The 132,215-nt window shown below is 37.6% G+C and overlaps 3 protein-coding genes across 8 annotated transcripts; 2 read left to right on the plus strand and 1 right to left on the minus strand.

The window, feature by feature from the left end:
* Nucleotides 1-7,474: 7,474 nt before the first annotated feature.
* Nucleotides 7,475-8,110, plus strand: LOC110459195 (uncharacterized protein in mobD 3'region-like). The gene has a single exon (XM_021511337.1). It carries the CDS (start codon nucleotides 7,475-7,477, stop codon nucleotides 8,108-8,110), a length of 636 nt encoding a protein of 211 aa, XP_021367012.1.
* Nucleotides 8,111-33,243: 25,133 nt separating this feature from the next.
* On the minus strand, nucleotides 33,244-100,135 carry LOC110459164. Of its 6 annotated transcripts, none has more exons than XM_021511283.1 (23): nucleotides 100,057-100,135; nucleotides 98,847-99,103; nucleotides 97,723-98,642; nucleotides 97,054-97,250; nucleotides 96,655-96,761; nucleotides 96,225-96,321; nucleotides 95,686-95,752; nucleotides 95,161-95,295; nucleotides 94,084-94,128; nucleotides 92,834-92,938; nucleotides 90,450-90,539; nucleotides 87,191-87,367; nucleotides 86,601-86,757; nucleotides 85,835-85,943; nucleotides 85,314-85,472; nucleotides 81,119-81,247; nucleotides 80,801-80,869; nucleotides 80,303-80,391; nucleotides 79,211-79,351; nucleotides 67,265-67,346; nucleotides 58,695-58,846; nucleotides 58,329-58,416; nucleotides 33,244-38,627 (listed from the first exon to the last, which is right to left on the minus strand). In XM_021511283.1, the coding sequence occupies exons 2-23, from the start codon at nucleotides 99,086-99,088 to the stop codon at nucleotides 38,520-38,522; spliced, it is 3,465 nt and encodes a 1,154-aa protein (XP_021366958.1). In that variant the 5' UTR covers nucleotides 99,089-99,103; nucleotides 100,057-100,135; the 3' UTR covers nucleotides 33,244-38,519. The 6 variants fall into 6 exon arrangements, with proteins under 6 accessions (XP_021366958.1, XP_021366956.1, XP_021366960.1 ...); XM_021511281.1 differs by having other exon boundaries at nucleotides 90,450-90,542; XM_021511285.1 differs by lacking the exon at nucleotides 92,834-92,938 and having other exon boundaries at nucleotides 90,450-90,542.
* A 90-nt stretch (nucleotides 100,136-100,225) lies between these two features.
* Nucleotides 100,226-108,311, plus strand: LOC110459165 (cyclin-dependent kinase inhibitor 3-like). Its single transcript, XM_021511288.1, has 7 exons — nucleotides 100,226-100,407; nucleotides 103,277-103,332; nucleotides 103,520-103,564; nucleotides 103,978-104,200; nucleotides 104,626-104,657; nucleotides 104,856-104,959; nucleotides 107,190-108,311. The coding sequence occupies exons 1-7, from the start codon at nucleotides 100,310-100,312 to the stop codon at nucleotides 107,274-107,276; spliced, it is 645 nt and encodes a 214-aa protein (XP_021366963.1). The 5' UTR covers nucleotides 100,226-100,309; the 3' UTR covers nucleotides 107,277-108,311.
* Nucleotides 108,312-132,215: the final 23,904 nt, after the last annotated feature.

Here is a 132,215-nt window from a genome sequence, read left to right on the forward strand (position 1 = left end):
GTCTGGAGATACGGCGCGTTATTGTCTGGAGATACGGCGGGATAATGCCGTTTACGTCATTGTACGGAGATACGGCGGGATAAGGCCGTTTTCGTCATTGTATGGAGATACGGCGGGATAAGGCTGAGCACGTCATTGTCTGGAGATACGGCGGGATAAAACCATTAACGTCATTGTCTGGAGATACGGCGGAATAATGTCGAGCACGTCATTGTCTGGAGATACGGCGGGGTAATGCCGTTTACGTCATTGTACGGAGATACGGCGGGACAAGGCCGTTTTCGTCATTGTATGGAGATACGGCGGGATAAGGCTGAGCACGTCATTGTCTGGAGATACGGCGAAATAATGCCGATCACGTCATATTTTGGAGATACGGCAGAATAAGGACGAGTACGTCGTTGGCTGTAGATACGGTGGGATAAGGCCGTTCACGTCATTGTCTGGAGATACGGAGGGATAAGGCAATTTACGTCATTGTATGGAGATACGGCAGTATAAGGCCGAACACGTCATTGTCTGGAGATACGATGCGTTATTGTCTGGAGATACGTCGGGATAATTCTGAGCACGTCGTTGTCTGGAGATATGGCGAGATAAGGCCTTTCACGTCATTGTTTTGAGATACGGCGAGATGATACGGCGAGATTAGGCCGTTCACGTCATTGTCTGGAGATACGGCGGGATAAGGCCGTTCACGTCATTGTCTGGAGATACGGCGTGATAAGGCCGTTCACGTCATTGTCTGGAGATACGTCGAGATGATACGGCGAGATAAGGCCGTTCACGTCATTGTATGGAGATACAGCAGTATAAGGCCGAACACGTCATTGTCTGGAGATACGGCGGGATAAGGCCATGTACGTCATTGTCTGGAGATACGGCGGGATAAGGCTATTTACGTCATTGTCTGGAGATACGGCGGAATAAGGCCGAGCACGTCATAGTTTCGAGATACGGCAGAATAAGGTCGAGTACGTCGTTGGCTAGAGATACGGCGGCATAGGGCCATTTACGTCATTGTTTGAAGATACAGCGGGATAAGGCCGTTCACGTCATTGTCTGGAGATATGGCGGGATAAGGCTTAACACATCATTGTCTGGAGATACGGCGGGATAAGGTTATTTACGTCATTGTCTGGAGATACGGCGAGATAAGGCCGAGCACGTCATCGTATGAAGATACTGCGGGATAAGGCCATTTATGTCATTGTCTATAGATACGGCGGAATAAGGCCGAGCACGTCATAGTTTTGCGATACGGCAGAATAAGGCCGAGCACGTCGTTGTCTGGAGATACGGCGGGATAAGGCCGTTTACGTCATTGTCTGGAGATACTGCGGGATAAGGCCGAGCACGTCATAGTTTTGAGATACGGCGGAATAATGCCGAGCACATCATTGTCTGGAGATATGGCGGAATAAGGCTTAACATTTGTTTTTACTTTATCCGCCATATTTATTTCAGCATTACTATGAAGACAGAAAAAACATGTAACGTGATTTATATCCCAGCCATAATTAGAGAAACATGGTAAATTGACATATTTTTATAAACCGAAATGTTGTTATAAACCAATAGAAGCCAAGACTATCACATGTGAATGGTTTCCGACATTGTTACTACAAAATCGTCGCTAGTTAAAAATCTGCACTGAGCGATAGCATCAAGTGCTCGAAAGGGGTCGATTTCGCTGATGTCGATGAAGATTTTCGGTTTATTGTTATCCGCTGTATAGACTTTCTCCAATTTCGACAAACATCATGATCAAATGATAACACACATGTGTTACACACACATGTGTTACACACATAAAATATCATGTATTATAAGGATAGCAAATTTATTGATATTTTGATTACCTTCCTTCCTGATTGTTCGTCCTATCACAGGGCCCGAGAGCAACCGGCTTAGAATCCTCAAGAAATTTTGATTAAATGCAATTATTTTTTCATTTGCGAAAAACACAATACAATATTTTACGGAAAAAAATAATGAATGTATTCATTCCGGGCCGCAATGTCCGGTCAATACAGTGGTTGCTGAGGATTCTCTAAACAACGGAAAGGAAAATTCCGGATATAAAGCGGCGTGATCTTTGCTTTTTAATGTTAATCGTCATCGCAACGACAACAGTGTAGAATATATTTCATTCTCAAATCTGATAAAAAAAAACAACAACATGTGGCGCAAGGCCGATTTCCTGAGTCGGTAAGTTACGGAATATTAAATCGTAAATGTTTAAGACGAAGTTTCAATAGATACTATATAAGATCAAACAATTATTAAACAATAACAACCAAGCAACCCGTTTACTTAAATTAGAAATTAAAAAAAGAACACAAAAAAACTGTCCCTTCAAAATATTTTTAACACTAAGGAATCTCCCCTTTCAGGTATAGACTGTGTGCTGTTATCAACACTTCAATCCTCCGGTGAGAATATTGTAAGAGGGATATGGTATATGAGAAGTCAGAGTTGATGCTGCGTGTACTCGTGGTATCTGCTATATGTCAAAGCCACTGTCCTCACGCGCGCTAGGTGAATTATGAGATTGACTACTAATTTGAATATCATCAAGTTAAGTATTTCAAACCCCGAAACAAAAGTAATCATGTTTATGTGTGGTCGACACGCCATACGTTCGTTAGGGGGACCCTGCCTCACGGGATCGCGTCATCAGTATGTTCAGCTGTAACATTTCCGTTCAGCCGTACTAGATCATATCAATCATTCCTATTGGTTTTTTTGCTAATAGACATTACACGGTGATTGAAGACAGGATCGGAATGACGACTTTTCACGATTTCTGTCAGGCCGCCTGCTTACTTTAATACCTGGAACTCGTCGTGTACAATGTAAGACAATTTATCATCTTTTTTCTCTCTCAATACTTCTAAATAAACAATAAAAAAAACTTTTTACAAAACTTATTCATATTATTCATTGTCCCTTTCAGAGAAGACATCATAAATACATCTTTTAGTAATAGCGTGCTAACATTCACACATTTGCACTCATTAGATCCGTACAGGACAGGATAACGTTCAGGAAGCTAATCAACAGAAATTGACAAGGGACAATATGACGTTAACAAAATACAACGTGATGTATGCATCCTCGACATCTGCTGTTATACAGTCTCCTGTAATACAGCATCCTTGACGTTTTGACTGTGAAGCGTGATGAATGAATTGCTGATGTCTCTCATCAATGAGAAGAATTAATGAAGAGGGTCACAGAATAAGTAACTAGTACATTTGTTACACCTGGTACGTTTGATTAAGTAGAAAATAACGTTGTGAAAATACAGGTGTACTTGTGAAGATTTGAGAAAATCCTTGTGTATATTTTTATGTTGACAAATAACAAATGTGCATTTGAGTTGGTGATTTTTAAAAAACTGATATCGGATAAAAGAAAAAAAGGAAAGTAAACTTATAGTATTATACATTGAACCCACGTCACATAATACTTACTGACAGGGAAGTGTACCGCATGTTACATGTGTGATGATACTATTACCAAATACTGTAAGTCTTAAACTCTATCTGTAGCTTGAATATGTTTGTCTACGTTTGTACCAAACACGTTTATCTCTCTGTTGACGATTGCTCCGAGCTATTGGTCTATGATGCACCTAAGTACACGGAGTCTGCTTCTCGTCAACGCACCGCACGTGTACTGAGGTTTTAATGCGCGTGTTCTATGATAGGTTATTTAAAATCTTTGCGCCGTAATAATTTATATTCACTCTCCAGCAAATTCAAAATGCCAATGACACAAACACGGGTGAAGGTATCGGCGTAATAATAACATCCCCTAAAATAGTCCATCAACCGGATGTTCCTCCTCTGAGTGAACAGGCCAACCCTGGCATCGCACCCATTGATGTCTTCTGGAGTGGTGTTTGCTTGGTAACTGTTCTAGCTATAAAAATTCCATCAAACAATATCGCATATTACTTGTGTTCTTTAATGTGTTCACCTGGCACTGTTTGAAATAGCATTTGAGCAGAAGGCCATGTGCAAAGTGCGGAGAACCACCTGCGGGTCGCTATTCTAAAGTCCGTCTGCAGCAGTATTTTGACATCCTCTGGCCGACAGGATAAAATCACAGACGAAACGCCAAAAACAAGGAGAAAAGATTGCTCTTTAAAGTAAACAATTTCGTTTGTAAGATTGGTTGCAGGTGTTTTAACACAAGTTAAAAGTCGTTTTGGAACATACGGTAAACACTCCTCCCCATCCTCGTGCGTGCTCCCTTGTTGCGGTAGTTTCTGGCTGCAACATCTGATTCCGGAATTCCGTCCAAGTCAGAAACATCAGACTGTCATCGAATCACCATTTATTTAGACACATGTTTCTGGAGACCAGGTGAGAACAATAACCGTCTCGATAAAGGTTACCTATCAGTCTTTTGGGTCGAGATGCAGGTGACAGAACTCACCGTTAAAAAACGAAAAAAACCTAAAAGTTATCAACTCGTTAACAAAAAGTATTTAAGACTAAAAGATGTAGTATTCCATTTTCATTTCTTTAAATAAAACATGTAAAGTAGATAGCAAAAATAAAGAAATTATTTTTTGCAAAATAAACCGTTGAGTTTTGTTCAAATTACTCTAAAACTACTCCTTTTACAAAATTCAAACACTAAAACTTAAAAACATAATGCCATAATGTCTTTGAAAATGTTCCTCAAAACTATCTTCCATATTTAAAGATAAAATCAGTAATAAAAATAATGCATCCGAGCGGATTCTAACCAACATTTTGCTTAGTGATATCACAAACCCTTCAAGTTGACAACTAGACAAAAAGTTACAAGGCATGATGGAAACGGTATTATTAAATCTTTTTGTTGGACTTCCAAATCCCTAAATTAGATTAAGATTTCCTTTCCCACTGCAGGCCAAACAGTAAAACATTACGTGTTAATTCTCGTTCGTACAGTAACCCAACCCCCAAACCCTCTTAATTAACGTTAGCCGTAACACAGACAGCGACATGTATAGTCTACTTAAGGTTTCACGTAAAACTGCCAACAACTGTAACTATGTATTTGGAACTTGTTTTTGCTGGCACGATTATAGCTTTATTAGATCATTTCTGATACGGAAACCATACTTATGGAATGGAATTTTTATGAAAAATTGATTGAGTAATTAACAAAAAATAATCAACAGCAATGTTTTAAGTGTAAAAATGTGACGGGCCAGACCAGTATTCGAACCCTGACCGCCGGCCATTATACTGTCGTTCTAGCCAACTGATCATGAGGTACCTGGGCAGTAGGAGTGCCCTGGTAAAGTTTCTCTAGTTATATAATAATGAAATTAAGAGTACTGTATTATCTGTGCACCGGTAAGATCTGGGAGAAATTGAGAAAACGACAATATTTTTCACGGATCAGATCTATAATCAAATTACATCGAAATATATTTTATCCATTTCGACATTTCAATTGTTCTTTGTCCTGTTTTCCTTCTCTTGTACTGGTATTTGACTGTTCGTTATTCTACGATTTGTACATTTTTGATTTATGTACTATTAAGAGCAGGGCTGGTTAAGATTTAATATCGTCTGCCGTCCGACTCTGTCCGTTATGACTCCCTCGGTTGTTTATTGCATTATATAGTTTACATAGTGTGTGTCAATTATTTGGCTGACAAGCTGTTACAAAATAGTTTTCTCCTGACGAAGTCAAATAGACCAGATACTAGATGGTAAATAAACAGTTGGTTCTCTCACGATTTAGGCTTCAATGATAAAAACCTACCTTCCACAACTACGAGCTATGTAAAGCGGAAAACCGTTTAAGTGTGAGTGGGATGAAGCGAGTATTTTGTTAAATTAATCAACATATACGTATACTATACAGAAAGGTACAGCGGCTGGTTTCTGGACAAGCTGTACCCACTGACATCATGCCAGTGTCAGGGTGTAGAACGGTCCAACAGGTGGCGTGCAGGTCGAACTAAGCCCTGGTGCTACTACCCTTCACCAGGGGCAGATAATTGAAGAATAAATAATATCAAACAAGGGTTGCACTTAAAGTTACTTTTGTCTGAAACTAAATATACATGTATTTGTTTCTCCATCTTCAGGGACCAACGAAGTCGACAATCTCTCGTTGATAAATATTTAGCCTCGGGTTGTTTGAAAACCAAGTAAACATTTCAGGTTTTCCAGACTTTTGTTGAAAGCGCAGCAGTGAATAAAAATGGAGATGAAAATCTCGAGGTGCTATGTCAATTATTTAAAATTTACAAATTAACTCTTCAATGGCACAACACACATCGTAGATTTAACATATTATTGGTAAAACACTTCATTTAAAATCATTAAAACAACACACAAATGACATACACATCAGATGCTAAGTACTCGGCCTATAAGCGCTTAGTGGAAAAGAAATGTGCTCGTAGTTATAAAAAAGACCAGCACGTACAAAAGCCCAGTTTGATACTCGTCCAAAAGTTTGGCGTGTAACAAATTGATTGATTTCGATAAAAGGAAGATCAGGTTTACGGTTTTAAAATTGCCTAATTTAAGTATCTTTTGTAAAATGAATAAACAAAATGGTCTTAGCCTTGAGCGCAGCTTGACAATACGTTACATACTACTTAAAGCATTCTTGTTTTGGGTGGAGATCCCGATGACCCGAACACGCCCCATATCCCTTTTGTTACTAATTGATAAAAACTGCCTATTTTTATATGGAAGTGTTTGATACGTTAATTATTTAGCGAGTTTACCAACCAGTTACCGGGTGTTATCAGCGCTTAATTAAGTCACCTAGACCCATGAAGACGTTCCGTACAAAGGTGTCGGCACACACCATCCCTGCCCTTTTCAGGGAGTTCGCGGGGTCAGGCGGTATATAACTTACTATAATTAGACTATCAAACCGTCGACTAAAACTGTCAGATTTTGTCAAATTTGGAAGAATTTTAATCATGACAATTTGACAGCTGTGTAGTGTGTGACGTTGTTATTAAGGCCGGGCAAACATCTTGTCATTAAAATAAAAGTTAGTTTTGATAAAATCTCCAAACTTCCTGCGTCATTGTTTCCAATTATATATAGACACGATGAATACAACTTTACAGAAATAGGCCTTATACTCTGGGCGTGTATAAGTAATTTCCTCAATACAAGTTGTTTTGAAGTATTGATGTCCTTGGTAAGTATACATACATGTATATTGTATTTATGTCCCCGTATTACCGTCGACATCTGGCTAAACATCCGACAAAATTGTAACATCAACAGAGCAATCCCTGATGTCATCAATATCGAACATCAACATGCATGGCCGTCCATGATGTCAGTAACATCAACAGTGCCGTCACTGATGTCAGTAACATCAACATGGTCATCAGTGATGTCAGTAACATCAACATGGTCATCAGTGATGTCAGTTGATGTCACTGACATCATTGATGGCCCTGGTTATGTTACTGACACCAGTGATGGCCCTGGTGATATTACTGACATCAATGAGTGCCCTGGTGATCACTGACATCAGTGATGGCCATATTAATGTCACTGACATCAGTAATTATCATGTTGATGTAACTTTGCATGATGTCACTGATGTCAGTTACATCAACAGTGCCATCAGTGATGTCAGTAACATCAACAGTGCCATCACTGATGTCAGTAACGTCAACAGTGCCGTCAATGATGTCAGTAACATCAACAGTGCCATCAGTGATGTCAGTAACATCAACAGTGCCATCACTGATGTCAGTAACGTCAACAGTGCCGTCACTGATGTCAGTAACGTCAACAGAGTCATCAGTGATGTCAGTAACATCAACAGTGCCATCACTGATGTCATTAACATCAACAGGGTCATCAGTGATGTCATTAACATCAACAGGGTCATCAGTGATGTCAGTAACATCACCAGGGCCATCACTGGTGCCAGTGACATCAACAGGTTCATCACTGGTGCCAGTGACATCAACAGGGCCATCCATGATGTCAGTTACATCAATTGGGTCACAACTAATGTCAGTAACATCACCAGGGCCATCACTGATGTCAGTTACAACAAAAGGGCCATCACTGATATCAGCCACCTTAAAATGGGCCATCACTAATGTAAATTACATCAGTAGAGCCTTTCCTGATATCAGTGACATCAACAGGGCCATCACTGATGTCAGTTACATCAATTGGGTCACAACTAATGTCAGTATCATCACCGGGGCCATCACTGATGTCAGTTTCAACAAGAGGGCCATCACTCATGCCAGTAACATCAACAGGGCCATCACTGATATCAGCAACCTTAAAATGGGCCATCACTGATGTCAATTATATCAGTTGAGCCATTCCTGATATCAGTAACATCAACAGACCATCACTGATGTCATTAATTGCGAACATAAACAGGGCAATCACTAATGTTGGTAAAATCTTTAATCAATATAACTTTCGCTGACAAAGGCCAAATTTTAAAAGCAATGGAGCTAACAGGAGAAAGAGAATGTAACGGCCAGACCAGGGTTCGAACCCGAACCCTCGGAACTCTAGATTGACGCTCTACTAATCAAGCTACCTGGTCGCCGACGATCGACCCAGTCTAGTTCCGCTACACATGTTAGAGTAATATATAACACCATCAATTTACGGAGTTCTCTGTACTTCCGGTTTCCTTCCTCCTACCCTGGGCAGCCGTATTCTTGATTTTTCCGGTGTTACTACTTTGATTTCCTAAGTTTCTATCCCTTCACAAAGTGTCTCCTGCAAAGCGAAATGAATAACAGTATACCGTACCGTACTCATTAGCAAATGTAATACTGTAAAAACAGACCACAAAGTTGGTAAATACACCCTTAATCTTGTGTAAAATGGGCGGTACTGCGATCATATATCTGTCCATAGCTTAGCGCCTTATATTTAGTATTCTGTTTAAATCGGTACTTTGTTTAATCCTGATCCCTGTCTGTGTGAGAAGTTGTGTCTACTTTACCAACATTTTATTTGTCCAAATCTGAATATTGATCATTAAAACGAAGTAAAGATAGAATAAAGTTAAACAAATTATCAATAATAGCAAATCTGGAAGAAATGCGTCCTATTACTTTTCAGTTGATACAACTTCCGGTTAAACACCAGGGCGGAACAAGTGTCGATGACCAAAATTGGTGCTTGTCATTTAGCTACCTATGTAAAGTTTAAACCATCACAAATCGCTGAAGATTCCTGGTAAAGCCCTTGTCTTTTTCTATTGACGTCTGACTTCCACACTCCCCACGTACTGATAGCCCCGGACTAGACATTATTTCTTCGTCTTCCACACTCCCCACGTACTGATAGCCTCGGACTAGACATTATTTCTCCGTCTTCCACACTCCCCACGCACTGATAGCCCCGGACTAGACATTATTTCTCCGCCTTCCACACTCCCCACGTACTGATAGCCCCGGACTAGACATTATTCCTCCGTCTTCCACACTCCCCACGTACTGATAGCTCCGGACTAGACATTATTTCTCCGTCTTCCACACTTCCCACGTACTGATAGCACCGGACTAGACATTATTTCTCCGTCTTCCACCCTCCCCACGTACTGATAGCCCCGGACTAGACATTATTTCTTCGTCTTCCACACTCCCCACGTACTGATAGCCTCGGACTAGACATTATTTCTCCGTCTTCCACACTCCCCACGTACTGATAGCACCGGACTAGACATTATTTCTCCGTCTTCCACCCTCCCCACGTACATACTGATAGCTTCGGACTAGACATTATTTCTCCGTCTTCCACACTCCCCACGTACTGACAGCCCCGGACTAGACATTATTTCTCCGTTTTCCACACTCCCCACGTACTGATAGCCCCGGCCTAGACATTATTTCTCCGTCTTCCACACTCCCCCCGTACTGATAGCCCCGGACTAGACATTATTTCTCCGCCTTCCACACTCCCCACGTACTGATAGCCCCGGCCTAGACATTATTTCTCCGTTTTCCACACTCCCCACGTACTGATAGCCCCGGCCTAGACATTATTTCTCCGTTTTCCACACTCCCCACGTACTGATAGCCCCGGCCTAGACATTATTTCTCCGTCTTCCACACTCCCCACGCACTGATAGCCCCGGACTAGACATTATTTCTCCGTCTTCCACACTCCCAACGTACTGATTGATAGCCCCGGACTAGACATTATTTCGAGTGTTAATATAAAGATCTGTGGTCTGCCATTATCAATTAATCAGTATTATTACTGGTACATCAACACCTGTTACGGTATCGGTGGTCTGGCTCAATGATGTTTATATATAGTTATATGGTACTATTTCGATGTTCACTATAAATAACGTTGATGTCAAAGTCACTGATAAAGTGTGGCAAAACACTGTGCATGTAAGCCTGCTTCAGGATTGAAATACATATTCCTAACAATTATGATAGGATGAAACCAAATTGCGTAATTACAAGCACATTTCATGATGTACGCATCTTAGATAACGTCTTTGAACGGAACTTTGCAATTTACGTTAAAAACAACAAAGAAAAATTCTATTTTACCTTTCTGAGTGGTTGATTTTGTCCATGATAATGGCGGGACAGTCCATTTACGGAACAGGGGTGTAATTGCCATGTTCGGCTGCAAAACAGCAATCGGAAATCATTCGGTAATTTCCGTCAAAGTTTGGATATGACGTCACGACGGTATGACCGGAAAACACATGAAATAGTCCTTGGTACTATGCTTTGATAACAACACTGCAAATTGTATAAGTTTTATTTCGATGCTGTTCAAGTGAAATGTCAGTATACTTATAGTTACCAACAAAATATAATGTTGTATATGATACAATATCAAACTATGTAGCGCTACATCATTGATGTATCGCTACATAATGTAATAATCAACTTGAACTAATTCATTCAACTAATTCATTTAACTAATTCATTCAGCTAATTCGTTCAATTATTTAATGAAGAATGTCATCAAATTGTGATGTCGCAGCGCAATTAGAAAATATCAAACACTTTTTGCACGCTATTTAGAACAACACCCTGACGTGGTATGGCGTAATACGATATCTTTAGAATATCTTTAGCAACGTGTAGTGATCGTTACACCAAATTTTCAATTACGACATTTTTCAGAAAGAAGTCTTTACAATGAAGCTGAAATGTTGAACTAACACCAGTTTAGTACTTTGGGAACTTTTACATATACATCGTGTCTCGGTATTTCACGTGTATCTGATATGGACTGAGTCGATTACGATATTTATCAGACAACTAGGCATTTCCCGTCTAATAACATTAGCATTGTGACGTCATAATCGTGACGTTTGGTGTCCTCGACACCTAAACAGTTTGCTGGCATAACTAAATGACTGTTCTATGTAAAAGGACATTGAAGAAACTCATGTTGTTTGAACCTGATATTTTAATGCGTAATCGTTAAGATTGCTGTTTTTATTAAGTATTTGTGTTTACATGAAAAAGAGAACGTCACTCCTACACTTCACAGTTTTATTTGTTAACGTCGTTCATAATGGCATTTTTTTGTCATTCCTAATAAAAAAGAACGCATAATGAAAACTTACAAATTCAAGAAATTGCGTTCTGTGTGGAATTCATTTTAGATCCAACTGAGAATGCGGGTCTATAAAGCATTTGTCGTGTTTCCTATCATGCATTGTTGATGTCAAAACACGCACGTACACATGCCATAATTGTGACGCTGATGACGTCATAAATACCTACATACACGATGTGCACTGAAGCACGACCGCCAGACCTTCAGATTTAACAATGACCTTGATCAGTCTTGTCCAAGGTCATGAGGGCATTTACACCATACTGTAAGAAAACCAGGTGTATTTTATTTACGTACCAGCCAATTAAATCTACATTAACAGATATCGAATAGCCATGTTATGGTACGTACGTAAGATGCCTTGCCCCGACGAGTGTTTCTATAAACGGGGAAGGTGAGCTGCTCGCAATTTGACCTCATGGTAATTTTTTTCTTTGGCAAATTGCTATCTCTCTAATCCGAAATAAATGGATTATATATATGGACAAGTCAGTGTATATGATGATCTTTAGAACAAGGAATATATACACGATCGGACTATTTCGGCAATAACCTCATTTTAGAATAAAGGGTTTGCTGTAAAAGGCAAAAAGGGGGCAAAGTTTTCATTTTTGAATATTCAGCAAGTCTTTGATTACATAACGTAAACCAAATCTGTATAAAACGTTCATTATGGATTGAAGTAGCGGGAATACCGATACCAAGTCTTGCCAAAATGTCTTAATATCAGGGTTAAAATGTTTGACATTTTTGGGGTAGTGATTGAAAGAGATGATAGGGAAACTCTTCCGGTGTCTTGTTTCTTGACTTCTATTAACATGTGATATCCCAGGCTCTCCCTCGCAAAATTAGTAGAAAACATTATCGAAATTATCTGATGAATTCAAAGTGTTGGGACTTTGTAGTGAGAATAAATGGTATCGGTACCGCTGTTGTGTTGTTCTACAAAGGTACAGCTCTCTTTACACGTGACGGAAATAGCACATGCGTGGCTTAGTCGGCTTACCACCATCGCAAGGCAGGACTTACACTCTAATCCCCCGACAGGTCGGGCCTGCCTATAGGTGTCGCTACACCTGCCGCTATAGCACTACACGGATTACCCGGATGTATATTGGGGATTACCCGGATGACCGAACGGCCTGTCCTCTCCACTTAATAGCGGCGTATCGTTACATCTCACTGTTTTAAACATTGTTTTTGGCATCCGGGAACACTATAAGTTTTAGAATGTTATTTCTATTAAAGCTTAGGCTGCATTGTTGTGATAGTATGATAGTGTGTAGAACAGAGAAGTCTACCACGTGACCCGTACCTACCCCCATTGTTACGTTCGAGATAACACGAGATAACGCGAGATGCTTAGAACCATCACGCCAGGCTAGTGCACCAACGCCAATTTAATATAAACGTTATCTTTTCTTAGTGTAAAGTACAGCTGACAAAACGCGTCCAAATCTAGTCACCAATCCATCATCCAATCTAGATCGTCATTATGCTTTCAGAAGTGGACCGAAACGTTACTCCACCAGGCATGTTCTGGGCTTTGGAGGAGATCCATACTGACGAAATGGTTCAGTTTCGGGAATAGTAGGGTCGACCCATACTTACATTTAAGTTCCTTTCGGAGATCAAAGGGGATCCATACTGACTATCACACATTAAGCTTACAAACCACAACCCAAAGTTTATTTTTTCCTTCATTTGAAACTTTTCGGCAAGATGTCAGAACAGCGGTGCTCAGATTTCGGGTTTGTTCTATCACATTAATACCGGAAATGGAAATAATTTGCTCGATATATTAGTTCGTTCAGAAAAAATAGACTATATAAAACATAAATGTATGTGGCAGAGACGATATTTGTGATATCTGTTATATGTTTGTTTTATTATAATATTACGGTATATTCCTATGTTCTGATATAGTATTAGCGATCTTTATATTGTGGTATAGTTAATTCCTTATTTTGGCCTCTTGGATTGTTATGGTTGTATGCATTTTTATTGGTCAGTTTTGAAAGTTATCCCGTTGTCACCCTTGGGTTAGCCAATGGTCAAGGTTTTCTTCGTTTCCTTTGTGTGGCCGGTGGTTTTGGCGCGATATTTATCAGAGACTACATGACGTCTTGACGAAGCAGACAAGACAGGACACTGAAATTACGAGTACACTTAAAAACCTCGGATAAGTCCGTACGACTTCAAATGGCCCTGTTCCACAGATAGTTTCTATTTTAAACTTATAAGAATGTATTGATGATTTTTTTTTATTTACTCTTTGCTATTTATTAAGTAACCTCCGTATCCATAAATACTGAGTTAAGATAAGATAAGATTTACATCATATGTTCAATATTATATGTGTATAAATATCAGTAAATATTATGTAAATCGAGATATAATATAATTGATAGAACTGATAGAACTATAATCTTACATGTAACATCTTAAGATAACTTCTTGTTAATTCAAATTGTGCTACATGTATATGTGCGTTATGAATGAGTTGTAGATCCTATACATATCTGAAGTGTAATTGTTATACAATTGCAAGGTTAAATCATTTGTGTCAATGGAATCGGAACTACGCACAACAAATCGAGAAGAACTCTCTCAGTGTTTGTTGATCTTTTAATCTACAAATCCACCACTGCTACATGTAGACGGAAAATTTGTTAATTATTGCGAAATGAACCGACCAATGTGTGATAGTTGTTGTAATCTGTATATTGCTGCCATACCTGTGTGCGTTCTTTATAATAATTGTTGTAATTTGTACATGGCTGCCATACCTGTGTGTGTTCTATATAGCTGTTGTAATCAATATAAGGTGACCATATGTGTGTGTGTTCTATATAGTTGTTGTAATCAATATAAGGAGACCATATGTGTGTGTGTTCTATATAGTTGTTGTAATCAATATAAGGTGACCATATGTGTGTGTGTTCTATATAGTTGTTGTAATCAATATAAGGCGACCATATGTGTGTGTGTTCTATATAGTTGTTGTAATCAGTATATGGCGGCCATACCTGTGTGTGTTCTATATAGTTGTTGTAATCAATATAAGGTGACCATATGTGTGTGTGTTCTATATAGTTGTTGTAATCAGTATAGTGTGGTCATACCTGTGTATGTTCTTTACAATAATTGTTGTAATCTGTATATGGCTACCATACCTGTGTGTGTTCTATATAGCTGTTGTAATCAATATAAGGTGACCAAACCTGTGTATGTTCTTTATAGTTGTTGTAATCAGTATATGGCGGCCATACCTGTGTGTGTTCTATATAGCTGTTGTAATCAGTGTAAAGCGGTCATAACTGTGTGTTTCTATAAAGTTTTTGTAATTTGTGTAAGCTGGCCATACTTGTGTGTGTTCTATATAGCTGTTGTAATCAGTGTAAGGTGGCCATACCTGTGTGTGTTCTATATAGCTGTTGCCATAAATATATGGCGGCCATACCTGTATGTTTTCGATATAGCAGTTGTTATCAGTGTGAGGCGGTCGTACCTGTGTATGTTCTTTATAGTTAATGTAATCAGTGTAATGCGAATATGCCTGTGTGTGTTCTATATAGCTGTTGTAATCAGTGTAAGACAGCCAAACCTCTGTGTGTTCTATATAGCTGTTGAAATCAGTGTAAGACAGACATACATGTTTGTGTTCTATAGAGTTGTTGTAATCAGTGTAGGACAGCCATATCTGTGTGTGTTCTATAGAGTTATTGTAATCAGTGTAGGACAGCCATATCTGTGTGTGTTCTAAAAAGCTGTTGTAATCTGTGTAAGGTGGCCATATCTGTGTGTGTTCTTTATAGCTGTTGTAATCTGTGTAAGGTGGCCATATCTGTGTGTGTTCTATATAGTTGCTGTAATCAGTGTAAGGCGGACATGCATCTGTGTGTTCTATATAGCTGTTGTAATCAGTGTAAGGTGGCCATACCTGTGTGTGTTCTATATAGCTGTTGGAATCAGTGTAAGGCGGCCATACCTGTATGTGTTCTATATAGCTGTTGTAGTCAGTGTAAGGCGGCCATGCTGGTGTGTGTTGTATTTAGTTGTTGTAATCAGTATATGGCGGCCATACCTGTGTGTGTTCTATATAGTTGCTGTAGTCAGTGTAAGGCGGCCATATCTGTGTGTGTTCTATATAGTTGCTGTAATCAGTGTAAGGCGGCCATGCATCTGTGTGTTCTATATAGCAGTTGTAATATGTGTAAGGTGGCCATACCTGTGTGTTCTATATAGCTGCTGTAGTCAGTGTAAGGCGGCCATGCTGGTGTGTGTTGTATTTAGTTGTTGTAATCAGTATATGGCGGCCTTACCTGTGTGTGTTCTATATAGCTGGTGTAATCAGTGTGAGGCGGCTATGCCTGTGTGTGTTCTATATAATTGTTGAAATCAGTGTAAGACAGTCATATCTGTGTGTGTTCTATATAGCTGGTGTAATCAACGTAAGGTGGTCATACCTGTGTGTGGTCTATATAGCTGATGTCATCAGTATATGTCCGCCATACCTGTGTGTGTTGTAGCTATTGTAATCAGTGAAAGACGACCATACCTGTGTGTGTTCTTTATAGCTGTTGTAACATGTGTAAGGTGGCCATACTTGTGTGTGTTCTATATATCTGTTGTAATCTGTGTAAGGTGACCACATGTGTGTGTGTTCTATATAGTTGTTGTAATCAGTATATGGCGGTCATACCTGTGTGTGTTCTTTATAGTTGTTGTAATAAGTGTTAGGCGACCATACATGTGTGTGTTCTATATAGCTGTTGTAATCAGTATATGGCGGCCATACCTGTGTGTGTTCTTTATAGCTGGTGCAAACAGTATATGGCGGCAATACCTGTGTGTGTTCTATGTAGCTGGTGGCGGCCATACCTGTGTGTGTTCTATATAGCTGTCGTTACCATTATATGGCGGCCATACATGTTCCTGTGTATGTTCGCTTTAGCTGTTGTTATCTCTGTAAAGCGGCCATACCTGTGTGTGTTCTTTATAGCTGTTGTAATCAGTGTAAGGCTGCCATACCTGTGTGTGTTCTATATAGCTGTCGTTACCAGTATATGGCGGCCATACATGTTCCTGTGTATGTTCTATTTAGCTGTTGTTATCTCTGTAAGGCGGTCATATCTATGTGTGTTCTATATACCTGTTGTAAGGTGGTCATACCTGTTGCGTCTTTATGGTTCTTGTTATCTCTGTAAAGCGGCCATACCTGTGTGTGTTCTATATGCCTGTTGTAAGGTGGCCATACCTGTATTTAGTTTTTGTAGGCGGCCATACCTGTGTTTTATCTATATATCTTTAGTAATCAGAATTAGACGGCCATAGCCATGTGTGTTCCATATAGCTGTTGTTATCTGTGTTGGGCGGACAAAAAAACTACCTGTTTTATTCTCTTTTTTGTTTCAATGATAAATTTAAGCCTGCTACAAATATCTGACCAGGGCACCCAGGTGACCGTATCGGGCTGTATTGGAAACGATCAAGCAGATTGTGTATATTTTAAAGTAAGGTCAGAACACTAGCGAGGAGTTTTTAATGGCTCAGTTGGGCTAAATATACATGATGTTCAAAGCGTATACAGATTGGATACCCAGATCACCCGCGCTAGAACACGTGCTGGCACGGCCCGGCGGTGCGCGTGTGTGGTGCAGGGGTTGGCAGACCCGACTTGGCATGAATGCTAGTGTAGCACCTGTTGTGTAGCGCTAGGCGCGCGATCGATCACCGCCCGTGGGCTATGTGTGACATGCTCCTTTCCCTCCCCAGCCCCGAGGATGGGAGGGGAGGTGGGGGTTACCCCGTCGACAGGTGGTCGTGTCCTGTGTTAACACTTGTTTAGCAGCTCTGGACCCCACTGAAGTATTTTAAGACATGAAACATTCCATGAAACCTCCGTATTCATTTGTCTTGTACTTTGAATTGCTTCTACGACGAAATCCAGATTGCTTGAACAGAAGCCAAGACAAAAACGTTGGACGACTGTTTTCCTTGTACACAATGGGAACAGATGTACACTAAAGTGAACGTATAATTCTGTTTGACTGCTACCAGCAGCTGGGAGAATCGCTAGCGTTTCGGGTGCCAATTCTACTTGAGACACAATGATATTACCACGACTAATTTTACCCGTACTTGATGGGTTCTGCAGCCTTTACCATCCCATTCTTCACGTACTTTTTCTGCGATGCTGTCAAGCCGTGTGGAACTCTTGTAGGTGGTACGGTATACAAGAAACCTTCAAACGAGCTCTTGAACGTAAAACAAGAAGATGTTTATACTTTATATATTTAAGTAGCAGGGATTTGGCGTAAATCAAACAGATTTTAATCGTCTCCTTTCCGTTCTTGTAACAGATATACAATCGGCAGCAATAAGAAATCAGAAGTTCTGTTTAACACACAATTTGATTGCGTGTCAGAGAAACAATATTGATTACGTTTCACACACAGCCTGCTACGTTTATCACTGCTTATGTTTTTGATGGCGTTAGCGTGTATTGTTTTTTCCCACACCTACACGACTAATTACACTTCATTAGAGAAGTGGCAGTATCCCAATCTCTAATAAACTTACACCAAAAGCACTTGGCATGGCCCTCCTACGTCACACCACCTGTGCCAGGTATCATCCGGACACAATATCTAACGAGCATGTCGGAAACTTATTTAGAATGTCGGTGTACCTGTAACATATTGGTATTGTCAACAAAAACAAAAGCGACTAAACTACTATAGTAACCAGTGCGATACGCTTGTAAGTCAGACGGCGGAGACGATCTGGTCAGCGAAGGTGTGATTTGAACATTAACTTGTGAGCTGAATAATGATTGGCGATTCCTCTGATTGTCTGAGGGGTGATGGGAAATTCCACTGTTTGTCCGGGGTGTAATGGGAGATTTGATTGGTTGTCCGGGATGTACATGCAGTGGTTGCCTGCCTAAGGTGCGGTAGGAGGGTCCACTGTTTGCCCGGGATGAAACGGGAGATTCCGCTCTTGCCCAGGGTGTATTTGAAAGACCACTGGTTGATGAGGGGTGATGGAAGATTCCACTGATTGCCCGGGGTGTATTTGAGAGACCACTGGTTGATGAGGGGTGATGGGAGATTCCACTGATTGCCCGGGGTGTAATGGAAGATTTCACTTATGAACTTAGGTGTGAACGAATATTCCACTGGTTTACTGAGAGGTGATTGCGAGGGTTATACCACTAGTGGACCTAGGTATATGTGCCATTCCACTGGTGGACTCATGAAGGGATTTCTCACTGATGGACCGAAGAATGATAGAAGATTCCATTAACTGCCAATGTGTTATGGAAGGTCTAATGGAATATTCCACTCGTGATTTTGGGTGTTATATGAAGGTACAATGGCATATTCTACTGGCGGACTAAGGCGTGTGATAGAGCATATTTCACTGTGCGGCAGAAGTGAATGGTAGATTCCCCCGATATGACTGAGGCATGATGGGATATTCCATTACTTGGCGCATGAGCAGATTTTGAATATGTAATCCGAGTGAAAAGGAGTACTTGGAGGACTTTGCTGTATTTGCCTGTGATCTTTATCTAAGATTTTGTTAAATCTAAACAAAGAATTCGTAAAGGACCCCGTACATTTTTTCATTAGCATCAGGTCTGTAGGCGATAGATTATAAGTGCGTCCCTCATCGTGTCCGTTCCAACTTTAAGGGATACACTAAATATGCAATCGTCCGGGTAGTTGCAAACTGGAAAACCACATCCGGGCTCCAACAATGTCGGTAAACTTTCAATCGTGCATTAACATCATTGAAAAGTAAAGACAGCCCAAAGAAGTTTAATTAATTGAGAATCTGCAGAAATGTCTAGATCAACAAGAAATACGCGTCGACCCTGATGATGACACCCTTGGTTACAGCGGGTCTTGCATGACGCTGTTAATAGGACGGAAGGCACAAAACAAACCGAACTGACATGACGCTTTACGCCGTGTGGTAACCAACTAATCATGGAGCTATAGGCGAGAGAGACAAAACGCAAAATTAATTATAAGTTCCATAGCATAGCAAATCCCATTTATTCGAAGAAGAGTGTCATTTTCAATCCCTTTTCAAGCTTGTAATCGTATGAGACACCACACGATCAACATCTAAGCCACCCGGATGTTTGACAGGTACACATCTTAACGCGCCACTCGTCACCACAGGGTGGTTCGTACACAGCGCTTAATGACAAGGTTTTAATGAATCTACCCAGTAATTCAATCATTTGAAGGATGATAAGAAGTCAGCTTGTGATTGAGAGTGTCACAGGGAGACGGGTGGTTGTGTTACAGGTGTCTTCTGGACAAAGAAGTCATCGCTAACACTACAGCGTCATTTTACAACATGTCTACATATACGAGGATGAACGATACATTCCAAAATGTCATGTTATAATCGTTTTAAATTAGACATGAGTAAACTTACATCCAGTGTTGGTCGGACAAGAGTACGTTTATTAACCTGTCAGTCACTCGGAAGGTCGATCGTAGTACCGATCCAGGATAACGCCTCTATCTGCTACGAAGATCGGTCGATCGTGGTACCTATTCAATCTGTCACTCGGAACGACGAGTACCAATTCTGCCTTTCTGTCACTGGGAAGAAGTACCAATTCTGTATTTCTGTCACTGGAAAGAAGTACCGATTCTGCCTTTCTGTCACTGGGAAGAAGTACCAATTCAAGCTTCCTGTCACTCGGATCCTCGAAATACCAATTTTGACTTCCTATCACTCGGAAGATCGGGGTAGCTATTCAGTCTTTCTGTCACAAGGAAAGTCGGAGTACTATTTCTTCCTCCCCGTAGCTCGGAACGTCGGAGGCCAATTCAAGCTTCCTGTCACTCGGGCCGCCGTCTACCAATTCTGGCTTCCTGTCACGTGGAAGGTCCGAGAACCGATTCAGGTTGTCTGCCGCTCGGTAGATCAGACTATATATTGAGACATTCTATTACACGAAGGTGATTTTGCTGCTTCAGCCTATATATAACTAGAAAACATCACCAATCACAATCAGGTTTGGATAGTTAATTGTCACAATAAAGTTTGGGCCAGGACAACAAACAAAAATAGATTGACCCATGAACCTTGACAAACAGGTTTGCACAGGTGTCAAATGATACAGAACAAAGTGAACATGCATATAGATACATACATCGTATAGTAAAAGTACAGCAGAGCAAACATACTCTGCTCTTAATGAAGAATCAAGTTTAAAAATAAACAGCTTTACAAGTAAATGATATTACTACCATTAAATAATGACACTGCTACACCTTCAGTGTAATTGACCTACTTAGCCCGTTTATTGTTTTTGCTTCACGTTGCAAAAGGGTCGATGATAGTATTAACTTCTAGCACCATGTCAAGATGTTACTCTCGAGTAGCTCTTGTATCGAAGGGTAGGCTAGGTCGCAGCTTCACGTGCACCTATAGTGTGGCAGGATTAGTTCAACCACAAACAAAACAAACCTGAGTGTGTGACCCAGTTCTGAATTTTAGTAGTGGCTATTAAGGATATATATCGTATAAAATATTCCATTTATCATACAAAATTACTTTGGCGCTCTGAGAAGGTAAACTTTTATTTAAAATACCTTTTTTTCCATGATCTTGCATTTTTGATCTCGTCCCATCACTTACAGACGTTGTTCAATTATGCGCTAGCTACCGTCAGTTGCTCGTGTCATTTAGCACCAAACGTGTGGAGCGGACACGGTGTGAAAACCACAAAATCTACCCCTCGATAGATGTGTCAGCTTTATCCCCTAAGAGGAAACGTGTTTGGATTCCTGAAATGATAAAGGTTTTGTATAAGTACTAAAATGTAAGTGTTGGGTCAAACTTCCATTCATTTGTACGTAACTGAGTACGGCCAACAGTACGTATATTATAACATTGATTACGTTCCTAATAGATGATAAGAGTGATGAGCTGCTAGGTACTGTCTACCTCCCACACTGGTGTCAGGGGATACGTACATATAGTAGTACAGAATAATTACCTCAACACTCTGTAAAGTGAGAAGGTCGGGGATCACAATACTAAATACTTAATGAAATGTTGAAAAAAAATCACTCCTGTATACCCAACAGTCTGTCGCTGATGTCAACTTTCATTTTGTCACCATCTTTTTTAATTGAATTAAGATCATGCGAGTTTTATAGCAAACCTTGGTTGTGTGACTGAGGATCAGTAGACCTACGTTCTGCGAGATTTTAACGCTATTTTAGCATCATGGTTAGAGATAAAAACCGCTGGGTTCGAATCGTCATCGGCTTATTAAATAAATGTCAACAATCAGTTGAATTCTAATATGTGTATATATACAAATACATATTAGATTATTTATTCTTCAGAGACGATAGTGAATGGTATGGCACGCGGTCGTTTCAGTTGTTTGACATCAAATTGCACATGAAATTAATGCTGAATTACTTGTGTCTGAAGCCGAGTAGAGACGTTTTAAACAAACAGCATTCAAGGAGCATGTTTGCAGTTGGCGGTCTTTGAAGGCTGATTCAGCCGAACATAAATACGCCTGTTTCGTCGCCTAATTTGGAGATAGGTGGCGCCAGACGTCGTGTCAAAGGTCATCGTGATGTCCCGTAGTTCCGTATCCCGACACGCCATAGACATTCGGATGCTTCACCTGTCATCAAAGCTAACTCCAAACAATATCGTCTGCTTGTCAATCAAGGTAAGCTATCTAGTCGACAAAAAACGTATTTATCTTCATCATTTTGTATTTTATCTGAAGTATTATCAATAAAATTGTAATAACCAAAGCACTTTTCGCCTGAAATTATAACGACTGAAAGACATTGGAGTATACCACCCTATCTCCTTTGTCCTAATATGCGATCGAAAAGTACTATTAGGGAGGGGGAGGCCATAACGAATTAATTATCATCAATAATAATCGTCACAAAACAGGAAGAAGGCATATAGACATCAAAAGTTCGATGCACAAAGTTGAGTCTTGTTTATAAGAAGTATTATTCACCCAACTTACGTTATTTTAATTGTTCACATTCAGTTTAGTCTACTAATATATGTTTCTTTTGACACACAAATGTTATACAGTCTTAAAAGACGTAGGACACATTTTCCGTGGCGTGGCATGGCGTTGATTCATTAATCAGCAATAGTCGAAGGCGTTTGGGATTGAGAACCGGAAACAGTATTTTTGCCTTCAGCGTTCCTGCAGCTGCGAGTTTGTGAACCTTATGTTTTATAGGTATATGCACCGGAAGTTTTCTGGTAAGCACATGTGTATTGTGGGGAAATCCCGTACCCCCGGGCTTTATGCGGTGTAAGTGTCCATATATCCGAGCCCCTCGACCGTGCAAGCCGCAGATACCACCAGCAACAAGGGACTCCGTTGCACTGCGAATGGTGCAATCAGTCCGTTTCGAAAATGACTTTAATTAAAGTTCTTTATTTAGAATAAAATTTACAAATTAGAACTGGCATGGTAAAATTACAAGACATATTAAAACTACATTGATAAATTACAAAATATATATTAGATTCCCGTTAAATTGACAAAATAATTTATTACTATCCCAATATAGTCTTAATATTATCCGACTGAATTAGAAAACATTAAAAGTTTATTAAACTAACAAGCCTGTCCACACCTATATCTGACTTTTGACTTATGTTAGCGTTTTCAGTCTAGAAAATAACAAATGCGTACAGGTGTTTAGTGTGTATAACAGGCTTGTCTCCGGTCCACGTGTTGGTCTATACATAACTATAGGTAGCTGGGATACGGCAGATATATGGTAATAGGTGAAAGAGGAGAATTATTGCAGTATCTCCCCACAGGTGTGCAAATATAAGGTGCCAAGGTGTGAGAATCAGCCCGGTTAACTTTGCCATATCTGTTTTGAAGGTAGTCTGCGTCATGATAGCCAAGGTTGGCTCAGTTTTCAAAGTTAAATGAATGACCATGCTACCTCATATATAAGACATCGGGGTGTTCGTTAGCCATCACTGTCGCATCTGTGCGAAGCCGCAACTGTTGTATCATCCGTGCGACATTAACTATTGTTGTATCAAAGAGTTGTACCCGTACGTCAGCAAATTACTGTCATATCCGTGCGTCGGCCACTAACGTTGTAGATAAGTGTCAGTTAGCATTGTTTTATCCAACCGAAACTCTTATCAGGAATGACGGCCTACGAAAATGAGAGCAAACGCACATAGCGTTCACGGAATATTCAAAGAAATAGCATTCCCTCGATACTGGTGTTCCAGATTGGGGGGTCATAGATTGAGTAAACTGGTTGTAATGTTCTTTAACTTCCGGTAAATACATGTGTTTACTTTCGGTTAAAATAGTACGGGACTCAGGGACTTTCGGCAGGTTTTCAGAACCTGCAATTTTTCTTTTTATTCAAATGATACAAGACATCAGGTGGAGAATTTGAGGGCAACGAATATCAGAGTTTAGAGAAGTTACATTTTAACGTGACAAATTAAATTCAGAATGCAATTCCTCAGTGTGAAGCTCGCTCTCCTACGCAGGACAGATATCTTATTGTTCTAGGAATATGGAATTCGAACAGTAACCTTGAAACAACTGTAGAACTTTTATGTAAAACCCATGGAAATTATCGAGACATCGGTCAGCGAAATACTTCAACTGTAACATCCATAAAAACTAAAAAAACTAAAGACAAAAGAACCTTCAAATACGGCGTAAAAGAATTGTGTAGGTCCCAATGGACTGGTTCCGGAGGAATCTGTGAAAAAATGTATCTTACCTCAATTTGTTTATATAAGATACTGTGTTATGACAATGGGCAAAATGACACTGATTTCATGCTTTGATTGTGGGGGTTTTCTGATCACGCGATCCTCAGAGAATTTCTGTGTTTATTTCTTGTTATAAACTGTTTTGGATTACTAAGAAACTCTTCATTTTACATTGTGGTGGTCTTTCATTGGTTCGAGTAAAAACCTCTTTAGTGTTGGTGAAAACTGATGTTTGGTTGCTGTGACGGTATTTATTTAGGTTCCAAGGGAACAAAAGAATGGTTTTGTTATAAAGTTCTCTGAGTAATGACAGATAAATACCTTTTAAGATATAAAACGATCAGATTTTGATTAAGTCAAGTCATAGCTAAGAAAAGCTTTATGTGACGATTTATGACAAAACCCAGCGAGATAAAACATTAACGTTTTATGAATGCACCAAAAGATCGCGGTCCTTCCCGACCCCCCGGGATGCTGGAGAACAAACCTGCCAGTCATAGGGACAAAGCTATAGTTAGATTACAGACGGGGTTATTCAGGATTTACACATAAATTAAAAGTTTAATGGTACACCGAGAGAATAAATATGTACCGGCTTGTTTTGTTATTTTACAAAGTCTCGGCCAGATTGTCAAGCAAACTTTGGTCATAGGACACGGACACACTACGATGTATCATATAACAAATCAGGATGCTTAGGAGATCTCCCAGAAAAACGTTTTTATTGACAAAAAAACACCAGCATCGATTCTTAAGAGTTTTTTTTTGCAAGGATCTATTTTATTGCGCGCATAGAAAAATATTCGAGATTTGAAGGTGGATGGATGTTGTGCAACACTTAGCTCAATGGTTCTGCTTCAAGGTCAGCATTATTACTTGAGCGCAAATGTCAACCTAATTGTTTTTCATTTTTCTCTTCTGATCTGTCGAAAGACATAGCCATGTTAGAAAGTAAGAGTTTATAATATTCAAAGCTGAGAGCTGTTCCAGGGGTATCACGTTTACATGATATCATATTTACACGGTTTTATAATCACGTGGTATTATGTTGACAGAAATACACGGTATTACAATGATATTATGTCGACATGTATTTACACGGTATTACAATGATATTATGTCGACATGTATTTACACGGTATTACTTTAACGTGGTACATTGTATCAGGTTGATAATATGCTATTTGGCAGTGTATACTATTGACAAGGTATTATGTAGATAGAGTATCGGGTTCCACTTTGGATATTCTTGTATGTTCTTATATAATAATGAAAATATATTAATTGCATCGATTATATCATTAAAAGAAACGCCCGAATTCTTTTAGAAATTATTTATCCACTTTAAAATGTAACAAATATCAGTAATTTAAGATTTATCAAAAACAACATTTATTATTCACTTTAAGATAAATTAATGGCAGGTACAACACTTTCTTACCGTGAATTCAGTGTTACCAAGGGTAAGGATAAAACAGTCGCATGAAAAGGAAAAATACTGAAAAACGAAATTAATAGCAGATTATAGTTTTTACAACGTCGTATTTATCATATTATTCTCGCTAAATTGAGGGCTATTAAGTTACGGTATGGGAGAGTACATGGGCCCCTGGTTTCGTACGGGCACACTGCTTCGAGTCTCGATTGCAACATTATACCAGAGTTTATTTGAAAATCGCCTTTCTGTTAAATATTATCCTATATTGAATTATAATCATGTATGACTTGTACTTCTGATATAGTACCTTTACCGGTCATTTTAGTCTGGTCAGCTTATACTCTCGTAACAAATATGAAGGCAAATGAAGTGAGATATTTAAAATATTCTTAAACAAGTGTTATAAGATAATAAAATCAACACACTAGCACCAGAAATGTTTAATAATATACATTACACGTATCGAACTTATGAAAAAATATCGCTTTTTTCTGGAAATGGAGCTGACAAAACTTGGCCATGTTGGAGCGTGGGGCCGTCTCTGGCGTGAGGGTCTGACGGTGACAATACCCTCCCACAGGAATGTCGACAGCGGCTCCATCGAATAATGTCGGCGTCATCACACATCTTAATTGGCGATTAATTAAAACAGAAAAGGGAAGTTTATTTGTGTTTGCTTTTTTTAATCTGTCGCATTAGTGCCCTTTTATAGATTAACGATGATTTTATTGGACGGCTGAGACTCTGTGCGATAAGGGAGACAGCCAGTACGACAGCGACATCTGGTGGTAACTGTCCGCCACCAGGTAAATAGTCGTACGGCAGTGGTGGGAAATTGTACTAAAGTTGATGTAAATCACCATTATAATGTAATCATGGGTACGTAGATAGGACTGCTTCGGCGTTATCTGTTGAACAAAGCGAGGCACGGAAAACATCAAACGAATTGAACCAATATTTGGTTTAGATGCCGTGTTACAAGCGTGACACATATACTAATTAAAATAATTAGCAAATATAAAACGCATATCGGTCATTTCACTATCTTAAAACCTCATTCCATCACGTTTCTTCTGAAATGAGTTTGCGTCGAACCTACCCTGTTTCAGCATCTGGAAACAAATTGTATTCTTAATTGTCTTTATATTAACTGTAATAATTGATATAGGTCTAGGAAAAAAGAAGTTCCCATGAAAACATAATTCTGCATCTGTATATTGGTGTCCAATTGTCGACAAACATCAAATGATAATCCAAAAGTCTTTATTTTTGTCAAAAAGATATGTTTTCCTTTTTTTTTAGTTTTATATACTGTAGCTTTCACAAATTTTATGAAAGTGACATGCAATGATTACTTAATCATTGTCGTCAAGGCTGTCAATGACTAAAAAAATGTTGCACAAACCAAAGCCTATTTATGGTGAATAATGCGGAAGCTTCTGACCAATAACTGCCCAGCTTTGGCGCGGAAACGTCATGTGAGTTTCCGTGACGATGTATCACTGCGCAAGTACACGATCTCCGCGTGTCTGGACGAGCTGGGCTGATCTGGGACAAGTCAGACTGTGTGTGTCTGACAAGTCCACGAGGAACGTGAGCACGGCTGATCACAATTAGGCGGACATGTCACTTGTCAACAGCTGATGTGTTTATATCATATAGCAGCACCCAAATCTTCTGAAGCAAAACTCATTTGTCACGTATTTTCTGTTTTCTGTCTAAAATGTGAAGGCGAAATTTCAAGAATCTGAGTTTATATGTGCGCTGTTTTGTGTTGCTTTTTTATGACTTCAGATTTTTTTGTCTTAAGCATTGTTGAAATAACCCTAAACATGTAAAAATTTCACCAGGTGTCAATTAATAACGATTTGTTTCGCATTGTATAGTTTTGCTGTATCACAAAAAAAATCGTATTTACAAAAACATGTATTTTCCGTGTTTGATTCACAGAATGAGAAAATCGAGAACACGGACATGTATTCGTGTTGTTGTCCACCTGTCAAAAATATCGGAAAACCCACGAATTGATTATATTACAACAGTTTGATACGTTCCGGAGTTGACCTCTGTTGGTTGGAGGTTAGTCGTGACACGTGACCCGATCCTGGTTTTGGCGTACTATCGCAGCGCAGTTTAGTTTGATACAAATGAGATAGTTATGAACGAATTGTCCATAATTTAACAGTTAAACACAGGTGCGGGATTTTATTGGTTTATGATCAAAAGAGAAAATGATATACAAATTTTAATACCTACATATAAAAAAAGACCCCTTTCAATACTAACATTTACACGAGCATATTCATTTTAGTACAAGCTGTCAGGTCGTTGTAAAACATAGGAGATATAGTATTACAAGACTGTTTATGAAATAGTGAATTTTCATCTTCCAAGCAGCATTGCTATGAAATACAGAATCGAAACCGAAGGTCTGCGCGTAAAACTTTGATAAATGTAGCGAGGGTTTTCGACTCTCTGGTAGCTGACGGTAAACTAGGGCACACCATGACTGTTACCTTTCCGAAACGTTAGAATGGAGCAAAAATGACATTTGGATGATGTTTATTCTTTCTTCTGATAACGGAGACTCTCTGCAGATGGCTAGCTAGTGTATAAGATACATATATGCTTTACGATAGTCCAAACGAGAGGTAACAAGTGAATGCACCAAAGTCTTGCATGCATATGCAGTTATAAATTGCCGGATAAAGCCGATGTTCCGGATCTGGTAGTAAACGTGACTTAACAATGCACTATCGAAGAATACCGCAAGGTTTACTTTTCGCAACTGAAACACCTCAATGTTTTAGCACCGATCTTTAGCTGGAGAGCCTGCGTCTGCTGATGTTTGGAGAATAAGACAAAGAGTTGTGCTTTTCTTGATTAAGCTTACGCATGATGGCATTCCTTAATGTATTGAGGTCTGTTAGACAAGCTTCCGGACATGCTAGTGTGGTGTCCTAGCTGTTGTAGAGTTGAAATAATAATAGCGAAGATAACGAAATTAACGAATCTCCATGAAGATATCTGTAGTTCTGACACGGGGCCCCCAGGAGCACCGAGATATAGAGTTTTGTCATCTTATGTAGCAGATTCTATGGCGCAACACTGTATTCGTTTACTCAAATATGACCAGATCCATCAAAGTAATACTGGCGTTTGAAAATATGTCATAGTCAGTTATGTTATATTCCGCGAACGAGTCATGCATGACAAAAACCTGTTCTGCACTTGTTTTCCAAAGCGGCAGCCATGTCATTACGGACCCGCAGAAGGACAGTCTTAGAAGAGTGTTCCGTGCGATAGGCCAATTGCATGTAGTTATGGAGACGTCTTGCATGGAAATGAACCTTAAGACGCTTAGACAATCTTAGATAACGTTAGATATGGTATTAGACTTTGATACCAAACAGTTTTTTCTTACTTCTTCTTCTCCATTTTAGGTATCTTTAATAGTGGTCCAACATTAACTTTCTTGAAACTCCAATGAGCCTTTGCTTCAGCCATTGTCTTGTTCGTGATTTAGGTATTCAAATGAAGCAGTGCTTGATGATATTTCTTCAGTAAACGTATGTAAACATATCCATCTCGCAGCGCTTTGATTGCGAATTGTAATGAAACTGTGCAACTTGCACTGAGGTGTATGTGCGAGCTTTGTCAACTGTTCACAATCGGATTGGATGTGTGAACCCGTGGAATTGGTGTCATTGTTCGCAGTAGACTTTCCTTCATAAATGTTTGTCAGAACAGGCTGATTTTCAAAACGAAGAAACTCACTTTTTACTACTTACATAAACCCATCTCCAGTTTGTTGACTCTGTGATCTATTTTGTCGTATGTTGACGCTGTGATATATTTTGTCGCTGTGTGTTGACGCTGTAATATAATTTGTCCTTGTGTGTTGATGCTGTTGTATATTTTGTGTGTTTGACGCTTTGGTATATTTTCTATTTTATTTTGCTGTCATTCGGTGAAATGCACCTGTAGCATAAAAATGCATTTTGAGTACTATTTTTGCACACTGATATACCAAATCGATTAGGTTATCAAAATTCTTCAGAACGGTTGTAGAAAACAAAGGTGACAAATTTCAAGTATCTGTACATAATTTAGTTAATGTCTTTAATATCAGAAACATATTGCAACGTGTGAACAACTTTAATCGTTCTGCGAAGTAATTGGTTTACAATACGACACAGACAAGGGATATTAACATCCAGTAGTATATATACTTCGTAGTAAGTAGACTTGGTGACGGTATCAGGAACACAGAGTACAATTGGCCTGTGTGGACGTGTTTCGCTGGTCTTACATTGCCTTCTTTCTTTCGAAGACATTATAATTAACACAAAACACATTTCTTAATTAACAGAATGGAGAAGACCGAGACGGGGTTTGCACGTGGTGCACGTGCTGCAAGGTGAAAGAACGACGCAAAAATGTGTTAACAAGATGTAGAAACGAAGGGACATGCACACGTGAGGACGAAGCATGCAGAGAGCGCTAATGTCGCGTGCGTATGTTTGTGTTGTAGTTAAGTTAGTGTTTATGTACTACGATACCATGTGTGGAGTGCTGGAGTAGTAACTACCAACGATACTCTAGCACGTGCTCTGGCACGTACTCCTGTCAACTTCGGCCTATTGATAGCATACTTATATTGGCCTCCCAAAGACAATCCGCTTGACGCGCAAAGCACGTGTAAAAGATCCCCATCTTTTGTTTTCTCTCCATCAATAAAACTATCAATGGATACTTCGGAATCTCGTTTGTAGCACTGTACTGACACACCAGAATTGCACAGATGATAATATCAATTTATGTACCCCACGTGCATCCTCACATCCCCTGGAAACTCACGCGGTTAACTTATACACGTCAGACGGCAGCATAAGTAGGTTACTAGTGGGTGTTCTCTTCTCATCACCAGCACGTGCAACTAGCAAAATACAGTTAATTTATAAATAAATACTTACGCATTCTATTTTCAACGGTAGTTTTTAATTAAAAAAGATACATATGTATACGTGGTTTATTTCAGATTTAGAGTATCACTAACAATGATATACTTACATATATTAGATGCATTGTTAAAAATTAACTAAATAATAATTCCGTTTCTTAGCCTTCCTCTGGCATTTTTCGGCAATGATTCCTAGATCACTGATAGCATGCTAACGTGTTTCTGTTTAAACTTTAAGCTGAATAGCGCACATGTACTTCCGCTTGGCAATTGGTCCCAAAGTAGCAGTGTCCATTGTTTTCGTTTGAATTTATTAGGTATGATGGTCAAGAGTATCTATACACAGAGAGAGAGCTATACTTAACATTAGTTATCATATCAGTTGTAATTTTCCAGGAGAAGATATAGGAGACAACATCACAATTTCTAGGTCAAGTGATGACCAAGGTCACCATGACGTTTTGGGTTAATATTTGTTGAAAGTCCTTTTCGTTTAAGCCTTTTAGAACTTCATACCTCAACAAAAGTATTAAAAGGATGATTCGCCAACATGATTGATTGGTGTCCATGTTGCGTAGACACTGACAATTCGCGCTCAATAAATGGCAATATCTTATTCTAAAAACCGTCGGCTGTCTCCCCTTGGTATCCCAATATGTTTTTGTCAGAAGCTTGTTACCCACTTAATATCCATATATTACACGTAAGTTTTCTTCATATGTTCACCGTCGGTTGTCTCCCTTCTATATATTAACCATTATGTTGTGTCCCTTCGGTATCAAAACGTATTAAATGTCCATTGCCTCACCTTGGTATCCCGGTGTACTAAATGTTAGTGGTCTTAGTTCTATGACCCGGCGTTAACACTATCGGTTGTTTCCAATCAGTATCCCTATTAATTGACGATTCGGTTATGTCCCCTTGATAACTCGAGGTTACCAATATCGGTTGCCTACCATCGGTATCCCTCTTTACTAATCCGTCGGTTGTATCCTTGAGTTACCAATATTGGCTGTCTCCCATCAGTAACCCTAAGAATTAACCATTTGGTTGTGGCTCCGGTGTTATCAGTATCGGTTGTCTATCATAGATATCTCTATTAACATTTTGGTGGTGTCCCCTGGGTATCATTATCGGTTGTCTCCCATCTGTATCCTTATATTTTAACTATTTGGTTGTGTCCCCTCAGTACTCCAGCATTACAAATATCGGTTGCCTCCCATCTGTATCCTTATATTTTAACCATTTGGTTGTATCCCTCGGTACTCGAGCATTACAAATATCGGTTGTCTCCCATTTGTATCACTATTAATTAACCATTTCGTTGTGTCCCCTTGGAACTCCAGCATTACAAATATCGGTTGTCTCCCATCTGTATCCTTATATTTTAACCATTTGGTTGTGTCCCTCGGTACTCGAGCATTACAAATATCGGTTGTCTCCCATTTGTATCACTATTAATTAACCATTTCGTTGTGTCCCCTCGGAACTCCAGCATTACAAATATCGGTTGTCTCCCATCTGTATCCCTATTAATTAACCAATTGGTTGTGTCCCCTCGGTACTCCAGCATTACAAATATCGGTTGTCTCCTATTTGCACCCTATTAATTAACCATTTGGTTGTGTCCCCTTAGTACACCAGCATTACAAATATCGGTTGTCTCCCATCTGTATCCCTATTAATTAACCAATTGGTTGTGTCCCTCGGTACACCAGCATCACAAACATCGGTTGTCTCCTATTTGCACCCTATTAATTAACCAATTGGTTGTGTCCCTCGGTACACCAGCATTACAAATGTCGGTTGTCTCCCATCTGTATCCCTATTAATTAACCATTTGGTTGTGTCCCCTCAGTACAAATATCGGTTGTCTCCCATCGGTTTCCCTGTTTATTTACAATTTGGTTTTGTTACCTAGTTATACCCTTGTTATCAATATTGGTGGTCTCCCCTCGATATCCCGGCGTTACCAAAAACAGTCGTCGTTAATCGGTATCCCTTTTAATTAACCATTTGGTTATGTCCTCTCGGTATCCCAGCGTTACCAATACCAGTTGTCCCCCATCTGTATCCCTATATATTAACCATTTGGTTATGTCCTCTAAGTATGCCAGCGTTTCAAATACCAGTTGTCTCCCATCTGTAGCCCTATTTATTAACCGCTTGGTTAAGTCCTCTCGATATACCCGAGTTACCAATACCAGTTGTCTCCCATCTGAATCCCTATTTATTAACAGTTTGGTTATGTCGTCTCGATATACCAGCGTTACTAATACCAGTTGTCTCCTATCTGTATCCCTATTAATTAACCAATTGGTTATGTCCTCTCGATATACCAGCGTTACCAATACCAGTTGTCTCCCATCCGACCTCAAAAATTACATTGTTCTGTCACATTAGTGTACATATATTCAAGAATGATATCCTTTAAACATATACAACAAACTAATTACTGTGTAGTTTTATTATTTATTTATCATAAACGTATATTAGATCTAGTCTAAATGTCGTTTTAAATTTTAGCTAATCAACTGTTTTCATATTAATTCTAAAAATGTTTTGACAAAGGCTCTTTGTAAATATTACATGTTTGGCTAGAAACGCAACAGAGAAAAAATAACTAAAAGTTGCTTCAACTTTAACAGTAAACCTTGAACATGATTCACATACTAGTAGCTGTAACAGTAAACCTTGAACATGATTCACATACTAGTAGTTGTAACAGTAAATCTTGAACATGCTTCACATACTAGTAGCTGTAACAGTAAATCTTGCAGTTGCAGTAGCACAGTTTGAACATGCTTCACATAGCTTTAACAGTAGACTATGAATATGGCTTTCAGGTGTTACAGTACAGCTTAAACATGCTTCAGATGATTTAACACAAACCTTTTCACAATTAATACTTTATAACATTGCTTGAGAGCAACTCGAAAAAGAAACCTTACAAAAGATAAATATCACCGATTTTAAATCTTATAACATGTTTTTCATTTATTTTAATCTTGAAAAAATAATGGATATTTCTATTATTTTCGTCTTCAGTTGATGTGTGTTATATCTATGGACTACGTAAGTAAATATATTTGTTGGCAAATGGCGTCTATTTAACTGTAAGTTTGACTATAGGTAAATATTTTCAACAGTAAACTACTTTTCATCTTAACATTAGAACATCTTTGCATTATAAAAACACATGTTCAACAAATTGTGGAGACAACTGTCCGTGTATAACAGCAAAAAATATAGGTGTTTGTGTAAAAATAAGGAGAGATTCCACTCGAAACACGAATACACTCTCAAAACAGAAATCCCAACGGCAACAATAATACTCTCAAAACAAAAAAATATATCAGCAACACTGACACTCTCCGAACAGAAGTCACAACGGCAACATAAAAAAATAATTTAACATAAATCAAAATCTTGGAAAACACATGCAACATAATGTTTAGTATACAACTGTTAAGTTGTTTCTATCGTTTCGTGATTAACTGAAAGTAATGGTAATAAGCGTTAAAAAATATCGTCGAGAGGAGTATCAAATCTTAACAGGATATATAAGCCAATGTTGGCTTCAAAAGAAAAAAGATGTAAATATGTAACGAATTATTTGTCAAAGAGCGACACCCACTAATTAGAAATTACAATTTTAAATCCATGACGTAACTATAAGAGGGCATTTTTCAGACGAGATTCACGTTAAGTTATGTTCCATAGCACTTACGCTTATATGTACGGCTCGTAAGATTTCATTTACTGTCTTGGATCGGATAAAAAAAGTAATTGCCGAGATATCAACCAAATTAAATAACATAATAACATTTCACAAATCAATTTATGAATTTATTAATTTTATATCATAGTTCATATATTCTAAAAATGTTAGAGTAGATATACGCGTTAAGTGGTTTTCATTTGGTATCAAGAATACACCGTTGTGAGTTGGCATTCATATTATCAACATTATTTACTATGAATGACAGATGGAAATCCTTTAATAATTGCACCATATGAAAAACGTTTAATACACAAAATTCAGGATACGCAATTTTGCACTTTGACAGATATGATTTAGTGACATGAAGGCGTTTATCAAATTTCAGAAACTCGTATACCCGTAATGACGTGAGTTATGTATAACCACTGTTGTAACGATTGCTGTAGAACAACACACAGTGGTATACAATAAGTAAACACCCACTGTTTCCACACTGATAGGGCTGACATAGCTCTTAATTAGGACAGAATGTCGACAATCGGCTCTTTATTTGGCAAGAGATTGTACTTCACAGTGAGACAGATGCTGTTTTAAACAGTTTGGAATAAAAATCGTGATAACTAACCCAAAATAAAAGTAATATCGACGGGTGGACGTTCCATTAAATAATACAACCGAGTATCAACCAAAATAATGCTAAGGCAATCGAAGCAATGATTATAGTCCTAAATGTACGGCAATGTCTCTGTTATTGCCTTGTTATATTGCAGTTGTCATACCAAAACCATTATAATGACAGGTTTCGCATCTTGCTTTTACTTTTTAGCCCGTAATACAGTTCAAAATTATCGATGCGACTAAAGGAAAATGTGCTAAAATCGAAACGCTGAAAATTGTACAACGCATCAAATTTATACATCGCTTTATATCAATTTCATGTATAACGTTTAAGTCACAGTCTACAAGCTACAAAATATCAGTTAACATAATTCTATTTTCTACAGTGGGTTCAAAAACAATCACTTCAAAATAAGACACAAATAATCTATGTTTATAATGGAATACATAGTGTACATATATATTACAAGATTTCAACAATATGAGCAATGTATTAATACTTTCAAGTTTAAAGCATAAATGTCTAAATCGGGTTCGTATGAACATATCCTGGAGAGATCAGCAGATATATATAAAAATTGATACAAAATACCACATTGTTTGCCGTGTTAAAAGGGTGGGTATTTGAAAGTAATTCCGATAACAATGCTGCGCATAGTTTATCAAAAGGTATATCACAGACTTACATTAAAGAGTGTCATCATACACAATGGTCAAAACACCAAATAAAACCCATCGGATACAAAACATTCACGAGAAGTTATATACTTGATCTAAACTATAAAACTGCCTATTATATAGCATTAACTGATAATTATCATCGGCTCAAAATACTTATTTAAATATCACAAAGCAAATAAACTCGATTGAAAGACAAAACAAAAGTCAAATAAAAATATCTAAATTTAAACTGTTTACCATATAACAGTATCTATATATCTCATAAATAACAGAAAGACGGGTTGCGACTTATAAGGCAATCGTGTCAAGTCACAGGAGACTAATGGAGCGACAGGAGCTGAATAAATAACATTTCAGTATATTGATTGCGTCAAAAGCCATATACTTTGTATTTTACACAGTATTACATTGTCCTCCAATTGAATATGTAATAAGTATCCAATAAATTACTTTAATAGATATTATATGAACAACTGGGAGATAATTTGAAACTGTGTTATAAGATATTCAGCTTCCCCTTCTCTTTACTGGACTTCAATTTCTTCACTATATAATATTTACTATCCTTCTGGTAAGTGTACTTTACCTAAATACAGTTATTGGTAGTTATACGCTTTTAAATAATACCCTTTGTCTGTGTCGTTGTCCACTAAGCATAAGAAATCCCGTTAGTTTTATAGCAACAATAAAGAATAAATAAACTTACAAACATTCGACAGAATTTCCACATAGAAATAACTTAGTACACAGTATATACATTAAAGTGATATGGGCTACGCTAGCTAATGGATATCGTTAACCTTGGTGACCGCCAACATCATTATCTACCTGTAATCATCACACCTGCACTCCTTTCAATTGCTTGGTATGTACAAATTATCATAAGGCCACATGTGCATCAACTTGTAAAGACAAACTTTTAAACGTTAAAGCTATAGGGTTTGAGCGAGACAAGCGTCCATTTTATTGGCAAGGGAACCCTTTCAGGAGTTCACAACGATTGAAAAATGATTGGGGAAAAAAATCAGAGAAACAACACAATTATAAGTTATAAAAATATAAGTACTTATAATGGTTTTTAGATTAAAAATATCTAGATTTAAGATACAGGGCAAATTACAAACCAATTTGCCTACCACAGTAAATTGTTTGAACTAAAAAATACATGGAACGTGAGAGAAGTTTTGGAGATGAAGCTCCCTACCGATAAGATATGACTAGATTAAATAGAAATGACTTGGGGGATACAGCCGTAAATATGCTCCTCAATAAGACAACTGGCAGCGGCGAGTATCTTCAAACTGTCAAAAATCAAACAAAAGTTTGTTGGATGCACGGAGCTACAGCCCCTTCCAGCAGCACAATATGTGTCTAATTCCAGAGTCCGGGAAGTTTATATTGGAGTGAATTCCTGTGCTGGTTGGCGTCCAATGCACGCAACTGGATTGTAATATACATACAGCCCGATAGAGGCGTACAGATAACCTTATCTTTATGTAGTTCTCCGCAGGTACGTCTCAAGTACCCTTTCTAAAGGAACGAATTCAAAATTAATAAACAAGTTTCATGTTTTCATTGATAAAAACTAAAATAAAACAAAGAATAGCATGCTAAAATCTTGTTTAAAGAGTTGTATACAAATATAATTTGATTGTTATAATGAAAATAACATCGTATGAAAGAAGCATTTTATACTACTGCTTATAATGATAGGATAAGACAGCAATGTATATAGGTCAGAATACAACATTGTTATAAATAAATATAATTAAACTTTGAATAAATAGTTAAAGTATTCTATGTACAGAGTGTGAAAAAATACTTTTTCGATATTTTATGAAAAATAATAGTCTGTACGGTCACCTTTTACACATGAAGTTGAGCAAACAAAATCAGAACAACATGTTCATTAATAACAGTGGTAAAATAGATATAATTCTGCATAAATATATATTCACAGACTTGTGTGATGGAATGTGATTTCATTAAAATTTGTGTAAACACTCAATAATTAACACAGAAATAAGGTCAATTTCACTGTGTGTAAAATAATCTTTAGAAGTACATGTAATTCTCACAAGTTGTCTGTGGACTGTTGTTAAGATAGTAAAATACGTTTCACCAATACCATAAAATGTACTTCGTCACTTACAGCAGTAAATAGTAAACTTCTTAGAGTGAAGCACACATCGTGATCCTAGCGTACTATTTCATAACCAACACAAAATTAGTATTTACAATGAAATGTGTGCAAGGGAAAGGATTGTGAGAAAGATACCACACCATATATTGTCTTTGGTAAACGCTTATCGGTCTTTATAACCGCCACACTTAAAACTTTAGACATCTAACTGAGCGCTTAATGGAGAGTTTTGTCGAGTGAATTCCTTTCATGAGAATGAATCAAACAAAGTCCCAGGACATTTTATTCTGATCCTAGCGATCTACAGACTTAAGACAAAATCTCTGTGTATATACAAAGCGCCTTATTTGAAGTAGTAAATAGCTGGACCAGGTGTGTATGAGTAAATCCTGGTTAGGGTCCCTGTATTGGCATTGATACTTTATCGCACCTCACATCAAAAGAATGGCGAACTACTGCAGAGGTACTATAGCCCTGAGCACAGCTACTCGGGGGAGATTTCGATCTGTTATTGAACACCTGTGTCGACTATGATCCGTGATCAGCTTTATACAATGGCGGCGCTGGTCCTGTCAGCCGTTGCCGGTGTACCCGCCACCGTTCTGTTTCCGACTGTCATACAAGTCCCAGACCCGGATAGTACCATCGTCACTGCAACTGACAATCCGATCATCGGATACCTACAACAACAATCCATTTACAAAAAGTCAATTTTATTTCAGCTTTCTAATCGTCAGTGGCAATTCGCAATACTAGACACTTAGTATCGGGTCGAATTTCGTCTAATTCATCATAAAACAAACAAGACTTTTGAAATAAGAAAAGGATTTGAAAAGGACTGAAAACTAACCGTTGAGAATTTAGAGCAAATTGTTTAACCCACGTTTACAATATTATAATAAATCATAAAGAAAAGTACAAAGCTGGCCATGACTTGAACGTTTTCTGAGAGACATGAAATGGGACGGGTTTGGTACGTTTGTTGTCGTGTGTTGGGTTTAAATCTATCAATCATCATGAAACCCTAGCCGCACCTGTTTCTGTAGGTACACGGCCAGTATTGTGTAGGGGGCACCTGAACACTGTTATAATCACAAACATGGCCACATTGTCCCCACCAGATGCAAGGCACCGAGGAATCAAACGGATTTAACACCTGAACATGATTATACCTTGACAACGGTGTCGGCCCGGCTAGAACCCAATATAATGTCAGCCTGTCTTACATCTTGTCATACAGCAATCAACAGGTGTTAGACTACAACATCCTCACCTATAGTCAACAGGTGTAACAACACCAAGCAGAATCGTTTGATATCTCCAAAGATTAAAACATAAAAACTGTACAAATCATCGAAATAGAAAATTGGTCCACACTAAAATGTTAAGCATCCTTTAGATAAAATCTGACTGAATACAAGCGTTTAACAAGCAACCAAGTACAAGCTGCCCTTCAGCCTTTCTGTTTAGGTTTGAAGCTGTAAATGACAGTCGGGTTGATAGAGGCATAGCAATACATGGGCAATGTTATCAGATTTTCATTAGTAAATATAGTCTAATTGGGTGTAGCAACTGAGGCTTCGATACCATCTGCACAGCACAAAGCTGCTGGGCCATTCCCACACTTGTCTCCTTAAGCCTGTCAAATACGTTTTTTCACAATAAAATCGTCTTGTCATCAGTTTTCATGGACTTTAGCAGCTGATATTTTTGTATGTACGGACGGAACTATTCTAGTGTTCGTGACTTGCTATATTCTACTTCTGCATTAATATACAATTAATCGAGATGATGTTTCATACAATAATTGACACTTAATGTTATCAACATAGAATGATCTTGAACCGTGTAATCGACAAAGATACGTACACGAAATAACGCAAAATTTTCGAAGACGTTACATTGAAACCTCAGTTCTGAAAGCAGGAAGGAAACAATCTTCTAAAAGGAATTTGTGTGCTTATTGTGTTTTAGTACATGCAAGTTTACTTCAAAGATAACAGAAAATAGTCTTTTCTACTTTGTTACACTTTGACATAAAAACAATTCGTTCAGTATATACAACGATCATTCTTAACTATATTGGTTTATCATGTATTTGAAACAATTGTTCTTGAATATCCGATGTCTTACGGCTATTATTCTTAACTTTGTGTATCCACAATGTCAATTGTCCTTCGCTTATTTATCTATTCTGTATTACGATAATTACTCTTAACGTTGTATAACTTGATATATATATATGTCTTCCGGCGAACGTTCAGTGACGAAAGGAGTCTGAGCGTGAGGTATCGGAGGAATGCACCGACGTGACATTTCAGAACCTTTAAAGTTGTCCGTCAATTGATTTATGACTCAATCGGAAATATTAATTGAGACATCATCTGATCAATTACCTCGTGTAACAGGTAATTCTCGTCATCCTTAAAGTTTAACCGGTGTTTTACAATGGATATCACCTGCATCTAGTCTGTAACCACAGAAAAGTAAATGACAGTAAGACAACCAGCAGGTATATAACAGGAATGAGAAGAATTTCTTTTAATAAATGTTAAAATGGTTAGAACGTGAATATAATTGTTTAAGTCTTTTGACTATTAATTTCATGAACAATTAGGCCTAAATTAGACTGTTTCAATAGTACTAAGGCCCGATTATCTATGTAATCAACCACGACTTCAAAACCATAATGACGGTTTGCAATGTCACCGTCGATTTGACAAGTATTCCTTAAGAATACCTGTTAAAGGTGAAAACAGTCACTCCCGTCCGAGTACACCTGTGTTTCCTTGCTAAGGTGATTGACAGCTCTATGTATGACATATAAAGAATGTTTCATTGCCTGCATTTATCAGCAGAGTTCAATAGTGTAAACAGTCCTGATCGACTCGATATACACATACAATAGCCAGAACAGGCCGGTGTCAAAGGCACCACGTGGAAGGTCACCATTTTGGCAGAGGTCAAATTTCACAACCATCCAAAAACATATACTTTACAAGAAGATAGGATCAGGAAAATTCTAGCCTGTCGTAAAAATCTTTAGCTCTACCAATTGTAACGCGTTCTTACACATGAAATATGTTATAGGCGGAAGGAAAATTAAGAGAATATGTTATTTTCTCTTTATCATATTGTGTAGTCTATACTTTCACTCATTTGTTAGTTAAACACACACTTTAAAGCACATTTAATGTGAAGACGCTACTGCAGCAAGAGAATGTTTCGTTTGAATTCAGTTATGTTAATTATTGCCGAACCTTAAAAAACCAACAGACTATGAAATATGTTAATTTGTTGCTATTTCAGGAGCAAACTATCTTAGAAATTGCTGTTTTATGAATGAACAATCTTAGAAATTCCACGTAATTTAAAAATATGTATATATTAGCTTTATTGATTTTGTTCAAAAACGAAAAATATAAATATCACCGCCACGTAAACACGATTGTAACAAACTCGAAGATGTTGAATTTGGAAACTGGAAAAAGGTTTCCAATGATTTTTAAATTAACTGGTTATTTGGATCCATGGACCCAGTTCAACAGCTCTCCGCATTGCTCCATTTACTTGTTAAACGTATATCATTTCTGATAGCTGTGTCTAGTTACCTATAAATTGCGTAGTCAACGTCTTCTACCCGATATATTTCAATCTAAGCTTGAGTTGACAGTGATGAACATGACTTTTATCTGAGGGGTGCTGGAGATGATTGTCATTTCGAAACATCTGGTTAAGGCTTTCATGTTGACTTTCCTTTAATTTCGGTGTTTATTCGGTCCTGTCGATGCCTTTTCAAATCAACATTTCGGATTTGTCATTGTACGTTATGTACGTCGTTGTTTTAGTTTATTTTTGCATTGCTTTTGATTTATTAGTGATAACAGAGAAACGCTGTAGTAATAGCAATGTGAAGTATGTTCGTTGGTAGCAACTTAAATATAATTTGATATAAGACCCTCGAATTACCAAAAGAGCATTTTTTCTGAGACAAGATATTAGAAAAGTGTAAATACTTGCAACTGATGTAAATACAAATGTTACAAACCGAGTAAATTGTGTACATAATTTCATTTATAATACAATTCTATATTTGTTTATGAAAGAAAAAAACACATTTTCCATGTATTTTATTATACCGTTTTATATTCTAATTGTTGTTCACCTCCAAATTCCATTTATTTCTAGATACAAATTTATTTATCATTTATTTTATTGCCAAACTCATAATTCCATACATGTTAGTGTACAACACCTGTTTCCATTTATTGTGCTATACAACTACATAGTCCATTAAAATGTTTATTGAAATCTATACATGAGTTCAATTTTGATATATTATACAACTTTATATACAACTCAATTTATATTCCTCATTTGTCAATGCAACTTAATATTTCATATATTAAAGAATTCTTAACATTTATTCAAATTTTAATAAAATTAAAAAATCTTTTATTAAAAAGTATATATTCCGTTTGCTATACAACTTGATATTCTATTTACGACTCTATACAATTTTATTCCCTCTACAATACAGCATAGTATTTCATTCATTATGTAACTTTATTCCATTTATTATACAACTATGCATTGATTACATTTATTGTACAACAATATATATATTGATGATTTACAGGTACGCGAGTTATATAATTCATTGGAAAAAAAAGTTTAAACCGTCGTAAAACTTCTCCTTATCATATCTTGCAGAAAAAAATAATTACTCAATTTGATTTCACCGAAATATACTTCGTGTTGTGTTTCACCTATATTTTAACTTAATCATGGAGTAAAGTTATCGACGAGGAGGTTCAAGTAGCGTGAACCTACCAGTCATAATTTAACAGCGGGGTATATAGATTATGATGTGGATGACTTATCGATATTTGTGTAGAGCACAGACACGATCAGAGATACACCATCGTACTAAAATATGTCTTAATTACAAGTGTCACGACAGTATTTGGAAGTGAACGATAATTTCGTACTTTTTTTGAGAGTGAAACTTGCATCACAGAGAGTATCATGTTAATAACCAAAAGCTTTGGAAGGACAAGAAAGTGTCAGCATTGCGGGGGCTATCATTTGTGTTACTGTTGAATGGGTATATACAAAACCCGAACCGAGACAGCAAACGTGTGGGCCGGAACTGGGGCAGTGAAGAACACAGGTTTTAACTTTCTTACACAAGATAATATCTTTATGTCTTATCTCTACATATAATTACAAATATGCGAGGTCTGTCAGAGATTAGGTAGATTGGGAGCAGTCAATGTTTAGTCCTGTTATTCTCTCGCTTGTCAATTGACTTCATATTAGAACAAGTATCTACTCGAGATCTCTCGCTCGTGTAGTGACAATCAGACTATTCCACTAGAAGTACGATTTCTCGTGTGCCAAGAGTTAGAGTCAAGGTGAACCATTCCTTGTCATAGATTCAATTAGTGTGGGTCTGAGAGAAGGCTATGCACCTGCTTAATGATTAACCAGCTTCTATGCTTGGCAAAACATATTTACTTAATTGACATGAACTTTTGCATAGGTAATCAGAATTAATCTATCAAAATATGTGCTGATGCATAAAGTAGTTAAGCCCCCTACGATAGATAGTACAGGTAAGTATGCAAACAACAGGTGTAACAAGGCATCCATTGCCCACATGTCTTGAAAACACTTTACCAGAGTTTTTGGCAACGCTCCTTTGACCTTGATAGCACAAGTTTACATGCATTTTTGTACTTTTTTTTTACACAGTAGAAAAGCACGTTCTTATACCTGATGATATGGAGGCAAATGCCTAATAATCTGTATCCTATAAAGACAACACATTCTAAATGGTTGCAGTGATAACAAGACTTGAATTTGTCATACAAATGCGACATTTATTACACTAAATACAAGATTTTCATCATTTCGGTCGTGCACAGGTGAGTATTTGAAATTGCAAAATGAAGATATTTGTGATAGTTGCATGGCGTTTAAAGTGTTACAAAAGACTGCAATCTCTGCCCAGATCTACAGTAAAGTTAACACGAAATAAAATAGGCCGGGACTAATCAAACACCTGACAAATAGGTTTTGGTTGAGATCTTACCAATACCCTCACAAAGGAATATATTTACCTCTGCACATTATTATCCTATATCATACAAACAAGTGTATTTACCTGCAATTGTGATGCAATCTAATCGGGAGGGTGTAGCATCTTTTAGATGATAGAACGTATTAAAAGAATGTAGAATAGATAGGGTATGTTTTAAGATGTACAAAATAAAACGTGACAAAACTAGACACATCTCAATTGAGATGCCTTTCAATTCAAAATTACCCAAGAAGAGATTACTATAAAGATAGGGCTTTCTCACACATCAATCTACACAACGCGTTTATCATATCTCCAGGTAAAAGGGAAACTTTGTCCATATCCCTGATAGCGACAAGAAAAAAATGAACTGTTACAAGTTGTTAACAATACTTTGTTTGTGAAAGGCTGTTTTAAGGGAAGCTAGTAATGTCTGTATCGGGCTGTTCCAGGGGAAGACATACATGTCTGTAAGGCTGTTATAGGGGTAGATAATATGTATGTGCGAGACTGTTCTAAGGATAAAGAGATATATCACTTCAAGGGTAGCCAGATGTTTCTCTGTAAGACAGTTATATGGGTATATAATGTAATATTGTTCTAGGGTGGATAGATATGCAACCGTGTACGACTGCTCTATGGGTAGCTATGGATGGAATCCCACCGAATGTAGGGAAAACTAAATCGCTTCATGAGATGAAATTCGAGATGTTATTGAAGTATCCATCGTGATCTGACAATGTTATCGATGTGATCGTTATCAACTATCGGTGCAGTTAACTTAACCATATCTCTCCTAGCTGATACACAAGATAAACTAGCACTTAAAAGCATTCATAATGTATACAGAAGTGACGAGTTGCATGGTTTTCTATCAAAGGCAACCAAAACGCTGATATGATTTCAACATACAGGCTTTGATCTTCCCTTTCAGGTAGCTCGGAAAAACTCTTAAATTTCAAACCATTATTGTAATATATAATCAAAGCTGTAAACATTTACAAGCGCATTTGGCTTCGATATAGAATCACATCAAAGTCGAAGGTGGATCTGATTGGGTCCCAAGTGTAGCTAATGACGTATAACCCCATAAAGCCAAGGGGACCATGTCTTAGCCACCTGGTGTATAGAAGCAGGCTGGACGAGGTGAGTGACATAATGACCCTCCCAAGGACAAAACACCCTCATCAAATGAAGCAAACACACACACAATCAGGTCGAATCGTTTTGATGCTAGCTCCAGAATCAAGATAAGAAAATGTCGTTTAAATAATCACACAGCTAAGCGTTTAATTAAACTTTTTGATCGATTCTGTCAAACAGTCAAAGAAAGCATTCAAATTCATACACGGGACCACTACCCAACCCATTTGTGTTTACGAAGAAACATCAAAGTCAGTCTCCATCCAGCCACCGGTCTGTCACAAATATAGGCAAATCACAACGTGTGAAAATGTAAAAAGCATGCTTTTACAGCGGTATTGTCGAAGTCACCTATCAAAGCAGTAATTTTACCCTCGTGTCATCCATCACACCTCTGTCGCGCTTAAATCATCACTGGCCAACTTCCTTCATTTCTTTGCTTTCTCGATAGAGTTACAAGGCTCTGGTTCAGGTTGATGACTTGAAAACTAGAGTTTAAGGCCACTTTGTACATTTTGCGCTGTCGAGCACGCGTTTCATCACAAGATTGTTTACACGGTCCCTGACAAAAAAAAACCATTTCGTTTTGCTAAACGTCGTCACATTCAAACGGTGTTTGATTCATGATGTAACAAAAACATTTCGTTTAAAATTGTTTTTAAATAAGTTTGTATTCTAAACCATGGCAAACTTTGTTGTTCTAGACTATTTGTCAGTAATTTCATTTCAACGATATCTGTTCCATATGATCATGTTTGTAAGAAACTCATCATTCTTTTGAAATTTGTATCACTACTGAAAAGCTAAGTTCTTATCAGTACGAAATGTAAAATGAATTTAACTTTTTAGGTTTGAAATTCTATTTATGTAAAATTTCTATTTATATTCATTTTTCAGGTCTGAGAATGCTAGGGGGATGATGATTGTTATTTAGTTCCAGCAGAACCATTAGAATGAGCCGACACCACACGCCTCTGAGGCTCTGCCAAACGGACATCTGTGCTGGCATCACACCTGCATGGGATATGTAGGTATTACATACCCGCCTTCAATATCTACGGTAAGCCTCCCTAGCACACACTTCAAATATCTAGTCCCTGACCACTGCTGAACACATCCCAGATCTCTTAGTAACATATATCTAATGACTTTTTAACGAGATGGAAAATGAGAATCCATGGTTAGCGGTTAGCAGACACTGAAATTGAGTTTATGGGTACATTATGAACTAAATTATTAAACATATTCAAATCACTGCAAACCAAAGCTTTGATGAGGCCGTTGAGGGAGCGAGTACTTGTAGCGCTGAGGTATGTTTGTGAGCCACTCCACCCTTGCACTCGTCCCCCTCCCACTAATGCGAGGGGAAAAGCTGGCAGTTACCCACACAAATGAGTTTGGTGATTAGAGTACCCAGGTTAACACGTGATCCTCACCTGGCCACTTTACTTATCCTAACAAACACTGTCATTAACCAACATTAGGCCCTAACACCTGTACCTAGTACATACCGTCCATCTCAACCCCGATAACGTCCGTACAAACATCGCGGGGTGATTAACTTTATATAACTAGATATACACAGTGCTATGATGTTTAACTCTACCTTGTATATCTTTGTTTATCAGAGCTAGGTTGATCAACTAATATCAGACAGGACTGTGATTATTAATACCACTTAATAACTACGTATATTGGGAATGATATGACAACTGACTGCAAACAGTCAGATCCTCCTTACATCGCACCACAGTAAAGAGGCCTGACATATCATTAGGACAATGATATTGCACCAAAATAAAACGTTTCCCAAACTTAACTGTGAATGATAACATACATGTGCTACAATCCAAGAAATAAAACAAACAAAATTATGGCCAACAGATAGTTGTCTATTTTAAATAAATGTTGTGGAACGTTTGCAAAACATTATTAGAAAAATGTGCAATAGATTGGAGGAACAACTAAATATAAATTCCTTACACTCCCAAACGGATTATGTAGTTTGAATTAAGCTTGCAGTTTAAAAGACAATATATATCACAGACGGTCTACTTTCACTGTGAATTACTGACCAAACGATGTGACTAAGTTGACAGGTCGGCCTGAGGAGATGATATCATCAACTGCTGGCTGGCAGTATAGAGAACTAGGGCCCATCTAGGTACAACAGCTATAACTTCACCTTCAATAGACAGTACAGATAAGCTATCTATCACAAAAATCAAAATACCATCAATCTGGGCCAGAATCTCTACCTTCTATCTAGATAAGAAAACGCTCGTATGTTTTCTCTGGTACACTGAGGCCCACCTGTTCACGTACCCAGGCCGTATGTTTCATCGCAAATTGGGCATTTAGTTTTTAAAACTTTAAAACTTTAAAAATGTGTCTTCTGTAAGAAATGAAAAAGTCGCAATATAAAGATTACATTGAGAAGTTTATGTGGTGTATTATTAAGTGTTACACAGTAAATTGAGCGTGGAACTTTCGCTGGACTCCTAACAAAGCTATCACTACTCCCTACTATCATATTGAGGTGTGTTAATCGCTTCCTACTCGGTCTATAATAGTCGGGGAAACAACCGTCATTATAACAAAATTTCAGGTTTTCAATGTATAGAGAATTGTTATTGCCCAGTTTACATCATTTTTATAACTGCTATTTTACAGAGTGTTATAGAGAAGGTATTTGACAGCCTACCATGTATATAGAGATTCTATTCTCATTATACACTGGCTATGTGCAGCAGTTAACTCGAGATAACTTCCACTCATATTACCCACGAAACACCAAAGGAAACAATAACATTTACCATCACAAAGTTCAAATTCATATTTAATGAAGGGTAAGAAACCTTTGAGATATGTCTAATGCAGCTTTGTGATAGACGGTGTAACCAATTTAAAGCTAGAGAACGCATCACTCGTATCTAGATTTGTCAGCTTAACAACAGTATTGTGATATTCTAAACTCACGTTATTTATCTTCAAGTAATATAATCTGAACTAATTTAATGGGCATTTGTGCATAAATATCATCCATGTATTTCTGTTACGTTTACATAATAAATATTGAAACAAACGTTGTCTTTTAACAATGGAATATGTCTGAATAAATTCAAATTTCAAAATATATTAAGTTGACTTATGTTTGCAAGTCAAAGCACAGATGTTTATTACTGCACTGGTAACCGTTCTGCCTCAATCCAACAGCATTTAAGTCAATATTTCCAAAATCCAGAGAGAGCATGAAACTTTAGATAAATTACTTAGCAACTTGCTAAATGTACATCTGGAACACTTATAATAACCTGAAATACATGTGGCATGTTTCAGAATGTTTCATAGGGGAAATGTAGGAGTTGATGAAAATCAAGTATTCCTTTTATTTCAACAGATGGACAGTGCACCTGGCCATGTCAAAAAGTGGTGAAATATAGATTTTGGTGAGTCATATTGAATTATATTGCACTGATCAAAATGAACATTGTATTACAGAATATCGTTTTAAATACAATTTTACAGGAAACTGATTATATGTGCATGTAATATACAGAAGAATGGAACGAATCGCAAGTGCCCATCATATTCCGCTGCAAACATACATAGAAATGGAACACTTCACAAGTGCTCACCATATTTAACTGTAAATATACAGAAAAACAAAACACATAACAAGTACATTCCCACCATATTTAACAGTAAGTATACAGAGGAATGGAACACATCACGAGTGCCCATCATATTCAACAGTCAATAAACAGAGGAATGGAACACATCACGGGTGCCCATCATATTCAACAGTCAATATACAGAGAAATGGAACACATTACGAGTGCCCACCATAATTAACAGTCAATATACAGAGGAATGGAACACATCATGAGTGCCCATCATATTTAACAGTCAATATACAGAGAAAAAGAACACATTACGAGTTCCCGCCATATTTAACAGTAAATAAACAGAGGACTGGAACACATCAAAAGTGTCCACCATATTTAACAGTAAATATACAGAGAACTGGAACACATCACGATCGTGTGTTCCCAACATATTAACTTGTAAAGATACAGAGTACTGGAACACATCAAAAGTGCCCACCATATTTACCAGTAAATATACAGAGAAATGGAACATATCACGAGTGCCCAGCATATTTACTAGTAAATATCCAAAGCACTTGAACACATCAAAAGTGACCGCCACATTTAACAGTAAATATCCAGAGAAATATAACACATCACGAGTGCCAACCATATTTAACAGTAAATATCCAGAGGACTGGAACACATCACGATCGTGAATGCCCACCATATTTAACATTAAATATACAGCGCAATGGAACACATTATGAGTGCCCACCGTATTTAACAGTAAATATCCAGAGAAATGGAACACATCACGATCGTGAATGCCCACCATATTTAACAGTAAATATCCTGACGACTGGAACACATCACGATCGTGTGTTCCCAACATATTTACCAGAAAAGATACAGAGGACTGGAACACATCACGAGTGCCCACCATATTTAACAGTAAATATCCAAAGGACTGGAACAGATCACGATCGTGTTTGCCCACCATATTTTCCAGTAGACATACAGAGGACTGGAACACATCAAAAGTGCCCACCATATTTAACAGTAAATATACAGAGGACTGGAACACATCAAAGGTGCCCACCATATTTACCAGTAAATACACAGAGAAATGGAACACATCACGAGTGCCCAGCATATTTACCAGTGAATATCCAAAGCACTTGAACACATCAAAAGTGACCGCCACATTTAACAGTAAATATACAGAGAAATGGAACACATCACGAGTGCCAACCATATTTAACAGTAAATATCCAGAGGACTGGAACACATCACGATCGTGTGTGCCCACCATATTTAACAGTAAATATCCAGAGTATTGGAACACATCACGATCGTGAATGCCCACCATATTTAACATTAAATATACAGAGCAATGGAACACATTATGAGTGCCCACCATATTTAACAGTAAATATACAGAGAAATGGAACACATCACGAGTGCCCACCATATTTAACAGAAAATATCATGGAATGGAACACATTACTAGTTCCCGCCATATTTAACAGTAAAATGCCCACCATATTTAACATTAAATATCCAGAGGACTGGAACACATCAAAAGTGCCCACCATATTTAACAGTAAATATCATGGAATGGAACACATTACGAGTTCCCGCCATATTTAACAGTAAATAAACAGAGGACTGGAACACATCAAAAGTGCCCACCATATTTACCAGTAAATACACAGAAAAATGGAACACATCAAAAGTGCCCCCCATATTTACCAGAAAATATACAGAAAAATGGAACACATCAAAAGTGCCAACCATATTTAACAGTCAATATACAGCGGTCTGGAACACATCACGATCGTGTGTTCCCACCATATTAAACAGTAAATATACAGAGGACTGGAACACATCAAAAGTGCCCACCATATTTACCAGTAAATACACAGAAAAATGGAACACATCACGAGTGCCCAGCATATTTACCAGTGAATATCCAGAGGACTGGAACACATCACGATCGTTTGTGCCCACCATATTTAACAGTAGACATACAGAGGACTGGAACACATCAAAAGTGACCACCATATTTAACAGTAAATATACAGAGAAATGGAACACATCACGATCGTGAATGCCCACCATATTTAACAGTAAATATCCTGAGGACTGGAACACATCGCGATCGTGTGTTCCCAACATATTTACCAGAAAAGATACAGAGGACTGGAACACATCACGAGTGCCCACCATATTTAATAGTAAATATCCAAAGGACTGGAACAGATCACGATCGTGTGTGCCCACCATATTTTCCAGTAGACATACAGAGGACTGGAACACATCAAAAGTGCCAACCATATTTAACAGTAAATATGCAGAGGACTGGAACACATCACGATCGTGTGTTCCCACCATATTTACCAGTAAATATACAGAGAAATGGAACACATCAAAAGTGCCCACCATATTAACCAGTAAATATACAGAGGACTGGAACACATCACGATCGTGTGTTCCCACCATATTTACCAGTAAATATACAGAGGACTGGAACACATCAAAAGTGACCACCATTTTTACCAGTAAATATACAGAGAAATGGAACACATCACGAGTGCCCACCATATTTAACAGTAAATATCCTGAGGACTGGAACACATCACGATCGTGTGTTCCCAACATTTTTACCAGAAAAGATACAGAGGACTGGAACACATCACGAGTGCCCACCATATTTAACAGTAAATATCCAAAGGACTGGAACACATCACGATCTTGTGTGCCCACCATATTTTCCAGTAGACATACAGAGGACTGGAACACATCAAAAGTGCCAACCATATTTAACAGTAAATATACAGAGGACTGGAACACAGCAAAAGTGCCCACCATATTTACCAGTAAATATACAGAGAAATGGAACACATCACGAGTCCCCACCATATTTAACAGTAAATATCCAGAGGACTGGAACACATCACGATCGTGTGTTCCCACCATATTTACCAGTAAAGATACAGAGGACTGGAATACATCAAAAGTGCCCACCACATCTACCAGTAAATATACAGAGAAATGGAACACATCACGAGTGCCCAGCATATTTAACAGTAAATATCCAGAGAAATGGAACACATTATAAGTGCCCACCATATTTAACAGTAAATATCCAGAGGACTGGAACACATCACGATCGTGTGAGCCCACCATATTTAACAGTAGACATACAGAGGACTGGAACACATCAAAAGTGCCCACCATATTTAACAGTAAATATCCAGAGGATGGAACATATCACGATCATGTGTTCCACCATATTTACCAGTAAAGATACAGAAGACTGGAACACATCAAAAGTGCCCACCATATTTGACAGAAAATATACAGAGAAATGGAACACATCACGATTGTGTGTTCCCACCATATTAAACAGTAAATAAACGGAGAAATGGAACACATCAAAAGTGGCAACCATATTTAACAGTCAATATACAGAGGACTGGAACACATCACGATTGTGTGTTCCCACCATATTAAACAGTAAATATACAGAGAAATGGAACACATCAAAAGTGCCAACCATATTTAACAGTCAATATACAGAGGACTGGAACACATCACGATCGTGTGTTCCCACCATATTTGAACAATGGAATAATGAATAATGGAACACATTACGAGTGCCCACCATATTTACCAGTCAATATACAGAGAATTGCAATACATCAAAAGTGCCCACCATATTTAACAGTAAATATACAGAGGACTGGAACACATCACGATCGTGTGTTCCCACGACATTTACCAGTTAATATACAGAGAATTGGAATACATCAAAAGTGCCCACGACATTTACCAGTCAATATACAGAGAATTGGAATACATCAAAAGTGCCCACGACATTTACCAGTTAATATACAGAGAATGGGAATACATCAAAAGTGCCCATCATATTTACCAGTAAATATGCAAAAAAATTGATCACATCACGATCGTGGGAGTGCCCACCATATTTAAGGTCATAGGAGTGGATTGCTAAACGGAAACAGGAAGTACATCCCTAGTTGAAAATCCTATTATATTAAATAATATTTAAGTATTGCAAAGCAATCAAGGTATTAATTCAGTTGTTTTTTAATCAATGAGTCACATGTGTCCATTTTTCTGTACTTCAGAAAACCGGCTACCTATTTCACTACTGTGAAGTTTTTCAAGAACGATAACTCTTGCATGATATTTACCAGTAAATATACAGAGAAATGGAACACATCACGAGTGCCAAGCATATTTAACAGTAAATATCCAGAGAAATGGAACACATTATGAGTGCCCACCATATTTAACAGCAAATATCCAGAGGACTGGAACACATCACGATCGTGTGTGCCCACCATATTTAACAGTAAATATCCAGAGGACTGGAACACATCACGATCATGTGTGCCCACCATATTTAACAGTAAATATCCAGAGGACTGGAACACATCACGATCGTGTGTGCCCACCATATTTTCCAGTAGACATACAGAGGACTGGAACACATCAAAAGTGCCAACCATATTTAACAGTCAATATACAGAGGACTGGAACACATCACGATCGTGTGTTCCCACGACATTTACCAGTTAATATACAGAGAATTGGAATACATCAAAAGTGCCCATCATATTTACCAGTAAATATGCAGAAAAATTGATCACATCACGATCGTGGGAGTGCCCACCATATTTAAGGTCATAGGAGTGTATTGCTAAACGGAAACAGGAAGTACATCCCTAGTTGAAAATCCTATTATATTAAATAATATTTAAGTATTGCAAAGCAATCAAGGTATTAATTCAGTTGTTTTTTAATCAATGAGTCACATGTGTCCATTTTTCTGTACTTCAGAAAACCGGCTACCTATTTCACTACTGTGAAGTTTTTCAAGAACGATAACTCTTGCATGCAATTAGTATGTGTATATGGTTTTATTATAAAATGTCAATTTTTAATCGTTTATAGATGATTATTTTTTTTTACAATTTCAGCATTTATGAAATTGATATATATAAATGCAATTCTAATCTATGTTAGTATCAATTTTATTGAAATTATTTTGCAAAATAAATGTGTGTTTCAATTTTTTTTCAAAATTCAATCCTTTTTACATAAATTCCATTTAAAATCCTTAAAATTCTGACAACCTTCATTTTTTTTTGTGGCAGAAAATTTTCTTTATTTTAAAGCAATATAACTACAAAATTTGAATAATTTCTACTGAGAAATGGCGACACAATCCTATTACCTTTTAACAGTTAATATATACAGAGGAATGGAACACATCAAAAGTGCCCATAATATTCAACAGTAAATATACAGAGGACTGGAACACATCAAAAGTGCCCACCACATCTAACAGTAAATATCCAGAACAAGAGTACCGCATGGCGGAACAATATATGCCCGTCGAATGCCATATAGTGTTATATACTATCTTACATTAAAATAAGATTTGCATCACCTTAAGAGTGACTAGCTAGCATGCTATAAATCTCACCTTTCACTACAAAGACTATGTTCGATTTTCTTTAACTTTCTAACTGTTTGAGGAAAACAAGTAATCAAAAGATTAGTCTCCAACTCATTAAACACAACTTGATATCATGATTATAAAGCCTGCCAAGTTTCAAAGAAATCGATAGAAAACTGTAGAAAGAGACCTCCGGATAAGATTCGAAATTCTATAAATAAACAAAGGGCAATAACTTCTGCAAAAATAGTCGAATCAAAAATGTGTTCTAAGAAACATAACTATATATCATGACTATAACGATTTCCAAGTTTCAAAGAAATCGGTCGAAAAAAGTAGGAGGAACTTTCCAGACAAAAATCAATTAATGAAATATACAAAGGACCATAACTTTTGCAAAAATAATCAAATCAAAATTCTTTTTGTGCAAACAAAACAACAAATCATGATTATAATGTCTAACAAGTTTCAAAGACATCGGTTGAAAAATGTAGTAACAGTTATCATAAACAGTAATTTACTGTTAAAAATGTAATGATCGCCGGACAAAAATCAAATACTGAAATAAACAAAGGGCAATAACTTTTGCAAAAATTGTCAAATCAAAATTCTTTTCAGGGAAACACAACAACATATCATGATGATAAAGCCTACCAAGTTTCAAAGAAATTGTCGTAAAATGTAGTAGGAGATCTCCGGACAAAAAATCAAATACATATCATGATAATAAAGCCAAACAAGTTTCAAAGAAATAAACAAAGGGCAATGACTTTTGCAAAAATAATTGAATAAAAATTCTTTTCAGGAAAACACAACTTCATATCATGAGTATAATCACGGTCTAATCTAATTCCGTGGTATAATGTATACCAAGTTTCGAAGAGATCGGTCGAAAAATGTTGGAGTAAATGTCCGGCCAAAAAAAACAAATACTGAAATAAACAAAGGGGTATAACTTTTGGAAAAATTATCGAATCAAAATTCTTTTAAGGGAAACACAACGTCATATTATGATTATAATGTTTACTAAGTTTCAAATAGATCGGTTGAAAAATGTAGGAGGAGAGTGAAATATACAAAGGGCAATAACTTCTGCAAAAATTGTCGCATCAAAATTCTTTTTGGGGAAACACAACTTCATATCATGGTTATAATTTTAAATGTATACCAAACTTCAAAGAGATCGGTCGAAAAATGTAGGAGGAGATCGCCGGACAAAAATCAAATACTGAAATAAACAAAGGGGAATAACTTTTGCAAAAATTGTTGAGTCAAAATTCTTTTCAGGGAAACACAACAACATATCATGAGGATAAAGCCTACCGAGTTTCAAAGAAATCGTTCAAAAAATGTAGTAGGAGATCTCCGGACAAAAAATCAAATACTGAAATAAACAAAGGGGGATCACTTTTGCAAAAATAGTCAAATCAAAATTCTTTTCAGGGAGTTACAACTCCATATCCTGATTATAATGTATACAAAGTTTCATAGAGATCGGTCAAAAATGTAGAAGGAGATTGCCGAACAAACAAAAGTTTACGCCAGACAGAGGGACGGACAGACAACGTCATACCAAAATACTCCCGTCAAATTTGACGGGCGTATAAAAATGGAGCACATTACGAGTGCCCACAATATTTAACAGTTAATATATACAGAGGAATGAAACACATCAAAAGTACCTACTACATTTAACAGTACATATACAGAGGACTGGAACACATCGAGTGCCCACCATATTTAACAGTACATATACAAAGGACTGGAACACATCAAAAATGCCCACCACATTTAACAGTAAATAAACAGAGGCCTGGAACACATCAAAAAGTATCGACCATATTTAACAGTAAATATGCAGAGGACTGGAACACATCGAGTGCCCACCACATTAAACAGTAAATATACAGAGGAATGGAACACATCAAAAGTGCCCACTATATTTACTTAACAGTACATGTAGATATTCCGTCTTTGCGTATTGCAGAGTTATCTTCTCTTGTGAGCAGGTATTGATATAATATTCAACAGTAAATATACAGAGGACTGGAACACATCAAAAGTGCCCACCACATTTAACAGTAAATAAACAGAGGACTGGAACACATCAAAAAGTATCCACCATATTTAACAGTAAATATACAGAGGAATGGAACACATCACGATCGTGTGTGCCCCCCACATTCAACAGTAAATATACAGAGGACTGGAACACATCAAAAGTGCCCACCACATTTAACAGTAATTATACAGAGGACTGGATCACATCAAAAGTACCCACCATATTTAACAGTAAATATACAAAGGACTAGAACACATCAAAAGTGCCCACCACATTTAACAGTAATTATACAGAGGACTGGATCACATCAAAAGTCCCCACCATATTTAACGGTACATATACAAAGGTCTGGAACACATCAAAAGTCCCCACCATATTTAACAGTCAATATACAGAGGACTGGAACCCTTCAAAAGTGCCCACCACATTTAACAGTAATTATGCAGAGGACTGGATCACATCAAAAGTACCCACCATATTTAACGGTACATATACAAAGGACTGGAACACATCACGATCGTGTGTTCCCACCATATTTACCAGTAAATATACAGAGGACTAGAACACATCAAAAGTCCCCACCATATTTAACAGTCAATATACAGAGGACTAGAACACATCGAGTGCCCACCATATTAAACAGTAAATAAACGGAGAAATGGAACACATCACGAGTGCTCACCATAGTTATAAGAAACTATATAGAGAAATGGAACACATGAGATGTTCCCACCATATGTAACAAATAATATAAAAAAGAGAACTTGCAGGGAAATGGAATTTAGGAGAATTTCACATCATATTTAAAAATACAGAGGAAGCGAATTTACAGAGAAATGGAATGGATGACAAGTTCCCATCATATTTAATGGTAAAAATACAGAGGAAGAGAATTTACAGAGAATCTGAATATATGAGAGGTTCTCACCATATGTAACAGTTAATATAGCGAGGTAGAGAACACATCACAGTTTCCCACCATGATATTTTATCTCCAGTCCACCTGTATACTGTGTGTGTCAGGTGTGAGGCTGCTTCAAAGGGCAGTACGCGGAGATGTGTCAAACACTACAATACACTCGGCTGATGTAAATAGGCAGTAAATACACACAATCCAAACCTGTAATTTTACTTTAATTATCTTATCTACAAATATATATGTCAGTACTTACAACAACTTGTGCACCCTATCACAGCTCCTGCTTGAACATTCCAGCGGTAAACAGCTGAGCAATTTGTTTGTAGATGAAGTCTAGGTAGTGAACCTGACATTCATTTCAGTGAAATTGACATTCATTGTTGTGAAATTGCTGTTCATTGTCACCAACAGGTGGTCAAAACGTACCATATAGACACTACTGACCAGCTACTTACAGACACTGTGTACATCACAAAGAACTTTTATTTCATAAGATCAAACTTTCTCCTCTTTGGGCCTGGACCAAATTCCCACAGTGATGTTCAAAATACTGCTTGTTATACTTACTGTTATTATGGTATCACATTGACAAATAAACTTAAGTTGTACAGTTTTTTATTTTTTTTAAATACAACAAATAAAATAAATGTCAAGTTAAGTAGTATCGTGTCTATACTGGAAGTAGAGTCTGGTCTATACAGGATGTAGAGTCTGGTATATACAGGAAGTAGAGTCTGGTCTAAACAGGAAGTAGAGTCTGGTCTATATGGGGAGTAGAGTCTGGTCTATATGGGGAGTAGAGTCTGGTCTATACAGGAAGTAGAGTCTGGTCTATACAGGAAGTAGAGTCTGGTCTATATGGGGAGTAGAGTCTGGTCTATATGGGGAGTAGAGTCTGGTCTATACGGGAAGTAGAGTCTGGTCTATACGGGAAGTAGAATCTGGTCTATACAGGAAGTAGAGTCTTGTGAGTCTGGTCTATACAGGAAGTAGAGTCTGGTCTATACAGGAAGTAGAGTCTGGCGCCTGATTCATACAGGAAGTAGAGTTGTGTCTATATCAAAAGGTTTTTATGAGAGTTATCTCACCCTGGCATCTCTGACTGGTCCCTGATGTCCTTGCAGCAGTCGAACACTGGTCATTGTCATCATGTCCCATTCCCGGATGGTTCCGTCTCTACAACAAAATCATAAACACAACATGTTACTTTAGTCTAGATCAGTTCAGCAACATAAGTCAATCAAATCAATGCTCATTTCACAGACAGTAACGCTACAATTTCTCTAAAATTATTATCATTATCAGATCTCAAGTAAGAGTAGTATTTGAGCAGTAATCAATATCAGATCTTCTTACATCCTAATACGATTTTGATTATGTTGGAGTAATATCAAGATAAAAATAAGAATTTCCAACTTTTTAAATTGAAACACAGATACAGATACAATTCTCACCCGGAGGCTGTGATGAAACGACCTTGGTGGTAATTGACCCTGTAGATGGGTTTGTCATGGGCCTGTATGGCAGCTTCACTCTCACCGGACATCTTGTTCCAGAAATAAACACGGCCCTGCAGGTCCCCACTCAGGATTAATTCCCCCTGAATCTTTTGGAATTAAAATGAAATTGATTGTTAAAAGCCTTACTAAAAGGTTAGGAATTCATTTCACTTCACCTCATCACAAAAATGATGAGATCATCTACAAATAACATTTCCTTATCTTAAGAACTGTAAAGAATTCTGCATATAAATACAATATCATCAAACACTATCATAACCTAATAACAGTAAACATTCAGAGAAATGGAACCGGTCACATGAAATGTACAGAGAACTGGAACACATGAGACTTGCCAGGATATTGAAACAAATACAGATAGAAGCTGATGTAGAACAGTAAACTATCTGTACCTGTATAGTTATATCACATGAGTGTAAATAAGGCCGTCTAAAAAATCAAGTCAGACTTTGTATAGTCGTAGTACACATACCACTGTCTAAAAACAGACCCAGCATATAAAGGTCGGCAGGATTTAAGATTTAAGTCGAAATCATGTCCAACCATTTAACGCTTGTTCCAGTTTTTTCCCCCGTCTGGATGGGATTTTAAGTGTTTCAGAATTTATTTTTGCCAGTTTGATTAATGGGGGTTCAGTTTGACTACCTGATAAGATGGCTGCATGAAACATTGCATTACTCTATAATCTTTTCATCACTGCTCAAGTGTCTGATGATAAACCTAATCATAATAAATTGCTTTCTGAAACAGACACAATTTATCTATCAATTCAATTAATTATGATGTCTCTCTTTTTTTCACCACCATTTCACAATCTTTTTAAATTGGTTCTAGTGTCTGAGAAATGTTCCCTGTAAAGTCTGTTTTATAAGTTGTTTTATCAATTTTCAATCACAAGCCACTTGATTTCATATTTATGAGAAATGAACTCAGAATTTAAGACCAACTAATATGCAGGAGATCACAAGGTACACGCCTCCTTCCTACCCTGTCCCCCTCCCTGCTCCCCTACCCTGTCCCCCTCCCTGCTTCCCTACCCTATCCCCCTCCCTGCTCCCCTACCCTGTCCCCCTCCCTGTTCCTTCCTACCCTGTCCCCCTCCCTGCTCCTTCCTACCCTGTCCCCCTCCCTGCTCCCCTACCCTGTCCCCCTCGAGCTCCCTGCTCCTTCCTACCCTGTCCCCATCCCTGCTTCCCTACCCTGTCCCCCTACCTGCTCCCCTCTTTCAATATTCAACACATGTATTATAATAATGTCACTATATATATTTAAANTCTGTCCCCCTCGAGCTCCCTGCTCCTTCCTACCCTGTCCCCTCCCTGCTTCCCTACCCTGTCCCCCTCCCTGCTCCCCTACCCTGTCCCCCTCCCTGCTCCCCTACCCTGTTCCCCTCCCTGTTCCTTCCTACCCTGTCCCCCTCCCTGCTCCTTCCTACCCTGTCCCCCTCCCTGCTCCCATACCCTGCCCCCCTCCCTGCTCCTTCCTACCCTGTCCCCCTCCCTGCTCCCCTACCCTGTCCCCCTCGAGCTCCCTGCTCCTTCCTACCCTGTCCCCATCCCTGCTTCCCTACCCTGTCCCCCTACCTGCTCCCCTCTTTCAATATTCAACACATGTATTATAATAATGTCACTATATATATTTAAACACTCTTTCATAATTGCTTGATTTTCGTTTGGTATTTACGTCTTTAAAGTATTCATTTCTACTTTTAATTTTGATAGACAGTCAATCAAGATTGATTAAGTGACCCTGGAGTCACAGTTATAAACTTTACAGACTCCTTATAACATCAGATAAAACACTTGTGCTTGGTACCAAATTTAAATATCAATTACTACATATCTCCTCTATATTAGGACAGATCAGTTTCGTTTCTAAATTGAGATATATTTTGACAAGAAACTCCATGCCCTTAGATGATCGGATAGTATTGATAATTTGATGATTACTTTGTACAGAATGTTAAAAGCCAAACTATTTTGCAAACATTTTAAATGATCTTTAGAAAATAGTTTGTCCATTTAACCTCATGTACGTCATAAAGATTTGGCAAGGAAACTTTATCTATTTGAGGTTTTACACATTAACGTAAATCTTGACGTCCTAATTGGGACGTCCCTGTCTATGAGAGTTTAATGTGGGTCCGGTATTGTCTGTCGGATAGGTAGTACAATACTCGCACAATGAATATCGAGTTTGTCAGGCGAACATCACCAATATACTATAATCATGTAATCGACAGATGAATGAAATTCCAGCCAAAGTGACCCGATTGTTCCTATATGTAGACCCAGCTTTGACTGTAGAGGTTATGTTATTAATGTTAAACGAGTTGGGCGTGGCAGAGAAATGCAGGTGCTGTGTAGATAATGCACACCATAGAACTAACTAATGCTCCAATTCTACTTAATACCCTTCCCGAGTTCTGAATTTATTCTATCAAATGACACAGGTAATGAATAGGCCACATAACAGGGAAGGCCAGCGTGTATAGTTTTTGTACTTTCCACCGAAATGTGTTTATACCTCACTCTATTCATAACAAAAGATGTTCTTGAATTCATTTAGATAAAAAAAAAAGTGTTGGGCTCACAGCTGTGAAGATAAAACACTGAGGTGACAGTGTTGTCAGACAAGATAGGACATACACCAAAGTAGATATTACAGCGAAGAGCCGAGGTAGAGATACACCAGGTGGGCTGTCAGAGGTGAACTGCCACAATTATATACCTTATCAGCCAATCAACACATCCCTTCATCAGTAGGAAAACACTGACCATAAATGTCAATCAAACACAAAATTTGAAAATTTGTAAGTTTTGTACAACACCAACGTTTTAATACCCTTGGCCAGTGACCTCCACTGAGGATCTGAAGGAGGGTCTAGCTTTCTGTCACTTTCTGTGATAGTCTTTGTTGATCGTGAAGAACTCACTGTTCGGACAGTTAAAGTCATATTGATACATGTTTATACCATAAACATAGTTATACCTTGTTGTATTTTTTGTTGTAATTACAATGTAATCTAAATACTGTATTGTAATTACTATGCAGTATATACCTCGTATTATTTTTTGTAATTAAAATGTAATACTGTATACGGGTTTATTTTCGCCTCAGTTTAGCTTTCGCCTTTTTCACTCTCCTTAATGAGGGCTAATTTATCATGACAGCTAATATTAGTAAACATTTTGTATACATATCAAACATATGCCAAGGGTAAAACTAACACTAGGCGAATATGGATTTTAATGGCAAAGGGCGAAAATACGACTGAGCGAAAGTTCCTCGGTAGACAGTATATCGACTATGTAGTCTGCATCTGTTGTTTTTTACAATCTAGTATACAGCAAGGTAAACAACATTAAATTCCTGTAAATCTTTAACACACAACCTCAACATCTATATTTCTTATTTTCAATTGAATTAGCATCTGATAAAATAATTTCCTAAGGAATGGTACCAGAGGTTTGAGATTTTATTAGAATACCTATTTCTGTGAGGAAGGATAAGTGACTTAAGCACATTTTCAGGAGGAAATGTACCTACAATTAATTTGAAAGTAAACATCTTCTCTTCTGTATCATTTAAGGGGCTATATATACACACACCTAATGAACCCCCGGGCAGCCTGTCATTTACAAACTCAGAATCAACATGTGTTCGTAAGCATATTATGAAAACATAAACACTTGGAGCTAGACCCATTCCTAATGACTTGTTCATGCAATCCTCTTTAATAAGACACTAGTGTTCGTTTACCCCGTGTTCCTATTACAGACAGCCAGATTGGGAAGCTAAATATGTGTTTCTATCTAGGAAACAAATTGAAACTTTTATTAAAATGAAATATTTGAAAATTTATTTGAGTGTCTATTAAATTAATCAAGAGTGTTATAAGACAGAGTGTTTTATAACACATTGGAAAAGGTGTTATCAGACATAAATAAATGTACTAAATACAGGCAGAATGGTATATAAGACAATGTGCTATAACACATAAAAAAGGTGGTATCAAATACAAGGTGGTGTCACGTACTGGTACGACATGGTGATATCAACAGATAGGGTGGTATCAGGTACATACAAAGTGGTATCAGAAACATACAAGGTGGTATCAGATACAGACAGGGTGATATCAGATACAGACAGGGTGGTATCAGGTACATACAAGGTGGTATCAGATACAGACATAGTGATATCAGATACAGACAGGGTGGTATCAGATACATACAAGGTGGTATCAGATACAGACAGAGTGATATCAGATACAGACAGGGTGGTATCAGGTACATACAAGATGGTATCACGTACTGGTACGACATGGTGATATCAACAGACAGGGTGGTATCAGGTACATACAAAGCGGTATCAGAAACATACAAGGTGGTATCAGATACAGACAGAGTGATATCAGATATAGACAGGGTGGTATCAGGTACATACAATGTGGTATCAGATACAGACAGGGAGGTACATACAAAGCGGTATCAGAAACATACAATGTGATATCAGATACAGACAGAGTGATAACATAAACAGACAGGGTGGTATCAGGTACAGACAGAGTGGTATCAGATACAGACAGGGTGGTATCAGAAACAGACAGGGTGGTATCAGGTACATACAAGGCGGTATCAGAAACATACAAGGTGATATCAGATACAGACAGAGTAATATCAGATACAGACAGGGTGGTATCAGAAACAGACAGGGTGGTATCAGGTACATACAAGGTGGTATCAGATACAGACAGGGTGGTATCAGGTACATACAAAGCGGTATCAGAAACATACAAGGTGATATCAGATACAGCCAGGGTGGTATCAGGTACAGACAGAGTGATATCAGATACAGACAGGGTGGTATCAGGTACATACAAGCGGTATTAGAAACATACAAGGTGATATCAGATACAGACAGAGTGATATCAGATATAGACAGGGTGGTATCAGGTACAGACAGAGTGATATCGGAAACAGACACAGAGTGATATCAGGTACATACAAAGCGGTATGAGAAACATACAAGGTGATATCAGATACAGACAGGGCGGTATCAGGTACATACAAGGTGGTATCAGATACAGACAGGGTGGTATCAGGTACATACAAGCGGTATCAGAAACATACAAGGTGACATCAGATACAGACAAAGTGATATCAGATACAGACAGTGTGGTATCAGGTACAGACAGGGTGGTATCAGGTACATACAAGGTGATATCAGATACAGACAGAGTGATATTAGATACAGACAGGGTGGTATCAGGTACATACAAAGTGGTTTCAGGTACATACAAGGTGATATCAGATACAGACAGAGTGATATCAGACACAGACAGAGTGATATCAGATACAGACAGGGTGGTATCAGGTACCAACAAGGTGGTATCAGGTACATACAAGGTGATATCAGATACAGACAGAGTGGTATCAGATACAGACAGGGTGGTATCAGGTACATACAAAGTGGTATCAGAACCATACAAGGTGGTATCAGAAACATACCAGGTGATATCAGATACAGACAGAGTGATATCAGATACAGACAGGGTGGTATCAGGTACATACAAGGTGGTATCAGAAACATACAAGGTGATATCAGATACAGACAGAGTGATATCAGATACAGACAGGGTGGTATAAGGTACATACAAGCAGTATTAGAAACATACAAGGTGATATCAGATACAGACAGAGTGATATCAGATACAGACAGAGTGATATCAGATACAGACAGAGTGATATCAGGTACATACAAAGCGGTATCAGAAACATACAAGGTGATATCAGATACAGACAGAGTGGTATCAGATACAGACAGGGTGGTATCAGGTACATACAAGCGGTATCAGAAACATACAAGGTGATATCAGATACAGACAAAGTGATATCAGATACAGACAGAGTGGTATCAGGTACATACAAGGTGGTATCAGGTACATACAAGGTGATATCAGATACAGACAGGGTCATATCAGATACAGACAGGGTGGTATCAGGTACATACAAAGTGGTATCAGGTACATACAAGGTGATATCAGATACAGACAGAGTGATCTCAGATACAGACAGAGTGATATCAGAAACAGACAGGGTGGTATCAGGTACAAACAAGGTGGTATCAGGTACATACAAGGTGATAGCAGATACAGACAGAGTGGTATCAGATACAGACAGGGTGGTATCAGATACATACAAGGTAGTATCAGACACATACAGATGGTATCAGATACAGATGGGGTGGTATAAGGTATCAGATGCAGACAGGGTGGTATCAGGTACAAACAAGGTGGTATCAGACACATACAATGTGGTATCAGATACAGACAGGGTGGTATCAGATACAGACATGGTGGTATCAGAAACAGACAGGGTGGTATCAGGTACATACAATGTGATATCAGAAACATACAAGGTGGTATCAATACAGACAGGGTGGTATCAGGTACATACAATGTGGTATCAGATACAGAGAGGGTGTTATCAGATACAGACAAGGTGGTATTAGGTTCATACAGGGTGGTATCAGATACAGACAGGATGGTATCAGGTACAGATAGAGTGATATCAGATACAGACAGGGTGGTATCAGGTACAAACAGGGTGGTATCAGAAACAGACAGGGTGGTATCAGGTACAGACAGAGTGGTATCAGATACAGACAGGGTGGTATCAGATACAAATAGGATGGTATCAGGTACAAACAGAGTGATATCGGATATGGACAGGGTGGTATCAGATACAGACCAGATAAAGACAGTATAATATCAAATACAGACAGGGTGGTATCAGATACAGATAGGATAGTATCAGTCACAGACAGGATGGTATCAAACACAGACAGGGTGGTATCAGTCACAGACAGGGGGGTATCAGTCACAGACAGGATGGGATCAAACACAGACAGGGTGGTATCAGATACAGACAGGATGGTATCAAACACAGACAGGATGGTATCAGATACAGACAGGGTGGTATCAGATACACACAGGGTGGTATCAGATACAGATAGGATGGTATCAGGTACAAACAGAATGATATCGGATATGGACAGGATGGTATCAGATACAGATAGGATGGTATCAGGTACAGACAGAGTGATATCGGAAACAGACAGGATGGTATCAGATACAGACCAGATATAGACAGTATGATATCAAATACAGACAGGGTGGTATCAGATACAGACAGGATGGTATCAAACACAGACAGGGTGGTATCAGACACAGACAGGATGGTATCAGATACAGACAGGGTGGTATCAGATACAGACAGGGTGGTATCAGACACAGACAGGGTAGTATCAGTCACAGACAGGGTGGTATCAAACACAGACAGGGTGGTATCAGACACAGACAGGATGGTATCAGATACAGACAGGGTGGTATCAGATACAGACAGGGTGGTATCAGATAATCAGATACAGACAGGGTGGTATCAGACACAGACAGGGTGGTATCAGTCACAGACCGGATGGTATCAAACACAGACAGGGTGGTATCAGACACAGACAGGGTGGTATATCAGACACAGACAGGGTGGTATATCAGACACAGACAGGACGGTATCAGATACAGACAGGGTGGTATCAGATACAGACAGGGTGGTATCAGATACAGACAGGGCTGTATCAGATACAGACAGGGTGGTATCAGACACAGACAGGGTGGTATCAGACACAGACAGGATGGTATCAGGAACAGACAGGGTGGTATCAGATACAGACAGGGTGGTATCAGATACAGACAGGGCGGTATCAGATACAGACAGGGTGGTATCAGACACAGACAGGGTGGTATCAGACACAGACAGGATGGTGTCAGGTACATACAATGTGGTATCAGAAACAGACAGGGTGGTATAAGATATAGACAGTATGATATCAGACACAGACAGGGTGGTATATCAGACACAGACAGGGTGGTATCAGACACAGACAAGGTGGTATATCAGACACAGACAGGATGGTATCATATATGGACAGGGTGGTAGCAAACACAGACAGGGTGGTATCAGACACAGACAAGGTGGTATATCAGACACAGACAGGATGGTATCATATATGGAGAGGGTGGTAGCAAACACAGACAGGGTGGTATCAGGCACAGACAAGGTGGTATATCAGACACAGACAGGATGGTATCAGATACAGACAGGGTGGTATATCAGACACAGACAGGGTGGTATCAGATATGGACAGGGTGGTATCAAACACAGACAGGGGGGTATCAGACACAGACAGGGTGGTATATCAGACACAGACAGGATGGTATCAGATATGGAGAGGGTGGCATCAAACACATTTAATGTGGTATTAGCTTCAAATTGTGGTCATCCCTCATTTTCTTGATTGTAATTAACACCCACTCTCATCACATCAGTGAGAAGGTACCTTGTTGGCTTTTTGGATGTGGGAGATACAAGTGATGAGGAATGTAGAAGGTTACATCTGTGGACTAATTACTGGGGGAAGGAAGAGTAACGGAGCATCTTACTTACCGACACAGTTAATACCTGGTCCTGGCTTCCATCAAATACGTATAAACATTGTTCTGTGTGGATGTTCACCAATCGCAGAGTCCTGAAATAGATACATACACATTGATGCTACATCACAAGTAATCTTCATTCATTATACCAATACTTTTAATGCGGTTTTCTTGTGTCTATACCCGTTCTAACTGTTTCCAAACAAGATAATCAGTGATGACAGCTTCCCACTGAACTGGAGATGCCCTGAGGAAAGTTTACAAACAACACAAATAGATTTATTATCAGTCTCTACAACCCATTACCAAACTAAACCCCTCCGAATTGTTACATGCATCAATGTCCGCCCTCCTCCAAGCCTCAGTAGCTTGATCAAGTGAACATATCTGGTACCCAAACCTCCACATTATACTTAGTACTTATAACATTTTAACAATGGATTTATGCAACAACAAGAACAAATAACTTATGTAAAAAATAGCATTAAATTGACCTGTATATGAAGACTGTGAGAGTCTGTAGACACCATGTGCGAGTGTTAAGATGGCTAATCATTGGTCGTGGCTTCCTTGACAGGACCAGCACTAGACCTGAGCCTGAACCCACACTGAACCATCCCCAACTACAGGTGCTGTATCCCAGCTATCCCCCTCCGACAAACAACATCCTTTACAAGGGGAAAGCACTTAAAAATTAATTGACCAAAAGGAAATGTATGTGGAACTGTTGACTGTTGATTGTGGGAGGTCAGTATCTACGTTTTATTTCACTGTTTGACCCTTACTTTGAATTGCGATGTTAAAACAGGAGTGTAAACATTCCTTTGAATTACCGACTAATGATTGGGTCTTAAAGGGATTGGAAATGTAACGGGTCTTAAAGGGATTGGAAATGTAACATGTCAAAATGATTTTAAATCCACCAGTTTGAATCCCCGATGGATTCCAAAGCTTCATTGCACTTTACCAGGCGGCGATCAAAAAAATAAAAAACGAAAAACAGTACAAGTGTGAGGCTTAAATTCCTCTTAGGTATTGGCATCAGATATGAATCATAAATTCAAAATCAATTAAGGCAGCACTTGAAAAAAAGTAAAACATGAAAAAAATTCATTTGAAACACTACAGTAAATGTAAATATGATTGATAATATGTTTAAATTTTATGCCATAAATCAGTTTTTTTACTTCTAAGTCATTATTCTAAATGCTGCGAGCTGTGAATTTAGCCATGATTCTATGCTATATATACTAATCAACCATGTGGATTTTCTCCCGCTACTCTGGAAGTTTCCTCCACAAATAAGACCTACTAAATGTTTCCATACAGGCCAATAAACATTGATAAAACTTACTTCATATATAAATTGTCGTAAAATAGACCAGAACTATAAGCCACAGGCTAACTAAATACTCACGCCCCCTCAAAGTAAAACTGTTGCATCAATTTCATTTAAGGATGGTAAAGGATTTCATTTTGACAAAATTAATAAATGGGAATCAGAAATAGGCATATAACAGTTATCAAAATGAGCACAACTAAATAGGAAAAGATCCATTAAAGAAAGTTCCATAAATGTCTGTCAAGAATGGACAGGAGACAGGAGATATGTCCAGGTGAGAGGGGATATTGATATAAGGCCGGGGATGTGGACAGGAGACATAGGATATGTCCAGGTGAGAGGGGATATTGATGTAAGGCCGGGGATGTGGACAGGAAACATAGGATATGTCCAGGTGAGAGGGGATATTGATGTAAGGCCGGGGATGTGGACAGGAGACATAGGATATGTACAGGTGAGAGGGGATATTGATGTAAGGCCGGGGATGTGGACAGGAGACATAGGATATGTACAGGTGAGAGGGGATATTGATGTAAGGCCGGGGATGTGGACAGGAGACAGGAGATATGTACAGGTGAGAGGGGATATTGATGTAAGGCCGGGGATGTGGACAGGAGACAGGAGATATGTACAGGTGAGAGGGGATATTGATGTAAGGCCGGGGATGTGGACAGGAGACAGGAGATATGTACAGGTGAGAGGGGATATTGATGTAAGGCCGGGGATGTGGACAGGAGACAGGAGATATGTACAGGTGAGAGGGGATATTGATGTAAGGCCGGGGATGTGGACAGGAGACAGGAGATATGTACAGGTGAGAGGGGATATTGATGTAAGGCCGGGGATGTGGACAGGAGACAGGAGATATGTACAGGTGAGAGGGGATATTGATGTAAGGCCGGGGATGTGGACAGGAGACAGGAGATATGTACAGGTGAGAGGGGATATTGATGTAAGGCCGGGGATGTGGACAGGAGACAGGAGATATGTACAGGTGAGAGGGGATATTGATGTAAGGCCGGGGATGTGGACAGGAGACAGGAGATATGTACAGGTGAGAGGGGATATTGATGTAAGGCCGGGGATGTGGACAGGAGACAGGAGATATGTACAGGTGAGAGGGGATATTGATGTAAGGCCGGGGATGTGGACAGGAGACAGGAGATATGTACAGGTGAGAGGGGATATTGATGTAAGGCCGGGGATGTGGACAGGAGACAGGAGATATGTACAGGTGAGAGGGGATATTGATATAAGGCCGGGGATGTGGACAGGAGACAGGAGATATGTACAGGTGAGAGGGGATATTGATATAAGGCCGGGGATGTGGACAGGAGACAGGAGATATGTACAGGTGAGAGGGGATATTGATATAAGGCCGGGGATGTGGACAGGAGACAGGAGATATGTACAGGTGAGAGGGGATATTGATATAAGGCCGGGGATGTGGACAGGAGACAGGAGATATGTACAGGTGAGAGGGGATATTGATGTAAGGCCGGGGATGTGGACAGGAGACAGGAGATATGTACAGGTGAGAGGGGATATTGATATAAGGCCGGGGATGTGGACAGGAGACAGGAGATAAGTACAAGTGAGAGGGGATATCAATATAAGGCCGGGGATGTGGACAGGAAACAGGAGATATGTACAGGTGAGAGGGGATATTGGTATGAGGCCGGGGATGTGGACAGGAGACATAGGATATGTACAGGTGAGAGGGGATATTGATATAAGGCCGGGGATGTGGACAGGAAACAGGAGATATGTACAGGTAAGAGGGGATATTGATATAAGGCCAGGGATGTGGACAGGAGACAGGAAAAATGTACAGGTGAGAGGGGATATTGATGTAAGGCCTGGGATGTGGACAGGAGACAGGAGATATGTACAGGTGAGAGGGGTATTGATGTAAGGCCAGGGATGTGGACAGGAGACAGAGGATATGTACAGGTGAGAGGGGATATTGATATAAGGCCGGGGATCTGGACAGGAAACAGGAGATATGTACAGGTAAGAGGGGATATTGATGTAAGGCCGGGGATGTGGACAGTAGACAGGAGATATGTACAGGTGAGAGGGGATATTGATGTAAGGCCAGGGATGTGGGAGATATGTACAGGTAAGAGGGGATATTGATATAAGGCCGGGGATGTGGACAGGACAGGAGAGATATGTACATGTAAGAGGGGATATTGATGTAAGGCCGGGGATGTGGACAGGAGACACAGGATATGTACAGGTGAGAGGGGATATTGATGTAAGGCCAGGGATGTGGACAGGAGACAGAGGATATGTACAGGTGAGAGGGGATATTGATGTAAGGCCAGGGATGTGCACAGGAGACATAGGATATGTACAGGTGAGAGGGGATATTGATATAAGGCAGGGGATGTGGACAGGAGACATAGGATATGTCCAGGTGAGAGGGGATATTGATATAAGGCTGGGGATGTGGACAGGAGACAGGAGATATGTACAGGTGAGAGGGGATATTGATGTATGGCCAGAGATGTGGACAGGAGACATAGGATATGTACAGTTGAGAGGGGATATTGATGTAAGGCCGGGGATGTGGACAGGAGACATGAGATATGTACAGGTGAGAGGGGATATTGATGTAAGGCCGGGGATGTGGACAGGAGACAGGAGATATGTACAGGTGAGAGGGGATATTGATGTAAGGCCGGGGATGTGGACAGGAGACAGGAGATATGTACAGGTGAGAGGGGATATTGATGTAAGGCCGGGGATGTGGACAGGAGACAGGAGATATGTACAGGTGAGAGGGGATATTGATGTAAGGCCGGGGATGTGGACAGGAGACAGGAGATATGTACAGGTGAGAGGGGATATTGATGTAAGGCCGGGGATGTGGACAGGAGACAGGAGATATGTACAGGTGAGAGGGGATATTGATGTAAGGCCGGGGATGTGGACAGGAGACAGGAGATATGTACAGGTGAGAGGGGATATTGATGTAAGGCCGGGGATGTGGACAGGAGACAGGAGATATGTACAGGTGAGAGGGGATATTGATGTAAGGCCGGGGATGTGGACAGGAGACAGGAGATATGTACAGGTGAGAGGGGATATTGATGTAAGGCCGGGGATGTGGACAGGAGACAGGAGATATGTACAGGTGAGAGGGGATATTGATGTAAGGCCGGGGATGTGGACAGGAGACAGGAGATATGTACAGGTGAGAGGGGATATTGATGTAAGGCCGGGGATGTGGACAGGAGACAGGAGATATGTACAGGTGAGAGGGGATATTGATGTAAGGCCGGGGATGTGGACAGGAGACAGGAGATATGTACAGGTGAGAGGGGATATTGATGTAAGGCCGGGGATGTGGACAGGAGACAGGAGATATGTACAGGTGAGAGGGGATATTGATGTAAGGCCGGGGATGTGGACAGGAGACAGGAGATATGTACAGGTGAGAGGGGATATTGATGTAAGGCCGGGGATGTGGACAGGAGACAGGAGATATGTACAGGTGAGAGGGGATATTGATGTAAGGCCGGGGATGTGGACAGGAGACAGGAGATATGTACAGGTGAGAGGGGATATTGATGTAAGGCCGGGGATGTGGACAGGAGACAGGAGATATGTACAGGTGAGAGGGGATATTGATGTAAGGCCGGGGATGTGGACAGGAGACAGGAGATATGTACAGGTGAGAGGGGATATTGATGTAAGGCCGGGGATGTGGACAGGAGACAGGAGATATGTACAGGTGAGAGGGGATATTGATGTAAGGCCGGGGATGTGGACAGGAGACAGGAGATATGTACAGGTGAGAGGGGATATTGATGTAAGGCCGGGGATGTGGACAGGAGACAGGAGATATGTACAGGTGAGAGGGGATATTGATGTAAGGCCGGGGATGTGGACAGGAGACAGGAGATATGTACAGGTGAGAGGGGATATTGATGTAAGGCCGGGGATGTGGACAGGAGACAGGAGATATGTACAGGTGAGAGGGGATATTGATGTAAGGCCGGGGATGTGGACAGGAGACATAGGATATGTACAGGAGACGGGGGATATTGAGAGGTGACAGAAGATATTGACAGGAGATATGATATGCACTGCAGACAGGGGATATTGATATGAGATGGAAGGGAAATGAAAAGTATAGACATGGGATATTGACAATTCACAGAGGATATGGACATGAGTTGGGATAGGCAAAGAATATTGACTGTAGACAGTGTTGGATTTATAGTTGAGAAGGGGTATCATACTGGTATATGATTTATTTCTTCTTATCATGAGGAGGATTCAGCGATTAAACTTCAAAACATCTTAACATGCAACTTTACTGAACATTAAATAAATGTTTCAGAGGAGTTCTGCATTGGATAACCAAAGTGGCTGGCTGATTCTGGGAGAAGCACCTATATGTGAGTGGAATACTTGTAGAGACAACATGTACACTTGTAGGTCAGGAGAAGATGAAAGAACTTGGTTACTTAGGAAAACCCTGTCTAACATATCATTTGTGCTGCCTGCCATTACATATACGCTGCGTTAGTGTAAGATTTACTTCCCCTGTCTTACGGAGCTATAAAAAGGTAAGGAACCTTCCAATTAGAAAGCCTCTAGAGAGAGCAATCACTTCCCACAACATGTCGAATAAAATGTCTTCAAGTGGCAAGTACAAAAAAGAGATTCTTGTCATGTAACACGGCGAATTCCTAAAATCCATAAAGCCTTCTGCCATAGTGTTACAAAGGGGTGATCATCAGCACCGGGTACAAACCAATCTAACCACTGCACTTAGGAAACTTAGCAGCAGAACTATGACAAGGTATGTTTTAAGGCTTAAATATTTTATTTTATTAAACTACTGCAAAGGTTGGGGCTTTTGGTTCAGCAGCTGTACAATCAAGTGTCCCATCAAGGCTAGATTAACTATATGATAGTTTTATCAAGTATCTTGTGAACTGGACAGGGCCAGAAAACCGTTACCATAGTTTAGTAAGTATCATGTGCCCATTTTTAGGGTTGTTTCCATTATCTTAATTGATTTTTTTTAATTTTTTTAAATATCAGCCTCTACACTAAATTCATTCCACACAAAAGTTAGTATGATGAAAAAAACTTTGTCACTCAAAGTGCTAATTTACCGCTCACATGAGCAGGGGTACTCAATTATTTCTGATGTCTGCAGCCACCCTACTTAGATGGGAAATAATTAATATAATGAGAGTGAGACTATGCCTACACACTGTAGTATAATGAGACCCTGCCCACCACTTATTTAAAGTATTTATCAGATCATGTTAGAGACAATCCTATAAACTTCCTAGTCACTTGCAAAACAGACCTAGTTCACTGAAATATGGTTTATTGAGAGCAGTCTTTACCAACACAGCATCCTGCAGGTGCGGTTGACCATATGAAGATGCTTTTCATATTTTTCTAATCTTTTCATTACATTTGCATTTGAGGCAAAGATTTTTATGATGTCTTGGTGAAATTGATATCTCGGTGATGTTGAGAGGCAACTTAAACTTAAACTTAAACTTAACCTTAAATTCGTGAAAAATGTAATTGTCAACTAGCATTGTTCAAAACTTCATCAATAAAATAATAGATTTGATCAAATGTTTGTGTCCATTCTCTACTATTTTCCTCCACTTCAGCCCCCCTCCCCAGTTGAAATAAAATCGTTTACTGTGTCTATTTAACTTACAAACATGTGCTCATATATTTTGCAATAATCTGTGGAAAGGATTTATGTATATTGCAAACATTTCTCCAATCGATAAAAATATCTACTTGTTATGAATTTTTTTTTGTTAAGAATGTAAAACCATGCCCACACAATATAGAATGTCAAACCATGCCCATAGAACATATAATTTAATACTATGCCCACATAAAATGGAACATGAACCCATATCCACATAAAACTTAATGTGAGACAATGCCTACAGAATATAGAATATGAAACCATGTCTTAATAAAATTGCTTGTGAAACAATGCCCTCACAAAATAAAATGTACAAACATGCCCAAATAATATCAAATGAGCACCATGCCCACTGAATATGGAATGAGAAGCCAGACTCACGCAATATAGAATGTGAAACCATGACCACTGAATATAGAATGTTAAGCCAGACTCACACAATACAGAATGTGAAACCATGCCCACTGAATATGGAATGTGAAGCCAGACTCACGCAATATAGAATGTGAAACCATGCTCACACAATACAGAATGTGAAACCATGCCCACTGAATATGGAATGTGAAGCCAGACTCACACAATACAGAATGTGAAACCATGCCAACATAACATTTGAAATGTGAAAATATACCCACACAATACAGAATGTGAAACCATGCCCACTGAATATGGAATGTGAAGCCAGACTTACACAATACAGAATGTGAAACCATGCCAACATAACATTTGAAATGTGAAAATATACCCACACATTACAGAATGTGAAACCATGCCCACTGAATATAGAATGTGAAGCCAGACTCACACAATACAGAATGTGAAACCATGCCCACATAACATTTGAAATGTGAAAATATACCCACACAATATAGAATGTGAAACTATGCCCACATGACATCAAATGTGGACCATGCTCGAACAGTATTCAATTTGGAACCATACCCTCACTATATACAAAGTGAAACTATATGCCCACCTGATAAAGAATGTGAAACCATGCCCACATTATATCAAATATTAAACCATGTCCACACAACATAGAATGTGAAACCATGCCCACACAATATAGAATGTGAAACCATGCCCACATTATGTAGAAAAAGAAAAAGAAAAAAATATTCACAATTTCATAACTAGATCACTAAGATACAATAAAATATTTTCATAAAGTGGAAATCAGAAAAAAGGGGCATAACTCAATAAAACAGATTAAAAACACAAAAGTGCACAAGTTCTGAGAGTGGTGATTACATCTATGAAATTTAACAAAAGTTGTATTAAAACTGTAGGAGGATTTGTGAGGAAAAGCTTTGGCTAAGAATTTTGCAAAACTGAAATGGGGTATAACTCTCATAAATATTCAGATCAAAAACAAAAAAGTGAACACAGGTGTACAACTTCATATTTTGGTGATTATATCTGCAGAATTTCACAGAAATTTGATGAAAACAGTTGGAGGATATATCAAACAACATTTGGCTTATAATTTTTCAAAAGGGGTATAACTCCCATAAAATAGCCAAATGGAAAAATATTCAAAGCACAAGTGAACAACTTCAGAGTTCGGTGAACACATCCATGGAGTTTTATAAAATTTGTTTAAAAACTTTCGAGTTGTCTGGAAAAGATTCCATCTACAGTCAAACAGACAGACAACGTGATTCCTGTGTTTATCGCTGCGACAATACATTCTGATAAGTCTCACAAAAATGAAAACATTATTTGCTTGAAAGATAAGATATGGTGCACAGAGCTCAAACATTACCAAAAATACAAGAAGTAACATTTTACTCTCCCAACGATCATATATACCGCAAAGGGTCTGATCAAACAAAGAGGGATGAAAGAGATAAAATCCCCCTTCCTACTCGGTGTCTGGGAGGGATCGTGCCAACCCATTCCCACAAAAAAGGGCGGATCCTACACAGCTCAACACACAGCCATTAACACTAAGATCCCACTTAATTGAATGTTCCTAATACAAAGCCACATCATCGTTACAGCAATGGTTTACGAGGGGAAAGCTATTTGTCCATCTGATTACCATCTAGATTTGAAATGTAGACTTTACACTTAAGTTCATTAAAAAGACCACATGATTCCCTCCCAGCTCAAGGGGTCTGCGATGTATTCTCTTACATCATATTATTCAATAGGAAATTGGCACATAATTCAGACGTTTTGGAGAATTTATTCATTTACAATGGCGCACACATCTGATTCATCTGCTGTGGTATGCCATATAGCTCACTTCTAGGCTTATCACTCAACTTCATCTATCATTTGTGATTCGGATGCTGACATTGCGGCATCAAAGCCTCCGGGAGCCCCAGCAGACGGCCCTGTCCTGTGGTGCTCCAGTTTACTCAACACTACACAGATGAAATACACTAGCATACGCCAGATTCACACTAGAGCTTGTATACTTCTAACTAAAACATCTTAGAGAGTCAGACTCAATGTACACCTATTTTTGTTTGGCAACTTTAGTTTTGCTTGCTGCAGGTGTGTTGAGGATTAAAGTGTACTCAGATAAACTTTGGGTGTAAGACAGGGCTGGATGACTGAAGAATGACATGTTACATAACTAACATAGTTATGGCCGCTCTGGATTCATGGTACACTTCCATCAGTTTCAGCATTTCATAGCAAACACGACACAACAGCAAACACGACACATTTCTCAACAGATTTGGACTTTAGATTACTATCACCACATGATCATACCTAGATTTAGAAAATATTTATCAAATTAGAAGTTCCCAGTTATTTTTAGAAGAAGGTTTGTCTGGTTTACTGAAAGAATTATATTAAATTTGCCTTACCGCAGGGTTAAATATACAGAACATGCTTCCCTCTGGCAGGAACCCACCGTCCCCACACATCCCAGAGGTAGTAACACTAAATTACACCATCTTCTAAAACCTATTTATCATATTCTGTATGACAGACATACAATTAATCCTTATCAAAATATTTTGAGGGTAAATCTGATTTGGGAGCTTCTGTGGGACATACAGGACAAAGTTCATCATCTGGAAATATTGAGATAATTGCTTGTGCACGGCAGAATTTAGCCTTTAAATCCGGCATTTGAACTTTGCGTTTTTACAATTATAGTTTGAACTGTCTCCATATCCTACCATTACAGGATCTCAAACTGCTGAAATGGGGCTCTATGACCTAATAATGGTAGAGGATTTTAAAATGCGCAACAGTATTTAGACTAATGTGTCAACAATGTAATGCACTTCACACTATTTTACGGAGAAATGCTATCGGTGGTGAGATGGGAAGGTCTACATACACGTACAGTCCTAACTGCTCATATATATAAATTCACACCATGACAGAACTTAAATTTAACACTATAATTGAATTTTTCAAAAAGATTTTTAACCTTTCTCCTGCAACATACTTGTTTATATAAGTCTGCAATAGCTCACATACATAATCAAATAGGATAATAATGAAAGCATTTTTAAAAGTAAAGTTATTTAAGTGTTTCTGAAGTTAAAGTCTCATGCAATGCTATTGTTGATCTTGAAGACCTCAAATACATTTTATTAATATTACCCATACATATTATTTCTTAAATTTTTATGATTTAAACCAACTGTTTTAAAAAAGGTCTATACAGCCCTATCACAAACGTGGAAAATTGATAACAATAATACATTTGATGGTTTATGTTGGGTTTTTTTCACAATATATAGATATTTACATACATACAAATTATTGGCACCTAAAGCATGGGGAACAGTGTCTATTTTATAGGGCAAGAAAGACAACTCTATCTGTGTTTCATCATGAAGTACAAGTTCCTGAATTTTCACTTACTGTTGACGTGAGGTAAACTGGTCTACCTTTTTTATTTACAATTTATTTTGATTGAATTTTCTGGATATTAAAAAGTAAAAACTATTACATTTTTTGGTATCCCAAGAATTTTTTACACAAATAATTCAAGTTCATAACTAGCAAAGATATCTGATTTTAATGTTACAGTTACTTGTCTATAATTGCTAAGAATAGACTTTGGAATGATTTCATTTTCATACTATTTGTAAAAATTTAAGTAGGAAATGAAAAAAGCCCACTTATGCCTTGTGCAGTTGCAGGTTTAAATTTAAGACCAAGACTTCAAATGACTGACACAGATGTTCAAAGATAGATAACTCTATTTGAAATCACAGTTTCAGACTAACTTTTTCAGATGAAACACTTCATCTATATGCCCCACATTCCCCAACCCACCCCCTGGAAAAAATAATGTACCATCATGGACTAGCAAGATTTAAAGAGTCTAAAGGAAAACTATGAGTCTTAAAACGGCAATGATTGTGAAAATATATCGGATCAGTATGGCAGACACACATGTATGGCTATATATATTGATGGTTATAAGCCAGTAAATCGGGAACAGAATGCTGGACACACAGCTATATCTAACGGACAGACAAGCCTTTATTTTAATTGTTACTATCAACAAATATAAACAAATATGTATAAATACACATAGAGACTTTGACAAATGATATACTTCAAAATCACATTTTGATATTGGGTTGTCAGCTATACCACGGCCATGGAGTTTCTATGTGTGGATACAAGACAAGGATACTTCACAAGAAAAAGAGGTAGAAGAAAGTATGGAAATGTTTCATATTAGAAATTAAGTTACCTTAAAGATAATTAGAAATGCAAAAAAAAAAAAGTTTTAGATCAATGTTACAATTTCCTTGAAAATATTTCAAAGTTTTGGTCCAGAATCAAGCATTTCTACTCCCACTTGTTTACAGGAAGGCGATGATATATTTAACCAATATTTCACAAATGAAAGCAGAGTCCGTGATTTATAGAGATGATGCTCAGTGAATTCTTTTAAAAAATGTGGCTCTACTTACATGTCACTGGATCCGGAGACAACATTTTGTCCGTCAAATGCAACACAGTTGATAAGTCCTTTGTGTCCCCGTAAGACCTTGTACTCTTGGTAAACAGGGCGGTACCACACCCTCACAGACAGGTCATGGGAGCCCGACACACTGGACACCAAACGAGAAACAAAACATACTTTATAGTCATCTTAGCTCTTGTAATGTTTTAACACCTAATATTGTTTATGTTTATATTTCTCACAGTTAATATACATCACAATATTACATTACAAGGTATAGCCTGATTGTATCAGAATGTATAATTTTATTAAGGCATACAACATATCATGTTAAAAACATATCGAGACTCAAAAAAAGCATAAACAAATTTCATCAACAAAACCTCAACTATTTTTGAAAACATTTTCCTCAATTTTTCCCCAGATGGTTCTGTTACATCACACTGCCCACAATAAACACTACACTAGCACTGCCCACAATCAACATTAAACTAGCACTGCCCACAATAAACACTACATTAGCAATGCCCACAATCAACATTACACTAGCACTGCCCACAATGAACATTAAACTAGCACTGCCCACAATAAACACTACACTAGCACTGCCCACACTAAACACTACACTAGCACTGCCAACAATCAACATTACACTAGCACTGCCCACAATCAACATTAAACTAGCACTGCCCACAATAAACACTACACTAGCACTGCCCACAATCAACATTACACTAGCACTGCCCACAATAAACATTACACTAGCACTGCCCGCAATCAACATTACACTAGCACTGCCCACAATCAACATTACACCAGCACTGCCCACAATCAACATTACTCTAGCACTGCCCACAATCAACATTACACTAGCACTGCCCGCAATCAACATTACACTAGCACTGCCCACAATAAACATTACACTAACACTGCCCACACTAAACACTACACTAACACTGCCCACACTAAACATTACACTAGCACTGCCCAATATCAACACTACACTAACACTGCCCACAATCAACACTATACTAACACTGCCCACAACACTTATTACACTAACATTGCGCACACAAACAATCTTTCTATGTATACTTACATGTATTCATGGTTCATGGTAACACAGGAGACACAACCAGTGTGCTGTGCCATTATTGCTCTCTTTTCAAAGGAGCGCAGGTCCCATACCTAGGTACATATCATAGGGAGTGTAATCAAAACATTGTATTACTATGACAATATCACTGTAGTTTAAACAAGATTTTTAAACTGATAGATTTAAATTATATGTTTATATTTTTTAACAAACATGCCTTGTCAATATACACTTTGTATATATTGATAATGCATTAATATCAATACATGCAAAATAAGAAAAACTGATATGAATATTTTAATATATATATATGAGCTTTTTAATAAAATGTTGGTGCTGTGACCAGGAACCACTTAAATATCTATAGTCTACACCTACAAACACATTGAACATCTGAAGATTAAACCTACAAACACAATAAATGCATGCAAACAAAGTGAATGTCAGATAAATTCAAAGAACCTGTCTGAGGATATGATGGTTAAAACCAGATGTACTTACAATTAGTGTGGTGTCCCAGGACCCTGTGACCAGTGTGTTCTCCTCAAAGTGTAGACACCTGATGCCTCCCTGTATATAATAACACAGCATCAATACAAACTGCCCTTACAGAATCCCCATCTACCCAACCAAACTGTCCCTTTACAGAAAATATGTAAAACAGCTTAGAGCTTGATGTGACTGATGACCTTGACATTCAGGCCTAATGTCAACATAAAACATAAATATTACAAACATCAACCAGAATGAAAAAATTTTTTTAAAAAAAATTAGAATCCTTACAGTTGACGAGATTAAAACTGAATACCAAACACTGACCTTATGGCCATAGAGCTTATGGATACTACGGCCACTTCGGATGTCCCACACTCGGACTGTCCGGTCAAGTCCGGCTGATATCAATCGTCTTTTGTCAAACTGGACACACAACACACCATTCATGTGACCCTATGGGCAATAAAGACAAAAGATATATGTGTGTTCTTCAATATGACATCCACATAACATGTTCACCTGTTATAAGGCCAAAGTAATGAATTCTTTGTTTACAACATGAGGGGGAAAAAAGCAGAAGAAGTAAAAATGATACATTTTTGTTTAGAAATTTGAAATCATTACTGTCAACAGGAGACACTGGCTCATAATATTTGAAAAAACAAGAAACAACAAAAAGCTGTTTATAGTTTAAGGTCAGAAATATATTTTTTGTTGCTTTTAATGCTGTAGAAGAATGGTGGAAAACGGTTTAAACCCTAGACACAAAACAAAGAATTCTGTTACTTTGGCCTAATGACAGGTTTTACCAGTTAATTCCCTAATGTTTACATGTAGAAGTTACAGATTTCGGATGTCATGTGTAAACCAGTGAGAATAAAGCATGCATTAAGTTCCATTATATTTAAAACTATCCAGACAAAAACCTGTTACATATGAAAGCAATATGAAAGTCATGCATATTATTAAATGTTCATGCAATATATGAATAATATTTGAGTAAACGATTTCATGAAATTATATGGGAGCATGCATAATTATAATGTTATTGAAAAAACACTTCATGTCAAAGTAACAACGTACTGGCATGCATATTGAGATTACAAGAATTACTGGACTTCCCAACCCTTTCGGATTTATTGTGCCCATCATTGTATTATCGTCATTCACAATTCTAAGATCAAGCCATTTCCGTCATAACCAAGATACTCTCCATTCTTAAATCAAGATTATTTTGGTTAAAAGTGATTTCTGAATTTTAAAAGCAATAAGTTAAAGAACTCATTCCCTAACAACCCATAGGTCAACCAGCTGAGGTTTTTTAACCCAAGACCAGTCTACACTATTTCCTGGAGTTAAAAGGTTAATCTCTACAACAACCGGTGACACAGCCCCCTGAGGTTGAAGAATCTCTATAACAATCGGTGACACAGCCCCCTGAGGTTGAATAATCTCTATAACAACCGGTGACACAGCCCCTTGAGGTTGAAGAATCTCTACAACAACCAGTGACACAGTCCCCTGAGGTTGAATAATCTCTATAACAACCGGTGACACAGCCCCTTGAGGTTGAAGAATCTCTACAACAACCAGTGACACAGTCCCCTGAGGTTGAAGAATCTCTATAACAACCGGCGACACAGCCCCCTGAGGTTGAAGAATCTCTATAACAACTGGTGACACAGCCCCTTGAGGTTGAAGAGTCTCTATAACAACCGGTGACACAGCCCCCTGAGGGTGAAGAATCTCTATAACAACCGGTGACACAGCCCCCTGAGGTTGAAGAATATCTATAACAACCAGTGACACAGCCCCCTGAGGTTGAAGAATATCTATAACAACCAGTGACACAGCCCCCTGAGGTTGAAGAATATCTATAACAACCAGTGACACAGCCCCCTGAGGTTGAAGAATCTCTATAACAACCGGTGACACAGCCCCCTGAGGTTGAAGAAGAGCTTCTACAACTGTCTTCATCTCTGTCCCTTGTAGTTGAAGAGTTTATCTGGGAAAGTCCAAACCTCTATGCCTTTGAGCTGAAGCATTTGTTCCAACTAAACACCACATTATCTGTGATCTAGAGTTGAAGTATTTATCTCTATGATATGTCCCTTTGTCAATTAAGCCAGACCCTTATGATAGTCCCTGTTACCACCTCAACACTTTTCAGTTTCTTCCTGAAGTTTCAAGCATATCTTCATTTCACAATCCACATCTCTGCTCCTGTGATTGAAGCATTTACCTCTTAGCACATTTTGATACCTGATTTTTACTCTTTTCTGTCCCGATCCCTCATATTAATTTTTTTACCAGTTTTTGGTCACCTTTTTCTTATCTAAATGGGTAGGATGCTCTTATCCTAAGGTCTGCCATGTAAAACTGATCCAACCCAACTACCAAATATTGGCAGATGTGATCTGTAGGAGAATATGACAATGTACTACATATCTCCATGTTTTAGTTCTATTCTATAAGCTTACAACCAGCACTGTTTTCAGGAATGAATTATTACTTAATCCACACAAAGTTATGATGAAAATATGCATAATGCAATTTTAAACAGCATTTTTTTCTGTTTTGGTTTAATTGTGCAGTTCACTATGTTAGCATAACATTGCATATTAATTATAGTCATAACAACTCACCAATCACAAGTAAATAACATAACATCATTCATCAAACTACAACTGCAAAGTAAGTCAGCATTAACACCAGGTTTACATAGGGTTATTATACCGCTGTAAATGAATGGTATCCATTAGGTCTACACAGTGATGAGTGAGTGTGAGAAGGATTAACAGTTTAGTATGATTTTATAGTCCTAATAATACAGTATATCACTAACTGTATTCTTAATCTAACAGGGCATCACTTTGTAACAAGTTCATGTTTGGTGAAACCGAAAAATTCTTGTTAGTACAAGTTGGTAAAACCATTAAAAGTTTTAACAGTATAAGTTTGGTAAAACCATTAAAAGTTTTAACAGTATAAGTTTGGTAAAACCATCAAAACTTTTAACAGTAGATGTTTGGTAAAACCATTATACTTTTAACAGTAGATATTACGTAAAACCATTCAAGTTTTAACAGTATAAGTTTGGTAAAACCATTAAAAAATTTAACAGTAGATGTTTGGTAAAACCATTAAACTTTTAACAGTACTGGTAAATATTACGTAAAACCATTAAAGTTTTAACAGTGGATGCTTGGTAAAACCATTGAATATTTGACAAGAACCATTTAAACTTCAACAAGTAACCTTTGATGAAACCATTAAAGTAAGGATTAGATGAAAAGTGATACATGGTGTGGTGTTCAATTTCAACATTGTTTAACACTTTAGAATCCATTTCTTTTATTTTGAAAATATCTTATTTGATTGAAATCTATTTCATTAATTTATTTCATATTCAAATCAAACATTGATCCCAAAATGATGCCCAACAATAAAATACAAATACAGATATAAACCGTTATGGCTGCCATACCAAACCCCCTACCCTAGTAAATGGTAGAAAAATGTTACCTAGTATACAAGCAGCCTGCGAGTGGGAAATAAAACAATTATTTACACAGTCGTCATAATATATATATAACCACATCCTCTAACACACTAAACAAGTACTGTCACACAGTCGATATAGCAATCCACACACTATCTGTGGCCCGGCCCTATTATGGGTTCCTGGAAATCTCAAACTTGACAAACATGTAAACTGGGAAATGTTAATTCAGCCTGACTAAACAACCTGGGATGATAAGAAATTCCACGTCTCTTTTCAATCATTACCGGAATTATTTTCTAAAATGAAAACAATAAATGATTTAGTATAAAAGTAATGGTATAGAAACTAATGGTGACCAGAACTAATAATGCTTTCCTTATTGTAATAGGAAAATGAAAATACCTACCACAGCATGTATTGATAAAATCGTAGGCATAACTGAACACAAATTTCCTCATTGCCATCCAAGCGAAAGATTTTTTCTGCATGTATATGAATGTAAGATATGCAAATTCATTCATACTGCTACCAGGGAAATATTTCAAAGCAGGAAACATCACAGAGACAGTCTGGAATACTACCTTGCAAAGGCTAGGTCAAATTGACATCATTTCAAAAGAAGCGCCTGCGACTTTTTTCAGCTTTAGCTATACCAAATTGAAATACAGTATCATCGGTAAGGGTGTGTTTGCAAAAATATTTGCAATGTTATTTCAGAAAACTGATAAAAGAAGGACGGTACATTTGTAAGATGAGGATGCAAAAGTAGAAAAAAGGTCTAACAGCCAGAAATACAGGTGAAATGACAAGGACAAAATTATTCTGATAAAAACTAACAATCATGACTGATCAGAAATATGATTGTTCTAAGTTATACGAAAAATTACAGGAGGAAATAAATGAAATTAATGATCTGGTTCAAGAGGCATTTTCACACGATATAGTAAAATATTAAATGAATTGCTTCGATTCCTCATTTGTACACGATACAACAGCAAAGGTTTTTTGTCTCACCTGCAGTTTTCTGACCCTCCGCACACTCTTGACCACACCGATGTAACGACCGGTCATGCATGAGGATTTAGTCATGGTAGACTTCATTGACTTCATGGAACCCCGATCATCTAGACTAGGTTTCTGCCACTCCAACTGCATGCTAGGAAAAGTCTTCCCCTAAAGAAAGAAACAACTCAGCATTTTAACTTCACCTTTCCAAGCATAATCTCCTTCAAATACCCAATTCTGAGAACTTTCTGGTACAAATAAATAGTTCTGAAGTAATATCCACACCTTCATTCTCGCTGTACAGAGGTGGTTAAATTCTTCTTCTCAAAGATACGACTGGACTACCAGGTATATCCTAGAAACCACCTCATTTAAATCTTTCAGAATTTCTATGAACACCAAACATACACCAGCACATATGAAATGTAAACAATGATATGATTACTGTTTACACTGTAAGTACATCAAAATATATTCGAGAAACATTACCCCTAACAAAAGTTTCGTGCGAACTTGATTATTTCCCTTACGAGGAGGTCACTAGCCTGTCGTAATTCTGTTCTAATGTCATACGCTTTCTCCTGGACCTCAAACCTCTTCTTCACGGGTGATTTCTTTGTCACTTTTGCCGTCAAAAACCTGAAATAAATAATCAGTACAACTAGTGCATGATATGGTACAAGAAAGGTTGTTAATAAAAAGATTCACATAAAATACCAAGAATGGTATTACCTGTTTTGTATGATGTCAACTACCAAAACAATTCTGTACACATATGTATAAAAACACTTCATTAATTATTAACATAAAGGTAAGGCTAGTTATTTGAAATGCCTCAGCAGTGAGGTGCGTCCTTTACATATTTTATGTACGTTATTGTCAAAATTTGATTAACCATTTTTCATCTTTACTAAAAGATAGAAGTTGTACCCGTTTAATTTTTAATGTAAACCTACAATCAATTAGACAACTTGATTTATATCTTAGAGGAAAGGTCATTGTGTACAAGCATGGAAAGAAACAAAGCCATTGTAATGCTGAAAAGCAGCCTAGGGTGGTATGATTGGAGCTGTCAGTTTATCACATATTCATCAGAATTCAAAATGTTATTATTTAGCAAAACTTTAAAAAAAAAAAATGGTAATATAAGAATAAAAAATATATTGTTACTTAATATTGTAGTTCCAATTTTTTTTTTAAATGATTTAAAATTTCAACATGGCATTGTTTAGCTGAGAAGAGATAACAGATTTATGTTTGAAGGACACTAATATATCTACAGGGTGTGTTACTTACTTGACTCCAGTTTCTGAACGTGTGATCTGGAACTGCATATCCTCCGATCTCACCCTGTCCTTCCTGGGCAGTGAGTCTCCATCCTCATCCACTGGACCCCCCAGGCTGTAGGCCTGCTGTTTCCGCCTCCAGTCATACGGCAACTTGTTCCTTCGGACTATTGTGACAGGGGTAAGTACAAAATGTTACTAAATATATAGAGGATATTTAATAGTTTCCCATTGAATACCATAGATACCACAGATATTTCATGAGTATAGCAAAAAAACAGGGAAACGTTTGTGTATTCTGCCATACAACTGAAATGTATATGCTTTTCTACAGGAAAAGCATTAAATTTTCTATTTTCCCGGGTAATACACTTCTTAAAAGTAAAAAAACAAATACAAGCGTATACTGTATCAACAAAGTGCGGGAACTTGTAACGTAATATAGTGACATCACGCTGGACGACAAGGCGTTATGTCATTTCACAGTTCTACTGTTTGCTGCTATTATCTTTCCAAATTTTCCAAATCCAATTATTTCAATTGTGTATTTATAAAAACACCATTAGGTGCAGTAGATTGGAAGTATACAACGTTACTCACTGACGGGCTGATCCTCTGTGGACTGGAATACGTAGTCCCTGTACTGAGATAGGTCCTCGGAGGCCACACTACTACACAGGTCGCTGGTCTCGCGCTCGACCTTCTTCCACTGTACCACCCGGTCCTGATCGTCGAGTTTGATAGTGGACATGGTGCCACACTTGATCTCTAGTTCCTCTGTCAACACAATCATACGGGGGTTACTTCTTGTTAAAACTGTACATACCATTAAATCCAGAAGTTAAGTAAGAAGTGGACATGTGAGAAATAGTAGAATGTGTCTCTATACAGAAAGTCTTTACAACAGGTCAACCAAACATATGTGTGACTGTGATCAATGTTAACATACAAAACATTACAGTGAAACTGTTTACACATGAAATTGCAGTATGATTGGTGATTCATGACTGAAAAGTTTAAAACTACTTTTAGTTTCAAAATTAAGTAATAATACCTCATTAAGACTACATGAATCTAACACCGAGGTGATATGGATATAATATCTTGTCATCAATGATGACTTATTGATCACTCATAAACAGATCAACTACAGCTGCCCTGTACTTATACAACAATATTTTTCTGAAAAGTAATGAAGCAATCCAATCAGAAACCAGACCTTGGAGGGAAAACCTCATTTATAGGAAAGTGTGGTGATCTTGAAAAAAGCAGTGAGGAGACCCTGGTGGAAATAGATTTGGCAAGGAGACTGTCTATGGGACAGTGTTGCGTTGACAAAGGTCATAGAATCAATGACTCTGTGCTAAATACTCCAGGTTTAAGGTACATGTAAATGCTAATAGACATATAGTGGTAACATTCAATGGTCCATGCATTGGTAATTAAAGGTCAAAGGTGAATAACTATTGGCATGCATTTTTCATATAATGGTCCAATCTGAGGTGAATTGGTAAAGGTTAAAGGGTCAGAGGTCGGAGTGACAGAGCATTGGTCTATATAGGAAGGATTTTTGAGGACATCTATTCTTCTATATATTGTGATCGTTATCTAATGGCATTGTGCATAGAATTGACGTATAATCTGGATGTATTTTCCCTTAAATAACCTGAATATATTCATGAAACTTTATGAAGATCACATTATTTTGTAAAGTGGCAATGAGGGCAGTGGAGGTTAAATGGGTGAAAAAATCAGCATCGTTCTACATTTGTAGGTATAATGGTGAAAGTTTAGCTAGTGACAAATTTAAGGATCCCCATACCACTGCCAAAAACTGTAACAAAGTGTTAGAAACTGTTTGTTCCTGCATGCCTTTATCTTTGATAAATCATTTCTGAAAAGAAAACCATACCTTGCAGGACTTAAATGAGAAGTAATAAAGATGAAAAAAAATAAAAAAAATCATCAACAGTGTTCAGAGTGGGAAAAATTCAGCGTGGCTAAACAGGGTTCTAACACCGAGTCACTTTAGGCTGTTATACTATCGCTCTAACCAGTTGAGTTACCTGGTCAACTAATACTGGACTTTAGGCTGTTATACTATCGTTCTATCCAGTTGAGTTACCTGGTCAATACTGGACTTTAGGCTGTTATACTATCGCTCTAACCAGTTGAGTTACCTGGTCAACCAATACTGGACTTTAGGCTGTTATACTATCGATCTAACCAGTTGAGTTACCTGGTCAATGAATACTGGACTTTAGGCTGTTATACTATCGCTCTAACCAGTTGAGTAACCTGGTCAACGGAAGTGTTCTGGCTGTATTGTGCTTCAGTTACCAGGTATGACCAAATGGAAGCTAAAGGGAGGTAACTGTATTACAAAAACAATAGCGCAGTGGGCCCGGGATCCTTAATAGTAAAAAATGTACAATCAACTCCTGTTCTTTTCAGATTTCAAAACTTTACAATCTGGATTTGCAAAAACATCCAACATATTTGATACAATGGTTGAGAACCTGTTGATAAATACACAAAATATTGATGATAGAATACCGTGGGTATATCAGTTACAAAACTTTTTTCTGGAATGTTTAATATTAAATTTTAATATTTAACGATTAATTCATGCTAGTTTTTATTATTAAATTCAACTTAAACATTTCACATTTAATTACATTTTTATTGTTAATTTCAATGTTTAACAATCAATTTGATATTTCTATAATATTAAATTCAATTTTTAATGTTTATAATGATTAATTCCACATGTCATGGAATCCCTCATAGGCTGCTATGATGACTGCATTTCTAGTTTTCAAACTAGTCATAAAAGTCACAATCAAATACATAAAAACACCATTAAAGATGATTTATATACAGATCTATACATTTTATTACGTTTATCTGTCGGATCATTGAACACTGAAATTGATATACCTACAGGTACATACATGTATATCTACAAATGGATATACAACCTTTGTTACTGTATAGACAAATTATTTGGTCTACATTCCATTAAGTGGGTTATATTTAAATACCTAAATGATCATCCATGAGGTCTATGTAAAATAAACTGATAGACGAAATAAGTAATCGACAAAATTTAGCTCCGACTCGGATTACGAAGCAATTCTATAAACGTACCACACAGATTATAGATAGAGATCTCTAGGATTAAATTCTACGGCTACCATCATCACTGAGCAAAACAAATCTGACATACTTAAGTACATGTTTACACAACCTCAATGGACATAGCCACTTCTATATAAGGTGTTCTCTGGAGCATACAGGTACATGGATCTATTCCTTTTGACTGTAATTTGGACAATTTTCTTCCTACTTGCCAGATAGGTTTTTAAGAGACAGAACTGACTCAAGTTCAATCCTTTTCCCATCAACTTCAATTTGTTAAAACTTAATTATGATATTATGTCTTATGTTGGACAATCTTAATAAAAGTTATGAGTTATGGTATTAGTGTTATTTTTATTACCTGTACAGGTATTAAAACATTGCTGTGTAATCTTAGCTGACACAGGCTTCCTTTTCCACTACAGAAAACAGGATTATTGTACAATCTAAATCCTCTATAAAACTAAAATAATCTTTAATTTTTTAACCATGTTCATCAATAATAGCACATCTTTTGCAACCAAATTACCATAGCAACAACCAAACTGGAATACAATAATATTGATAGTGATACTCCTGAATTTCTTCATTGTTTCTACTTGTACGTTTAAACGAACCTGTTCACCAGGGGAAAAAAGCAGAGAAAAGCATGCGGTTCAGTGTGGGATATAATATACTTTTAAGCATGCAGATTTTGTAAGCCATGCACACTATATACCTATCCCTGGTCCCGGGGCCCCCTCAGTGGGGGGCGGTGTTGGTGATTGGGAGATGGAGACTGGGATACTCCCAAATTCACTGGGCGTCTCTGCTACAAACAGGGGACAAGATCAACACAATTTTCTCAGCATCAGTGTAGTAATGATATAATGGTAGCAATACTAATTTACATTTGTCCTAACAGACTGTATTACAAAGCATGACACTATATGCAATAGATGACATGATTTTTTTATAACTAAGTGTATTAATTAATCTAAATACATGCAATTATGATTTATATACTATTAAATTTACATTTGCGCTGTGTAACATGTGGTTTACTTATGACTTATGATTAACCTTGTTCAATGAGAGTCTTGTCCCTTCGCTTCGGATAACATGGAGAATGCCCCTTCGTCAAACGCTCAAATGACTACGGTTAATTATTGGTGAAATTTGATTTAAATAGGGTTGTTCCGCCAACGTCGTTTAAAGGACGACGCTTATACAAAACACAGTAAATAAACAATAATTTCAGAACACATAAATAAAATCAAACAATTGATATATAGTAAAAATGTAAATATATATATGGATTGAATGGTGTTTACCGTTCAATCCCTATGTAAATCCCTGTAACTGTAGTATTTATGAAGATCATTACTGGAATACACTGGGAACCGCTATCAATGATCATATAAAAAAAGTTAATAAATACAATGATTGGTAGACATTATCAATTCAATCCACTTCTAAGTAAAACCAAAGTATCGATGCAAATATTTGTATGTCTGTATACTACTGCAGTGCATAAATATGAGCTGTTTTTTCGAAATTAATAAGATAGAAATTAAGAAGCATTAGTTTAAAATGAAATTTCTTGGGGAAGTCTGAAATTCTAATTCAACCTGTGTGGGTCTTAACATCCTCAAACAAACAATGACACATAATCCCATAGAGTTACTCTTTATTTAAATATCTTACATACAGGGAAACATGATACATGCTAATACTAACACTTTCAAACATACAAGGAGGCAAGACACATGATAGTACTATCAGACATACAGGGAGATGAGACACATGACAGTACTATCAGACATACAGGGAGATGAGACATATGATAGTACTATCAGACATACAGATAGACTAGAGACATGATACTACTATCAGAAATACAGGGAGACACAAACACATGATAGTACTATCAGACATACAGGGAGACAAACACATGATAGTACTATCAGATATACAGGGAGACTAGAGACATGATACTACTATCAGACATACAGGGAGACACAAACACATGATAGTACTATCAGACATACAGAGAGACTAGAGACATGATACTACTATCAGACATACAGGGAGACAAGACACATGATAATACTATCAGATATACAGGGAGATGAGACACATGATAGTACTATCAGATATGCAGGGAGATGAGACACATGATAGCGCTATCAGATATACAGGGAGACAAACACATGATAGTACTATCAGACATACATGGAGACAAACACATGATAGTACTATCAGACATACAGGGAGACAAAAACATGATAATACTATCATACATACAGGGAGACAAACACATGATAGTACTATCAGACATACAGGGAGACAAACACATGATAATACTATCAGACATACAGGGAGACAAACACATGGTTATATGAGTTAGGCTATTTGTGTAGCAGTTGTGTTGAGGTGATACAGATAAGCAGATATTTATAGTTACTCTTAAAACATGTACTTTTGAAATGTTTTACCCTCTTTCTAGGGCTAGCTCTTCAAATATTAAATGTAAGAAGATATAACAATTGCAGCTGATGTCAGGTATAACACAACAAGTTAAGTCTAAGAGTTAATGTCTTCTACCTCAACTGCTGTCCAGATTTTGAGTAATTATTTAGAACCTTATATTATACCAGGTTGTACAAAATCATTTGAATATCATACTTTAGTTTTAAATTATAAAAAAAAAACAGTACTTCGGATTCTGATATAATCTCCAGAAACAAAATTGTGGATGGACGGACACTGTGATTACTATAGGTCATCTGCATCTCTGATGCTGGACGGACACTGTGATTACTATAGGTCATCTGCATCTCTGATGCAGGGTCCTTATAATAACTATTTAGCAAAGTTAATGCTATTGCAGGTATACATCTAATGAAAACTTTGTCATATTCTTCTAATATTTACGTTACAGACTGCCTGAAATCAAATGTCGATGAAAGCAGGAATAAAAATGGAAACGCAAACAATGCTATCTAATAGACTGTGCACGGGGTATTTCAATCTGAAGCAGTGCTGCTGATAATTGAGGCTGTCTACAAGGTGATGTGGTTTACACTGAAGCAGACAGAGGTCACTAAGGGAGACGTGTACCTGTATGAACATGAAACATTGTGTTGTAGGCCTGAAGTAAGGCCACACTCTGTGATAGCTCCATTACCGGGGACAGATCTAGTCTACTGTCTGTAGTTGTCTCCGCTGAAAAGTGTCATCCAAAATCATTCTAATCTAAAGAAAAGGTTCTAAATCCAAACTACTTCACCGCTAACATTATAAAGTGTGTCTAAATTTCATGTCATATTTGGTTTTACATATCACTGAAATAAAGTCTTAGGTTATTTTCCTTTTTGTTATATCCTCTACCAAACAAAAAATTATGAAGTACACAACACGCTACAGCTGGAACTGTAACAACGTTATTAGTCGAAGTTTTAAAGTTTCACAGGCCCCTGAAAACACATCTAACACACACAAAATCTCCTTCACCAAGACATACATGTTTTATAATATTTAATGAATAAGCAGACATTTTTATTCTAAGCTATTTAAAGACAAAAAGAGGTGTCCTTTTCCAAATCCTTTCTGACAGTAAACAGGTGGCAAGATCCCAAAATATCCATACAAAAAAGATAAGCAGATTTATACAGACAAATTAGAGAAATCACATGATCCCAGTCCATCCATACAAGCAGAGTATATAATATATAAAGATATGTCGCATGATTCCAGTCTGTCCATAGAAGCACAGATAAAAAGTAAGTATCATTACCCAAGAAAGTCACACTAAACGTATACAATGAATTACCTACATATAACAGGCAGGACAGTCTTTCTTGCTAATCTGAGCAACAAAATACAGTTTATCAAAACTTTTGTATATTTTTAATTTCAGAAATATCCAGATAATGGTATACTTTACTTAAACATTAAAAAATATCAAACAACAACAAAAAGTAGTGTATAGAAAAACCCACGCTTTAGTAAACAAAACTTATCAAGTAAAATCAATACAGACTCCAAAAAACAGACTCCAAAAACAATCTCAAACATCAATGTTAATCCAGTTGTGGGTTACTCACTTATCAGAGTCGGTTGTCGAGACATGATGTGTCTTTTTCTCTCTAATACAGACATGAAATACCCATTAAGAGGAACGTTAAAAATCAGAAATACACAATTGCTTTATAAATTTGATGTTCGTCCAATATTTTCATTAACAACCTTCAAAATCAGATTTCTACAATCAAAACCTGAAAAATGAAGAGAAATACAGGATAAATTCCAATCACATGAGTGTGTGATTAGGTGTGGATACACAAGTATTACATGTATAGGGTCCTTACCTTCTTCTCTCCGTCGCCGTCTCTCAGCTTCATATTCAGCGTCAGCTACAACAGTAGAAAACATGTAACCATGTCAACACATCATATCACCAATCTGAAAGGGTCTGAACTTACAACTGAGATTAATTTAGTACATGTTTGGGCAATGTTAAGAAAGTATACAGAACTGCCCCTATTTCATTCCTTGGTCTTACATTTACACACATATAAGGATATATAGGAAACATGACTGATTTGTTTTTGTAGGATTTATTTCTATTGTATGTATGAGCTATGACCTCTCTCATTTGAAGTTGAACTGCTTGTACATGTAATTGTCCAGTTGAAACAGTCCAGATGGAACTGAAATATTTTCTTATATTAAAACCACTTGGATATACTGCCCCCTACCTTGTTGGTGTCTTGTGTGTGATATACAGCACTGCTCCTTACCTTGCTCATATCATACATGTGATAAACAGTACTGCCCCCTACCTTGTTCATGTCATATATGTGACACGCAGTTCTATCTTTTACCTCGTTCATGTGCTATGTGTGATATACAGTGTTACCCCCTACTTCGTTCATGTTTTATGTGTGATATACAGTGTTGCCCCCTACTTCGTTCATGTTTTATGTATGATATACAGTGTTACCCCCTACTTTGTTCATGTTTTATGTATGATATACAGTGTTACCCCCTACTTTGTTCATGTTTTATGTGTGATATACAGTGTTACCCCCTACTTCGTTCATGTTTTATGTGTGATATACAGTGTTACCCCCTACCTCGTTCATGTTTTATGTGTGATATACAGTGTTGCCCCCTACTTCGTTCATGTTTTATGTGTGATATACAATGTTGCCCCCTTCCTGGTTTGTGTCTAATGTGTGATATACAGTGCTGTCCACTTCCTGGTTTGTGTCTAATGTGTGATTTACAGTGCTGTCCACTTCCTGGTTTGTGTCTAATGTGTGATATACAGTGCTCCCCTACCTTGTTCCTGTTTTTCATGTGACACAGTGATTATGAATCTTGACAGTGCTGCCCCCTACCTCGTTCATGTGTTATGTGTGATATACAGTGCTGCCCCCTACCTCGTTCCTTGGCCATGCGGGTGACACTAGTGATGCGTCGTAGTTCTATATAGGCAAGTCGCCAGTCAATACCCATCTTGTTGATGTTGGCCTTCACAACAATATCCTCCATGTTCTCAATGCCTTCCTCCACCCCTAGATCAAACATAACCACAGATCAATCCATTACATAATTTACCTATTTAAACTAACTGTACTTAATCATGTATTTTTTAATCCATACGTAATCTAACCTAGCTATTGTATATGTGAGTGATATAGAATTTGTTTCTCGGAGTACTACTGCTACTTTATAACAGTAACATTATCTGTGTTTAAGATAATGCACTTTCTTTACTGTCTACAAACATATTTCTAGTCAACTCTGTTTAAATCTATTAAATGGATCTGATTCCTGAAGTAATAAGCCAACGAGTGCCTACCAGGTACTTGGCCATGTTTTACACACATTTATAAAACTTTTTCTTTTACTTCTGGACTCTTTCAATATTTCCCTTGCTCACAACACTTAACCTCAGTAGTTACCTAGTTCATGACACTTCACCATCCACAGGGAATCCGTAGCACACAGGTATCGCCATCTTCTGCACACCTACAGATAAACAATCTCAGAAAATACTAAGAATGTCACAAAGTTATAAATATCATCCTTCACTTACCAGGTTTTTATCTAATAACATATTATGCAGATCAATCTGTCAGCTATCTCTTAATGGATTATTATTCAAATAAAAATTGTCAATATGGTAATCATATAACTGAGTTATTAAATGTAAATACTACCAACCTGATCAGAATACATTGACTAACCTACAGTTGCAATTAGAGACTGGAAATATATTACTAGTGTGCCACGTTACTTTATAAAACACCATTAAACATTTGGACAAACCTACAGGTACATACAGAGACTGCCCATTGTGTGACTTTATAAAACACCATTAACTCATTCACCCCTGTAGACACATTTGAACTCTTCTAATTCAAAGGTTGGAATAGTTCATTATGAAATTTCAAGTGTGAATGAGTTAAATAGCATGGTTATGGGACAGCTGATTACTTACTTGTGCAGCTAGACAGATATCCTTTGGTTTGAGATGAGAGAAAGTAAACAGTAATAACTTGTCAGACAGGCGGTTAATGTCCCGGGCATCTCGTAACCTAGAATTACAATGTACAAAATTAGTAGAGGACTGGACAATAAAACAGGAACACAAGATAATGTACAGTTGACAGGTATGTAACGGTCAGATATCTTTGTACATATCAAGCTAATAGCAGCATTTTTAAGAACAAATGGTTGATACATGTATGTTACCATGGCTGGACAATAAGTTCACTTGTCAATCTTATAAATCTTCAAAGTGAATATATTATACTACCTCAAAACCAAGCGTAACCAATTATCTTACACATGGTAAGTTAACCTAGGTGTCCAATAACATGAAGTGACCTAAAATTAATATGTCAAAATCTGATACTGATGTGTCTTACTTCTGTTTGATGTAGCTCATCAGGAAGTTCAGGGCATCTGGACTAGATATTTTGAGGATAACATTGAGAAGGTTTATTTTCTCATAGTCTTCCCATTCTCCCAGCCACTGTAGTAAAAACACAAATATATATATTCACTCAGTGAGCCAACACAGTCCATTTTACATATGTTCAAAATGAACTGATAATTATTTACCAATCTTTTTCTTTTATAAATAGAAAGTAAGTATAATTCATTATTATTTCAGTATATGTTAAGACTCCTAGACTATTGTATAGTCACTTGATTACCTAGGGAACATATTCGTTACCAATGTCTTTTACTTACACACATTGTAATACATGTACCTGGTATGTGTAAAAACTCTTGCAGTTCTCTATCAGGGAACTCTCACCTACCGTATATATTTCTGTAAGTTGTTGTTTGTAGTTGGAGAGAAGGTCACTCTTTGAAGGTCTGCGGTACTGCATGCCCTCGTGTGGTTGTACAGGCCACCATTTATACCCCTTGTACATACTCTGTAGTGGGACAGGAAGGGAACCAAGTACTGCTGACTTTGGGTCCGCACTAAACCGCACCCCTCTCTGCATCTCACCTAAAAACATTATCACCTTGCAGTTTTAGAATATAGGACTTACACACCATAGACAATAGGTCTATGAGATTTAGATTTCTTATCGATCTACTGAAATTTTGATAGACCATACCTTGACCAGGAACATTTACTTAAATATTTAATGTTCAATAACATAATATAAAGAAATTTCACAGAGGACCTTTTCTCTCACTACTATGTATACTTATCACTGAATCACATACCTGCCGGTATATCACAGGAAATAACAGAATTCTTGGTCTATGAAGTAAAAGATTCCTGTAGACCCACAGTGTTTTTGACTTTGATTGTTTATGGGTCTACTGTTAAGTTTGAACACTGACCTTGGTACAGGGTTATTTTATCAACAAAATAATTTTCACATTATCAGAGAATGTATTTTTACTTAAAGCATATCAACTGATTCAGTAAAAAAGAATGGTATCTAATCACTATAGACAGTTTTACATACCTGACCTCTCCACACCCTCAACACTGAAGAAGTCTGGAGTGCTGACAGTGGTCCTGCCAAACATCTGATGTCTTACAAAACTGACACTCCTTTTAGAAATCTGAGATATATCAGAAAATCTTGTATGTTCCCTCCATAAAAAATCACTGCGAGAGATTGGTGCCAAAGTCACACTTTTCCCCTTGGAAACTTGTGGCAAGCCCCCATTCTTCATTCTCTTCACCTTTACTTTGGACTTTTTATCTATTTGAGATTTAACCTTTGCAGGCTGAGGAAAAGACTTTGAAACATCAGACAGATTTAGGTTTGGCATTGATTGTGCCTTTCTTCCTTTCGGAAAAGAAAACCCCCCTTGAAAAGGAATCATTGTTTTACTCTTAGCTTTTTGGCGATTTATTTTAATCATCTTTTCTTCGGCTACACGTTGTTTTCTCAAATCTCCCATGACACTGTCTAAAATAGCAGTAGAAAGCTTGTCTGCATAGTCGGCAACATCTGGTAAAACAGGTGGTGGCTTTAGAGGATTGTTAAAGACAGCATGTTCATGAACCACCTCAAGGCGGGCGTATCGGCCCCACTGCCTCTTAGGTGCAGTGTCAGATTCAACAGAGGGAGACAAAGATGGCGTGTAGTTAGTGATGCCATCGTTAGAGCTGGCTGATTCTGTGTCATTGTACAGCTTGAGTGGACTCAGTGTCTGATACTCAGGCGTCCCCAGCTCACTTAAGTCCTCAGAGTAAAAGTCGGATGCATCGGACAGAGTGTCATTGAGCGTCTCCCTTGAATTGTCTTTTCCTTGTCTCGACTTAAGCTTCCTAAATGAGGTTGATGGATATCTTAATAAATGTGCTGTGGTGAAGTCTCTGTGCTTGACAGGTTCTAGAGAGGTTGCTAGCATGTCTAACTGCCGAACTGTGCATCTGAAAATAATCAGTTTAATAATTACAGAATTCCTTGGTTGACTGTTCTGTGATAAATGTGAAAAAATATATGAGAACATGTTTCTTGTAATTTTAAGTTCTGCAAATCAAACAGCACAACATAAACAAATGTATTTACAATATAAAAAAAAAATACCTTTCAAACAACGAAAGTAACAAGAGTCCTGATTTTAATTAAATTACCTGTCTGCTATTCCACAAAGGAGAACACACTGCTGCCACGGCCGCCATGCCTGAAACCAGTCAGTCACCTTCCTGTAGATCTGTTGGTTGTTGATCAAACAGAAATTCTGCATCCCCACCCTGGGACCTTGAGCCAGTGGTGGCAGGTGAACCACACCCTCAAAATTGCCATATCTCAGACCTGTCACTGGCTTCAGGGAGTAATCCCTTGTTCGGACGATTGGCACAATTGAGGCTGGCATTGTTTTATTCCATAGCTGACACAGACAAAAAACAATGAATATAAATAAGTAAATTTCACTAAATCTGTCAATTATCTGAAACTCATATTTTAGAAAGATCTTGTACTGTTAAACATTATTGCACTGATTATAAACCTAATCTGCAGTATGTACAAGTCACATATCTATGTGACACTGAAGTCAAATGTTGAATATGAGTGTCAAACTTATGAAATGAGAAGATAGTATCTATATTGTAATTAAGATCAATAAGACTAATTGGCAGTATATTCTGTGACCTGGCTTAAACATAAAATTGGAATTTGGGTAAACCATATTAACGAGAATAACGGCACTAAGAAAACCAGCTCAATTGTGTTTTCTGACTGTTGACAAGACATTTATTATAAAATTTAAATGACCAATGTTTTATCAGTTAGATATAAGCACAAATGAAACATGTGTACATTCATATGTATCTAAATGTTTTGTGGCTTTTATTTTGTGGGTCATTAGTCCTTACTGACACTCTGTGGTATGGTTTATTGTAATCTTGACAGTATCGACCCTACATCTACGATGTGATAATGTCACAACAACAATGATGTTAATAACTCAATTTGAGGAACATTAGAAATCTTTGCATTGTAACATAGGCCCTCTGATTTCAGTCACTGGTGAGATGAAAGGTGCATGCAAACGACATCAATTTTAAATGATATTGATTTCTTCTGGCATTATTCAAGATATTTGCTTTTGAAATTATATTAATTAAGTGGTGGCTCATACCAAAGACTGGCATGCCGCCAGTGCTATCCAACCAACCATTTCTCTGGCGTACGACCTGTTGGCCGTTAGCCATCGGGCAAACTGCTATTTTATACAAAACATGTAACATTTAGACGCAAGTAAACACAGAAACAAAGACAGAAGTACGAGGAGAGCTATATCAATTCAAGTGTTTGTCCCTTTTCTGTTGATTTACAAACCAATAAGGTGTTAAATGGTTCCTCATCTCTGCAACAGGTGAATGTTTACTATCATTGCCGCCATCTTGTCGGGGTTTCTACGGAAGTTGCTTATTAGAAACACTCCGAAGTAAAATTGCACATAAATCAAGAGAAAACTCGAAAGCTCGCATTTGGTTGTTTTGACCAATCATAAAGTCGCTTATATAAGCGGGAGATCCAAACGTAAACAAATTCAGACTTGTTCAAAAGATGTCCAACGATTGAGCTTACCATGAAAACACCAGAAAAACAAGAAGTAATATCATCGAGTTTCGACTCCTCAGATGAAGAAAGTGGCGAGCTAGATGTATCTCCATTTAAGATATCGTGGTGAGAAATCGTTCTAAAATCTGTCCGTTGCAATAGTCAGCTCTTATCCGTGGTGTCTAGTCCGCTAAAACTGACCATAATCGCAGGCTCAAAAATCAGGCGACCGATCAGATTTTTTGAGCCTGCGATTATGGTCAGTTTTAGCAGACTACGTGGTTTCCACTGCCACTGTCATTTGTTTCTGTCAATAAAAATAGTCAAGCGCTTTTTTTTTGTTACTATTTTTATCGACAGAAACAAATGCCTGTGGCGGTCACCCTAATGAGTGTCCTCCGGGTAATGAGTGTCCTCCGAGNCTGTGGTGGTGTCTCATATTGTGGCCCCTACTGGGTTGTATCACGATATAACTTTATTTATTGCCTGCAGCAGGCCTGGGGCTACCGAGTTGGGGATGATTTAAATTTGGGTCCTGGGCAGGGACGAACCCCTTGGGTAGGTGGGGAATGTCATGTTTGTTTTATCAACAGATCAAAACTACAAACTGTAACACACCTGTGTAGTAGGACGAGGAATAGTGATAAAGATAGTACTGTCGCTGGGGCTCGATTCCTCGACCCTTGGCTCTCAGTCCTGATGCTCTTCTGCTGAGCAAAAGGGAATTTCCCTACAGCTTACGCTTTTAGACAACCTAATCAATGCACATCTTTTACACCTGTCTATAAAAACTAATTATTTCCCAAAACGACCATCGACTGGAATCAGCTTCCAGACAACGTTGTGCGTGCAGAGTCACTCAAGTGTTTAAAGTCAGCTCTGCAACCGCACGACTAAGCGCCTCTAGCACTCTCTCTCCTGATGTGTTTATGTCTGAGAAGGCCCTACATTGTGCAGGTCCAGATCAAAGATACTTGAAAATCGTACATGATCTTGAGTAGCACTAATGTTTTATTTTTTTAATTTATTTTTTTAATTTTTCAAGATTTTCAGAACATTATACAGAAAATCACATCAACACACATTCACACATGGACTATTGAAATTATCATCATCATCATCATCATCTGATTTTATACAATCACCAAGACACATTCAATTATCACACATTTTCACACATAGAGAGACAAAACAAATGGACAAAGAGCACTAAGAGAGAGAGAGATCAGACTGCCAAATTTGAGCAAAAAAGAAAGAAAATAAATTTTAAAAAAAATGCTGTGAGACTTTGTCAATATTTATAAATATAAGTTGGCTCAGCCTGCATCGTTCAAAAAACACAATTCTGATTTACACTGGTAATGTATACCTGCATCAGCAGTCATTGCTACTTATTCTAATTGAATAGAGACCTGCAGAAGACAATGTGTAATACAAAAAGAAAGATTGGTAAATATAGGTAAGGAAATATACATTGACAAGTGAGATTCCAATTTATTTTATATGCTGCTTGTAAACATAAATAGGAGGGGTGGGAGTAAGCAAGAGAATAACACCTATTATTATACCTCTACTTTATTTACTCTATATAAAAGTAATTGGTTAAATCGAATATATCCCCACTTTTGCCTGACTGTGTTTTAGTCCTGTGTGTTAGTCTGGGAACTAAAACACACCTACACTCGGGTGTTTCCGCCATGCCAATCAGGCGAGAGGTTGGCGGAGCTTGTTACCGAACTCGGAAGCGACGCGCGAGGTGGGCGGAGCTTGCTACTGAACTCGGAAGCGACGCATGAGGTGGACCGAGCTTGTTACCGAACTTGGAAGCATTTGGCTCCATTGCCATCAAAGGGGTAGTTGGGACGTGAAGCTATATACAGCTTATGGTTTACAAATATTTTCTAGTTAAAACTATCTCCGCAGTGTGTATCGGTATAATAAAACGGTTAAAGTATGGGGTTGAGGGATATAGCAAGTTTCTGGTGTCCCTTGACCATGCCTATTTCCCTTGGCTTCGCCTCGGGAAATATAACTGGTCTCAGGACACCAGAAACTTGATATATCCCTCAACCCCATACTTTAACTGTATACTAGCTTAGTATAAATAGTCATAAGACTCGGGGTTAGGTGAGGTCAAGCGTTACTAATTTTGACCATTTTGACCATTCAGAAGTAAATCTTCTAAGACATTGTTCCCCTACAATAGCACTAATATTGATACCAAGCCTCCTTTGCCACGGCCGGGAAGATATAAGATAAGTTTATTTCTGGTTCAGGAATTATCAAATTCCCTATACCAGATCACTCATAAATAAAATACATGATAAAATACATCACGCTTATAGTTACAAAACATAAAAACAGCTCTTTTTATATATATATATATGCAGAGTTGGCTTAATATTTGATTGTAGCTCTGTAGTTGTAGAAAAGTTCTTGATTTTTCCAGTGATTGTCCAATTTATTTTTAAAGGAGTTAACATTTGGTGGCGATATAACAGTTTCAGGTAATTGATTCCATACTGGTACAGTACTAGTTCTTGTTGAAAAGTAGTACTTCCTAAATATAAGTCTGCTTGTTAATTGATATAAAAAAAAAAGTTTCGTTGTGACGTCAGTAGCTTCATTATCGCAGCTAGATCATGAGGAGCATCAACTGGCCTAAATAATTGGATAAAACAATTGTTGTGCCTACACAAGTTAAATAAGTAGGTTTTGAGCTGATATCTCAATCCCTATTCCCACATGCGGATGATGCGTTCAGGTTCAGATACTGACTCCTACCCTACCCCACTGCAGACTAAATCTGTGATACTCCCAACTTTTGAGATTTCAAATGGATCTTCAACCAACATGCATTTTGCCAAAAATCTTATAATAAACATCCTTTATATACTGATCATGAATGTTGACTTATGTGACTGATAATTATAATTAATCATTATTTTTTCACTATTGATCACATAACTACAATTCTGAATCACCACTTTCACAGGTTGGATTTGTCTTTCCTGAGCTGCAGTGCAAAGTTTGGTGTGTGTGCCCTTCCAGGTAAGTCAGTCCTAGATTTTTCTCAGTACTACAACATCATGAAATTGGTACAACATTACAGACAAATAATTTCTATATCTCTTATGTTTCATATTTATAAAAAAAAAATACCAAAGGATCCAGCCTTTGCAATGAAATATTACTGCTTATCATCAATAAATATATATCCTATTTATTTATTTTACAGGATGTAGATTTAAAGACACTTGGAGAAGCTTGGAAAATGACTTAAGTAAGGAAAATTAAACTACAAAATCAACTCTTGTAACTTTTAGTAAATCAATATTTTGGAATTGTACAATGGCTGAAAACTAAAACTATCTTTTTTATTACATGTTTTACAGCTACATACAACTCTATTAGGAATCATATATGACAATATTGTACTCCTGAAACAAAAACAATAGATTTTATCTGTAAATAATTCAATGAAAAGGCCCTGAAGAGGGTTTTTCATCCCCAAAGCAGTTGATTATACTCCCAGTTTTCAAGAATTGTACCTAGGGGTAAGAATCTTGAAAATGTATCAATTCAAATATACCCCAAAGTCTAAAATTTAGTGGGAACACTGCTGAAGTAATTGCCTGATCTTATATTACATGTAAAAATAAAATCATGTACAGTATAGATATGTTTGTTTCTCAGAGGCCATCAAACGAGAGGAAGTGACAGATGTTTTCTGTCTGTGCAGTAAGGGAGAGCTCAATAAATATCGTGTGCCCTGGCTGCTACACGAAATGTCTGCCACTGAAATCACAGTTCACCATCATGCATTCCCCGACGGACAGGTCCCCAGCTTCCCCCTCCTCACGAAGATTGTGGATGAAATTCACTCCAACCTTATGAACAATAAGACAACACTTATACAGTCAGTGGTTTATGTTTTTCTATAATTATTATAATTCACGATAAAATTACATCAGATTGTGATAAACATTATTTGTTGATGAAGTTAAACATTTTCCTCAAATTTTATTAGAAATAAGATATAATATTTTGGTGACATCTAAAGCATTTTGCTGTAATCTGAATTAAGATATAATATATAAGCTTATATTTCATTGTTTACCTATACTATCAGACATCTGAATTAATATAATTAATTTTAGTTGGAATCTGAATTAAGTCTGGATAATGTATGCATGCCATTGACATTGTATGTCTGTTTCAATTGTTAAAGAGGATAATGTAAAAGTTACTTGTCTGTTTCAGTTTCTATGTAAGGTTGTGTTTTATTGTATGTTTATTACAGTTGCTAACAAATATAATACGTACATTCTTTGTCTATTACAGTTGTTATGGAGGATTGGGGCGATCGTGTCTTGGTAAGCAAAAAAAAACTTTTAAAAACAGTAAGCTACCTTTTTTTAAAGAAAATTTGAACACTTTTAATTTTGCACTTATCTAACCCTACTTAATCATGGAAGTGATCGAGGAAAGCTACTTATATTGTGTGGACTGATTGACATAAGTTACTTATATTGTGTGGACTGATTGACATAAGTTCCTTTTGCTGTTTGCAGTGACAGCCTGTCTGATGATGGTGATGGACCCAGGTATGGAGCCAGATGTAGCTATACAGAAAGTACGGGACCTACGGGGGCATGCTGCTGTCCAGTCGGTCAAGGTAATAATAGCACATTGGCAGTAGTTTGTAAAATGTTGACAGGAGTATTGTGGCAGGTTTTTTGTGTGTGATCAGAGCTCTGTACATCAGTTTGTATTGTGTGTTAACAGGACCCTATAGAAATGGTTTGTACTATGTGAACAAGTGCTCCGTGGCAGGGTTTTAATTTGCAAATGAATAGGAATTCTGCTGAGGAGTTTTATACACTGTATAACTCAGGGCTTCCATAATCCATAAGACCATTGTTATAGAGGCTATGTTTTTGAATCCCAAAAATTTGACTCTTGAGTTTAAAGCGACATGTCTATTTGTCATGTGATTTGACCCTTCAAGTTTCAGGAAAAAGGTGATGTGACCTCTGACATTGTTTAATGTCAGGGGTCAACTTAAAGCCCTGTATCTAGCTGTAGTTACCTAGTTGTCAGATGTGTGCTATTTCACCAGTCAAACACCCACAGTTATTATGTCAGAGCTAGTTAGAATGTTTAATACTTACTAGGAATATTCAGGTAGCAGTGTACAGTATAGCGTACGGTGGCCATGGGTGATATTTTTTGTACAATGAATAACCCCTGTAATATTACATGTATCAAAACTTAAAAACACTAAAATTGGCATATACATGATGAAGTGGACTATGTAGGCTTCACATTAAAAAAAAAATCGAATTTGGTTTGAGATTTAGGCTACATTCGCGTATCCCGGATGAAACGGTACGTGTGGCGCAAAAAAAATCCACGATAAACGAACACACTTGGACCGTTCTATCAGCAGAGCTACAAATCCACAGTTTAATAGAATAAAAAACAGTGTTTCAAGAATATTATGACCTTCTTTCATCCGTCCACTGAATTACATAACATAACTTAAAAACTACATGTGACTTGACATTGTTTTAGAAAGAAATAATGCAAATTGGCAATAGTCAGCATTTTAGTTTCGGTCAGGGACGTCTGGACCCCTCAATCTAAACGTGCCAAATTTTCCTGAGGTCGGCCTCGGTCCAGATCTGTACCTGTCGTTTTCTTTACAGGTTCAACCATTTCAACCGTTAACGCGAATGTACCCTACATATTTGACCATTTACAAATCTGTGTCTACACAACAAAAGCTAGCTTTTTATGTTGTCTATTTTTGTACTCAGCACATGTGTAAATATTGTGAAAATCCAGTCCAATGAACTATGCTAAAACGTGAGTATTTCTGTTACCGAGTAGGTGATATTCAATTTCAGACAGGTTTTAAGAAAAAAAATACAACTTGCGTTTGTCCAAATTTGGGTTAAAAATCATGTTTTCTTTGGCATTTTTTGATGTGGTAACCATGGTTTTCACAAGTCCCAAATCTGGGGAAATCACCTTTTGAAAAAAAATCATTCTTCTAAAAAATATGTATTCAAAATGTAGTTTATAAATATATATATATATGTAGGTGTGTTGTGCAGGATAAATCCGCTATCCATGTTTATCTGAGACATACCCTTCATTTTTAGGATCAAGCCATTTCTACTGTACTCTGCTAACTCAGGTTTGGCTACTCCTTAAAGTATGAAATTGAATATTACTGGTTGTTTGAAGTCTTTCATTCCTTTCTTTGTCCGCTTCATCTGTTCCATCAGTTTTTTCCAGTGGAGCAAATTCAATTTCTTGATGATTCACTGTAACAGATACTTTCACTTACTTTGTGGCCTGATATATGTTTAAGCTGACTTGCTGCAGATAGCATATTAAGGTAATTTTGTAACCTTGCCGGGCATTCTTCATACAAATTTTCGTCCCTTTCTGGTGTGGACACATATGATGAAATCGGATCAGGCAATCCCACCTGATTCGTCTGAGTTTTTGTGCTGTTTTTGAAGATTTAGATCCTTATTCTTAAATCCAGCGGATTCTAAATACAACTGATTGCATATAAAATGTAAAAACACTAAAAAAAATATCAATCATTTGTAAAATTTTATTTCATCTGTCTAAGTATAGACTGATCTGGTATGAAAATGTAACACATACTAAAGAATAAGTTATATGTGCAATTCTGATAAATACTATATTGTACGTACCAGTAGTTGGTGTGATAAAGGGGAGATAACTCCTGCAAAGCAAATGTTGATATAAATCAACCCCACTTAAAACAGTTCTACACTTGATATTGTGCAACAAATAAAAACAGTAAAATCACAGGACTGTTTTTTGTCTGTTTTTGATGTGTATGTATTTTTATCTTGTTTCAGCAATACAACTTTCTACATGACTTCCGGAGTTCTTTAGAAGCGTATAACAAAGAAACAGAAGAAGGAAAGCGGTCTTTATCAAGATAGTGAGACAGACTTTGATGTATAGGGAAAAGGATCTGTGCCTGTTACTGTTTCCAAACCAATCACTTCAATGACAAGTCTTGGACCTGTGACTTACTCTACCTTTATCACCAAAAACATTGTATACTATCTGTTTTATCATTTAAACAGACAGGTTTCTTGTAGAATTATAGTGTTGCAATATCACAAATCGCAATCACAGAGGATATCCAATTGGGGATGATTTTGATTTGTGCAATCAAACCCAGTGATTTCATTTTCAGATAAGTTATATAACTCCGGAGTTTCAATGATTGCAGGACTTCACATACAAGTATACGTAGAGGATCTTACATTTGTGTCCATGTCATACTGGATTTATTAAACAAGTTCAACTATTTGATATGACATGGCCTAAATGCTTGTGTCATATAAGATAATTGAACTGGTTTAATAAATTCAATATTATATGGACACGAACATAAGATTCAAATTATCACATAACTTTCGTAAATTGAAAAAAAACTTCAAACACAATTATGTGTTATCAGCTGACTCAAAACAAAGTACTCCGGTCATAGTTTTATTGTTTTTGTGCAATGCAAAGCAGTTATTATTAATTACACGTGTGTAATACCATATTTATGTCATAGTAGCATTGGTCAGTTATGTAGGGGGGGGAATCATAATCCTATTCCTCACATACCATTAGATTATTTCAAACTGTAAAACTTCCAAAAAAACTTCATTGATCTAAACTTTTTTCTTTTTTTTTTGATCATTTAACATCAAATACTTTGTGTGCTTTTGGAGAAATAATTAGATATCCAACAAAAAATGGTAACCATAATTTGAAATTGAAAAAGTCTACAATATTCTTGGTATCGGGAGAATGCATTGCTTAGTTTGTAACTGAATACCGGTAGGTAAGGAATATACCGATTGTCTTCATAAACTGTTACTGTTGTAAGTGAAGCATTGAAAGGTGTACATGTATACTTGATAATGTAGTAGGACAAGGAAAAGTGATAAAGATAGTGCCGTCGCTGGGGCTCGAACCCGCGCCCATTGGCTCTCCAGCCTGATGCTCTACCGCTGAGCTAAAGGGAAAATTCCCTACAGCTGACGCTTGTAAGGCAACCTAATCAATGCACTTCTTTTACAATAATGATAATTGTTTGGAAGTTTTTCACTCAATATTATATTGTAATTAACCCTGTAATAAATTCAAGACTTTAGAGGTTTATCAAAATAATTTGAGTGCATTGATATATTACATTTTCAGAAGTAAGTGCTGTTGTCAATTATTTTTTGTAGTCAATACATGAATTTAAATAAGGGAGGAGTGATATATAGATTGATTAGTCTGTTATTTCAGAATGTGGTTCCTATAGTACTGTAGTGTTGTAGTAAACTCACATTAAGATGGAATAGCAGGTATTTTGTTTGGTGATGAACATTATTGCACTGAAGTTGCAACACTTTTCATTTAATTCCACAAAATTAAAAAAACATACTCATGTGTAGTTATTAAGCCAGAATAGAACTACCATGTACCATAATTTTATGTTTATATGTGTCATTATATATACATATAACATATAATTATGTAGATAAAGTCATTACAGGGAGGATAGTAGATACCAAAGTGTTTGTGTTCTCTGGATTTCACTCACAATGAGCTAATGAGTAATCTGTATAACTATTAAGTATACGGGGCATTGCAATAATTGTAAATTTTTCATGTCAGTGAAAATGTGTCAAAAATAATTAATGTGCATGCATTTGTATTACTCAAAATAAAAACAGCACAACAAATGTTCCTTGTTGTCATTATTATGAGTTGCATTTATTTTAAAGTAACATTGTTCATTCATCTCACATCCATGTTATTAAATTCCAGACGTTTGATATTCATCTCATTAACAAACAGTATCAACTTGCCGATCTTCATTAAATGGTTAAATGAGTATTTGCTTTCTTGCTTGCATGACCTTATGAAGGGTTGTGAGTCTAATATAATGTATAATTAGTTGGTTCCTTGCTTACGTTGGCCTTGTGTAAAGTGTGTTTGGTTTCCCATGACAGGAAGTGGGCCTTGTGTAGTGTATGTTTGGTTTCCCATGACAGGAAGTGGGCCTTGTGTTAGGTTTCCCATTACAGGAAGTGGGCCTTGTGTTATGTATGTTTGGGCGAGTTTGATCATCAACTATCGTGACTGTGGTCTTACTAGAGTATGATCAAACTCACTTTAGTAATGTGTATTGCGCATGTGTAAAGAAACAAGAAGTTTCGGTGTGCATGCCTGGCCACTATAGTACAACCTTCAAATTTCCTTTAGTCAGACCAGAGCAACTAGTGGTTGTTTGAGCATGCATGATTATTTGAAAGCAAGGCAGTGATTGGTTGTTTACCAGCATGTGTAAGAACATAAGGTGTAACAGCCCGACTATGGTAAATGGTTGATTATCGAACTCGCTTTGCGTTACTCCCAGGACAGGAAGTTGGCCAACAGACAGGCGTCTTGAATTCTGAGAGTTTAAGGCTGTTATCCCTATTTCTCAAAAAGGACTGGATGCATCTTACTCAACATTTACATGAAGGTTTCAAATAGTCGCTAGTTAAATACATATCGACTGATAGGAAAACCAAGATGGTTGACAGGCAGCCATCTTGAATTTTGCAATTTAAGTTTGTTAGCTATTTCTCAGGTAGTACTCAGGAAGGAACTTTCTCAAATTTGACTTGTAGGTTCCCTATGGTCCTTCAAATTGCATATCAAATTTGTGTAGTGATCAGAATTTCGTTATCACTACCAGGTATTTTTTATATATGTTCCCCTTGGTCCTCTTACTAAAAATACCCCTGGCCTAAATGCAAATTCATCCATCATTGGCTAGCACTTCTAATTATATAAGAATTACAATTTTTTAGCATTTGGCATATAGTGGGGTTTTTTTAAATAAAATTTGTTTCATAGTGGCAAATAACATGACATTAAAAGGTTATTTACAAGATTCCCATTTAGGATTTTGAACATGGGACTGGGGGACTAAAGTCTTATAGATACAATATTACTTTGTGCATCTAATAAAGATCCTTTGATGTTGGGCGCCAAGATCCTTCTATGATCTTTTGTTATTAAGAACCAATATTTAAAAATATCTGAAATATGAGATCTTATAAAAATCTTCCAGACAACAAGTAGATCTATCACTGACGAAATTCATTTTATGAGAATAATTTGGAGTATGATGAAGGGGCGACAACTCATGAATTATGTCCCTTTTCCAATATGGTGGCAACATGGTGTAACGAGAAGACCGCTTGAGGTTGCTAACAAGACTTGCTGTAACAACAAAAGGACATGAACAGCAACTTTCATGCCAAGCTTTCCCGGACATTGTTTGGTCTGTCGGGGCTGTTTTTTGTGGCAACGACGGGATGGGTCATCTGGAATTTCCAGTATGCCGAGAGAATGGTATGATCATAAGCACCTAGGTTTATATAAATGCATAAGATTTTTAGTGTTGATAAGTTATGTACTTAAAAACGGTAATTTAATTACAGCGCAAACACAGAACACCAATATTGTTTGCGCTACAGGTCACATATCATTGCAGAGGTCAATGTGTTGTATTTCACCTTCATAGTAGCTGGTTGTAGACCTACATGTATGGTCATGTGGAGACTGTCCAGATTAGTACCCGGGCTCCTCTGCCCATGTACAATGTCTCGTCGGCAGAAGCTACGTTATCGCAGCTATGCGCAGATATGAATAAGTTTACACATGTAAAACTGCATACGACGACAATGTCCGCAGATTCTGTGCACAGTTTCAAGAATTAACAGTCTATACAGATGACTGGATCATTGACAGCTTAGCCCGAGTTTCCTGTGGCCCAAACACCAGCCTTGAGACATCCTGACAGAATAAAGATGTCTGGTGTTGGCTTGATTTCTATCTGTCAGAATGTCTCAAGTCTGGTGTTGGAGCCAAAGGAAACTAGGGCTTTTGACTGCCAAGGTCATAAAGATATATTGTGACGGTTAGCTGCAATAACGTAGCTTCTAACGACGAGACATTTGGCCGGGGCAGAGGGGACAGAGTATTAATATTAGTACTAGTTGACGGTGTGTTAGGTAGGGACCACTCAAAAGGTAAGGTCATATAAGGCAATTATAAGTGTCCTGGATGTTGGGCCATTCAATAGTTTAACCTTCATATAAAGCAGAGATTATCAACCTGTTTTATTCGCTTCTTAAATAAGCTTACTCTTAGCAGCAGTAGCCTATTCTTTTTGTGATCTGCACAGAAGTTATTTTACAATTTGTATGTGCATTAAGACACAAAAGTTACTGAAAAGCTATCTATTCTAAGTGTCTTTGTATACTCAATAGATTATACTTGGAACAGACTCTGAAATGTTTTATGGTAGATCATCTTCGATATCCAGGGGTTACGCTCACTTTCGTTCTCTAGTGAGCGTAGGTGATCGTAACCCCTGGAAATCGAGGATGATGGTAGATAGGTATATAAAAATTATACACTCACAAATGAAATGTTTCGGATAAAATTTGTCCAATTGTTACCTATGCTTCCCACAAAAGCTACAGTGGTTCAGTTTCAGGGACACTTTGTTTATGTGGAAGGAAGCAACCACTGGACCAATGATTTTACCATAAACTTGTTTCGATTCAGTTATGCTTAAGATTGCTTAATGAATGGATTTATTGCATAAATATTAATTTTGTTTACAATGCATATTCAAAAATTTAAAAAAACCCATTGCAAGTCACCTTAGTCCCACACCTGCCTTCAATGACTAACATGACTTACAATGTATACATCATTACTTAATACTTACATGAAGACATAATGTAAATGATATATTCTCCCTCTTTTTGCTGAATTGTCTCCCTTTTACCCGTTCAAGTTTTGTCAACCCCTGGAGTATCCCGGGGGACTTTATATGGATATGCAAGTTGTAAATGAAAGTACTTAGACTACAAATTATGATAACCGATGATTTCAAATATATCATTGATTTGATGGGAGCAAAAGAGTCATCACCACCGTTTAGGGTATGCTTAAAAAACCTCAATCTTTTAGGGGGGATTCTAACGTACGTAAAAATCCAATTCACAGAATATCAATGCACGAAAGAACCCCTGGTATTGACCACAGCCTGATAATGACTTGCATTGAAGTGAAGAGTTGGTTCATAGACCTCATCAGGATCCTACGTGACTCTTCCTGTACGGCTGTCCTCAACTGGTCCTTAATTTGAGGCTGCTTACGTTGATTTCTCACCCTTCTGTCCATCTGAATCTGATCCAAGAAGTGCTCAAGGGGATTGAGATCTGAAATGTGCCGACACTTGTCACTTTGAATGGAGCAACGTGATACCGAGATCAGCTCCCTGTGTGGTCATTGCATGATATTCCACCCTGTACCATGACGCTTCCACTGCCAAACTGATCATGACATAACCTGCAGGCATCCTGATAACTCTCATCACAACTACGATACATTGGCATTCTGCCATCTGAGCGATAGAGTAGATATTTAGAGTCATCCGTTACTAGAACTTGTTGCCATTGTCTTAGAGACCATCACTAATGCTGTTGTGCCCTAACTGAGCGACTTTGGATATGACGTTGGGTCAGTCGAGGTACATGATACAGTTGACAAGAATGTAGCCCTACCTTGGCCAACTGCTATGCTTCACTGAATTTTGTCGATTACATGACCAATCCAGGTCAATACTTTGGGACAATATTACAGAGCAATGACGTTTTTTTATAATTTCAGATGTTGTGAACAAGCCATATTGTAAATAATGTAATGTTTTTTTGGGGAAGCCAGTCTATGTAGGTTCTCCTAGTCCTTAGTTGTGGATGTTTAATTTTTAGACTGAATAGAACATCAGAATCTCTTAGAGAAGTACTTGACAGATTTCAAATTTCATAATATGTTCCCTTTGGTCCTTTGAGACTGAATTGAAGAAAAAAACTGTCTGTGAAGTAGCCAAAATGGGTGACGAGGTAAAATTGCTTGAAACAACTTTTTCTGAACAGCTGATTTGAATTCGCGGCGAACCTCCCAGGGTTGGACTAAAAATGTTAATTTGGCAATATAGATACAAACAATTTCTTCAGAGTCACTGATTGACTGAAAACATCCCTATGTGGTGGGGATTCAAAATTTTACAAATGGAAGGGCTATCTAGGTGTGCAATAGAGGTCTTCTAGGCCTCTTGTTTCCATAAATATGTTATTACTGTCTTGACCTATATATATGAACTTGGTTGACATATTGGTACCTTAATTAGTTTGTAGTGATATTACAATTTATTTTTATTAGAATCATTTTTATGGATGTTATGCCTCAGTTTTGACTGTTTGTACATGAGAGCAGTCAATATTAGTTAGCATAGAATGACTGAAAATTTCATTAAATTATTGCCGTAATATTTGAACACATTCTTAACCACACCAACCAGTCAAGTTCCCTTACTTCTCAACAGTATCTTCCCAAAGTTAACAAGAAAAAAAAGGTACCAGGTTACCAGGTACATATTATTTTACCATTATGTATGACAGGCTATGCGGGCTGAAGTTTATCGGGAGGCTGAAAGAGACAGGCTGAAGGAACACACAAAAAAGATGGCAGAACTAGAACAGACTTACAGACAACAAGAAGAGGATATACTTAAGTGGGTACACTTAATTCCATGTTTAGGTCAGGTTATACATTTCAGTCTTCATAGAGTTAGCATGAATGTGCACTGATTGACCCAGACTGGAAATTAAGGTCAGACTGGTATTTTTATAACACTTTATATTTATGTAGAGGAACTGGACTGGGTCCATCGTCGGTGACTGGGTAGCTCAATTGGTAGAGCGTCTATTTAGAATTTTCAGGGTCCCTGATTCAAACCCTGGTCTGGCTGTGCATTTTTCTGCTTCTATTACATTTGGTGCCTGTCACCAACCCTTGTTTCAAGTACTAGGTGCAAATAGTTGTGTCTTTGGGGGCAAAAACTGAGAAAAAGGAGGGAGGAATGAAGCAGAACTGGAATGATTTGATCCTCAGTGACCAGATAGCTCAATTTGTAGAAGTACATCTAGAATTTGGAGGGTCCTGGGTTCAAACCCCGATCTGGCCATGCATTTTCCTGCTCCTATTTCTATAAGTTATTATTACAATACAATCGTAGACCTGGTATATATATATCAGTTATTTTCACATTGTAAGACTTTATGTTTATACATTGTTGTCATACTAACAAGGTCAGACTGGGTATATTTTCATAGGTTATACTTTCAAAATGAGACCAGATATATAAGTATATCCTGTTGTGTCCCAACATTGATTATGTGTAAGTTTTGACATATCTCCATTATTCACCAGAATGTGTACAAGAACTAACTATATTGTTCTGGCAATAATGCCATGCCTTGTAATAAGCCCACCTATATATCTATTGCATTTGTGGCAGATTTTGAATTATGCATAGGATTAAGGTCGCCTTCTAGCTTCACTTTAGAGGGAATTTCCCCTTTAGCTCAGTGGTAGAGCGTTGGACTAGGAACCTAGGGATCACCGGCTTGATCCCCGTTGGAAATAAAGTACTCTCTTTCCTGTTACACAGTTCAGCAGAAAATTCAACAAATACTATTTTATCGTCCTGTAATAAGCCTGCCGTGCTCTTTCTTTCAGTTAAAATCCCCCCTGGATATTTTGCAATAAAAATATGGTAACTGTTATGTGTTTTTTGCTGCCAAGCAATGCAAGAAAAAGTGGGGGGAGGGCATTTGTAGTTCACTCAGTAAAATTGCATATGTAATATAATTTTATTCATTTTATTTACATTCCTCAACTACTCAAAGGTATCACCCTAGGCATAGAACTTTTTAATAATTACAACAAATCTGCAACTGACATTTATATCAACAGTTATTCCCCTTTGCACAGTTCACAATATCATGCCGATTCTCTTATGTACAATGTAACTGTTTGACAGTGTGCATAATCCAGCTGTATTAATGGTGAACCGTGTTAATAGGCAAAGATCTATTAATATGGTTATAATTTTAAAATCAGGGTTACACTTTGACTAACACTATTTAGAAATTAAAATTACCTCATCTGAATTCTTGCTCATTTTAAGTTGGAATTACCTCATCTTAATTCTCATTAATACATTACAGCAATAAAAATTTCGCAGATAATATTCAATTTCTCATGTGAAATTAAACATTTACTTTCCCAGAAAACTCTTATTTTAATTAATGGAAAAGGGTCCTAAGTTAAGAAATTTTTGAAAAACATTTTCAATGTTAGAAAATATTGTGAAAATAATAATAAAAATACTAGTGGATATACATATTTTTCACTTTTTTTCCACATTTTTCTGAATTCTTAACATCATATCTTTTTCTTGACTGAAACAGATGACTAATAATGTGTCAAAGAATGTGTATGATAAATTCGTTTAGACTAGAGCAAAGCTGCTAAAAGGATATTTGAATTGGAAAAATACAACATAGACTTTGATAATTTCAGATAATTTTCCATTTTACTGTTTCCTGTTGCAAAAGATCATTTTAAACTGGGCCCTGCAGAGCCCCAGAAAATAATCCAGATAGATAATATTAAGCAACTTCCAACTGCACATATGTCTGTGTATTGTCTTCACCTATTTCATGAGGCAAAATGCAATAGACAGTAAAGTTGTATGGTACATGTATACTATGTGTAAGAGTTCAGGTGTTGATGACTCACCGGAACACAATTCTCCAGGTAATTATGTAACAGATGGAATGCTCTTTATACTGGCATTACAGTCTTCATTGTCGGATTATAAATGCATCACTGACTTTAGGTAGCCTTTGGCTGATCCACATTCCTTATCTGACCAGAAGTAGCCCTTCAGCAGTGGCAGACCAGGGGTTGGTCATAGGGGGTAGACCAGGGGGTTGGTCATAGGGGGTCTTCACCTCCGCCCCCTTTTAACAAACAAGAAGAGAATACACAGATAAAAGGAGGAAGTGAGTGAGGGAAGGTGGAATGTGTGGGGGCTTTTTAAAGACATTATTTTAAAGTTTAATTCTTAGCAAAATAAAAACACTCATAAATGTTGTACCTCCCTGCGTTCTACTATAAAGGTACCAAGTAAATGTTGTGCTTCAGTCTACTCAGCAGCAGTACTACCTAAACAAAAACCAATTATTTGATTACGGTTATCTTGTGTTAGCTAATATATAAAATTATTAGTTCCCTACTGAGAAGACGTGGTACGGGGGGACGTCCCATCTACCTGTCTGGGCAATAACTTCACAACATCTCAATACATGTATTTTGTGATAAACTTAATAGATATACATTTGTATCATGACTAGGCAATGTGTCATGTACCAATATAAAGTCCGTACATCAAAGGTCAAATTGACAGCAATGGGTCAGATGTTAAATCTGTCACTTGACCCATATCAAAATGAGAGTTTGTGGACAGCTTAGCATACATGTGTTTTATAACTACAAACATCACTTAAATGATGCGATCATAATTATATTGCTACATGTACCAACTCACAGTAAGATTTAAGCCTTAAGTCAAAGTATGTACATATAAATTAAAACACCTACGATTTTATTATGGGAGGGGAGATGGATTGCCCAGCAAAATATTTCCTTGTTGTATTGGGTATTTAAACCAAAATTTAAAAATGTCATCTAGAAAACAATCAAAAAAGGTTACATTGACGTAACCATTGTTTAGGTTTTCATTGTAAGTTACATTGATGTAACAATTGTTTAGGTTTATCCATTTAAAATATATTATGTTACTGTGTATGTATATCTGTCCTTTACTAAGTCCAGGTATATGCTTGCCTGTGCGGTCTGTTTTAGCACAGATAGGTGCATATTGGTATGTACATGTATTGTCACACCAGAGTCTATTGTATTCTGTCTGTAAAGATTCATGCCAAAGTGGTATAGACATCTTATTAACCACGAACATAAACTAATATTCATACACATGTACATCACTGCTGATGAGCAGTGTTTCTGACTCTTTAGCACTTGTGCATGTACGAACCATCACTGAGAGATGTGCAGGATATCTCCTTGAGCACTTGTACCCAGAGATCCTAGTCGCAGTAAGGAAAGTTCAAATTCCTAAAATTGCTTTTACATGCAGAGAACTTTTTACATCTTACAAGTTTGACACATACTACTTACAGGTTTGCCTGTGTCATCATGTAGCAAATCAGAAATTTCCATAATCACATTTACAAATCAAAGTGTCGGAGTTGAACTATGTAACAATCTTCTGGATCATATCCATCAATCCATCCATCCATCCTATCTTTATAAGGCTATAACTGCCGAAAAATATATTTTATAAAACTTTAGAATAAATTATGTATGTGTTGTGTATCGCTCTCATTTCCATGCCTAAAGTTTAGAGCCACAACAAGAGGTAAAAGGTACAACCATTCTAACTCTTGTGCGATTTTTATCTTTTGAAAGAGAAACTTTTTTATGACAATTGAACATTTGAAGGATGTATATACCACTTCCAGTTCACACATTTTGTGTCTCATAGATTAACATTACTCTAATTATAAGGGCCCAAAGTTCAAATTATTTTATGTTAGCAGGCATTAACTCATTCACCCCTGAAATTTCATTATGAACTACTCCAACATTTGAACTGGAAGAGTTCAAATGTGTCTTCCGGGGTGAATGAGTGTTGACTATTACACAACAAACAGTGCTTTAATGAAACTTTCATTGATGACAAAACAGTGTGGATCATGTTCCTGCATAGTCTAGGTCTTGGCCATCAATTAGATGTCCAGTTATTCTAACTTTTTGGGGGGTAATAACTTTAAAACAGCTGGTCTTCGCTTGCATGAAACTTTTTAATTATTAGGTTTCAATTTTCAGATGATGTACATGCTTAGCTGAGAAGTTCTTAAAATTGTCTTTCTCAAACACTTTCTCAAATATCTAAAATCTAAGAATTGTGAATTAAGAATTTTGTAGATAGCCAAAAATTAAGCTAAAGTTAAGCATATACTCAATGTTAAGCATTACGAACAGATTTAAGAAGTTTGTGCATGCGGGGCCTGGACTTTTGTTTAAATGCTTAGATAGATGACATCATGTCAAGTCATTGCACAGCATACCACTGTTAGAATTGTACTTTGAAGCTCTATATCACAACAGTGGGTAAAAGTTCAAGTCATATTTATTTTGAATGGCTGACTATCTTGGGATAAGGATGTATCATGGCCATGGCTACACAGGGTTTTTGTGTCACTGTCAGGTTTAGATCTGTGTTCAGTCTCAGGGGGTCGAATGTCAGTTCATTTTGATGGTTGATGAACAACGACATTTGAACAGCTGAACATTGATTGATGCATCCCGACCAGATGTTGTATTAGGTACAGGTATGTTGTCAGCTCTATTACCCTACAGTCAAGGTCACAAGGTCAGCTGTCCTGTCCTTGTAGTTGTTGTCCAGGTGTTTACCTTGGAATGACTGAATATTTGTTTATAAAATTTGACAGATGGATGTATCTACTTTCAGATCTGTACCTAAAAGGTCAAGGCCACAGCAAGAGAACAAACAACAAATCCTTAAAATTATTGTCTGTTCAATATGCATTTATTCTGGACAAATGAGTATTTAAGTCTCCCAAAAATATCATGATGGCCTTTTTTATACCCGTTTCTCTACTTTCTTTATCATCTTTCACCATGGACTTACAGACATAGCAATTTTTATTCTTAATTTACCCAGACATACAACAAGTATGTTTAGACAGAATCAGAAAGCAAACATGGCTTCCAGGGCTATTTTCATTAATTGTAACTTTTTGAGGGTGGATCGGTTCAAATATGTTAATTAATCTGTCATAACCCTATGTAATAGTTTTTAAGCAATGAAATAGTACAAGTTGGCATAAAGGGTTTTGTTTAACTGACATGCTAAGGATTATAATATCAAATTTTACTGTGCCAACTTCATGGATATGTTTCTCTAAATTCCTTGTTACTGTGATTATAAGGTTTTGAATTAAAAATACTGAAGAAGACCAACAGGATTTTAATTCACAACTTCAGTATATCACGACCTACTGTAATTTAATTTAATTTGGGGTCAAATTGGTTTAAATTGTAAGATGTTTTTCTTATGAACCATCTTTGCCCTGTTTGGGACTGTTGTGTAATACCATGTTACGATTAGCACTTGCTTTTTAATGAAAGTTTAAAGATCAATGCATCATGTATTACAAACCCGTCCCATCTTAACACTGTACCACTTAGGTCAAGGATGTAGCAAAAGGTCAAGTCAATCAGACATGGATAGGCTTGTTTAGATTATCTTCTGAACAGCAGGTACCTTGTTTATGAAACTTTATGAATAGATGTTTGATGACTATAGACAATGGGTCACAACAGGAAGTGATGTTCAGTGTGATTGTTTTACAGAGGATGTGGTGTTCATTTTAAAGAAAACATGTCTATGCATAATTGTTTAAAATCTTTCTTTTTTTTTGCTTTCACATAATTTATTATTGAAGAATGTTTTGAGTATTTCCCAGATACTTAGCAGGATACATAAAATGGGGAGAGGGTTGCATTCATAGCAAGATACAGAATATTTCATCAGTCTTATCAGAAATTATAGGACCTACATGTCATTAAAATGCAAGGTAGACACAAAAAGTCCCTGATAACATCATACATGTGTGTACATTATGTACCTATTACATATGCTGCACCCTACAGAGCCGGAGGAAACCAGTCGTAATCACACCAGCCTGTGTTTTATAGCTGGCCTAATTAGCCCCAGACAATTACTGCTGGTTTGCAGTGGGAGGTACACTGTTATTAAAACAATATGTCCCTCTAACTTACAGGTCAGCACCTCGGTAACACATCATTTCAAAGACAGCGTTAGGGTGATTAAACTCAGTACCTACTCCCAGCTCACTTATATTACAAAGCATGCTGTCAACAAAATCATTATTCTTGTGATTAAGATGAAAATATTTCTTTAGTAAAAACTGAACTTGGAAGGTTGAACAGTACAAACAAAGTGGAAAGAAATACAGTTGTAACCGGAGAAATTAATTCTTGGCCAGACTGGGATTCGAACCCAGGACCTCCAAACTCTAGACAGATGCTCGACTCACTTGAGCTATCTGGTCGCTGGTGTTGAACTCTGTACAGTTCTACACACAGTTAATTACATACAAAGTGTACAATGATTTAATTAATCAGAACTCAAAACAAAAGAGGTGATTTCATCAACAGATGGAATTTTATTTTGAGAATCAGGTATACAATGTGTCTATACATTGAACAGACAGTAGCTTTCCATGTACTATGTTGAAGGTTATAATGACAACTACTGTGACCTCGACTGTGGTGTTCAGAGAACAGTGATTATCAGAACGACTGAATCATAATCTACATGATGTATAACGAGATAGGACAGATAAACAGGAAGCTAGGTGACATTTCAGGTCAGGATGTAGCTACACTTCATTTCCCTGCATAATGTGCATACAATGGGTTTAAACTGGGGAAAAAGCAGTCAGGAGTTTATATTTATGCATGTATACTGATGATAAAAATATTAGATACTATAACCCATTCGCCAGTTAAAATCTATGATTCGATTAATTTCTGAATATAATATACATATATATATATTCAAGGTCAAACTTCAAGGACACACATGTCTATGCTAAGTTAGTGTGTGTTGTATTGGGGAGCTGTTTATGTTAATAGCTGGTCATCAGGTACTAATCACTGGGCAGTGGTCAGTAGTTTCCAGCTGTTTGGACCTTGTCCTGTCAGTATTGACCTTGGCTAAGATATAAATTACATTAGCTGATTCGGTAATGAGGTTGGCTACTTGGTAATGATCTTGGGTAAGACCCATATGACTTCTCATACACATGAAGCAACAGAATACATGTATGTATTATACATACCAACACACTCAGTACATTTGTTGTAACAACAGCGATAGATTTATTGTTCATTCCACTATGGTGAAATAACAAACAAAAAAAACACATCAAGTTAAACAAAAAAATATTCACATTTTATCAATAACTAAATCGTGTGACCATGTGAGGTCCGACCCAACCTGTAAAAAAAATATGGATTTTTAATTTATGCAATACATTTGTCTGTGGATGAGATAATCGAACGTGTGTTCCAGTACAGAACTTCCATCTTTACTCGTACGTAACCCATCCAGTCACTTTTATTCTATTATGGTCTTTTGTCTTGGGAAGACTGCCCAAACCACCAAGCAAGGGCGCTAGTCCTACCAAGAAAATGCTGTCAAAGAACTGGAAAGTGGCATAATAGATTTTGTGTATTTCATGTTCAACTCTAGTTTATTGAACATACAGTAGTAGGATCGCACAACTGTACAAAATGTGCAGTGTCTGCATTATGACTGCATGATGTCCGCAAACCCTGGACAAGGTTTCAACCTACAAACATACAGATAAACATGACTGATAGGAAGGACAGGGGTGTTTGTCGCACTTAATGTTGTTGTATGTGTTTAGGGGCAGGGAGGAATGCTTCTGTATAATCGTGAAAGATAAAAAAAAATCCAAGCAACTGGATAGTTTCTTGTTAAAGGTAAATGTGCTACCTGTGCACATGACAGAAAATTTAAAGAAGCCATTCACCTAGTTATGAATACCTATGTATTGTGGATATAAGACCTACAGTGACTGTAGATAAAGGCTTCTCCAGATCAATTCATGGTATAGTTTATTTAAGGTACATAGGGACGAAAGGGATAAACACAGGATTGTGCACACCGTTGTCTGTGTGTTATGCAGTCACACAACTGTACAAAACAAGTGCGAGACTTACAAATAACTAAGAATGTAATAATTAACTGCACTGGCATCCTACTGTTTTGGATAAGAATAGTGCCTGGAGTCAAAAATAGTCTACCAGAGTCAAGGACGGAGTCAATGACAGTTGAGACTATACCATACTTTCTAGGCATACATATTTTTTTTCTGCATCAAATGCATTTTAATAAATGTTGCATAGTATTTCAGGCCAAATGTTATTCAGTCCTATGAAATGTGTCAAATAATTAATTATATTTAGATGCGTTTCAATTGTGTTAGTATGAACATATTTGTAGAAAGGTCAATGCTTGGAGTCTCCAAGGGTACTGGTAAATTCCTTATTAGAGGTCATTTTAGGGTCAAGGTGGAGGGGATTCCATTTGACAAGTGATGCCTTCAGGGTCTGTAACTGTCAGTAGGGATTCTGCTCCTTACTCCACACAGAAGGGCAGCTGTGGCCACTCCGTTACACTGTAGGTGATGCTGTCTACGTCACAGGGGTATAAACATCTCAGCCTATCTCACCAATCTGTGTTACTATTCACCATTAGGTAATAATCACCTAATGGACTAACCACACACCATGTAAGTAGTATCACACACCATGTACACAGTAACTGGAGGAGAGGTTACACACATCTTATCACTAATCTAGAGATGTATCTAAAAGCTTTTAATTTGGTCTATTGATTTGCTTCACATATCATGTAACAATCTTGCACTTACCTGCATTTACCATTTTCATATTCAGTTGATTTTGCTAGATAATTCCAATATTAGACAACAAAACTTCTCAAAGAAAATCAAGAAAAATAATTGTAATTTTGAGAGGGGAACTAAAAAAGGTCACATGCAATGAATATTCCTTTAAATAAAACCTATTTAACCAATTCAGTTATCTGCCCACTGTTAGTGTCAGTTGTCTACCCTATGTAAGTGTCAGTTGTCTACCCACTGTAAGTGTCAGTTGTATACTTACTGTCAGTTGTCTACCCTATGTAAGTGTCAGTTGTCTACCCACTATAAGTGTCAGTTGTATACCACATGTTACTGTCAGTTGTCTACCCACTGTAAGTGTCAGTTGTATACCAACTGTTCCTGTCAGTTGTCTACCAACTGTTCCTGTCAGTTGTCTACCCACTGTAAGTGTCAGTTGTCTACCAACTGTTACTGTCAGAGGTCTATCCACTGTTAGTGTCAGTTGTCTACTCACTGTTAGTGTCAGTTGTCTACCCACTGTTAGTGTCAGTTGTCTACCCACTATTAGCATCAGTTATCTTCCCAGTGTCATTTGTCTACCCACTGTAAGTATCAGTTTTCTACCAACTGTAAGTGTCAGTTGTCTACCACCTGTTTACTGTCAGTTGTCTTCCAACTGTAAGTGTCAGTTCGTTAGCCACTGTTAGAGGTAGTTGTCTACCCACTGTTATTGTCAGTTGTCTACCAACTGAAAGTATCAGTTGTCTACAAACTGTAATTGTCAGTTATCTACCAACTGTTTACTGTCAGTTGTCTTCCAACTGTAAGTGTCAGTTCGTTAGCCACTGTTAGTGTTAGTTGTCTACCCACTGTTATTGTCGGTTGTCTTCCCACTGTAAGTGTCTGTTGTATTCCCACTATTAGTGTCAGTTATCTTCCCACTGTAAGTGTCAGCTCGTTAGCCACTGTTAGTGGTAGTTGTCTACCCACTGTTATTGTCAGTTGTCTTCCCACTGTAAGTGTCAGTTGTATTCCCACTATTAGTGTCAGTTGTCTACCTACTGTTAGTATCTGTTGTCTTCCCACTATTTGTGTCAGTTGTCTTCCCACTATTTGTGTCAGTTGTCTTCCCACTATTAGTGTCAGTTATCTACCCACTGTTAGTGTCAGTTATCTTCTCACTGTTAGTGTCAGTTATCTTCCCACTGTAAGTGTCAGTTGTCTACCCTCTGTAAATGTCAGTTGTCTACCAACTGTAAGTATCAGTTGTTTATCCACTGTCAGTTTTCTACCCTCTGTAAGTGTCAATTGTCTTCACAGTTGTTATTTTCACTTGTCTGCCTACTAGTATTGTCAGTTGTATGTCAACTGTTGGTGTCAGTTGTCTGTATACTGTTAGCATCAGTTGTCAGATCAATATTGGGTATGTATGGTTTATAGTTGAATTTCCATTGTACTGTAGTATATAGTTACTTAGAAATCTGGCGGTATGTATATGATATTACCCTTGCCTTTTGTACACTTTTGAATACATAGCTCATTTAACATAGAACAACAACCCCTTCTGTCCCACTTTCCTGTCTGTGTTATGTATTAAGATCTCTAGCATGCTGTCTTCACAGATCAAGTGCTCCTATCCTGTACAAGTGGTCATCTGCAGTTTAAGTCATCACCATCATCATCATCGTTTATTTCTAGACACGGTAGATTTCTGTAAATAGAAAGTTCACTGACCATGCATTCACTGTATTGTATTGTAGTTGACTGAATCTGTCAGGATAAAATGTGTCCGCAACTTGACCTATAATATCCTTAACAAACTACTGTTGGGATTTGTATCACTTTCAGAGTGTAAAGCCCTATGAAAGACTGACCTTGTCTCTAGAACATTAAATTGTCTCAGACAAAAAATTAGACTAACAATTTTGATTGCTTGGATTTCAGATCCCAAGTTTCAAACTAGGGGGAGATAAGCTAATAAAAAAATGTAGCTGGAAGGTTCTTTAAAAAAACTGGTAGCCAGTGTAGCACTATTAATGTGTATATCATGCAGAGATTCTTACTTCATTGGACAAAAGAAATGGGTTGATAGAAAAAAACAGATAGAAATCAAAATCTGTATATATGAAAAAGGTTATTTAACTTGAAATTCCTATTGTATCGTCTGCATCCAGAACCCAACACATCTTGATGTTTGACTCCATTTATAAGACATTATCCTTCAAGGGACTTAACTCTAGATGGTCCAACATATTAAATGATGTTGTTGTTGTAAGTCCATCAACATCAAAGGCTTCTGCATCAGGCACAGATTATGTACAGGGTAAAGCTAAACTTATCAACAGATGTACCAGATTCAGCAGTTGTCTGTTGTCTCTTAAGTTCATATTCATTACAGTGCTTTAGCTTTGTGTCCTTCAGGGAGTATGTGTATCCTTCTTGTATTTCCAAAATAAATATGGCACCAAGCAGGAATAGAAATCCATCACTCATCTTTCTTTGTATTCATAATGACCTAAAGTTATCAGAGAAATAAAAGGAAAGGGTTTATTATATGTCACAAACATGTTTTTCGACAGATGGTGTCAAATGTTGTAGTTGATGGACCAACCTCACTATCAGGAGGTGTAATAGTGACTGTATTAAGTGGTTTGGTGTTGTTTCGTTGGATACCCACTATTGTGATTGTTGTAGTAGCCTGGCTATCTGCACCTGTGTTAGTGTGTATCAGGTGATATGGGTGTTGTGACAGCTCCACTATCTAAGTTTTGTTAGTGTGTATCCTATGGTGTGGGTGTAGTGACAGCTCCACTATCTTAGTTTTGTTAGTGTGTATCCAGTGGTGTGGGTGTTGTGACAGCTTCACTATCTAAGTTTTGTTAGTGTGTATCTAGTGGTGTGGGTGTTGTGACAGCTCCACTATCTGAAGTTTTTTTAGTGTGCATCCAGTGTTGTGACAGTTCCACTATCTAAGTTTTGTTAGTGTTTATCCAGTTGTGTGGGTGTTGTGACAGCTTCACTATCTAAGATTTGTTAGTGTGTATCTAGTGGTGTGGGGGTTGTGACAGCTCCACTATCTGAGGTTTTGTTAGTGTGTATCCAGTTGTGTGGGTGTTGTAACAGCTCCACTATCTGAAGTTTTGTTAGTGTATATCCAGTAATATGGGTGTTGTGGCAGCTCCACTTTCTAAGTTTTGTTAGTGTGTATCTTAAGCAGTGTGGATGTTGTGACCGTTCCACTATCTTAAGTTTTGTTAGTGTGTATCCAGTTGTGTGGGTGTTGTAACAGTTCCACTATCTTAACTTTTGTTAGTGTGTATCTAGCAGTGTGGGTGTTGTGACCACTCCACTATCTGAAGTTTTGTTAGTGTGTATCCAGTTGTGTGGGTGTTGTAACAGCTCCACTTTCTAAGTTTTGTTAGTGTGTATCTAGCAGGTTGAGTGTTGTGACAACTTCACTATCTAAGTTTTGTTAGTGTGTATCCAGTGGTGTGAGTGTTGTGACAGTTCCTCTATCTAAGTTTTGTTAGTGTGTATCCAGTGATATGGGTATTGTGACAGCTCCACTTTCTAAGTTTTATTAGTGTGTATACAGTGGTGTGTATTGTAACAGCTCCACTATCTAAGTTTTGTAAGTGTATATCCAGTGGTGTGGGTGTTGTGACAGATACACTATCTGAAGTTTTGTTGGTGTGTATCCAGTGGTATGGGTGTTGTGACAGCTCCACTAACAGAAGGTTTGTTAGCTTGTTTTCAGTGGTGTGGGTGTTGTGACTGCTCCACTATATGAAGTTTTGTTAGTTTGTATACAGTGGTGTGGTTGTTGTGACAGCTCCACTATCAGAAGTTTTGTTAGTGTGTATCCAGTGGTGTGGGTAGTGACATCTCCACTATCAGAAGTTTTGTTAGTGTGTATACAGTGGTGTGGGTGTTGTGACAGCTCCACTATCAGAAGTTTTGTTAGTGTGTATCTAGTGGTGTGGGTGTTGTGACAGCTCCGCTATCTAAGTTTTGTTGGTGTGTATCCAGTTGTGTGGGTGTTGTGACAGCTCCACTATCAGAAGTTTTGTTTGTGTGTATCCAGAGGTTGGGTGTTGTGACAGCTCCACTATCTAAGTTTTGTTAGTGTGTATCCAGTTGTGTGGGTGTTGTGACAACTCCGCTATCTAAGTTTTGTTATTGTGTATCCTATGGTGTTGGTGTTGTAACAGCTCCACTATGTGAAGGAATTGTTAGTGTGTATCCAGTGGTGTGGGTGTTGTGACAGCTCCACTATCTAAGGTTTGTTAGTGTGTATCCAGTTGTGTGGGTGTTGTGACAGCTCCACTATCGTGTGTATCAGGTGATATGGGTGTTGTGACAGCTTCACTATCTAAGTTTTGTTAGTGTGTATCCAGTGGTGTGGGTAGTGACAGCTCCACTATCTGAAGTTTTGTTAGTGTGTAACCAGTGGTGTGGACGTTGTGACAGCTTCACTATCTAAGTTTTGTTAGTGTGTATCAAGTTGTGTGGGTGTTGTGACAGCTTCACTATCTTAGTTTTGTTAGTGTGTATCCTATGGTGTGGGTGTTGTGACAGCTTCACTATCTAAGTTTTGTTAGTGGGTATCCAGTTTTGTGGGTGTTGTGACAGCTCCACTATCTAAGTTTTGTTAGTGTGTATCCAGTTGTGTGGGTGTTGTGACAGTTCCTCTATCTAAGTTTTGTTAGTGTGTATCCAGTTTTGTGGGTGTTGTGACAGCTCCACTATCTAAGTTTTGTTAGTGTGTATCCAGTTGTGTTGGTGTTGTGACAGCTCCTCTATCTAATTTTTTTTAGTGTGTATCCAGTGGTGTTGGTGTTGTGACAGCTCCACTATCTAAGTTTTGTAAGTGTGTAACCAGTGGTGTGGGTGTTGTGACAGCTCCACTATCTTGAGGTTTGTTAGTGTGCATCCAGTCTGTGGGGGTGTGACCGCTCGACTATCTAAGTTTTGTTAGTGTGTATCCAGTGGTGTGGGTGTTGTGACAGCTCCACCATCTGAAGTTTTGTTAGTGTGTAACCAGTGGTGTGGGTGTTGTGACCCTCCTACAATGTGAAGCAGCTTGCTGACAGATGGACCACATGAATCACACTGCCCTGATAGTCTATCAGTAATTATAACTACCCCTAGGTCATCATTCTAAATCAACATTATATTCAAGTCTTCAGATTGTAGAACATTTCAGGTTTTTTAAATTCATGCACAACCAATGGGTTTTACACTAATTAAAAATTTGAATTACATGCATGAATTGTCATTGTTGTAAGGACAGTGTGTTCGGTTTGTAAGGATTACTGTATTCTGGGGGATATCAGTAATGACTGTCTTAACTCTGTACAGATTTTGTAGCTGTCGATCAGCGCACTCCACTAACAAATAAAACACTATATTTACCTCAGTAGGTTTAAAGAATACTGCAGAGTTACACAAAGCTAGTTTTATTTTCTTACTCAACTACAGCAAAATTCCATTATGCATCAATTGCATGAAGTGGTTTCAAGGTTTTTGATTAATTAAAGCAATCGAATGAGAAAGCTTTTTCAGAGCCAGGCTTGTCACATTTAGAAACAACATTATTAAGGTGCATAGTTTGAGATACATCAAATGCATGTTCACTTTCATTATGCTTTGAACTCAATAAAATCTAACTCATAATTTGGCCCGAGCAAGGTATTGTCTTATGAAGATAAACCTGCTATAAGGACTTAAGCCTACAGTGTAAAATCTTCTTAGGTGCCTTTATCGGGCGGTTCATCATATAGATGTTTTACTAGAGTGAAATATCAACTTAAACTAACAACTAACTATTACCCTGCAAAGCTTTGTTTACTTGTGCATGTAAATTGAACTGACATAGCTCATATTTGAATTAAAAAAAAATTGGGGGGGGGGGGGGGGGGGGGGAGGGGGTAGCTATTGACAGGAGTAGATTGGTTTGAGATAGCTGATATTTTCTGTAGATGTCATGTTTTCGTAGGTATGGATATCAGAAATAGTACCAGTAGCGTATACCTGGTATTACCTGAGAATCTGCATTGTCACCTTGGTGTAACCTACATTCAGCTATAATTAGCTCGTAATTCAGGAAAAAGTAGTAGTTTTCAACCTCTCAGACTACCACAGTGTAACCATTATACTGTTCTAGACATCAATCTTAGTTGTTTTATTGCTAGTGGAGTTCAGATTTTAGATTGCTTTGTTAGTGTTTTGCTGTAAACATGACGAGTGTTGTGTTGTGAGATTTTATCCATTACAGATTTTTGTGCATTGAGTAATTCTTATATATCGGGATTGACCCACTGACCTTTGGATTTACGCATGGACATCACTTTGGTTGATCTTTTCGTGTAGTAGTATACTGTGTGATATCATGGTTACATCCTTGATTGATCATTTTATATAGTACTATATTGTGAGGTATCGTGATTAAGTTCTTTGCCACACATGGCTGGCTGGCCTTGATAAGCATTATACACTATTTCTGCCCACATCAGCTATTCACTGGAGTTGCTCTAGTAAATTGCTGGTAGATAAACACAAATAAAAATTCTGGTAGAGTGGGGTTTCTTATCTCTGTGGCTTCTATTAATAAACAATATACTGATAGACAGATACGCATGGTGTATCTACTTGTGTATCTACTTCTGTATACCACCACACTGCTGACCGTACACTAACAAACCTATACCAGATATCATTATAAACCAGGGTACAGGTATGGGAATGGTATGTGCACTTCCAGAAGATGATTAATAAGTTTAACTTAAGGCTGTATGCTACCTTATTGTGATACACCTCTGCTTTCCAATAGAGTTTGACACCAACAAAGCTATACAATATCTGTAGCAATTTACCATAAAAATGTATTGGATTAGTTGATGATGAAGAAGAACTTAAAAATTACTTGAATAATACTAAAAAATAAATGAAAGGGATGTAACTATAACACATATCAAAAATATAATGTGCAAGGTAATGTGTACAACATAGAAAATCTAAAACAAGGTCATTCTATACTTCTAAATATAGAAGGGAGGTAACTTTAACACAAATAGCAAATATAAGGTGCAAGGTACCATGTACAACATAGAAAGACTTAAAAAAAGGTCATTCTATACTTCTAAATATAGAAGGGAGGGAACTTTAACACAAATAACAAATATAAGGTGCAAATTAGCAGTTACAACATAGAAAAATTCTTCAGAGCTTGCTTTAGGAAAAACAGTGTTTTCATTCCACTTAACTGATGCTGAGAATCAAAGAAGTGTAGATGCTAAAAGTACAGAGAAAGTGATGATAATATCAGGTATATATACTATCAGTGTCTGCAGTACACAGACATAACATCAGGCATTCATCTACAGTCTTCTAAACACCAGATAAGGCATCAGAATCACATAGGGAGATCTACCAGACTTCCTGGTGAGGTTTGACCTTGTCTGGAGGGCTCAGATACCCAGAGAGGTCAGACTCAAGTTGACCATAGTGGTGTGTCACCCAACAGGCGAACGGGTATACCAAGGTTTGACTGTTATAACATCCTATAGGTTTCTGCTGCTGGAACACCTGATGGTGTGTATCGCTTTCAAAAGTTTTATATAGCACAGGGTAGTAAGGTTGTAATGAACTATAAAAGAGCCACACCCAATTACCTGGTAAAGACCCAATGTTAGAGTGACATAAAACGTAACTCCTCTGTTGCATTTTACGAGTGGCATTCCACCCACGAAACTTTTCTTTTTACATAATTTGTTCAAGAAATCCTAAAGTGTGCTGAAGATCCCTGATCTATCATAAAATTCCTGGTGGTTTACGCATGCTACAAATGTTTTAAATGTATACATAATCTATATATAGGTACAGGCATGCTTTAAAATGTTTAACAGATAATCTCCTGTTCTAGCATTCTCCAGGTCAGCTTTCATCTGAAGGTGTTCATTGAGATAAAAATAAGATATTCATTAAGTTTCAAGAAATTTGTTAAGTGGACTTATGTTTCGCCTTAAGGTACACTGTTATTTTAATCACAATCTTGAACGAATATCTTAAAAGTTCAGCTACATTAGTACAAAATGCTTTTAAACCCCCTGTATGCTATATCAGAAGAAGCAACTTGTATTTGATCTAGTCATACTCTTAAGCTTGTACTTTCAAGATGAAAATTTTTCTAATATCAAGATAACCATTTAACAAGAGCCTGAAGTTAAAAGTACAGGAAATACATATTTGTAGTTTGAAGATTTCAACTTTAAAAGTTCTGTATCCTTAATGTTTCCATTGCTCATTCATTTCGTATTATAAAGCTGGGCAGGTGCTTTATTTAATCATGAGACCTTTTGTATAGGATCTTCTCCTCCTTCTTATTTCCTCTGGTTCTCTTTGTGTTGTCTTCAAGAAAATGGTGACAAACTAAGATCACTCTGTTGACATCAGCGTTGGCTGCGTCATCTTCACAAATGGTTTCCATGCAATAACCCATGAGGAGGAATTTGTTTTTATTTTTTTGAAACATTTTACAGATAACTTTTACAATCAGACCACTGTTGTTGATTATTAGCTCACCTGGTCCCAAGGACCAAGGTGAGCTTATGCCATACCGTTGCGTCCATTGTCCGTCCATCGTCCGTCCGTATGTCAACAATTTCTTTAAACGACTTCTTCTTCTTAACCACTGATTGGAATTCAGCTAAATTTGACTGGAAGCATCCCTAGGTGGTGGGGATTCAAAATTGTACAAATGGTTGGGCTGACCCCCCATGGGGGCTGAGGGGCGGGGCCAAAAGGAGTCAATTTGGCTATATTGCTTTAAGCGACTTCTTCTCTGGAACTGAGAGATGGATATCAACCATATTTTACTGAAAGCATCCCTAGGTGGTGGAGATTCAAAATTGTACAAATGATGGGGCTGACTCCTCAGGGGGCTGAAGGCGGGGCCAAAAGGGGACAATTTGGCTATACTGCTTTCAGCGACTTCTTCTCTGGAACTGAGAGATGGATATCAACCATATTTGACTGAAAGCATCCCTAAGTGGTGGAGATTCAAAATTGTACAAATGGTTGGGCTGACCCCCCAGGGGGCTGAGAGGCGGGGCCTAAAGGAGTCAATTTGGCTATATTGCTTTAAGCGACTTCTTCTCTGGAACTAAGAGGTGGATATCAACCATATTTGACTGGAAGCATCCCTTGGTGGTGGGGATTCAAAATTATACAAATGGTAGGGCTGAGGGCGGGGCCAAAAAGGGGGCATTTTGCTATATTGCTATAAACGACTTCTACTGTAGAACTATACCATGAATATTGATCATATTTGGTCGGAAGCAT

This window comes from Mizuhopecten yessoensis, unplaced genomic scaffold (assembly GCF_002113885.1).
Source record: "Mizuhopecten yessoensis strain PY_sf001 unplaced genomic scaffold, ASM211388v2 scaffold9985, whole genome shotgun sequence".
Classification (NCBI taxonomy): Eukaryota; Metazoa; Mollusca; class Bivalvia; order Pectinida; family Pectinidae; genus Mizuhopecten; species Mizuhopecten yessoensis.

What these genes read in the sequence shown, in the direction of transcription:
- LOC110459195 (XM_021511337.1), top strand. Translation starts at nt 7,475, where the DNA reads ATGGCCCTGGTGATATTACTGACATCAATGAGTGCCCTGGTGATCACT.
- LOC110459164 (XM_021511281.1), bottom strand. Translation starts at nt 99,088, where the DNA reads ATGCCAGCCTCAATTGTGCCAATCGTCCGAACAAGGGATTACTCCCTG. An exon ending in GGTGAAGTGTCATGAACTAG is followed by an intron (nt 95,296 to 95,685) that starts GTAACTACTGAG and finishes TGTTTGATCTAG; the next exon opens with GGGTGGAGGAAGGCATTGAG. An exon ending in GACCAGTCAGAGATGCCAGG is followed by an intron (nt 38,628 to 58,328) that starts GTGAGATAACTC and finishes TTGTTGTTGTAG; the next exon opens with GTATCCGATGATCGGATTGT.
- LOC110459165 (XM_021511288.1), top strand. Translation starts at nt 100,310, where the DNA reads ATGAAAACACCAGAAAAACAAGAAGTAATATCATCGAGTTTCGACTCC. An exon ending in TGGTGTGTGTGCCCTTCCAG is followed by an intron (nt 103,333 to 103,519) that starts GTAAGTCAGTCC and finishes TTTATTTTACAG; the next exon opens with GATGTAGATTTAAAGACACT. An exon ending in AATAAGACAACACTTATACA is followed by an intron (nt 104,201 to 104,625) that starts GTCAGTGGTTTA and finishes TGTCTATTACAG; the next exon opens with TTGTTATGGAGGATTGGGGC.